The sequence below is a fragment of the Suncus etruscus genome, chromosome 11, assembly GCF_024139225.1.
Source record: "Suncus etruscus isolate mSunEtr1 chromosome 11, mSunEtr1.pri.cur, whole genome shotgun sequence".
Lineage (NCBI taxonomy): Eukaryota > Metazoa > Chordata > Mammalia > Eulipotyphla > Soricidae > Suncus > Suncus etruscus.
The window spans coordinates 53,060,760-53,204,938 of NC_064858.1; positions in this window are offsets into that span (position 1 = coordinate 53,060,760).

Below are 144,179 nucleotides of genomic sequence, written 5' to 3' on the forward strand. Positions count from 1 at the left end.
GGCCTGAGATGACTGAGAAGGTGTCTTTTCAATTTGAGAGCTGGGTGGTAACTTATTGGGGCTGGAGGTTGGTCTCAGTACCTAGTGAGTTAAGAATTGAGAGAAAAGAGGGTTAAAAAGGGAAGGATAATGGATCAGGATTGGGAGGGCAAGAGAAAAGGAGTTCTGAATAGGGAGGAAGGATAATATTTACAAGAGGCTATATGCAATATAGGCATGGATTGTTTGCAGTATAGTTTGGGCATACAAAGAGGAGTCCATTGTATACAAATTTGTGCCCACTTATAGGCAGACGTTCAAGAGCTATTCACAAGTTGTTTCTGGAGGCCTGACCCTCACATGATGGGTCTGCACACTTAGAAAATAATTACATTAAGAAAAGATAAATAGGGGCCGGGCGGTGGCGCTAAAGGTAAGGTGCCTGCCTTGCCTGCGCTAACCTTGGACGGACCGCGGTTCGATCCCCCGGTGTCCCATATGGTCCCCCAAGCCAGGAGCAACTTCTGAGCACATAGCCAGGAGTAACCCCTGAGCGTTACTGGGTGTGGCCCAAAAACCAAAAAAAAAAAAAAAAAAAAAAAAAGAAAAGATAAATAAGGGCCGGAGCGATGGCATAGTGGTAGGCCTTTAGCCTTGCACTCGGCTGACCCAGGACAAACTGTGGTTCAATCCCCCGGTGTCCCTTATGAAACCCCAAACCAGGAGTAATTTTTGAGCACATAGTCAGGACTAGCCTCTGAGCATCACCGGATATGGTCCAAAAAAAACAAAAATGAAAACGAAAGATAAATAGCTAGGATATAGATATTCCTAAAGATTGCTTTAGCTATTCATGGGTGTTTATTATTCCAAATGAATTTCAGGAGAGTTTAATCCACTTCTTAAAAGAATGTCATGGGTATCCTTAGAGGAATTGTATTAAAATTTTACAATGCTTTGGGGAGTATTGCCCAAAATTACCCTAATAACATAATTTTAATTATGGTAATCCCCCAATCCATAAAAAGGGTATGTGTCTCCATTCCTTGTGTCCCCTTTTATTTCTTTTGTTTGGGGGGTCACACTCAGCGGTGCTCAGGGCTATCTGCTCAGAAATAGCTCCTGGCAGGCACGGGGGGAACATATGGGACACCAGGATTCTAACCAACCACCTTAGGTCATTGGTCAGCTGTTTACAAGGCAAACACTGCTGTGCTATCTCTCCACACACACACCCTTTTACTTCTTAAAGCAGTGTTTTGTAGTTTTCTTTGTATTGGTTCTTAACCTCTTTAGTTGACTCCAAGGTATTTGAGTTTTTGTTGCACTATTGTGAATGGAACTTTTTAAAAATGTCTATTTAATCTTTATTATTATTTGTATATAGGTCATTGAATTTTTACTTATTAATGTTGTAACCTGCCATTTTTCTATACAAATTTAGAAACATTTTGATAGAATCTTTAAAGTTTTCTAAATATATGACAGTATGTTATCTGTACAAAGAGAGAGCTTGACTTCTTCCTTTCCTATCTGGATGCTTTTGATATCTGTTCCTTGTCTGATTGCTATGGCAAATTCATCCAGTACTGTGTTAAACAGGAATGATGAAAGGGGGCAATCTCGTCTTGTGCTAGACTTAAGATTAAAGGCTTTTATCTCCATTGAATATGTCTCCACGGAGCATAATATTTGCCATGATTTTGTGGTAAATGGCTTTGACTATACTGAGAAAAGTACTTTTCATCCCATTGTTGTTAAAAGTTTTTATCATGGAAAACCGGCAAGGCTTTGCAAAAGCCGGCTCCCTGTGTGTGACACCAGGCGGGGAAAATCCGCGAAAGTACACCGGCCCAGTGGGGCCCAACTGTGAAAAACTGTGAGTGTGACCTGTCTATGTCTGTCTACTGTCCTCTTGCGTGAAACCCTTGTGAGTGGGCCAAAAAGAGGCTCCAGAAACCTCGCTCGCCCAGACGCCGTTTTCAGGGAGGGACTACAGAGCATGAAAACCGGCAAGGCTTTGCAAAAGCCGGCTCCCTGTGTGTGACACCAGGCGGGGAATATCCGAGAAAGTACACCTGTCCAGTGGGGCCCAACTGTAAAAAACTGTGAGTGTAACCTGTCTATGTCTGTCTACTCTCTCCGCTTCAATACGCGGCCGTGCACTCTTTCTAAGGAAAGAACAACATTGCAACAAGAAGGAAAAATCACACTAAGAACGGCGCTATATCACAGAAGCAAACATTTCTCTCCGGACTGTCTTCTCTGTTGCATGCTCGGGCCTAAGATTTGACCCAGTGTGAGGCTTCATCCACGGAGGACTCCCCTCCCTTAGAGGCAAGTCAGCCCATCCAGAAAGGGAGGAGCCAAAGGAGTGTGCTGCATGCATCATATAGACAATGAATACCACCACAACACGTAGAAAAACCCACAATACAAGTGTGACAATGGGTAAACTACAAAGGCAAGCACCAGACATAGAGAATGAAGATGACAATTCTGAGGACCAGATAATGACCAACCAACTAATCAACCTCTTAGATAAGGACTTTAGACTAGCAATATGGAAGATGCTCAAAGATCTCCAAGAAACCATGGATCGAGTTGAACAGAACACTAATCAGAACCAAGAAAATATGAAGACAGAAATCACAAAACTCCAAACTGAAATAACATGTCAACTAACAGGACTGAAAAAGTCATAAACAAAGTGAATGACAAAATGGATAAGCTCTGGGACAGGGTATCAGAAGCTGAGAATAGACTTGGTGCTGTGGAAGATGAGATACATAACAATTCCATACAGCAGGAGAGATTGGACAAAAAACTTAAAGCAAATGAGCAGACAATGGAAAAATTAGTCAAGGAATGGGAACAGATGAAAATAGAAGTCTATGATAAGATCAACAGAAACAACTTAAGAATCATTGGAGTCCCAGAGACCCAGGAAGAAAATTTCCAGGAAGAATCAACAGTCAAGAACATCATTAAAGAGAAACTTCCAGAGCTAAAGAATATATGTGATCAAATCCTGCATGCCCAAAGAGTACCAACCAAAAGAGACCCCAGAAAAACCACCCCAAGACACATTCTAGTCACAATGACAAATCCCACAGATAGAGACAGAATTCAGAAAACAGCAAGATCAAAAGGGGAAATCACGTTCAAGCAAGCTTCCCTGAGGTTTACAGCAGACCTGTCACCAGAAACACTCAATGCCAGAAAGCAGTGGTGGGATATTGTGACAAGACTGAATGAAATGAATGCTTCACCCAGAATACTATACCCAGCAAAACTCACTTTCCGGTTTGACAGAAGAATACATGGTTTCACAGACAAAAAACAGCTCAGAAACTTCACAGACACAAAACCAGTCTTAAGAGTAAAACTGAGAGACCTAATCTAAGACAAGACTACCCAAAAGACACACCAAATTTCGAAATAAAGATGGCGTTAAATCCCAGGACAATTCTTTCTCTCAACGTCAATGGACTAAATGCACCAGTTAAGAGACAAAGAGTAGCTAAATGGATCAAAAAACTCAATCCAACCTTCTGCTGCCTACAAGAAACGCACCTGAATAGTCAGAACAAACATAGACTCAAAATAAAAGGCTGGAGAAAAATTGTCTAAGCAAACAACACGCATAAAAAAGCTGGAGTGGCCATACTAATATCAGATAATGCAAACTTTATACTCAGGAAGGTTGTAAGGGACAAAGACGGACATTTTATATTAATCAAGGGGTACGTATAGCAGGAAGAATTCACTCTCCTAAACATATATGCACCGAATGAGGGGCCAGCAAAATATTTAATACAACTGTTGACAAATCTGAAAAATAATATCAAAAACAACACAATAATTGTGGGGGACCTTAACACGGCTTTGTCAACACTGGATAGGTCAACCAGACTGAAACCCAACAAGAATATACTAGACCTGAGGAGAGAAATGGAAGAAAGAGGCCTAGTGGATATATATAGGACACTCCATCCCCAGAAACCTGGATACACATTCTTCTCCAATGTACATGGGACATTCTCCAGGATAGACTACATGCTGGCACATAAAACATACCTCCATAAGATCAAGAGGATAGGAAATTTCGCAGACTACCTTCGCTGACCACAAGGCTCTGAAATTATTTGTGAACTCCAAAGGGACTCAGAAGAAACACTTTAACACCTGAAAGTTAAACAGCCTCATGCTCAATAACCAGTGGGTCCGAGATGAAGTCAAGGAGGAAATCAAAAGGTTCCTGGAAACAAATGACAATAAAGACACAAACTATCAGAAATTATGGGACACAGCAAAAGCAGTACTGAGAGGAAAATTTATAGCTTTGCAAGCACACATCAGGAAGGAAGAAGGAGCTTACCTGAGTAGCTTAATGACACAGCTAATAGAACTAGAAAATGCTCAACAAAAGGACCCAAGAATAGGAAGACAGAAGGAAATAACAAAGCTGAGAGCAGAAATCAACGAAGTGGAAACTCAAAAAACAATCCGAAAGATCAACGAAAGCAGAAGTTGGTTCTTTGAAAAAATAAACAAGATTGATAGACCACTGGCAAACCTAACAAAGAAAGAGAGAGAGAGAAACTAGATAACTCATATCAGGAATGAAAAAGGAGAGATAACTACTGATATGACAGAGATTCAAAGGGTAAGCAGAAACTACTTTGAAAAACTCTACGCCACTAAAAATGAGAACCTGGAAGAAATGGATAAATTCTTGGACTCTTATAATCTTCAGCGGTTGAAGGAAGAGGATGTAGCATATCTAAACACCCCCATCACCATTGATGAAATTAAAGCAGTAATCAAATATCTGCCAAAAAACAAAAGCCCAGGTCCAGATGGATTCACTAATGAATTCTATCAAACTTTCCAAGAGGAACTACTGCCAATCTTGGCAAGACTCTTTCATGAAATTGAACAAACAGAAACACCTCCAAATAGCTTTTATGAAGCCAACATCACCTTGATACCTAAACCAGACAGAGACGCTCCAAAAAAGAAAATTACAGACCAATATCACTGATGAATGCAGATGCAAAGATCCTCAACAAAATCCTGGCAAATAGGATTCAATGCCTCATTAAGATCATCCACTATGATCAAGTAGGTTTCATCCCAGGAATGCAAGGCTGGTTTAACATCCGTAAATCTATCAACATAATACACAACATCAATAACAAGAAAAATAAAAACCACATGATCATATCAATAGATGCAGAGAAAGCATTTGATAAGGTCCAACACCCATTCTTGATCAAAACTCTCAGCAAGATGGGAATGGAGGGAACCTTTCTCAATATATTGAAGGCCATACCACAAGCCAGTGGCAAATATTATCCTCAATGGAGAAAAACTAAAAGCCTTCCCTCTAAATTCTGGCACAAGACAAGGCTGTCCTCTCTCACCACTCCTATTCAACATAGCACTGGAAGTACTTGCTATAGCAATTAGGCAAAAAAAGGATATCAAGGGAATCCAGATAGGAAAGGAAGAAGTCAAGCTCTCACTGTTTGCAGATGACATGATACTCTACTTAGAAAACCCTAAAGACTATCAAAAAGCTTCTAGAAACAATAGACTCATATAGCAAGGTGGCAGGCTACAAAATTAACACACAAAAATCAATGGCCTTTCTATACACCAATAGTAATAAGGATGAAATGGACATTAAGAAAACAACCCCATTCACAATAGTGCCACACAAACTCAAATATCTTGGAATCAACTTGACTAAATATGTGAAGGACCTATACAAGGAAATCTATAAAACTCTGCTCCAAAAAATAAGAGAGGACACACAGAAATGGAAATGCATACCCTGCTCATGGATTGGCAGGATTAACATCATCAAAATGGCAATACTCCCCAAGGCATTATACAGATTTAATGCCTTCCCTTTAAAGATACCCATGACATTCTTCAAAGAAGTGGATCATACACTTTTGAAATTCATTTGGAACAATAAACACCCTCGAATAGTTAAAGCAATCATTGGGAAAAAGAATATGGGAGGAATTACTTTCCCCAACTTTAAACTGTACTACAAAGCAATAGTTATCAAAACCGCATGGTATTGGAATACAAACAGGCCCTCAGATCAGTGGAATAGGCTTGAATACTCAGAAAATGTTCCACAGACATACAACGACCTAATTTTTGATAAAGGAGCAGGAAATCCTAAATGGAGCAGGGAAAGCCTCTTCAACAAGTGGTGTTGGCACAATTGGATAGCCACTTGCAAAAAATTGATCTTAGACCCCCAGCTAACATCATGTACGAAGGTAAAATCCAAATGGATTAAAGACCTCGATATCAGCCCCCAAACCATAAGATATATAGAACAGCACATAGGCAAAACACTCCAGGACATTACAGGCATCTTCAAGGAGGTAACTGCACTCTCCAAGCAAGTGAAAGCAGAGATTAACAGATGGGAATATATTAAGCTGAGAAGCTTCTGCACCTCAAAGGAAATAGTGCCCAGGATACAAGAGCCACCCACTGAGTGGGAGAAACTATTCACCCAATACCCATCAGATAAGGGGCTAATCTCCAAAATATACAAGGCACTGACAGAACTTTACAAGAAAAAAAACATCTAATCCCATCAAAAAATGGGGAGAAGAAATGAACAGACACTTTGACAAAGAAGAAATACACATGGCTAAAAGACACATGAAAAAATGTTCCACATCACTAATCATCAGGGAGATGCAAATCAAAACAACGATGAGATACCACCTCACACCCCAGAGAATGGCACACATCACAAAGAATGAGAATAAACAGTGTTGGCGGGGATGTGGAGAGAAAGGAACTCTTATCCACTGCTGGTGGGAATGCCGTCTAGTTCAACCTTTATGGAAAGCGATATGGAGATTCCTCCAAAAACTGGAAATCGAGGTCCCATATGATCCAGCTATACCACTCCTAGGAATATACCCTAGGAACACAAAAATACAATACAAAAACCCCTTCCTTACACCTATATTCATTTCAGCACTATTTACCATAGCAAGACTCTGGAAACAACCAAGATGCCCTTCAACAGACGAATGGCTAAAGAAACTGTGGTACATATACACAATGGAATATTATGCAGCTGTCAGGAGAGATGAAGTCATGAAATTTTCCTATACATGGATGTACACGGAATCTATTATGCTGAGTGAAATAAGTCAGAGAGAGAGAGAAAAACGCAGAATGGTCTCACTCATCTATGGGTTTTAAGAAAAATGAAAGACACCCTTGTAATAATAATTTTTAGACACAAAAGAGAAAAGAGCTGGAAGTTCCAGCTCACCTCAGGAAGCTCACCACAAAGAGTGATGTGTTTAGTTAGGGAAATAACTACATTTTGAACTGTCCTAATAATGAGAATGTATGAGGAAAATGGAGAGCCTGTCTAGAGTACAGGCGGGGGTCGGGTGGGGCGAAGGGAGACTTGGGACATTGGTGATGGGAATGTTGCACTGGTGATGGGTGGTGTTCTTTACATGACTGAAACCCAAACACAATCATGTATGTAATTAAGGTGTTTAAATAAATTTAAAAAAATGTAAAAAAAAAGTTTTTATCATGAATCATTGCTTTAACTTATCAAATATTTTCTCTGCATCTATTGATATAATAATATGGTATATATCTTTATTTTGTTGATATGGTGTATTACCCTTATTGACTTGCATATGTTATATAATTCTTGAATTCTCTAGAATGAAACATACTTGGTCATGGTGTATGACCTACTTGATGAGGCATTGGAGCCTATTTGCTAGAATTTTTTTGAGGATCTTTGCATCTGAAATATTGTTTTGCAGTTCTCTTTCTGTGGCATCTTTGTCTGCTTTTTATGGCATCAGGGTGATATTTTTCTTCATAAAACTATTTGAGAGGATTTCTATAATCTTCAATTTCCTGGAAGAGCCTGCAAAAGGTTGGCAGTAGGTCTTCTTGTAAGGTTTGAAAGAGTTCATTGGTAAACCAACCTGGGCCTAGGCCTGGGCTTTTGTTTGGGGGAAAGACTTTTTAATCATCATTTTAATTTCCTCAACAGGTATTGGTCTATTCAGTTATACTAGATCATCTTGGTTCACATTGGGAAGATATGAGTACAAGAATTTCTTCATTTCTTCCAGGTTCTCTTACTTTTTGGCATAAAGTTTCTCAAAGTAGTCTCTGATTACTCTTTGATTTTCTGTGTATCTGTAGTTATTCTCCTTTTTTATTTCTACTTTGTTTATTAAGTTTTCTAACTTGCTTTCTTTGTGAGTTTTGCTAGTAGTTTATCGATCTTTTTTTTTTTTTTTTTCAATGAACCAGTTCTTGCTTTCATTGATCTTTCAGGTTGTTTGCTTTATGTTTGTTTCTTTGTTTTGGATCTACACTTTATTCATTTCTGCTCTAAATTTTTACTATTTCTTTTGTCTTCCTGTTTTTGGTTAATTTTGTGGATCACTTTAAAATTTTATAAGCTGTGTCATTAAGTAATTTATATAAACCCCTCTTCCTTCCTGATGACTGTTTTCTATAAATTTTTCTCTTAATACTGCTTTTGCTATCCCAGGAATTCCAAGATTTGTTACCTCATTATTATTTTTTTCTAAAAATCTTTTGGTTTTCTCTTTGATTTTATCTCTGACCCACAGTAGTGAGGTGTTTAATTTCTATGTGCTGAAGTTTTTCCTCTGTGTATGTTTGTAATGCATTTCTAATTTTAGTGTTTTATGGTCTGAGAAGGTATTTCATACAATTTCTATCCTGTTGACTTCATAGAAGTATGTTTAATGAACCAACATGTGGTCTATCCTAGAGAATATTCGACCCATGTACATTGGAGAAGAATGTGTATCCAGTTTTCTGGGGGTGTAGGCCTATCAAGAACACTTTCTTCCATTTCTCCTTTCAGATCTACTATATTTCAAAGCTATAAATACTATACTTCAGAGCTACTATATTCTTGTCAGATTTAATTCTGGTTGACATATCAAGGGAATACAGGATGAGGTCACCCACTACAATGAGGTCATTCCCACTATTATATTGCTATTGATGTCTTTCTTCAACTTTGTCAAAAAATTTTAAAATATTTTCTGGTCCCTCATTGGGCATAAATATGTTTAGGAGTGTGATTTCTTCCTATTGGAGATATCTCTGGATTATTAAAAATGGCCATGTCTGTTCCTTATAACTTTTTTAAGTTTAAAATCTGTGTCATCTGATATTAATATTGACACTCCAGCCTTATTAAGAGAGTTATTAAGGGAGTTGTTTGCTTAGATGATTGTCCTCTAACCTTATGTGTTTATAGTAGGCAGCAAAATATTAAATTCAGCTTTTTTATCCATTTTTCCACTCAGTATCTCTTAACTCATGTATTTAGTCAATTATTATTTAGAGAGTTAATTGTCATAGGATTTAGTTTCATTTTTCTCTTGGTGTTTGGTGCACTGTTGGCCTATCTTGTCTTAAAGTAGACCTTTCAGTTTGTCTTTAAATTCTGGTTTATTCCTCTAAAGTTTCTGAGCTATTCATAAGGCTATATATCCTTCAAACCAGAATGTGAGTATGACTGAGTGAAGTGTTCATTTTATTGAGGTTTTTTTGTTTTTTTGTTTTTTTGTTTTTTTTACTATATAACACCACTGCCTTTGGGCTTTGAGGGTTTCTTGTGAAATATCTCCTGTAAATCTTAAGTTTGTTCCTTTGAATATAATTTACCTTTTTTTATCTTGCTACTTTCAATATTCTATCCCTAACTGTGGGATTTATTATGTGACTAGGATGTGTCTTGGGCTACATTTCGTTGGACTTCTTTTGACCTAAGGTCTGCAAGATTTGGTTGCTTGCAATCTTTAGTTCTGGGAGTTTCTCTGTAATATGTTCTTGACTGTAGATTCTTCATGTAGCTTTTCTTCCTGTGTCTCTAAAACTCCAATAATTATTGTGTTGTTTCCATTGGGTTTATCAAAGACTTCTCTGTTTTTATTTGTTCACAATCTTTGAGGATTTTTTTCACTGTATCATAGTTTGTTATAAGGCTCTTTTCCAATCTCTTCTGTTGTATGGAATTGTTATGTATCTCATCTTCAAGCTCACTGATTCTGTTCTCAGCTACTGTTACTCCGTTGGCAAGGCGTTCCAGTGAGGTTTTCATTTCATGTACCAAGTGTTTTACTCCTGTTATTTCAGTTTGAAGTTTCTCATTTCTACTTTCATATCTCTTGACTCTGATTTGTGGTTCATTTAGTTTATTTATGCTTTCTTTGAGTTCTCCATATTTATTCTCTAAAGTCCTTATCTGAGAGGCTAAATAAGTGTTTGACACATTTCAAGTCATCAGAGCTGCAGCTTCACTCTCTGCTTGTTTGAGGTCTGCATTGTTTCCTTATTTTCACACTTGTTTTGTGCTATTTTCTACATGTTGTGCCCCTGGGGTTCATTGAGTAGCAGAGCTGTATGGCCACGGAACTCAACTCCACAGTGGTGGCACTCCTCTAGCTCCTCCCTTCAGGGTGGGGTTATCTCGCTTCTGTTGATGTGCATTCTGCAGGCTCTGCTCTTCAGGTGATTTGGTTTTTCAGTTGCGAGGGGGTTGGAATGGCACCAGCATGATATGCAAGACACTGGTAGGGAGCAGGCTCCACCCTTCAGGGTAGTATCAGCTCACCTCCATTAATATGCATTCTATGGTATCAGCTTTTCCCGGTGATGTGGGTTCAGCAACTGCCAGTGGGTTGAATTCTTGGCATTACAAACTACCTCTCAGCAGCCTCCCCAGGACTTCTTCTTCCAACCAGGAGATCAGTGTGTGCTTCACCCCACAATGTCCTGGGGATAGAACATCATACAGGACATCCCCATCTTCTCCAGCTTGGATTATTTAAGAAAATTGGCAACAAGTTCCTTTTTTTTAAAGTACCAAAATTTGGGGTCACCTTGTCACAGAGTGATGGAGATTGGAGGGGTCCTTCATCTGCTCTACACCTGGCCTGAAAAAAAAAACTGTCTCTTTGTTTTTACTCTCTGGTATGCATTAATTTCTTTTTTTCTCCTTCATGCATATTAACCCCCTCAATTGAATCTTTCCCTCCCCTTCAATCTCCTATAAACTTGCAAGCCTTGCTATTTATCTCTTGCTTATACTTTTTCTGTGGCTATACCAGTAATCTACCATTAAGTTATCCATTCAAAACATGCAGGTTGTGGCTAAAAAGAGAAAACAGCAGGTAGAGCTCATAGCTTGTATGTATGCAGCCAACCCAAACTCAATCCCCAACATGCCATATTAATTCCAAAGCACCACCAGGAATAATTTGTGAGTGCAGAGCCATGAGTAATTCCTGAGCATTGCCAGGTGTAAACCCCAAAATAAAACAAAACATACACACAAGTTGCCTCATAAACATCATCTATAATTCCCAAGTAACATTGTTAGGCTTTATATGAGAAAGTGTCCTTTGGGAAATAATGTGTAGCAAACTTGGCTTTAACATTAAAGCAGGTTTCTTTGTTGCAGGAATTTCCAAAGATTTTAATACACTAGTAAATTTCTAAGAGGAAACAAGCTTTTCTCAATGTATTTGATTTAAAACTTTTTTCAAAAAGAACTTAATCTGATCTTATCAGTCATCATGTGTTTTCTTTTATTCTCTATATTCCACTATTATAGAAATTGGGGGAAATACTTCTTTTCTAGTCTTCCTATCTTCCACTATTATAGAAATTGGAGGGGAATACTTCTTTTCTAGTCTTCCTAGTTGTCAGATGTACCTTTGTGACAGTTTGGAGCAATATGATGAAGACAGAAGTCTTGAAAACACCTTTGACTCTGCTGCCCTTCTCTGCCTGCTTAGAAAAAAAAAAGACCTAAAGAAGTGGCAGGCTTCATACACTCTTGCTAGGAAGAAGTTTATCAAGATGGAAAGAAATGGTTTTCCTTAATCCACTCACTGTTCTATGATCCAATTCTGAACCCACCACATCATTTAATCAGTATTTTGGGATTTCTTGTTCTCTCTAGCTGAAAGTACACCTAATTAATGCAAACACATTGAGTACTATTTAAGAAATTTAAAAAAAAATAAAAGTAAATTTCATATATCTAAGCCTAGCAAATAACTCATATTAACCATTCATCTCCCTTCACTTCCAATACTTCTCAAAAATACCAAAATTTATCATATTACCCAATGGCTGTATGACTTCCTATAACTCATTTAATGTGTAGTATGTTTTATTTGTATGTGGTTTATAGGTCTAACAGCACCACAGTTTTGATGCCAGTACTTGGTTTTATTTTTCTGCTTCATGAACTTCTCTTCTATAAGACTTCCCAGTACTGTTTACTAAACTAACTATAGCCAAGTCTATTATTCATCTCTTTTCAGCTGAATGCACCATTTGGAACTTTGGGGAAAACATCCTTCATGTATTACTTTGAGAACTGTCCCCTGCAAGTAAAAGAATGAACTCCCTATCATTGTTGATAGTTTTACTACCCACCATAGTGAAAAAGACCCTTCTGGGCTGAGAACTGCCACAGTGTGTTGCTGTGCCATTACTTACAGACAAACTCTGAGCTGTAACAGGAAGCCTCTCACTGTCTATAGGGGTTTCATTTTTTATCTAGTTATTTTATATCCCTTAGCATTCTCCCTCCATCTAATCTACCCATTTCTTCATCTGTCTGGAAAACAATAAAAAAAAAAAAAAACTAAGCTAAAAGCCTGCCTTCCCGTGAAGTCACTCTCACAAAATTAGTTTCTCAAATCTCTTTAATTCCTAAAAATGTAAAAGACACACCTGTATTGAGGAGCTGATTACATGTAATATGATTTTCTACTTATGTGATGTTTTTATTGCCTGTAAATTTGTTGTTCGAAAAGGTATCACATTATTGTATTTAAACTTTGTGCTTCCTAGCTAGCTCTTAATATTTACCAGCTGCTCTGTAAGTATTTACTCAATGAATGAATAAATATTTCAACCTATTATTGACATCGTGCTTACAATCCCCAACTTCATTATGTTTGAATTTTCCAATACAAGGTTAATTAATACAAAGTTAATTGACAATAATACTATAAAAGGATAAACCATAAATCTGAACTGACTATAAAACTATAGAAATGATATTATATAGTAAACAAAATATATTATTTCTTAAAATGTCTATAATACATATGAATTATGGTGTAAGATATTGTGTTTTATCCCCTTAAAGGAACATGTAAATTATTACTTAAAACATAATCTTTAAATATTAAATGTAATTGGTATAAAATGCTCCAAAACATAATATCAAAAGTAAAATTGGATCATTTTCACAGTTGCAAATAATAACTTAATTTTCAAATTGTCGCATAGGCAAGTAGTACAGTATTTTTCTTTTAAGGTGTACATTCCAATCATCCACAAACTCCCAAAAGTTTCTAAAGGTAATTTCCTTCTTTTTTTTCCAGATGCACAGAGAATTCTGAAGAGCATCACTCCTCTATACCTTACCATAACATGGGGTTGACACTACCATTCATCCTTATGCAACCTCAGAATCTATGCATGGGTTTGCATATACATTGATTATGTACATTGATTATGTCAAACCTATTTCTTCAGTTCAGTTTCTTCAGTGTTCCAATAAAGTAACTCTCATACAAATATATTATAATTTACTTAATTTTCACTTATTAAGCATATGTCAATGAAAGGCACTTAAATCCATTCCTTTCTCCCAAGTATATGAGGCCTAAATTTATACCTATATTTATTATTCTATCTCCAAAATGATGAGGGCTTCTCTTTGCAGTTTTAAATACAAATAAATATTTTAGCACATTTCCTTTCTAATTATTCATGTTTCTCTTTCTACATAATTCTACCAAAGAAAGTATCCATGTTTGAATAAATTTGTCATGTATTGATGTTTGTGCACCCCCTACCAAAATGCATTTGCTGTGACCTAATTCCCAATGTGATAGTATTTGGTGGTAGAGTCTTTGGAAGATGACTAGGTCATGATAATTGAATACTCATGACAGGGTGTCCTTATAAAGAGGCCTCAAATAGCTCCTTCATTCCTTCCTCCATAAATATATCCCTGTAAGATACAATATATGCCAATATTTTGATCTTGGACAGCAAATCCTCCAGAAATGGTAAAGACAAATCTTAGTTGTTTATAAGCTACTCAACTTTCTGTGTTGTGTCATTGTAACCCAAACAAAAACAGTGCCCCAAAAAAATCCATTATTGAGAAAAGATCAACTTAGTGGGTATAATATGATGCTGGTTCTTGCATAATCTAAGCACTAACAATATGTTTCTATAAATGAGAAGTGAGAAGTAGGACCAGAGAAACAAGAGCTTAGATATAATGTTTCCAAGTTAAAATATCCAATGACATAAAAAAGGAATACCAGACATTTAAAGCAACTGTCTTTTATTCTCACACACACATACAAGCAACAATATTTGAGTAAGAAGAAAATCTATTCTAATGAATACTGTCTGCAAAGATGCAGATGCATCTATTTGGACACAATACATTTCAGCTTAGCTGTATTTTCATGGCTGTGTATCTTTGGAGTGAAGAGGTCAAAAATGTGTTTGAAAAACTAATATTCTCATCATCAACTGGTACTCTCTGTTCATATGTAACTTAAATTATCTAGAATTAGAAAATATGCAGTGATATCCTAATATGTCATTATTTTTGGCTTTCCTGTCATATTTTTGCTTGAAAATTTGAAATTTTGAAATAGTAAGATACAAAATAGACTTTCCAATATTCACTCCCCAATAAACATTGATGATTTTACACTCTATAAATTGTAATCAAAAGTACTTAGATTTATTGGAGTTTCACTGTCTAAAATGTTACTTATGGGATGAAAAGGTTTGAAACTGATTCTAAAATCTCTCTCACAGGTGAGCCATCACTCATGAGTCTCCAAATGGGGGAAGAGGACAAAGGGTACATTCTGTCTTCTAATAATGTACTTCACCACTGGCATCAATAAGAAGATAAATTGTGCCAAAGGGATGCATTTTCTTACACATTTTCATAAAATTGTTTTAGATTCAAACCAAAAATTCAGATATATTACTATCTCCATTTCTCTCCACTTCCCTATACCTCTCTTTTTCTTTCCTCCTTTCTTTCTTTCTTTCTTTCTTTCTTTCTTTCTTTCTTTCTTTCTTTCTTTCTTTCTTTCTTTCTTTCTTTCTTTCTTTCTTTCTTTCTTTCTTTCTTTCTTTCTTTCTTTCTTTCTTTCTTTCTTTCTTTCTTTCTTCCTTCCTTCCTTCCTTCCTTCCTTCCTTCTTTCTTCCTTCCTTCCTTCCTTCTTTCTTTCTTTCTTTCTTTCTTTCTTTCTTTCTTTCTTTCTTTCTTTCTTTCTTTCTTTCTTTCTTTCTTTCTTTCTTCTTTCTTTCTTTCTTTCTTTCTTTCTTTCTTTCTTTCTTTCTTTCTTTCTTTCTTTCTTTCTTTCTTTCTTTCTTTCTTTCTTTCTTTCTTTCTTTCTTTCTTTCTTTCTTTCTTTCTTTCTTTCTTTCTTTCTTCCTTCCTTCCTTTCTTCCTTTCTTTCTTCATTCTTTCTTTCTTTCTTCATTCTTTCTTTCTTTCTATTTTTTAAATCATCCTTTTAAAAATTTTTTCCTTCAAATTCATAAAACTCTGAAATTCTACAGAAATTTGTGTGAAAGTGAGGTAGCAAGGAGCAGTTTTTCTTTTTTTATTATTGTTAAAGAGCAGTCTCTCTCTCTCTTTTATTTTTTTTAATTTTTTAATTTTTTTGATTTTTCTGGGCTACACCCAGTGAAGCTCAGGGGTTACTCCTGGCTGTGCGTTCAGAAATTGCTCCTGGCATGGGGAACCATATGGAATGCCGGGGAATCGAACCGCCATCAGTCCTCGGCTAGCACGTGCAAGACAGATGCCTTACCACTTGTGTCACCACTCCGGTCCCAAAGAGCAGTCTTTTTAGATAGGTGATTGTGGAGCTAATTCTAACTAAATAAAAGCTCTCACAGCAGCAGGAATGATATAGGGCTCTATCATTTCCTGGAGGCCTGAGACAATATTAATGCCATTTTCACACTCCTATTTTCTACCTATAATAAATTTCCCCACTTCTGATATTAATATTTTTATATGATAAGACTCTAATATAACAAGACAGAATTTTGCTAATTTGAGTTCTATCCACAAAAACTTTATTTAAAATATATGGAGATATTTCCCAATAAATAGCCTGACTTGGAGAGATCAAAAAGCTGAATTTTACTTAGAGAGTAGACTTCACACCCTAATAAGTATCTCTTTGGGACATGAGCACTGAGGATAGGTCAGAAGTTCAGTGATTTTTGAGTCTTCTTCCAGACTAAAATTCCAAAGAGACAATATCTACTTTATAACTCACTGTTGCTCTTCTTTGACTCTGTGGGTAAATAAGGCTACTCATAATAAAAGCAGGTGCTACTACTAAGCAGATAAGTTATAAAAGTTCTAAGGGTTTGATATTTCTTAAGAAGTTTTACTATTTCTCCCCTTTCCTATTCCATCAAACGGAACCACAAATTCCAGAGTAGTCAGGGTCACCTCAGTGCCTGCCTGCTCAGTAACAGGACTTAAGTTTAAATCCTCACACTTACCCTCACACTTCCTAATTTACTTATTTATCTTTGAGGTTCTTTCTCATTGAGGATCCCTGAGGGAAGACCTCTCAGTATCATCTCAGAAATTAAACTGCGATTTGGAGTTAGGGTCTTGGGCTTGCCCAGTCATCAGTGTAACTCACTGCCCATCTTCTAGACCTTAATTGGTTGCATTTTTCTAGGGCTCCCTCAAATGCATGAGAACAAAGTAAAGAACACAGAGCAAGAATATCATATATAAAAAAAGAGTGTAATATATATTCAATTGATATAAAATTTAAAAAATGATTTGTGAGTTCACCCCACATGAAGTGTTTCTAACTCCTTATGCAGAGAAGTCTGAAGAAGCAGAATAGTGCCAAAGAAATAATAAGCCAAGCTAGTCAGGGGAGAACCATAAAGTCAGTCTGCATTTGGTGGTATCTTTAAGTGACCAATCAAAACTGACTTTTCTTTATCATACCAATACCCATCCACCAGGAGGAGGAAGGTCAGGAGTGAGATAAAAGTACCAATTCAGTGGGCTTTTACATAGCAAAAAAAAAAAGGCTCAAGGAAGGAGAAAGACTTTATTTTGGGCTGATAGCTGAATGTCATCCTACAATTTGGTTGGTTCCACTCACCACTTTTTACTTTTATGAGAATTGTAAACATTTTCTATATATTATTTGTTTGCATTAACAATGTCTAACTGAATATAGAATTGAAGAACTATGTAAATATATTTGTAATAACTACATGAGGTTTTAAACTACTCCAACTATATTAGTTCAATTTCCTTCCACTTTATAACTTTTTCACCTTCCTTGTGCATTTTTCTCACTTATTTATCATTTTTCTCTTAATTTAGTCTTAATTTAATTTAGTTTCCATAACAAACTTTTTTTTTTTAATGTTTCAGAATCCCAAGTTTTATTGAACTACAGTCAAGTCACTCTCATTCCATTTCATGACTTTGGCTGCTTTTGTGCTATCTGGTGGAGGTAAGCTGTTACTATAGATCATTTGGCCTATGAGCCTAAAATATTTCCATTTTGGACCTTTAAAATTGCTTAGTCTTCATCTCAGTGTTGGAATAGGCAGGGAGGCAAGAGACAACAAATGGTCCAATGGAAGGGATGAGTGTTTCCAGAAGGTTCATTCATAGGGCTAAATATGGCTGCAAAGACTAAACACGTGAAATTCAACAAAGATGATCCTTTCCAACAACTCTGAAAACAGTAGACAATCTGATTAGAAACTTCACATTTTATTTGATAGAATAATAATCATTTATTGACTTGAAGGCATGATGTATTGTTACCTTGATAGAAAACATTACAGAAAAAGACCCTTCATTCCTTAAGATCTCACTCATCATTTTATTGGGCTACACCTGATGGTGCTCAGGGATAACTTCTGGCTCTATGCTCAGGGATCATTCCTGGCAGTGCTTGGGTGACCATATGGGAGACAGGGATTAAACCCAGGTCAGCTGTATGCAAGGAAGGCCAGCACCCTACCCATTATACTATCACTTCAGCCTGTTGCTCATTGTAAAAAGGCATTCCATTCATTAGAACTGAAGGTGGTAACAGTGTTGATATATATTTATTTTGTTTTTTTTTGGCTACAGGGGTTACTCCTGGCTATGCACTCAGAAATCGCTCCTGTCTTGGGGGACCATATGGGATGCCTAGGGATTGAACCACAGTCCATCCTAGGCTAGTGCGGGCAAGGCAGACACCTTACTGCTTGCACCACCGCTCTGGCCCCTATATTTTTTACTTTTGAGCCACACCACTCAGGAATCATTCCTGACTATGCTACGGGGACCATATGGGATACCGGGGATCAAACCAGTCAGCTGTGTGCAAGACAGATGCCCTCCCCGTTGTGCTATCAGTGTTCGTATATTTAATAATTTTTTTTTGGGTGGAGGGTGACAGAGGAAAACTACAGGAAAACAAAGGTTTATTTAGACAAAGTATAATTTCTTTTTTTTACTAAAGTTAGGTGTAGTGTACTCTTTGTGTGTGTGTGTGTGTGTGTGTGTGTGTGTGTGTGTGTGTGTGTGTGTGTGTTTGGGTCACACCCAGCAGTGCTCAGGGGTTACTCCTGGCTCCATGCTCAGAAATTGCTCCTGGCAGGCATGGGGACCATATGGGACGCCGGGATTCGAACTGATGACCTTCTGCATGAAAGGCAAACGCCTTACCTCCATACTATCTCTCCGGCCCCTGGTGAGGTGTACTCTTAAAATTACATATTCATAAGGGAACTAAAACGCATGTATTTATTTTTGTATTTGCCACTTGAGTTCGTCTGCTTTCCTACAGCATGCAAGGATACCCCATTTGTTAAAATAAAAATCACTAGATGTTAAGTAGTTGACCTCTGAAAGAGAATGTGCTTATTTTTTTATTTTTTTTTTTATTTTTTATTTTTTTTTTGGTTTTTGGGGCCACACCCGTTTGATGCTCAGGGGTTACTCCTGGCTAAGTGCTCAGAAATTGCCCCTGGCTTGGGGGGACCATATGGGACGCCAGGGAATCGGTCCTTCCTTGGCTAGTGCTTTCAAGGCAGACACCTTACCTCTAGCGCCACCTCACCAGCCCCGAATGTGCTTATTTTTAAGTTAGAAGCACACTTTTTTTTTGTTAGTAGCATACTTAACATATATTCAACCTAAAATTAGAAAAGCCACGTTTTTGGAAGGCACGGTTTGTTTTCAGCTTATACACAAATATGTCTTAAGGACTCCATGTAGCAAGGCAAAGATAAGGTCATTTGTCTTTTCTGTGACTCATAACATAGCCAATTCCATTCACTCCTAGCACCTGTGAGCATTTTTATGACATGGATTTTCCTCAAAAAAATTTGTTTTTGACTTTCAGGCCACACATGGTGGTGTGTTTATTCCTGGCTCTGCACTCAGGGATCATTCCTGGAGGGGCTCAGGTTATATGGGGTACAGGAACCCAGTTTTTTTTGTTTTGCTTTTGGGCCACACCTGGAGATGCTAAGGAATTAATCCTGGCTCTCAGGATTCAGTCCTGGTGGGCTCAAGGGATCATATGGGACGCCAGGAATTAAAACCAGGTCAGCCAGATAAAAAGCAAGTACCTTACCCGCTCTAGTATCTCTCAAGACTCTGGAACTGGGCCCGGAGAGATAGCACAGCGGCGTTTGCCTTGCAAGCAGCCGATCCAGGACCAAAGGTGGTTGGTTCGAATCCCGGCGTCCCATATGGTCCCCGGTGCCCGCCAGGAGCCATTTCTGAGCAGACAGCCAGGAGTAACCCCTGAGCATTGCCGGGTGTGGCCCAAAAACCAAAAAAAAAAAAAAAAAAAGAAAAAGACTCTGGAACTACGGTTGGCAACTTGTAACACAAGTACCCTACCCAATGGACTATATATATATATATATATATAATTTTTTTGATATCAAGTGTAAAGATTCTGGAAGCTCCTCAGGTCTTCCTGTATTCCCTAAAATTGTTTTTTTTTTTTTTTTTTTGGTTTTTGGGCCACACCCATTTGACGCTCAGGGGTTACTCCTGGCTATGCACTCAGAAGTCGCTTCTGGCTTGGGGGACCATATGGGACACCGGGGGATCGAACCGTGGTCCGTCCTAGGCCAGTGCTGGCAAGGCAGACACCTTACCTTTAGCGCCACCGCCCGGCCCCTCCTAAAATTGTTTTATGTATATGTGTAAGTATAATTTATTCCTCTCCCTTAATCTTTTTGTTTAAAATTATGCAATTGCACACTTGGTAGTGTGGTTGTGGTGTTTACACTTGTGCTTGCTGGGGGTTGCACTTCCAGCAATCTAGTCACAATCCTCAGACACACTTGGTTTGTGTGCTGGAATCACAAACTTGGCACAAGTGTGAGGCAACAGAGGCTCAAATTCACAGCCTCATGTTTGCAAGACTTTCCCAGAGCCTAGGCACTTTTTTTTTTATGGTTTCCATGAATAATCAGTTCTTAATGGGCATGGGCACAGGGATGAAGAGCTAAAAGAGAGCTGGAGCTCATGTAGGAGTCCTGGATTCAATTCCCAGAACCCCAGGGTCACCCAAGTATAACCCTCAGGCATCGAAGAATAACCTCTGAGCACCACTGGGTGTGGCAGGCATGTGCACTTATGCATATGCATGTGCTTACATGCACATATACACAGAAAAACTACTACTACTTATGTAGTTCAGAAAGTTCCTTGGCCAAGAATTTTCAAGAAGATGAGTAGGAACAGAACATAATGTAAGATGCCCTCTAATATGGAAACTAAATTTTTTAGGAAAATGGGGACAACTCTCCTTCCATATTCTTGTGATAGAGGAAAATAAGGGGGGGAAGGATTGGATTAACCCCACAACAGACAGGACAGATACATGAAGCGCTGCTACCCTGCTTCAGTGGGTTAAGTCACTCATCCTATTAAGTGGGATGGCCTTGGAAAAGAATATGAGTGGCAGCTTTACTTTATCTTTCAGAGGACAACTTGCAAAAACAAGTCTGACAACCATAACAAACTTTTATGTGGCCAAAATTTAAGAAAATTTATGAGACCAGAAACGTTTTAAGAATATAGTGATGACTGCTTTATTCAATCAAATTCTTGTACTCTAAGCAAGACCATCTAGAATAATACATTTTTTAAAAATCACTTTGTAAGCAAATTGGAGACTCAGCAAAATTTGCTCTCAGCAATACACCACAGGAAGATCACATTCTCCATATGCTTATAACAATCTCAGATTCCAAAAACTGCATATTATATGAGACAGTAACTTGGAAAACTTCTCTGATTATAAAAATTCCCAGGTTAAAAATATCTTATAGATCTAATAGCTAAATTTCACCCTCAATTTAGCTAATCTTTACTTTAGAAATAAATAAGAAATAGAGCAATAATATTATTTGTTTTCTTGACAGTTCATTTAATACTTAAAAATTTAATTATATCTTCCTATTTTGGAAAGATACACATTCCCAAGGAACATTTTTTCTGCATAATTGTTAGCCTACCTTCTGGCCCAAATGAACCTAACTACCATTTATACATTTATCAGAGTTCACTAGATACCATGACTGCCAATTGGAATGTGTTTTTGTGTTTAGATAATGTAATTTCTATTTCTAAGTAGACTTTTGACATGAAAAGTAAAATCTTCAGGTAAAGTTATGGGAAAGATTTATTAGATAGCCTAAGCTTTTGTATTCCTTATTTTAATCAATAAAGGTTGTTAGATAAAATAGCACTTTTCTTCACAATTTTTTCTGTGGTGCATGTAGTAAGTAGATAGTAGAAAAAAACAATAAGAAAATTAATAAGTAGTTGATGTAGAGGTATGGTATAATACCTGTCCAAACTACAAAGCAAACAACACACTAAACATGATAACCAAACTTAACCAAACATGTGTTCAGGAGGCTGGGATGGGCTATAGGAGAGAGTCTTTGGATGACTGATGGAGAGACATTGACACTGGGGATGCAATTTAGTAGTGGAACATTGTTATGACTACAACTATCTGAATAACATAATTATAGTCTTTGTAAAAAAATTAATTATAAATTGTGGGTGTTTGAGGACTGCAGAAAGGAGTACAACCCTGCACCTTCTCAAAAGTATACGGAGGAAACTTGAGGGCAGGCTTACAGATGCTTAAGGGCTGTCGTAGAGAGGGGACCTGCACTTTCACACAGGTATCAGGAGGGAGGAGACCTGAGGGTGGGGCCAAACCTCAAGCTGTCCTCATCACCGCTTAGGGTCGAACTCCAGAGAAAGGACCCAGCCCTATAAAACTGGTGAAAAAGGAGGGTTGAGACCCAAGGGCAGAACACTCTAAGCCACCAAGTGCAAATAAATATGGGTAAACTAAGAAAGACACTAGCAGCGGGGATATATAGAAAAATCCAAGTAAGTTTCCAAGTCCACCAAAACGCACGATCCTAATTATTGAGGACCTAAAAGTGGCAATGACTGTAATGGCCATAGAAATCAAAGAATCACTAGCAAGATCAAGAAATCCTAGATGAACAAATCAACCAACTCAAAGAACTTTTACAGAAGATGAGAGAATCCATACAAATGGAATTAAAGAAAAGAAAAAAAGAAAAAAATCTTAGCAAGACATAAGAGCAGAATTACACAGTTGGAGAATCACTTAGAACTTGAAGAAAAACTATAAACCAAAAATGAAAAAGAAGCCAATAATTAAATAGGAGGTAAAGCTTTGGGAAAAAATGTTAAGTATTTAATGAACTAAGACAAAAGAAATAATCTATGGATTGTAGAAATACCAGAAGGGGAGGAAATAGTGAAAGGGGGAGAACAAGTGGTGAGGGAGAAAATAACAGAAAAATTTTGTACCCTCTGAAAAGATGCTCTGGTGCAAATACAAGAGGTGAAAAAGAGTTCATAATAAGATAGACCCTAATAAACCAATACCAAGACACATAGTAATCCAAATGGCAGAGAGACAGAGAGAGAGAGAGAGAGATGAATTCCTTAAATCAATAAGGGAGAAAAACTCAAGTACAAAGGAAAGAACGTAAGAATCAAACCAGATCTCCCATTTGAAACAACTCAAGCAAGAAGACAATGGAATGACATATTTAAACTACTGAATAAACGAAACTTCTAACCTAGAGTCCACTACTCAGCAAAACTCTCATTCATATGGGAGGGAGGACTAAAATCATTCTCAGACAAAAAAGAACTTGCACTATTTGCACTAACCAAGCCAAATCTAAATGAAATACTCAGAGATAAATTACACAATCTAAATACACAATTGTAACAAAACCACTCTACACAAAACAATTGCAAAACAGTCCTCTCTGTCAATAATCTCCTTAAATGTCAATGGACTAAACTCTCCAATTAAAAGACACATAGAAGAGGGTTGGATCAGAAAACAAAAACCAGATTTCTGTTGCCTGCAAGAAACACACCTAAAAGTACAGGATAGACACAGGCTTAGAATAAAAAGATGGAAATCAATTACTCCAGCCAATGGAAAATAAAAAAAGCTGGGAGCCATTCTATATCATACCAAATTGCGTTCAACCTCAAAAAAGTAATCAGAGACAAAGAGGGTCACTACTTACTGATCAGGGGAACAATAGAGCAAGAAGTACTAACTCTGGTCAACATTTATGCACCAAATGCTGAGTCAGCAAAATATGTAAGGCATTTGCTTGCAAACTTGGAGAAACATATGGAAGGTAATGTGATAATAGTGGGAGACATAAACATACCACTATTACCACTAGACAGATCTACTAGGTTGAAAACTAGCAAAGACACAGAGCCCTAAATTAGAAACTAGAAGAACTAGGACAAATAAACTTCTACAGAGTTCTACACCCCCAGAAAGCAGAATATCCATCCATACTTTTCAAGCACACATGGAACCTTCTTTAGAATAGACCATGCCTTAAAATATAAATCGAACTTGCACAAAGTCATAAATATAAGGATTATTAGAAGTACCCTATCAAATTATTATGCACTAGAGACCAAGATTGACTGGAAAAAGAAGCTGTAGAGAAAATCCACCAACTAGAAATTAAACAACATGCTGCTCAACAACAGCTGTATCAAAGAGGAAATCAAGAAAGAAATAAAAAATTCCTTGAAATGAATGATAATGAAGAGACAAATTGTCAAAATCTGTGGGACTCAGCAAAAGCAATAATTAGGGGAAAACTCAGAGCATACAGAAGGGACACCTTAAGGATCTGGGAAAACAACAGCAATAAAACCCAAGCACAGCCAGAAGACAAGAAATAATAAAAACCAGATCAGAAATAAACAACATAGAAGCTAAGGAAACCTTACAAAAAAAATCAATGAGACCAGGAGTTGGTTTTTCAAAAGAATAATTAAGATAGATAAATCGCTGGCAAGACTCACCAAAACAAAAAGGAAAATATATCCAAATAAGTAGAATCACAAATGAAAGGGGAGAGATTATAACAGAGCCCCAAGAGATCCAAGACATCATGAGAAATTATTATGAACAAATGTACTCAGTTAGGTTACAGAACCCAGAGGAAACGGACAGATTTCTGGGAAAAATATCATCTTCTGAGACTTGATCAGGAGAATGTAGAAAGTCTAAACAGGCCAATAACATCTAAGAAAATTGAAACAGTAATTAAGAATCTCCCCAAGAACAAAAGTCCAGGTTCATATGGTTTTACAGGTGAATACTACCAAGCATTCTGAGAAGAATTACTACCGTTGGTCCTCAGACTCTTCCAAAACATTCAAAAGACAGATATAGTTCCTAAATCCTTTTATGAGGCTAATAACACTTATTTTCAAAGATGGCAAAGACACCACCAAGAAAGAAAACTTTAGACCAATCTCACTAATGAACATAGATGCAAAAATCCTTAACAAAGTCTTAGTAAACCGAATCCAACAATACACCAAAAACATTTACACTATGACCAAGCTGTCTTCATCCCAGGGATGCAAAGATGGTTCAACATATGAAAATCAGTGAATATCATATACCACATCAACAACAAGACAAAAATCACATAATTATATCAATCGATGCAGAGAAAGTGTTTGATTAACGCCAACACCCTTTCATGATGAAAACACTCAGCAAGATAGGACTGGAAGGAAAGTTCCTCAAGACAGTTTCAGCTATTATAAAAAGCCCACAGCCAACTTTATTCCTAATCGCAAAAAGAAAAAAGAAAAAAAAAGAAAAGCATTTTCACTAAGGTCAGGAACTAGGCAAGGCTGTCTTCTCTCTCCACTCTTATTCAACATAGTTTTAGAAGTCCTAGAAATAGCAATCAAACAAGAGAAGGGAATCAAAGGAATACAGATAAGGAAATAGGAAGTTAAGCTATCTCTTTTATACATCAAAAACCCTAAAGAGTCTATGAAAATCTCCTAGAAACAATTAACCAATACTGCAAAATCAGTACATAAAACACAGTAGCATTCCTTTATACAAATAATGAAGTAGAGAAAGAAATTAAGGAGTCAATACCATTTAAAATAGTATCCAAATATATCAAGTATCTAGGAATCAATCTGACAAGAGAAGTGAAGGACCTATTCCATGAAAACTTCAAAACACTTCAGAAAATAATTGAAGAGGACCTAAGGAAATAGAAGAACATCCCATGCATGGGTAGGTAGGATCAATATCATCAAAATGACTATCTTACCCAAACTTCTATATAGAGTCAATGCAATCCTTACCCAATTCAGACATCTCTTTTTAAGGACTTAGAACAGAACAATCAATTATAAAATCCATGTGGATCCACAAAAGACCCAGGTTAGCCAAATTTATATTAAAAATCAAGAAGCTGTGTGGCATCTGTTTACCTAACCTGAAGCTTTAATATAAACCCATAGTAATCAAAACAGCATGGTACTGGAACAAAGACAGATTCTCAGATCAGTGAGTTAGAGTAAATTATCCAGAGATATACCCAATCTCTTTCTGCTGCAAATTATTTCTAAAACTCAACAAGACCAGGGTGTATGATGAAAATGTGTCCCTGATTTCACACACACACTCACACACACACACAGCACATACACACAGACACACAAATATCTCAAAAGACTTACTGGGGAAGCATATATTTCCTTTATATGTTTAATACCTCTATAGAAATTACTCCTAGGTAGGGGGACTATATGAGATGCTGGGAAGTGAACCTATGTCCATCCTGGGTAAACCACTTGCAAGGCAAACATCCTACCACTGTGCTCCTGCTCTGGCCCCTTAATCCCTCTATAATACTACCTCTTAGTCTATTTATTTCCAAATGTAAGCTAATCTTTTACATCACTTTTTTTCTTTACTTTTTTAATTCATTTTTATTTATTTATTCTATTTTATATGTGTGTGTGTTTTCTCTCTTTAACATCACCTGTTTTGGTTCAGCTTGGTACTAAAACCTACAAGAAAAAGTATTGCCTGAGATAAAAGCTCAAAACCAGTGCACAGAGATGGTATAGCCTGACATTCTCACCCCAAATGCACCAGTAATATAATATGGCACCATTCCTTTTTGAAAAGCATACTAACAAAAGGGGAAATTTTATGTATAGAAACAAGTTTTTATCTACTAGGGATAAGAACCTGTACATTTTATAATACAGGGGCGCCTCCCACCCTGAACATGTCTTATATGGACCCAACTTAGACTCCATGTAATCAGACAGCAACCATCTAATCCCAAGCCCTAGATCATGACATAGAACCTACCCAGTTCCTGCAATAGCTCTAGGAACAATTACCCCTGGGAAATTCCTAGTACTGCTCTACCACCATCTTGCACCAGTTTTGATATGACATCCTGACAACAAGGAAATGACAATAACTTGAGCTAACAGCAGATTTTGTATCTCATCACCTAATGGTAAGATGAAATCAGAAGGCATGTCATCCTTTGATCTTTGCAAAAACCAAGATCACTAACTATAGAGACTGACTTTGATAACCATAACTGGGCAAAACTTATTCTGAGACCAATAAGAAAGACCCTAGCCTAGGCTTTGGCCTATGATCTGTACAATAACCAAGATCTCTAATTCCAGAGGTCTGACCACACCAACTGCAACTGAGCAGAACTTCTGGAAACATAATGAAAGACTATCCTAGGCTTCGTCCTAGGATCAGTGCAAACACCAAGACCACCAACTACAGAAGACTGATTAAAACAATAGTTATGAAACAGAACTTCTAGAACTGTAAAGAAAGACTCTATCCATCTTCATCCTATGACCTGTGCAAATACGGAAAGATTACAGAGGCCTGATTTTATCATCCACAACTGAGCAGAAAGTTTCCTGACATCATTAAAAGACCTGGGGGTGTGAAAATGAGCATGTATGAAACCTGTAGTTGTTCCCATGACATGTATGCTTCAAGGGCAGAGAAACCCTATATCTCTTAGGCCAAGTGAATTCCCTTTCTAATCTCCCCAATATTTACTTTGCCTAAGCAAAAATTAAATTAAATTAAATTAAAAAGAAGCAAAATTTTATTTCATCCTTTTTTTAATTTCGTGCTCATGGTTTTTGTTTACTTATTTTTATTGCTGTGGTGCTTTTTTTTAGTCACTGATTTTGTTTATTTTGTTTGATGTTTGTTTTCTGTTGTTTTGTTTTCTGTTTTTTTGTATTTTTTGTATTTTTTGTCTTTTTGTTATGTTTTTCTTCTTTTTTCCCTTTTTTCTTTTAAATTGATATTTATAATCTCAAGACAAACTCCTGGTATTTTGTTGAAATTTTTTGTTTCTTTTCTTTTATCCTTTTTTTATTTTTTTTTTCAAACAGAACCACATAACTTGAATCATCTTATTCAGTCTCATTAATTGAGGGAAAAAAATGGATGGTACCAAGACCAAACAGTTGTGTGAACATTGAGTAGAAATAATACAGTGATCAGACTTAAACACCAAATCTAGAATCAACGACAACTGAATTGATACTCACTCCACATCAAGCTATACACAGAGGGGAACGGGTATACTAGCTGTCTGGGGGGGGGGGGGGACAAAGAAAGGGGATATGGGACGCATGCTGGGAACAGGGGTGGAGGAAGGACAACACTGGAGGTGGGAATGCTCCTGATTTAATGTCACTATATACCTTAAATATTACTGTGAAAGATTTGTAATGCACTTTGGTCACAATTAAAATATTTGAAAAAATTAATTCTAATTCAGATCGATAGGTCTGAATTTTTAAAAAGCATATGGAGGTGCTCCAGAAAAAAAAAACACCTAAATGATGGGCTCTGGTCTACCAAGAATATTATAAGTCCATATTTTTAGGACATCATTCTTTTTGGTAAAATTTTTTAAGTTCTTTATTTTTTCAAAAAGCCCAATTTTCTCTCAGACTTCAAACTGTGAACATTTGAAGATATAGTGAATTTCCTTTTCAATCCATTATCCTTAGATTTTTTTTGTAATTGAGTTTCACATGCCACCCTCATTCTGCATGAACTATGAATCCCTAACACCTTATTATTCTAATTTATTCACACCTCAAATTTAACATGAATTTGAAATTGTTCACGAAAGTGTAGCAAAACTTTGTTCATTTTATGATTTCTTTCTTTAAAAATGTGGGCTTACAATGAGGATAAAGAACTCTCTGGGGGTACATATTACTTAAATTATTTCCTCATTTACCAAAAAAAAAAGTGAGAATTATCAACCTGCCACCTATGACAAACCATATTTTGTGTATATTTAGGTGTTAGCCCATGGTTAATGGGAATAATAGGAACCTTGCTTACCTATGAGTTCTCCCATCTTTTACAATGCACTGTTTTTCAACAATACTTTTCCATCTCTGCTCTAAAACAGAGATGGCATTTTATCTATGGTGAACTCTTTTCTACAATGCAAAGAAAGTTATTACAAATAAAGAAAGAAAAGAAGGGAAAATTGATTTAAAAAAATTCCAGAGCTGCAACCACATAAGCTCTCAGCATGTGCTTGGAATTTTTTTTTTCTCAAGTCCTTCTGGGTCTAAAAGAGTTAAGTTCTGGAGGACTCCTCCCCTTTCTATTGAATGGATTGATAGCCCATTGTTTTTATTTTGTTGTTTTTTTTTTTCCTTCTTCTCCATAGATGACGTTTGTCACCAGACAGGGGGATTAGAATGTAATCCTTCTTAGATTCTGTTGAATTGGAGTTTGCTGCTCTGACCTTTGCAGTGATATGTATTATTTTTGAAGGATGGCATGTTTCATTTCTTCAGGGTATTGGAAATGATGAGGGCCAAGGAACTAAAGTAAGAAGGAGGGATGCTGGAGGAGGGATCTAGAGTGATGGTGATGTGATTTTTGACCTTCTGGAGTAAAGATTTGTACTCTTCTGACTGAAGACATCCTACGGCTATACAAATTAACATTTCAGAGGTTAAATGGCAAGTCTGAATTGCATGAAACAGGAAATGAGAGAATTTTTCAAGTCTATCCAATTGCTATATTGAGGCCAATCATATCATCTATAATGATTGGCTGACATGTCACTTCAGTCCAGACGATTTTTCTACATTTATACCCTTTGTCTATAAAGTCATGCAAGATATATCTATGTGACAGAAGGAGACATAGTTTCATCGTATAAGAAACCAGGGAATACAAGCTGAGGTTGGGCAAGATATAGAAACACTTCTCATAGAGATTTCCATCACTATTATTGGGTAATTATAAACCAAACTGTTAAACATTAAATTATAACATAGCACCTGTAGTGGAAGCTCTTCTTTTCCTTCATGATTTTTATTCAGATACCATATTGCAGATAAAAAGACCAACATCTGCATATGTATGTATGTATGTATATATCTATAGTTGTGTAGATGTATAGATGTATATAAGTACCATTCTATGACTCTGGAGTCTGATCCTAAGCTTTAGAAAAGATTTGACCTTAGGAGTTCAGGATCTGCCTTAGTACATGATTTCAGATAATTCAGACTTAATTTCCCTTATCTGTTTGAGAAAAAATTTTATTACTACCTAACAGTTATTAGAATTAAACAATTAGATCATATATTTCAATATAGAAAGATATAGATATATCCTGAATAGTAAGATGATCTATTGTGATGATTACAGTATTTAATTCATACAATATTAAATGGAGACTTTGTGGTGCACCTTTCTATTTGGGCTGGTGTTAGAAGGTACCACGCTGGAGAGATACCATGGAGGTAGGGCATTTGCCTTGCATGCAAAAGGACAGTGGTTCAAATCCCAGCATCCCATATGGTTGACCGAGCCTGCCAGGAGTGTTTTCTGAGCACAGAGCCAGTAGTAACCCCTGAGCACTGCTGGGTGTGACCCAAAAATAAAAATAAATAAATAACAATTAAAAAAAAGAAGGTACCACAAAGACTATATGACTATAAACCTAGAAATGTTTGCTCACAGATCTAGTGGCTAGAAAGCCCACGATGGAGGCATATTTGGTGTCTGTGTTTTCTCTGAGACTCATATGGCAGAAGACATTAAGAAGCTTCCTGATTTTAGTCCATAAATGCACTAATATCATTCACCAGGGCTTTTTAAATGATAACCTCACCATCTCCCAACAATTTCTCCTCTGATACCATTCCACTGGGCATTACGATTTCAACATATGAAACCTTGAAAGAAGAACACTAAAAACAAACTAAGGAGAAATAGAAGTTTCTAAAAATTTCAAGTTGTTAGTTTAGATCCTTGCTCTATAAAATTTTCCTTTCTTTGTAATATGCTCTTCTGCTATTCAATAGGATTTATTTAATTTGAGAAATAAGGAAATCACTGTCACCAACTCATCTGTTTTATTTTTGGGGGGTGGGCACAGACCACGGCCAGCAGTACTTAGAACCAGGTTACTCCTGGCTCTGCACTCAGAAATCACTTGTGAAGGTGCTTAGAAAACCATAGAAATGATGGAGATTGAACCCTCAACAGCTATTTGAAAGGTAAATGCCCTACCTGCTGTGCTATCTCTCCTGTCCCTATATTTTTTACTTAGATTAATTTATTTCATAGACGAACTTGCAAAATTATATAGTTTAAGGTAACCAACATAACATGTGTAAATTTGCATATATATAAAGCTAATTAACACCACCATCCTCTCATATAAATGCCTTTGACTATCATCACCTTTTTATCATGCTAATTTTTTTTATTGGAGGCCATATAAGATGGTGTTTATGGCTTACTTCTTGCTTTGTACTCAAGAGATCTCTCCTGATCGTAACTGGAAAGTGATGCTACATGAAGAGCTATGGATAGTATCAGACTTAACCACATGCATAAAAGCACTGTAATTCTTCTGGTATCTCTCCTTTTCCCTCCTTATATTATATTATATTATGATCATGAACAATCAAAATGCCAGATGATCCATGCATAGTACATTAATATACCCATCATAGGCAGACTTTTGAATAATAGCAACAATAAAATCTATTATTAGTTATTTCAAAAGGCACCAAGTCAACCTTAAGGAAATTGGTATTTGTATAAAAGGTACAAGCTGTACTCACTTCTGTAGTTCTATATATACTTCATTGAAAAAGCCTACAAATTACAGCTTCAGGTTGGTTACAAGCTCAGAACTCAGTGTGTAAGTGATTCAATTTAAATTTTATTCCTTTTACTTAAATATTGAAAACATACTGTGGATCACTTCTCTACCTCAGTTTCCTCAGTTATAAGAGATCAATAATAAACTCTGACTCAATGGCATGGTATGAGAATAATGTGACATTATCATTGTTAAAAGGTCTTATCGACTAGAACCTTGCAGTGTTAATCTAATAAAATCAAAATTTGACAGACTCCTATAGAAGGGAAATGAACTAGTTTTCATTTCTTGGATATGTAAAGCTCTAACATGAAGATATACATCAAATCCTCTTTAGAGTCAAAGGTAGAGTGCAGGGTTGGGAATATGTGTTATCATTGCTTTTTCTACGTTAGACTAACCATCTGTGAATTAACATAACAAGGCATGATGGTTTTTCCAAAGGCCAATAACACCTTAGTGTTAGCTGGCAGAATTTTAAGAAGCACCTAACAAAAGCATTTCAGACTCAAGTGTAAGAAAATTCTAGTTAGGTTTAATAAAAAAAAGATTCAAGTTGCTTCTGGTGACAATCAGAAAAGAGAGTCCTATGTGTAACCTATCTCTTCCCCTCCCCAAGTCAATAGAGTTCACAGGAGCCTTTACACTGAGATTCTACTCATTGCTTTGCAGAAATATATTGAAGTCTATTTTAGCCCCAATACAGAGCTCCATAATTTTATACAAAAGTAAAATAATTTATACATTTTTATATTGAATAGGCTGACCAAGCTCTGGCCTGGTTGTAGTTCAGGAAAGACATAAGCCAAACAAAAATAAGCAAATCATAATCATTCAACTTCTGTTTAAGTAACATAAGATCAAGTGTTTAATCATGAGAAGAGACCCTAGCTGGTTCCTGTCACTAGAGTAAGAACATTGGTGTTTCACAATGACCCTTTCTGAATCACACAGCCAGTTCTCAGATTCTAATATCTGTCTTTGCCATCCATTCTGGTATTTGGGAATGGTTCTGCTTTTATTGTGATTTAAAATGATACCATGACTCAATTCTATTGTTGCACAGTGTACAGTGAGTAATGAAACATTTTTAACAGCATCTTTTGGGCGCCTTATCCTTTGATTTTTCCAGCTTAATGACATTATTGGGAGGGCTTTGGGGATTGTTATGCAGATGTACTTCCTGGCAAAGTTGCTGCTTCAGGAGAAGCCATTACTTTTTGTGGGGCCCACAGGCACTGGAGAGGCTGCTTCTACAAACAGCTTCCTGCGACAGTTACCTCATGAAAAATATGTTATGTGTCAAATTAACTTCACAGTGCAGACCTCAGCTAAGCAGGCCCAGGACATCTCCCTAACGAAACTTGAAAGGTACCCAGAGTTTTAATTAAAATCAAGAATATAATTGTGCTTAGTTTACTCCTCAGAGATTATCCACAAAATAATATGAAGCGCTTGCCTTTGGTTTCTGACAGAATAAATAAAACTTGATTTGTTCCTCCCTGTAATATTTGTTACCAGGAAAAGTACATTTTAATAGTTGTTGACAAATATTCTGATTTATGGAGTGTATAAAATGGAGTACAGTCTAGATAGCATGTATCAACTTCACTTTTCCTTTTGCTTCAGGAGGCTGTGCTAGCTGACTGTCATGGGTATTCTTTAGGCCAAAGCATATTAAAGTAAATCACCAGATTGGATCTTGACTAGTAAAAGTAACCATCTGTTTGAGAAAGATGGAAGCAGTGGGCAGCAGAGTCAGTTCTTGGCAACATCGGGAGGGCAAAAAGATCAACTGGAAGAATGGTAGTGTCCAGGGGATTCTATTCAGAAGCTGGTTTTCCAGCCTCCGGATTATGCATTTTTAATTAATCACATGGCAAAAAGACAAGTCAGACATTAATTGGCACCATAAAAGAAAGTGAGCATCATACAAGGAACTGTTCAGTAATCTCAACATATCCCATTTCACATGGGCCATTTTGTATTCTGTTTAAAGTTTTGAATTGAAACCTGAGGGTACAGACTGAAAAAAATTTATCTAAGTCACAGACTCCATTCATTACTAGTAGGCCATCACTAGTATTTGGAAGTAAATATGCCCATGATCTTTATCCAAACAAATTCAAAAGTATGACTATAATAACTGACATAAAATGAATGTCCCAACTGACATTTCATATCAAAGGACTTGTGATACCAGAGATATAAAGAAGAAAAGTGATCTTTCAGGTCTTATTGACAGAAAGTATTTACTGTCTCGTCAACTATATATTGGTCCCAAGAAAGCTAATTTTTATATATTGAAAAAGTATATCAGGACTTTTGATATATTTCAAAGGGGTATAGCATTTGCCTAGCATGTTCAAAGTCCCATGGTTGATCTCCAGCATGACATAGACCCTGAACACAGCAGGAGTGAATACACTGGCTCCCTGTAACACCAGACCCCAAGCAACATAGCACAAGCTTAATCATTAAACTACCAAGTCAACAATGTTTCCTATACCACTTCTCTGTACAGTCTCTTCTACAGTCCCATAACACAAGAAGTGCCCCTGAGTGTAGACCCTATAAATATGTGCAAATAAAATGTAAATGTTAACATATTTTTGTATTTATTTACATTTAGATAAATACATCTACATTTATATTCAAAATAATTTCAAGTCACATATAGCATCTTTAAGGAAACCATAGTAAGTATAGTATTAATTTTAAATGCTATATTAAAATATAAATTAATACATTTGAATTAAATTAAATATAAATTAATATAAATAAATAATATAAAGACATACTAATTCTTTACAATAGATATTATCAAGACTTAATACTGCCCCAAATTCTATTTCTTCAGGTGCATGTTCTAGAAAAAAAATTAACCTTAATAGGTTTTTTGCCCTCAGTATGACTATGCATGATTATAGATTGTCTACTTCTATTTCAAGATTTTTCTTTTGGCTTTTTCTTCAAATGTATTTCCTGACACACTTCATTTTTGCCACATTTTTAGCCCAAAAAGCTTTTTCAGGTATAATTAAATCATTTAATGTTCCTGAGTGTGATTTTCCTTCCCTAAGAAATGCTATTTTATGTCATTTCTCTAATTTGGACTCCTGTTAGTGTTTCTGTCTTAGATTATACCCATCTTTATGGAGTCCCTGCAGGTACATTTCCAACACCTGGAATTTTGAATATTAACCCAGTCGTCCCCACATTCATGGCCTGAGACAGACTACTGCTCTCACTGGTGCTCTTTCTTTGGTAGATTTTTGACACTTCAACATAACTGTGAGGACCCAGGATGACATCTCAGTCAAGTTCTCCATCTTTGTCCCCTGGTGAGAGAACAATTTAACAATCAAGCTTCTTGTTATGGCTTACATTTACAGGGGTCAAATAGAAATTTTGATTTTTTTTTCTTCTTCTTTGGCCTTGAAATGTTTCCAATTTTATAGCTAACATGGTTCATCACTGAGTGAAGGAAAACTGATTGGTATTCAGAAAGACTTTATGCAGAAGCTGAAGAATAGGGCAATAACCATTCAATACAACAAGATGACCAAAAATGAAGCCACATCCAAAAAAATCCTATTGTTGCTCAAACTGTCATAGCAAATTATTACAGCCTGGGTGATTTAGATAACAGAAGTTCATCTCTTGACAGTTTTGGAGGATGGATAAAAAGTCAAGGTGTCAGTTGTTTGGTTTTGTCTGAAGTCTCCCTCTTTGTCTTACAAAAGGCTCTCTCCTCACTGTTCTCTCACATTTCCTCTTCTCTGAGTGTACAACTTCCCAGGGTTTCTGCATCTGCTTAGAAGAATCAGTTCTATTGCAATAGAATTCATTATTATGATCTCATTTATTCTTAACTTTTTGAAATGTCTTTAAATCTTTTTTTTGGTATTTTTTTCAGGCCATTTGTGTTAAGACTTCAACACCAAAAATATTAGGGGAGATGTGAATAGGAACACCTATGCCAGTGCTCAGGGCCTGTTTTCATCTCTGTGCTCAGAAATGACTCTTAGTAGTGCCAAGTATATATCTTGGCATATATGATGCCAAGATAGAACCTGAGTCAGAAACATGCAAAACAAGTGCCTTATCTCTTGTATTGTCCTTCCAATAACAGTATGAAATTTTAAAGAAACACAACTTACTCTATACCAGCTTCATAGGTTTTTAAATATGAAGAGAGCAGCTAGTGGAGGGAAATGTGAAATGAATGAAGTTCAAGATGCAGAGCATGCCACAAGCAACACGAAAAAAAAAAATCCTTTGAACTTAAAGTCTTTTATTTCTGTACCTGAAAGTTACAGAAAATTCTAAAGGATTGGGATTCTTACCTTCAAAAGAGAAAAATGTTTGAGAAGGTGTTAATCAAAAGTAAGCAGCTATGCACAGAGTGTTCCTGGTTAATTGGGCTTCAAATTCATTCTAAGCCCAATATTAGGGCATTGGAAAAATTTCACAGATTTTGAGCCTATAAGAGACTGGACTATGGGTTAAACATTTCTGGTGTTCTTCAAGCCCAGCAAAAACAAACAAACAAAAAAAAAAACATATTCTGGGGAGATGTGAGTGTTTCTTGAATGGAAGCAAAGCCTTTGTTAACAGAGTAAATGAGGAGTCTGTGTAGTCTCAAGTCCTACTGGTTTCATTATATTAGGTGGAACTATTTGGTGTTTTTCTCAAATTAGAGCTCTTTCTGCCAGAGTAGTATTTTAAATAGAATGTGTGACAACTGTGCATAAAATGAAGAGTTTGCCTTAAAATTCAATTTATTCATTCCTAATGTTTACTCAAAAAGTATTTGCAGGACATATTAAAGCATTAAAAGTTTCATAGGGATTCACTGTCCCATGGACTGTCACATGAAAATGATCAAACTATTTCCCCAAACATACACCAATTTTAGTACATGACTCATTTTAAATTGACATCCTTTCTTTGAGAAATATATGACATGTTCTTTTTTCTCCTGGCTTTTTTTTTTTACAATTGTGCAGGACAAAAATTTCCACTAATCTCATTTATTGGTTTTATTAAATATCTCCTTGCTGGTTTTGTTAAATACCACATCTTCAGCAAAATTATACCAGAAAAATAACTTTTAAGTGAGCTCAGGTTTTCATATATTAGTATAGCAATTAGGGAAATCTATTTTAAGTCACCCATTTTAATTTTATAGATGAAGTTATTTATTATGTATGATTCCAAAAATCATAAAAGAATCAGATCCATTATTCAGTCTTCAAAATTTTGGGTTTTTTTGTTTGTTTGTTTGTTTGTTTGTTTGTTTGTTTGCAGCCATACCCAACATTACTCAGGGGTTATTCCTGTCTCCGTACTCAGAAGTCATTCTTGGCAGTGCTCAGGAAACATATGAGATGCCAGTGATGGAACCCGGTTAGGCTGTGTGCCCTACCCCCTATGCTATCACTCCAGCCCCTAACTTCAGTTATTTTCTTTTTTTATTATTTCTTGCCTTCTGGTTGTGGTTGGATTTCTCTGCTGCTGTTGTTCCAATTCTTTGAGGTGATCTTTTAAACTGTTGGTTTTGTCATTTTCCTGTTTCTTGACATAGGCCTGTATTGCTATGAGTTTCCCCCTAATTACTGCTTTTGCTGTGTCCCACAAATCTTAACATGCTGTCTCTTCATTATCATTTGTCTCAAGGAATCTTTTTATTTCTTCCTTGAGTTGTTCTTTGATCCAGTTGTTGAGCAGCATGTTGTTTAATCTCCAGGTATTAAGTTTTCTCCATTGATTCTTCTTCAAGTCAACTTTGACCTCTGTTGCATAGTGATCTGAAAGGGTACTTCTAATGATCCTTACATTTGTGGTCTTATATAGGTTGGCTTTGTATCCTAAGACATGGTCTATTCTGGAGAAGGTTCCATGTGGACTTGAGAAGAATGTGTATTCTGCTTTCTGGGGATGGAGGGCTCTATATACGTCTATTAGCCCTAGATCTTCTAATTTTTCATTTAGAGCTCTTATTTCTTTGCTATTTTTCTGTTTGGTGGATCTGTCCAGTGGTGATAGTGGAGTATTGAGATCCCCTACTATTATCACATTTCCCTTCATGTGTTTCTCCAGGTTTGCAAGCAGTTGCCTCACATATTTTTCTGACTCTACATTAGGTGCATAGATATTGACCAGGGTTAGTGTTTCTTGATCTAATGTTCCCCTGATCAATAAGTAGTGACCCTCTTTGTCTCTGATCACTTTCTTGAGGTTGAATGCAATTTGGTCTGATATAAGAATGGCTGTCCCTGCTCTTTTTTGTTTTTCATTGGCCTGAATAATTACTTTCCATCCTTTTATTCTAAGCCTGTGCTTATCCTGTACTTGTAGGTGTGTTTCTTGCAGACAGCAGATGTCCGGTTTATTTTTCCTAATCCAGTTCTCTACTATGTGTCTTTTAATTAGAGATTTGAGTCCGTTAATATTTAGGGAGATTATTGAGAGAGAGGACTGTTGTGCAGTTGTGTTGTGTAGGGTGGTTTTTGTTACAATCAGGGGTTTGGATTGTGTAATTTGTCTCTGAGTAGGTCATTTAGGATCGGCTTTATTTGCACAAATAGTTCAAGTTTGTTCTTGTTTGAGAATGTTTTTAGTCTGTCCTCCCATATTAATGATAGTTTTGCTGGGTATTGGACCCTAGTTTGGAAATTTGTTTCATTCAGTCGTCTAAATATGTCATTCCACTGTCTTCTTGCATGAATTATTTCGAATGGGAGATCTGGTTTGATTCTTATGTCCCTTCCTTTGTAGTTGGGTTTTTTTTCTCTCTTATTGCTTTAAGGAGTTCCTCTTTCTCTTTATTTTTTGCCATTTGGATTACTATATGTCTTGGTGTTGGTTTATTAGGGTCTATTTTATTAGGGACTCTTTTCACTTTCTGGATTAGCATTGAAGTTTCTTTCCAGAGGGTGGGGTAGTTCTCTGCTATTATATCCCTGACTACTTGTTCTTCCTCTTCCCCTACTTCCTCCCCTTCTGGTATACCCACAATTCTTAGATTGTTTCTTTTGTCCTTGTTCATTAGATACTGGAATTTTCCTTCCAGTGCTTTGCCTTTTATTTCTTTGTTGGTTTCTTGATCATTTTTGTTTGCAGTTTTCCTTTGAGTTCTTCAATGTGCTTTTCCAACTCTGTTTCTGCTCATAAGGCTTGTTACTTTGTCTTTTAATTCCTTCAATTCTTTTTGTATGGAATCTCTCATGTTCTTTAATATTTCTTCTTTAATTTGGCTGATTCATTCATCCATAGATTTCTTATACTCGGTAGCTAGTGTTTATTTCATTGTTTTTAATCAATTCTTGCATTTCCTTCCTCATTGCTGCTTTTAGGTCACCTTCCATGGATCTGTGCATTTTGACGGACTTGGAACCTTGCTAGGGTTTGTCTCCGTATCTCCAGATGTTAGGGTTCTCCTCAATTTACCCATATTTCTTAGCATTTATTGGTGTGCTTTGGAGAGCCGTGCCTTCTAAATTTAGCCTGTTTTGATCCCCTGTGGCGTGGGGATATGTCTCCTCCCTGAGGGTGGTTCTAGAGGAGCTGTTGGGTGAGCTCACTGAGGTTTGGCTCCTCCTGTGCTCTTTATATGGCCTGATTCATTGCTTTGCCCTTTTGTTGTCAGCTAGTGCTGGTCCTCTTCTGGCCACAAAGTGGAGGATGCTGTTGAGTCTAGCTCTTTCTCCCCCACTCTGCTACCTGGAAGTCAGCCTTCCTTCAGTGGGTCTGGTCACTTTCCTTCTCTTTATTCCTGTCAGCCGGTGCAGTTCTGCTCCTGGCCAAAATGGTTGTGGGCGCTGTTGAGCCTAGCTCTCTGTTCCCTCCCCTATCTGGGAGTCAGTGAAGCTCTGCCCCCTCCGAGTTTCCGCAGAGGAATTTCCCCCAGCCAAACCCACCCGGTAGCTGCCCTCAGCCCTTGGAGAGTCTCAGGTCCACTCTGGGACTCAGGGGACTAGGCAGCTCTAGGTTACCCAAAGGTCCAGATGGCAGGCCCAAGCTCACCCAGTCTATTGGTCCTGGCCTGTCCCAGTGGCGCAGAGTGGGTCTGGCGCAGGTGACTCTGGCCGGTTACGTGCCTGGGAACTACCGGCCTGTCCCAGTGGCGCAGAGTGGGTCTGGCGCAGGTGACTCTGGCCGGCTACGTGCCAGGGAACTACACTACCCTGCCTAAGCTCGGGTCGGGTGGGGTGATCTCTGGGGACAGGAGAGTGAGGTGGTGTGTAGTGGGGTCTCTGTGCATCTGTGCACAGAGGCTGGCGAGCACAGAGGTCTCCGTGCCCCCACGTGGAGCAGCCCCAAGGGAATGCACTCACCCTGGGCACCAGGGGACATGTGGGTCCCTGTGCCCAGGTGGAGCGGCTTCAGGGCATTTCACTCACTCTGGGGACAGGCATGCAGGCTGGCTGGCATGGAGGTCTCCATGCGCCCATGTGGAGCGGCCCCAGGGGAATGCACTCAACCCAGGCACCTGCGGGGAGGGGGGGGGGTCACGGACACAGAGGTCCCTGTGCCCAGATGGAGCAGCTTCAGGGCACTGCACCCACTATGGGGACAGGCACGCAGGCTGGCATGCGCAGAGGTCTCTGTGCGCCCATGTGGAGCGGCCCCAGGAGAATGCACTCACTCCAGGCACCATCGCGGGGGACCATGGACGCGGGGGTCCCTGTGTCCAGGTGGAGCAGCTTCAGGGCACTGCACTCACTCTGGGGACAGGCACGTAGGCTGGCCCAGTTATTTTCTTAAAAGAATAACTGGCATAGCAATTTCACTCCTTGGCTTATATTTCTAGAACATAAAAGAAATATAACTGAAAAGATATATGGACACACCTATCTATGTTCATTACAAACCCAGAATCTGGAAACAATCCAAATAACCAATGTCAGATAAATTAATAAAGAATTTGTAATATATACATAATAAATGAAGAGGGGATAGAAAGGAAAATGTTCTATGTGGTAGAAAAATATTTCAACTCCATTGGGACTTGGCCACAAAATTTTTGACTAAGTAAGCAATTAAAAATATGAAATAATTGCATTTTTGTTACAACGTGGATGAAGTAAAAAAAGATGATGTTAATTGAAATAGTTCTGTGGAGAAGGAAGAAACAGACACAAAGTGGCATAGCTACAAAAGTGGAAAGTTTGGGGCACGTTGGCAGTGGTAGAAGTACAACAAATATTGTACAACAAATGCATAAGCAACAACACTAATGTATACCACACTACTTTGATAATATATTTTTTTATTTCAGAAGAGTAGGTATAAACTTTTCCTCTAGTACCCAATATCCTTGCTTTTTTTTTTTTTTTTTTTGGTTTTTGTCTCACACCTGGCAGCGCTCAGGGGTTACTCCTGGCTCTGGGCTCAGAAATTGCCCCTGGCAGGCACAGGGAACCATATGGGATGCCGGGATTCAAACCACCATCCTTCTGGATATAAGGCAATTGCTCTACCTCCATGCTATCACTACAGCCCCGATATTTTTTAAAACAAAAATCAATTTCACAGATATTCTCTTTTCATTTTACAATATAATTTTTTTCTTGTAAGAATATCAATCTCGTGCCTGTTTATGAATGGAAGCTCTTATACCGGGAGATGGGAAGTTTTGCCTCCCACTTCTGAGAAACACTAAGCCAAACCTAAGTGTCTGGCTTTATAGTTTATAATAGAACTTTTCCAAAGTTGCCTGTAATCTATAGAGTTCTGGCACTTTGTCTAAAATCAGTAGAACACGACCACTTATAAATTAGCTCCCTTCTGTGATTATTGTTTTTATGTTAGAAAATGATGGAGAGAGGACAACACTGGTGGTGAGCATGGCCCTGATTCATTGTCACTATGTACTTTAAATATTACTGTGAAAGATTTGTTATTCACCTTTGGTTGTAATAAAAATTATTTAAAAAAAAAAGAAAATGATCAGTAGATCAGTAGACTGCATTTAACAGCATAGCGATGGCAGCAAAGTGATAATCCTCCCTGATCAGTGAAATGATTAGTTTTTAAATGATAGGGCCTTTTTCCCTCTTATGATAGTCATGTCTTGACTTATCACAGATCTCTATGCTCAATGCTATTGTTGAAGTGAAGTTTAAGTTAAAACTATGTAAATACGAAATCTTTCAACATTTTGTTTTCAGCATTCCATCCAATGCTTGAATTTCTCCCATGATATTCTTAAACTGAAGGTCATTTGCTTTGCTTAAACTGTTCCAATACTGTAGGGGAATAGTCTCCTTTGGCTGTCTCTGATAAGGGGCTTTCATTTGCCCCATTGTTGAACAACATACAGAAATGTCTTACTTTGAATTTAACCTGGGAATTAGTGAGGTCCCAGAGATTCTGTTCTAATACTTTTTCAACGAAAGAGAGCATTTAATAGTAGGTGATATCTGTACCACTTTATCCAGAATAAACAATTCTGACTCCTTCCACCCTCTCTTAGTAGGAGGTGGGTTCAAGTTATCACCTCTCCCTGATAAAATGCCATTGAATATGCACACTCCATGTATATTTGTCTGACATAAACTTAGTGATCACCTATTGAATACTAATAATTTTTAATTTGCCCATATCTTCTCATAAAAAGACAAAAACTAAAAATCATGCAATAGGTGTTATCTATAGCTTTACCAAAAGACTAGAAATTATTGCCCAAGTTACTTATTTCTGGATGAGTTTGGTCCAGACTTTTATTCTCCAGTAATCTATAAGTCATTATTCTAGTAATGTAACTATAACCTACAAGAGTTTTATTTCATTTCTAATTTTAGTAATAATTGAAGAAGTTAATGGTGATCTTTGTCATTGTAATACCCAAATATTCATAGCCTACCATTTCATGCTTACACTTCTCAAATGGCATTAGGCCACATGTCTGGGAAAAGGTCCATTCCACACAGTCTTTAATAGACCCTGACTCTTCCCATGGCCTGATAGTACTGCAATGAATCCTGTGCTAGCCAGAAAAAGTAAAAGTATGGAGAAAACGTTAATGCTTTTAACTATCGTGGCACAAAGGAAATAAACAACTTCTAAAATCCACTGGAAAATTAGTTACAGGGAAAGTTGTAACATGTATCTAGATAGGTCCCCCAGAAAGAATGAAGTGAATTATGCTTATAGAGCAGCATCTGCACAATTCTTTTTAAACAGTTATCTCTCAAGGTGAACTTATATATTAAATTTACTGAGAGATAACATGATGATTAAAGAACTTATCTTGGACATGCTTTCAGTCCTGGTTCCATCCCTACATGAAGCACTATATGATTCCCATCTCATTACCAGATGTAGCACCAGAGGACACCAAGCACTAGGTAATCCTGGGCACTGCAGAACCTTACATTGAACAAATGACCATTAGGTCATCTATAAGGGAACACAAGGTCACCAGAGAAACACCTAGGAAACCCTTCTTAACAACACAACAACAACAAAAACAAGTTAAATAAAAAGTAATAAAATCATTCTTTTAAGATCTAAAATTTTTCAAAACATCTGCATTAACTAGCATTACGGGGGTAAAGGAGGGAGATGTGGGATGCATGCTGGAAATGGGTGGAGGGAGGACAACATTGGTGGTGGGAATGCCTCTCATTCATTGTCACTATGTGCCTCAAATATTACTGTGAAAGAATTGTAATTCACTTTGACCTAAAATTTTTTTAAAAAAACTGCATTAATTATACTATTTTGAGAGAGATTATGCTACTGGCATATCTGACTTAAGTGCATGTTATATTTATCACCTTTTTGTTTATTTTGTTATTGCTGGGTTGTTGTTTGGGTTTGGCTTGGTTTGGTTTGGTTTGGTTTGGGTATAACTCAGCAGTGCTCCTGGCTTTAATCTTTTCTCTGTGCTTAGGGCTCATTCTTGGTGGACTTGGAGGACCATATGGGGTACTTGGGATCCATTACCAGTCAAGGCATAAAAGCCAAGTGACTACTTACTGTACTATCATTCTAGCCCCACTTTTTTTGTATTTTGATCAAAGTGGATTACAAATCTTTCACAGTAATATTTTAGGTACATAGTGACATTAAATCAGGGAAATTCACACCACCAATGTTGTCCTCCCTTCACATCTGTTCCCAGCATGCATCCCATATCCCCCTCTTTTGCCCCCTGAGCTGCTAGTATAAGGGATCCCCTCTGTGTCTAGCTTGTTGTAGATGGGTATCGATTCTATTTTCACTGGCTTTGGATTTTTGATGTTTAAGTCTGATAATTTTTTATTTCTACTCAATGTTCATACGACTGTTTGGTCTTGGTACCTTTCATTATTTTCCCCTCAATTTATGATGCAGGACAAGATGGTTCAAGTTATGTAGTTTTGTTTGAAGGAAAGAAGAAAAGAGAAAATTGGGGGGAGGGTTAAAAATCAAACAAGCAAAAAATGGGAGGAATCCTTCTAGAGCACTATAAATATCAACTTAAAAGAAGAAAGGGAAAAAGGAAGAAAAACATAACAATATAAAAAAAACCTACAATGACGAAAAAATCCAACAATAAAGCCTGAAATGCACCACAGCAATAAAGACAACAACCAAACACTAACCACAGTCCTGAGATAAACACAAAACGAAACAAAAAAAAACAACGATAACAAAAAATATTAATTTATGCTGTTTTTTTTTTTTTTTGCATAGCACAGTAAACATCGGAGAGATTAAGGGAATTCCTTTGGCTTAAGAAATACAGGGTTTCTCCCCCTTGAAGTATACTGTCATGGAAATAACTTCAGGCTATCATAATGCTCTTTTACTCTCCCTTAAATCCTTTTGTGGTGTCTGCAAACATTCTGCTCAGTCGTGGATGATAAAAATCAGGCCTCTGTAACTAGAGATCTTGGTATTTGCACAGGTCATAAGATGGAACCTAGGATGGAGTCTTTCTTTGCGATTTTAGAAGGTGTGTTCCATCACTGTTGTTTTAATCAGTCTTCTGTAGTTGGTGGTCTTGGTTTTTGCAATGATTCAAGGACAAAGCCTAGGATAGAGTTTCCAGAAGTTCTGCTCAGTTGCAGTTGTCTTACTCAGACCTCTAGCATTAGAGATCTTGGTTGTTGTACAGATCATAGGCCAAAGCCTAGACTAGGGTCTTTTTTATTGGTCCCAGGATAAGTTCTGCCCAGTCATGGTTATCACAGTCAGTCTTCTGTAGTTAGTGATCTTGGCTTTTGCACAGATCAAAGAATGACATGTCTTCTTATTTCATCTTATCATTAGGTGGTGAGATAAGACAACCTGCTCTTAGATCAAGTTGTTGCCATTTCCTCATTGTCAAGATGCCATATCAAAACTGGCACTTGTTTGTGTCAGAGCAGTATTAAGAATGTCTCAGAGGGAGTTTGGTTCCTGGAGCTATTGTGGAGAACTGTATTGGTTCTATGTCTGGAATCTTGGGTTTGGGGTTGGGCAGTCACTGTCTAATCACCCGGAGTCTAAGTTGGCTCCACATGACATATGTTCAAGGTGGGAGGTGCCCCTGTATTGTAAAATTATGAGTTCTTATCCCTAGTAATAAGAACTTGTTTCTAGCTATAAAATTTCCCCCTTTATTTTAGTATGCCTTTGCAAAAAAAAAAAAATGGTGCTATATTATATTGCTGGTGCATTTGAGGGAAAGCCTCACTTTTTGTCTGGTTTGATTCAGATCATTTGCTCTCTTTATTTTTGTTTTCACCTTTATTATGTCACACTTTATGCTTTTTCTCATAATTCACCATTCATTTATCCAAATAATAATTACTTTTTAGTCTTTGCCATGGACTGTTTATTGTCAGGCTTTCAATTAAGTTCTTTTTAATCTTCATAAGTACCTATAAGGCTATTTTGCTCATCCTTATAGGATAAAGAATCATCCCTATAGGGTAATAAAGAAACTAAAATTTAGGTGATAAAGAACTCTACTGAAGTAGCACAACTTAGAATTCAATTTAAGCCCTGATTTAAACTTAAAGCCTGATTTTGTATGTACTCCAGTAGTCCTCAGACCAGATAGAGTCCTCTCCTTTATTCTCTTCTTTTTTCAAGAATTTAAAGAATATATCGCTAGGAGATACCAACTCATCCAGCTCATTGCTACCTCTATTATTCTCTAAGATCACTTCTGTGTTTATTACCACTCATTATTTTATAATTCAATGTCAATAAAGCAAGACTTTTTATTTTTTCCATAACCAGTTGAGATTTCTGCTGTTGGTCTCATCCTGTGGGCTTAGTGGTAAAAGCTTTCACTCTACTGGTCACTCCTGTTCTCTTGAAATTCTGAATTGGGCTTCCATGACATTTCACACTAACTTTAGTCTCATTAATCATTCCTTCTATGTCTTTTATTTAACTTAGCATTAAATACTAGTCTTTCCTAAAGTGGAATTTATTCCTGTCTCAACAAAAATATGCAGTTAAATGCCAATGTACATTTACCATTTTAGAATATCTTGTGAGGTACAGAATCAAAGACCCAGCTTATTTTTTTTTGTTTTTATTTGTCTGTTTAGTTGGTTGGTTGTTGGTTGTTTATGTTTATTTGTTTCAGTTTCTGAGCCACACCCAGTAATGCTCAAGTGTTACCCCTGGCCTCTGTACCCAGGAATTACTACTAGCACTGCTCAGAGGACCATATGAGATACCAGGGACTGGCCCATCCTATGTAAGACAAGTGCCCAAGATGCTGTTCTATCACTCTGACCCATCAACTTTTTCATTAATCACCCCACTCAAAAGTAAACATGAGCTTCCCTAAAATCTTAGCTTTCTTTTAGTATTCTATTAGTTCAATCCATAGTGTCACTTTATATCACCAAAATCTGAAAATCATCTCTTTACCCTCAACTTAACCTATCATATAGATTTTACTTCCTCTTTACATTCATTTGTTTTATCTCTGCCACCCAAATTTAGTCCTTCTTAATCTCTCTTCTCAAACAGTTTGCTGGCTAATCTGCTCACTTCCATCCTGGTCCTCTAACAACTCATACTTCCCCCTATAATCACAATTTTCTCATCTCATCCAACATTTAGTGATTTTTTTTTTTTTTTTGGTTTTTGGGTCACACCCAGCAGCGCTCAGGGGTTAGTACTAGCTCTATGCTCAGAAATCCAGAAATCACCCCTGGCAGGCACAGGGGACCATATGGGATGCGGGGACTCGATCCACTGTCCTTCTGCATGAAAGGCAAACGCCCTACCTCCATGCTATCTCTCTGGCCTATTTATTGATATTTTCTTCTACACTACACTCCTGATTGCCTCTCCCCTATTTCCTGATTCCTAAATATGCAAATCTTTTCTTAGCCCTACCCCCTTACATGTCATACTCCCTTCTACCACAGAACATTTGCGTGTGTTCCTTATTGCCTTTAACTCTTACTTGTGGTAATTTACTCTTTCCTCACAAGGCATGAACCTCTTCAAGTAAAGACTAGGAAGCTAGGTCAAATTCCTAATCAGATGCTCACACTTACATACCTTTTCCCTTTGCTTTCTAATAGTTGTTATTTTGCAGTTGTTCTGCTGATTATAAGTTCCCAAGAAACAATGCCTTGTCTGCTTTTTATGAGACCCATCATATGACACATGAACACAAACAGGCACATACATATAGTAGTATTTCTAGAATCTAACATTTCTGTACAGCAAATCTTGGCCCAACTAGTGTCCTAATTCTAATCAATTGCTTTCCAGAAAATAGCCCTGATCTTTTTAAAAACTAAAATATCCACTTTATTATTAAAATTTTCCTTCATGGGAATTCATATTAGTAAACTGATGTTAACATTTTGTAGAAAAATTTCCATTCATGAGCATGAAATTTACCAGATTATTGCACACTGCATGGTGGAGCAAAAATGCCAATACTAAAATGTTTTCCAATCATGAGCTATTAATAATTTAGCAAAATTAATTCAAAACACTTCACTCAACAGTGAAACAGAGATGAGGAGGAAATGATGTGTGTGCTTGTCTTCCAGGGTTTAATTAAATATGGCAAACAAGTATAAGGAAGAAGCCACCGACCTTTGTTTGGAGTCAAAGTTTCCATTTAGAATGTAATACAAAATTTGTTTTTCTCAAATTATCAAAGAACAAACATCAGAAGCATAAATAAGAATCTTTGCTTTCTACAGGTGAATGATTAAACTTGGTAATAATCATTTGTCAAGTCTCAGAAAAGAAAAAAATGAAAGGGTCTTTTTTTTCTTCATGAAGCAGTAATCAAGTCAGATAAAGTGTTCAGTAATTATTATTATTAGAAGTAATCATTAGGAGTAAAAAGTGAGACAGACAGCCTACAGAGTATATGTACCCAGAGGATCCTACAGTTATCAGTAGAATTACTTTGGGAATCAGGAGTCTCTTACCTGAAACAACGTACAGAAAAGCACAGATGCACCTTGGAAAGGGTGGCCAGCTCAATTACCTACCCAAACACAGAGATCAAAGAGAAGAGGATGCTAAGCAAGTTGCCATAATCATTATCCTGAAGGAGGTGAGATGAAAATCTAAGTGAAATAAAGAGATAATTCTCACAATAAAAAGCACACAATGTCAGCAGGTGGGCCCCAAAGTTGCAGCTTTGCAATTAGGTGAGTGCTTGTTAAAAGGTGATAACTGTTGTCTCTGCCAGACCTTTGGTACTGGGGATCATGGTTGTTGTGCAGGTCGTAGTTCAAACCCTAGACTAGGGCTTTTTTATTGGTCCCAAGATATAACAGTCTGGTCATGGTTCTAGTAGCCAGTCATCTGTAAATCGCGATCTTGGTTTTTGGACCTACCAACGGGTGACAAGTCTTCTGATTTTGACTTAGCGATGGCTGGTAAGATAGGATAACCTGTTCTTAGGTCATGTTGTTCCCATTTTCCTCGTTGTCAGGATATCGTATTAGAGCTGGCACTCGTTGGTGTTCCAGTAGTATTAAGGTTGTCCCGGATGGGGTTTGTTTCCTGCAGCTGTTGTGAAGAACTGTGCCGTTTCTGTGACTGGGATCCAGGGTTCAAGATTGGATGGATGGGATCAAATCTCCTGAAGTCTAAGTTGATTCCACATGACATATTTTCAAGATAGGAGTTATCCCTGTATTGTAAACAACTATGAGTTCCTATCTCTAGTAGATAAGAGCTCTTTTTTTATGTGTAAGATTTCCCCTTTTTTAGCGTGCCTTTGCAGAGAGAAATGGTGCTACATTATATTGTTGGTGCATTTGGGGGTGGACAGAGAGGAAAACAGAAACAGGTCACATACCCCCCAAAAAATAGGATTAAAAATGTATGTGCTCACATATGTATATGTAGAACAGACAATTAAAAAAGAATTAACGAAGTATTTAAAGGACCAAAGTGATGCAGAAGACTACCTTACATTTGGGGAAAGGCAGGTAAAGAGGAGGTGTAATACAGGTCTTATGTTTATGTTGGGAGTACATGTTTTCCCATTGTCTTTTGGGTTTTTCTTGTAGTGTGTGGGTTCCCAGGCACCTTTCCATCCCACCCCCTGACCTTCTTCAGATTGGCAAAAGATTTGCGGTAGGGAGGTCTTGGAAGAGTTCTTGTATTGGGACTACTTTTGGAACTAAGTCTGGTTTCAAGTAACAGTCCACATTAGGGGAAGATGGTAGGGAGGGCTGCGCAGCATGGGTCCGCAGGGGAGTTAGCTGTCTTTTCTTGCAGGAGACGAAGTGTGGTTTTGACTGGGTGTCTCTTCATTTGGGTACTGGGTACTGGTTCATTGGGGTAGGAGGTCAATCTTGATGCCTAATAGATTAAGGACTGAGGGTGAAAAGTTTTAATACAGTGGGAAGTCTGGATGGGAATGAGGGGTGAGGGGGTATTTGGATTTCCAAGAGGGGTAAAGGGGGAGGTATATGGTAGGGTTAGGAAGAGAGGAGAGAGAAAATACATTAGAAAGAAAGGGAAAAGAGAAAAGGAAAAAAGTAGAGAGAAGAGTAGAAAAGAAATGATAAAAAAGAAAGTAGTGAGAAGAGAGGAGAGAATAGTAAGGGAATGTTAGTTTGCTTGAATGTGTTCGATGAGTAGAGTCTGTAGTTTAAGACTGTATGTCACGGTTACTGCTTCGGTGGTCTGACTGGCGACGTACTTTGATTCCTAAAAGAAGGTATAACCTTGAAATAAAGTGTATGTTAAATGGAATGGGGCTTCTGGAAACACAAGGAAAGGCGTTATCCTAGGTGCCATCCCAGGTTTAGTGCCAAGACCAAGACCACCAACCACAGAGGATGGATTAAAATGACACTGAGGGAACGAAACTTCTAGAACCACAAAGACTGACCTCATCATAAGCCCCATCCCTGGAACTGTGCAGATACTGAGATCGATAGATACAGAGGTCTGATTGTATCACCTAGGACGGAACAGAAGTCTTCCAAACAACACAAAAACACCACCGGGAGAGTAAAGGATCCTGAACAGAGGCTATAGTTGATCCCTTGACAATATACTCCAAGGGTGGAGAAACCCCATATCTCTTAGGCCAAGTGAATTCCTTTTGGAATGACCCCAATATTTATTGTGCCAGGGCAGGAGGGAAAGAAACAAAACACAAAATATTATTTATCTTTTTATATATATTATTTTTAATCTTCATTTATTATCATTATTATTATATTTACCTATCTATTTTTGGTTGATTTCTTTGTTTTGGTGTGGTTATTGAAGCTGTTTCCCCCATTTACACTTTTTTTCTTTTCTTTTCTTTTCTTTTCTTTTCTTTTCTTTTCTTTCATTATATGCTCTGCCATGTTTCTTATCTCAAGACCTTGGTGGGTTTTTTTGTTTGTTTGTTTTGTTTTTGTTGTTGTTGTGGTGGTGCTTAGCGTTATTGTTGGAGTCCTCACTGGATATTTGACACTTCTTTTTGTACTGGTGGAGTGTTTCACCTTTTTCTCCTTCTTCTCTCTAACTGAGGATGAGACCCTCTAGAAGAATTCCGCTTATTTTCTGCGTATTAGACCTTTACCCCAGTTTACTACTATTCCCTTCTGCAAACAAAATCACGTAAATTGAACTAGCCCCCCGGTTAGAGGGGGAAATAAGGGAGGCACCAGGACCAAACAGGTGCAAGACTACTAAGTATTAGGCTAGATACAGAGGGAACAACATATTCTGGCAGCCCTAGGGGTGTGACTCAAAAACAAAAAACAAAAAAAAAACAAACAAACAAAAATTATTGGGAACCTACGGTGGTTTGAATCTCAGTATCCTATGTGGTCTCCCGAGCCTGCCAGGAGTGATAGGGCCCTAGGGGTGAGGGAAGAGCATATGGGAGGTAGGACAAAAATGGAGGTGTAGGGAGGACAAATTGGTGATCCCCCCTGATTTTATGTAAATATGTACCTAAAATATTATTCTCAACAATATGTAAGCCACTATGATCAAAATAAAAATTAAAAAAAATGATAAAAGTGGAAAAAAAAAGTGTTTATGGCTCCCTCAGTCAGTATTGTGCCCACCTATAGGATCATGACTCACAGTTTAAATAAAACTAAGCTGTGGTTAAATCTGTTTTAAAAAAAAAGACTAATGGTCATTTTTTTTTTTTTTTTTTTGGTTTTTGGGCCACACCCGGTAACGCTCAGGGGTTACTCCTGGCTATGCGCTCAGAAGTCGCTCCTGGCTTGGGGGACCATATGGGACACCGGGGGAATCGAACCGCGGTCCGTCCGAGGCTAGCGCAGGCAAGGCAGGCACCTTACCTTTAGCGCCACCGCCCGGCCCCAAGAAGGTCATTTTTGCTTAGTACTTTGATGTGATGAAAATTTCTTCTGGTACCCACTGTCACTGACCTCACAGTATTATTGCTATCAATAGCAATCATCGCTGTCATTGTTAAGAACTATTGCCAATATTATTGCTATTACAGCAAATAGTGCTAATAAAATGTTATCAGTGTTAAAAAAAAGTGATAATTATGACACACCTCCCAGAATTGCTAATGTGGAAGTCTGGAGATGGCCCACTCATGTGCAACTTAATGAGTTTGTTGGTGATGCTGCTGCTCTGAATCTGAAGCTTAATCTCTAAAAACTACACCTTAAACTTCAAATACTGGGTGCAGAATGCTAAGACAAAATGAGGAGCAAGCTATCTTGTTTTATGTTTTCAAAAATTCTGTTCAAGAGGAAGAATGATTCCCATCTTACAAGGAAGCAACAAATGCATTGAGTAGCTGGCCAATTTGATGAGTGGAAATTTCTATCTAATTTTAAAGCCCAATGATCACAATTGCTATCACATATAGTCTCCTAAGCCGTGAACTAGTTTTGAGAACTTCTTTTCAAATTAAAGCACTATCAAAGTCATCGTTGACCTACTCCTCCAAAAAAATCCAAAATGATTTAATGGATTTCGAAGTCTGTAGGGTAGTAACCATTGTAAGAGTTAAACATCATTGAACCTGCAATGCGTATTATGAAAGGGATCATTAAACACAGCAGACAACAAGATGGATGTGCAAGACATATTGATAAGGAAAAGAAAAATTAGGAAAAAAAAGGAAAGCTCAACAGAAATTGTTAGGGCATGTGCAGAGATGAGTGGACACCACCATTGATAAGGCACAGGGCAGACAAAGAGGAAACACAAAGAACCCTGGAGAGAGGGGATAGAGATAATCAAAACAGAAAAGTTAAAAAATAAGAGGTCAGGGGCCGGAGAAATAGAATGGAGGTAGGGCATTTGCCTTGCATGTAGAATGACCGTGGTTTCGAATTCTGTCATCCCATATGGCCCCCTGTGCCTTCCAGGAGCGATTTCTGAGTGTAGAGCCAGGATTAACCCCTGAGTGATGCCGGGTGTGACTCAAAAACAAAACAAATACAAACAAACAAACAAAAATTATTGGGAACCTACGGTGGTTTGAATCTCAGTATCCTATATGGTCTCCCGAGCCTGCCAGCAGTGATAGGGCCAGGAGTAACCCCTGAGCGCTGCCGGGTGTGACCCAAAAACCAAAAAAAAAAAAAAAAAAAAAAAAAGAGCTCAGCAGCACCTGTGAATCTCTGCCAAGATCAAAGAATGACCCGCTCAGGAGCTAGAGATAAAAAATTAGCGGCAGGGGTGTATTATGTGTGTGAGGGAGTGTGCGTCCATTAGTTACAAAGTCATCCATAACTCCATAACCTCAGTTCCTTATCTGTTTAATGAAAATAGTCATTTCAAAAGGTTAGAATTAAATGAGATAATGTATGTTAATCACTGTGTACCTGGCATGTACTAGCTCAGAATACGCTAGCAGTTTTATTACCACTGTTATTGTTGCTTTATTATTGTCATTGTTAATATTATCATCCTCAAGTGAAAAACACTTATTTCAAAGGAAGAAATAGAATGGCCTAGTGATTGTTGGTGGAAAGTTCATGGGTATTCCTTCTGTTAAGCAAAGCTTGGTAATTTGGGCCTTGAATTATCCAATGACACAGGTGTTCCTAATATAATTAGAAAAGAAAAGTGTAAAATGAAATAAATAAAGCAGCATTTGGTGCCCTACTTTTCTCCAGTATGGTTTACATGTTCTCCTAATTAAATTTTTGAGTAAACTCCATTCCATAATCATGCTGGGTTTATTCAGATGCACTATAGAATGATTCACAGCCTCGATATAAATTCCTCCATTCCAAGTGCCAAATTCCTTGCTGTACGTGCAAGATCAGAATTCATCTATTATTTCACTCTAGCTTAATTAATTCCACTGCCAGCTACCTGTTGATGATGGAGTTCTGTTGACAATGTTGAACAAAGTTTTAAGCCAAATAGTTTTAATAACTTGTCCACTACTAAGTGGCCTGATATTTTTTGATTAAACTTTATGAGAACTTATAACCATCCTTACACACACACACACACACACACACACACACACACACACACACACACAGAGGCACACACATATATCTGTAACCTTTAAGGTATGCCTGAGGAAAGCAAAGATCATAGACTTCCAAGCCCTGCTTCTGATGAATGTGATAGCAAGGCTGCTCCCAAATATGCAGCTATTTCTCAACTTTTATGCTTCCCCCACCCCATGCTTGGTGTGTGGTTTTGTTGTTTTCCTACAGTGATTCCCAGCAAGGGTAAAAAATTAACACAAATAGAAATAGTGGTTCAATTTTGCATGAGAAAAAAAACAGAGCTTACAATGTCTCACTGGGGAGAGGGGTTTCTCTCTTTGCTGATGACCCAAACATGTCTGCCAAGGAGAAATATGGTGTCCAGTCTCCCGTTGAACTGCCACAAGAATGGATTGGCCATGGCTCCTGGCTTGACAGGTGCAATAAATATTAATTAGTGTGCTTGGCTACAGAGGGAGTAATGATATACACTGCTCCTCTGAAGCGTTAAATTGTAGTTTTAGTCTTGATAATGCCTCATCTTCTCCATCCTGACAGGAAAACATTTTGAGTTATACATGAGTCTGTATAGGCAAGGGGGGGGGGGGGATTGTCTGTTGTCAGAAATTACAGGTGCAAAAGGTGGGGGCAAAGACTGATTGGGAGTCAGTCACCAGGCAGTCCCTCTGTGCTTGTTGTGTTTTTGTTTTGTTGTTTTAAATCGGCATTTCAGGTGACATCAAGCAATTTCTAAAACGTTTGTTCTTGTTAAGGGATAGAGCTTAACCATTTTCCTATTGCCAGAGATATTTGATTATATTGGAAATGTATTCAAAAGCTCCTTATGTAAAACAAGTGCCATAAATATGCATAAAATATTAGAGGAACTGTGCTTATTAGATTGTGGGGGACTTGGGAGATTTATAAAGTTGGACTGAAATATTAGCATGTTCCCCAGTGTTTGCAAATAAGTACCTATAACAACGTGGGGACTGGAAATGGCTGTGTTTGGGAATTAAAGATAAAATTGCTCTTAAAATTCAGCTCTGATCAGAAACAAACAAAATGCAGGCAAGGAAGCCGTGATAAGCAAATTAACATTCTCTATTTGAGCTGATTCTAGGCTTACACCAAAACACGTTTTTTGAGATGGTATGTTTAGTTGTTTACACCTGAAGTTACAGCAAAACAATAGTATTTCAGCAAGAAAAGAGGCTCTAATTAAATACTGATATTTTCCAAATCCTTAATTATAATGGCTTACAGTTTTGCCTAAGGGCTTCTCTAGGAGCTAATTTGCTGCAATATTATTGTCTACACTTTTTCATTTGTTGAAGATCTTGCTCCCTTGTGAATTGCCTTTTTTAGTTTGTTGTAACTTCATTTGGCTTTCTTTTTTCTGGGAATGCTTCCTACCCCTGTATAGGAAATACTGAGAGAGAGGCAAAAAAGAACCTTGGCAAACAAAGTTTTATTCTGAGTGGAATTCTTCTCCCTCCTGCGTGGCTTAAATGTGTTGATAACTGTTTCTGTTCTGCAGCTGCAAAGAAATGGTTTTTGGCAATGAGCATGTATGCATGCTTCTCATTTTCTCCTGGAGTCCTGGCTTCCAGCAGCATATCCCCAAGCAAACGTTTCTGGAGCCTCAGCAAGCACAGGGAAGCAGTGCCCAGTGGGCACTGAAATATTAACTAATGATGAGTTGCACTGAATCAGCTGGTGCCTGGGAATTGAAGTTGGACCATTTCAACAAACTACACCCTGCAGGCAATATCCCTGGACACAGGCAACTCTGGTTAGGGGAACATGCCATCCCTGATCCCCTTTCCACATGCAACAATTCAACCCACTTTTCTAGGAAAGAGTTTATCTCCCTACCCTTCACCTCTCTCTCTCTCTCTCTCTCTCTCTCTCTCTCTCTCTCTCTCTCTCTCTCTCTCTCTCTCACTGACTCTACCAAGACATTAAAAAGCTTTTACTACTGTCTAAAGTGAGTTCCATAATTGTAGCCCTCTAATTTGTCTTCAAGATCCTTCACCTTATGGACCTCTGTGAGTAGGCTACTGATGGGAATAGGAACTAAAGAAAATTTTTTCTTGTCTCCAGCTTGCAGTCAGATCTGTAGAGCTCTAACCTTAGCAGAGTGGACCAATAGGTGAAAAGGGGACCTAGTATACTCTAGCTTCAAGTAGTAATATGCTCCTCTACACTCCTCTGACTAGAAAGTTCTGTTATAAAACAACTCAGAGAAATGAATTCAGGTAAATTCATTGCAAGCATAGACCCTTGATAGATACCTGGCACCTCATGGTCCCCCAGCATGATTAAATACAGCTCTGGTAGAGCACCAAGCACTATTCTAAAGGTCTCTAGCACTGAGCGGTTGCCCAGGTAATTCCTGGTACTGCAGGGCATACACAACACCAAGTCTCATCAGGACTCTACACCGGGACCTCATATTGAAACCCTAACTGGGTGGGTGAACCAGTAAAGGCCCATGGGCTTACTGAGCACCACTTTGGGAGTCCCTAACCCAATTCCAAATACAAAACAATTCATTAAAATGGCCAAGATTCTTTGTTTTTGTCGTCATTGTTGTTGTTGTATGAGAGCCACAAACAGCAATGCTCAGGGCTTACATTAGGCTTTGTACTCAGAAATTACTCCTGGAAGTGCTCAGTGGACCTTATGGGGATGTTGGAATGGAATCAGGATCAGCAAGTGCCCTACCAGCTGTACTATATCAGTCCAGGACCCAAAAAGGCCAAACATTTTTTTATGAAAATACCAATAATAAAGTAATATCTCTGAAAACTATTCTAATGTGGAATAAATGACCCCTTATTATATACTGCCTTACCAGTGTGTACTTCTTTACAACTTTAAAATTTACTGATGTTTGATGCCATGAACAAAAAAATCAAGATACATCTGAAGGCAATGCAGGCAATAGTATTTGAGAACATATTGGTCTCATGTAAATTAAAAGTTCACCCACCAAATATTGATAAAACATATTAAAATTGAGCAGACTCTGATTCTTTCCTTTGATTTCAAGACATCCTTTAAATCTTATTTTCACATACTCTATAAAAATTTTTCTGGGCTATAACCTAATGACTGGAATTACTATGCTTCCCACAGGCACAGTTAAGAGACTCAAATAGGAAAATACCTACTTATACACAATTATACTTTTGCCCATAAAAACAAAAAATTCTCTATTGAAAAGCCTAATGTGCATATGCATATGCATTGAAACCATGCCTAAGTAGGGAGATTTAAAATTAGAATGCTAATATAAGTTAAAACCAGACAGATTTTGGCATAAATATGAAACTATGAATTCACCAAGAGATATGTAGTTTTGGATAAGTCACTTGAGGGTCAATGTTCTCATCTATAAATTCTTTCAAATTTTAAATTTGGGAAAGGGTCAAGTGAAATTATATATAATTTTGGCAGAGTGCTCAATGCTAATAAATCAATGCTATATATAGTAGTAATCATAATTGCTATAATCATGGCACTGAATCAAATTTTAAAATCTTCACCATGACCCAGAAGGTCCTGCCTCATTCAGATTTCTATGCACAGAGATCTGATCATCCTACAGGAAAAATTATGGCCATCAAGAAGATTTCATGTAGCAATCTTTGAGTTTGTATATGTATTGCATTTCACATCAATGGATATATCAGTAAAAAGTTTAAGATTATCAATTTATTTTTAAAATAAAGTATCTAGTCGGAGAGATAGCACAGCAACGTTTGCCTTGCGAGCAGCCTATCCAGGACCTAAGGTGGTTGATTCTAATCCCGGCATTTCATATGGTCCCCTGTGCCTGCCAGGAGCTATTTCTGAGCAGATAGCCAGGAGTAAACCCTGAGCGCTGCCTTCGTAGTTTAAAGAAAGAAAGATGCAGCCAATCTAGGACAGACTTTGGTTCAATCCCCCGGAGTCCCAAATGGTCCCCCAAACCAGGAGTGATTTCTGAGCGCAAAGCCAGGATTAATCCTTGAACATCACAGTGTGACCCGAAAGGAGAGAGAGAGTGTGAGAGAGAGAGAAAGAGAGTGAGAGAGAGAGTGTGTGTGTGTGAGAGAGAGAGAGAAAGAGAGAGAGATGGAGACCCATGGATCATGTAACAAAGATATGAATTTTACTAACTACCAATGAAGATCCCAACACCAGAAGAATCCCATAGTCTGATGAGCACCGTGTTCCAACTTTGCAAGAGAAGTAGCAGAAAATTTTCTTCTTCTAATTTGGTGGCCTGATTTTAGTGCTACAGATATTTGGAGTAATCTTAACTTAGCAATCACAACTCAGATTCCTGCCATAGTAGTTGAGGCAGAGACAAAACATGAGAAGCTAAAACACAGAAATGTGTTGTATCTGAGTTCTGGAAATCAGGCATCAGGGATCAAGTTGTACCTTTGGAAAACTCCTGGGGAAAATTCTTGCCAGATTTGTTTAGGTTCTAGGATGGAGCTGCCATCCTTAGGGTTACTTTGCTTGTCCTCATTACTGCAATCTAGGTCCACAACATCACATGATGTGCTCCTCTTGTATGTCTTACAAAGTCCCAGTCAGAGTGAATTAAGGGCCCACTGATTCTAGTGGAATCTACCTCATTTCATTTCATCTTCAATAAACCTTTCTCCAAGTAAGATCACATTCTCAAAGAGGAAGCTTCAGTTTCCCCTACCAGGTGCCAAGAGTAGATTTATTTATGCTGGTACCATCTTATATTCTAAACATTCCATTTAAGTAATTTCTTGTAAGTGTACATGTTCACAAATTTTATCAAGGCTATAAGAGGTATCCCCCAGACTTTGGGTCAGAGAAAAACAGGCGATTTGCCAATCATCAAATATGTAACCTAAAATTTCTTAAACAAATAGATAGTCTCTACCAGTCTAAGTGGAAATGGAAGATGTTAATCTTATCTTAACAACACAAGTGGGACCTATATTAACCAGACATCTTGTATAACAAATATAATCTTCTGATATATTGAAAGCACCACAAAGACCCAATTTATATATTAAAGACCCACATATAGGGGCAGGAGAGATAGCATGGAGGTAAGGCAATTTGCTTTGCATGCAGAAGGTCAGGGTTCAAATCTTGGCATCCCATATGGTCCCCTGAGCCTGCCAGGAGCGATTTCTGAGCACAAAGCCATGAGCACTGACAGGTGTGACCCAAAAATAAAAAAAATTAAAAAAACCACATATACACACAAACTGAGGTAGATTCAATTTAGTCTTATAGCAAGTTCCTCTTTGGGTACAGAGTTTCTTTCTCTTCTTTTTGAATAACTCTGAATCTAGTATAATTATTACTCAATATTTTCAGTTTTGAAAAAACTAAAAAACCTGGGAACCATGGACCAACACAGGAACCCCTACCACTGTTCCAGTATTACTGGGAGGGGGTTGAAAAGCCGAGGTTCAACCTATAAATTGTGAGGAGCACCCATAATCAACCCCTAACAATCTCCAAACTCCTCGTGTGCTTCTGATGTTTGTCAGGAATGAGTTATCAGAACTATAGTAGCTCTAGTTCCATTCCTCTCCCTGAAGACATGAGACATCTGCTTCCTGAGCAGAATCTAGTGGCTTGGGTCAAAGGCTATGGCTGACAACTGGTGCGATGACTGCAGGAGAAAGAAGCAATTAGAGGAAAAGCCTGTTTTTGAAAACTGAGCTTTGTCTCATTACTTTCACTTTCTTCCTGCTTCCTTCTTGCTCTCAGCCCAGGCTCTTGGGGGATCATTTATGAGCCAGCACATGATGAGCTTGTGTAATGATGGAAGTGTATCCAAGGTCTTCGATGTGTGATTTTGCAAATGACATTGTAACAAAAGCCCGTGCAGAAGTCGAGTTGACTTTTGATGGTTCTAACAGGAAATAAAAATAGAAACATGTTACAGCAACTACTGGAATTAAAGGAACCAGAATATTAAATATTGCAGTCAGACACATCTCGTGTATGGTTTATTGTACTAGAGAGAAACCATGGCACAGCTTGAAGAGTGACTTTCAGGTTAGTGAACCCAGAAAATTCTCCAACTGCTTTTGCAGCTACCAACAGTTCATGTATGCAGAGTCTGCAAATTTTCAGGGAGGGGGAAATGTTTTAAAGTTAATTGATCCAAATTTTCCAATAATAGAAAAACATAAGATGAAACCAAAGAAAAACATCTTACCACCTTTACTCTTATTTTGACATAAAAACAAAATATGTGTGTTGAATTCTGTAACTGTTCACATCTTGCTTTCCTCCAAGCCAGTGACTACAGAAGGAAAGCAGTCCAAATAAAATATTCTAATATCTAAACCATTTTGCTGCTGACAGAGACCCAGCATTCTGGTTTAAGTGTTGTAAACTAATAATTAGATACTTAAAGCTGGTTGACGTGGAGCACTGGGGGGAAATAACAGATCTTGCAAAATTGGCTCAGGCATTTACTCTTCAGTGTCTTTAGGGAAATCTTTAGGGAAATCTGAGAGGTCCAGGAAAATGATCAAGTTGGCCAAAGGGGCAAGTGGAAATTCTGGGGCCATAGCATCACAGTTATTTACCAACTCTTCAGCTGTATCAGTGTAGATTAGGTAAAGACCTTACACTAAAGCTCATCTTTAATATATAATCTTCACAATTTACTACATAGGATATGGCTAGATTCTTTTTTGAGGGTAAGGTGTCAGTTCTCTCAGCTGTCCTTGGTCCTTTAAGTTCTGAGGCGCTGCAAAGCTACTGATTTGTGGTATCACAATCATTCACGTGAAGAATGTCTCCCTGAATTAGAGAAGTTACTTTGTCACTAGTTACTTGTGTATCCCTCCAAATTCATATTCACAAAAAGAAATGTTTTCTCAGCTACTCACAAAACAAGTTTCAGCATTTTTGCAGGAATTACTACTGTTGTGAGGAAATAAATATGTTCAAAAATATTTACATGAAGGAAGATATTTTTCTGTTAGAGAGCTAACACTTGAAACTTAGCTGCAGATATTCCAGGGTAGTTTTGCTATGATGTAGCTGTCATAGGTCAACACTAAAAAATTGTTAATTTCTATAGTAAAAAAAGAATAATCAAAAAACCTATAAACTATTTCTGTTTAGCTGAGAGAAAACAAATAGCCATAAGAACAATTCATGTTCTTTGAGTTAGCTGTCAACAATTAAAATTCAAATTTCATACTTAAATAAAGTTTGAACTCCCAGATTGGCTTTCAAGATTACCATGGTTCTTCCTTTCCACACTGCAAGATAGAAAGAAGGATCTAGTTTAGAAAACAAACTTGATTCACCACATCCTCACTTTTATAACCCATTTCTGACTTCTGTGGGCATTTAATTTTTAGACCCTTGACTTTTTCTGTTTATTTCCAAGGCTAATTTCTATACGGAAAGGCCTTTGCATTGTTTAAAAGTTCTTATAACATTAACATGAATTTTCTTAGTCTTGGTCACTGCATGTAAAATTCAATCAAACTATCCCAAACATCTTCAATTGCTATTCAACTCAGATACATTTACTTAAACAAGCAATTAGCCTTGGCAATAGAAGGCTGAAAAGAAATGAAGCTCATGAATATGCTACTTGTTCTTTCCTGGATGATGCCATTAGTCAGTGTTCAAATGTGTAACAAATATTATACCAAAATTGGTACCTAGGAAACTGGCAATATAAATGTTTAATGTTTTAGAAACCACTATGGGAAAAAAAGTTGGGTTGGCTGAGAAAAGGTAAATGAATTTACTAAATATATACTGTGTGTTCAATACTATGCTAGCAAGTCCACTGTGAACCCCAGGCCAAGGAACCAAACACACAACTTAAGAAAGATATCTGTACCCTATGTTGAAGCACTCTTCATAATAGTCAAAAATCTGGAAGTAACTCAAGTACACAAGATCAAATGACTGGAAAAAGAAACTGTGGTACATATACACAACGGAACATTACTTAACAGTAAGAAAATTTGAAATAACTGTATTTGCTGCTATGTGAATAAACCTGGAGAGTATAGGCAGGAGAGGGATAAACACAGAATGATTTGGCTCATATGTGATATATGAAGGAATGGAATTGGGGACTAATAAATGTCCAAAGGGAACAGACAGTGAGAACTTATCTTCAAATAGTGATGAGGTGGTAACAGTTTCTGTGTTCGTTCATTCCCAGTTTGCTCAATATTTTCAACAATAAAAATATTAAGTAATAAAGATGCTCAAACTCAGTGTTAGAGTGCTGACAAGTTATTGGAATATAGAGGAGAAAGGAAAAGGTACTCTTGTGGGGGGGAATTTAGCATTTAACTTATTAAGTTAAATAAGTGGTTTTCTAAAATTCCTTTTAAAGGCTTTTGGCATTCCTATCAATTGACAAAAATTTTACAAAGAATTCAAGGATGTTACAAAGGGGTCTGGTTGGTTTGAGTCTATTTGGCCATTATCTAGCCATTAGGTTTTCCCCTTATTTTATATTGGATTACTGGGTCCTACCCTACTCAGTATTTTTCTCCACCCTAGGGTATGATCTGGTGATTGGATTACTAGGTCTCTCCCCACTTATTATTCCTTCTCCAACCTAGGGTGTGGTCTGGTTCTTGCTAATAAAAGCCCAGTTTCAGGAAGTCAGTAGCTCATTCTTCAGTCTTCCTTCACTAAATTGCCTTTTTAGGAGTGAAGGCTTGTGTGATGGGAACCCTAGCTTGGGTGTTGGAATTCCTGAACCTGTTCTTGAACCCTTTTGTTGTGTTGATTATTTCCTGTATCAACTTTTGCTTCCAGCATCTCTCCAGCTCCTATATTTGGAACTGGAGGTTTTCATCACAATCTTAGTGTCCCATTGAAGCTATACTCTAGGGCAGAAGTCTTGAGGAACTAAGGGAATGTTTAAAAATGTAGCATGGAGAGAGTCAAAAGAGGGACTGCTCACAGTAGCTGGCAAGGGGAAACTGGGGCTTCCTCTTTCAGTAGGAAGCTTCAAAGAGAGGGCAGGTGAGAGGAATCCTGGGACTATAGTGAACGGAAGTGGACTTATGGGTACAGGGCATAGTGCCATCTAGTCCAACCTTTATGGAAAGTGATATGGAAATTCCACCAAAACCTGGAAATTGAGCTCCCATATGATCCAGCTATACCACTCCTGGGCATATACCCTAAGACCACAAAAATACAATACAAAAATCCCTTCCTCACACTTATATTCATTGCAGCACTTTTTACAATAGCCAGACTCTGGAAACAACCAAGATGCCCTTCAACAGACGAATGGCTAAAGAAACTGTGGTACATATACACAATGGAATATTATGCAGCCATCAGGAGATATGAAGTCATGAAATTTTCCTATACATGGATGGAAATGGAATCTATTATGCTGAGTGAAATAAGTCAGAGGGAGAAAGATAGACACAGAATAGTCTCACTCATCTATGGGTTTTAAGAAAAATGAAAGACATTCTTGCAATAATTTTCAGAGACAAAAGAGAAGAGGGCTGGAAGGTCCAGCTCACTACATGAAGCTCACCACAAAGAGTGATGTGTGCAGTTAGAGAAATAACTAAACTGAGAACTATCATAACAATGTGAATGAATGAAGGAAGTAGAAAGCCGGTCTAGAGTACAGGCTGGGATGGGGTGGGGAGAAGGGAGATTTGGGATACTGGTGATGGGAATATTACACTGGTGAAGGGGAGTGTTCTTTACATAACCGAAACCCAAACACAATCATGTTTGTAATTAAGGTGTTTAAATAAATATATTAATTTAAAAAAAGAAAAAATTGAAATATTTAAAAGTAATATAAGATTTTTAACTTCTATAATTATTAATTTAAGTGGATTAAACTAGTAAAACTATTACTTGTCTAATTGTCTAATTGGGATTATACTAAACAATAGCATTGAATCTATAACAATCTATATATATTTTCATTGACTGATAACTTTAGAATCTATGGATAAAAAGATAGAAATTAGGGTTAAAAAATCCTAAAACAGTTTGTAAACCACAGTACCCCTTCTAAAAATAAATTTGTTTCAAAGAGAGCATAAATAAAATGAAACAAGCATCTGCCAAAAAATATAAGAAAAAGAAAGAAAAGAAAATGCTCATAAGGGATCTGAATAGAGAAGTTTAAGGGAGAAGGGAGCAAACTAGTTCCTCTTTTATCATATTGATTTAGAAACCCCTGCAATAGCATTGCATTGATCTGGATAGTCATTGATCTGGCAGATGTAGTAATCCACTGTATAAAGCAAAGAATTTCAAGATTAATGAGCACAGTTAAAGGAGTTTGTGGTATATTAGAAAGGGCCACAAACATGGAGCTAGAACTGATGAATTCCAGCTCTTCATTTTATTAACTATGTGAAAATATAAAGAATAAATCAGGGAACAAAATATGTCACCACAAGTGATTTTCAGTTGTTCACTTTCTAATCTGTTCTGAGTTCTTTTCTTGCATTATTTCCAGGGTATTCCACTTACACTGAGTCAACAGTTTATTTTTATACCAGCCATGTCTAAAAAGAATAAAAGAAATACACAGCCTCCAAAGAACTATACATTTTACTTTCAGATATTGTGAATCCATTTTTATAATATAAATTATCTTTTTTCAGATAAGCTAATTCTGTAATTTTTCTTAAACGTTTAAGTTACTCTAACTTTTTTAACTCACCTATTCTATACTTATATTAAGACTTCCTTTTGAATTATTATCTCATGAGAAAAAGGTTAATTCAAATAATTTTTAGATATGATTTCAAAAATGTTACTGAGTTTTAAAGGAAAATTTTTTAGAAACATACATATAATTTTATGTTGAAAAATGTGTGAAAAAGAAAACATAAAAAAAAAACCGACCAACCACCTTTGAGAATGTAACTACTACTAAAATTTAGTTTAACTCTGGAGTCAGAAAAGCACAGAATTACTAAGAATTCATTGGAATTCTCTATTAGGATAATAATAGTATTATAATAATTATGAATGGAACTAAATTTAAATTGGGTTCAAGGGAGTAGAAAACATCCATTAAATGAGAGAAAGAAGACAATACAGAAGTGATCAGGGAGAAGGTACTTTGTAGAGAGGGTGACTAGTAAACATTTAAACTAGAATTAAGAATTGACTTGATGAAAAATGATCAAAAGCCTTTTATGAAACCTATATATGAAGATCAGACTCATTATTTTGACCTTTGTCCCCTTCCTCGTTCTTTCTTTTTCCACTCCAAATTTTCTTCCCTGAAATTAGCAAGGATAATTTACCTCAGTTTTCAACCAGGCCCCCTTGCTTCAGAAGTAAAGTTGACATCAGCCTGGAATAGAAAATCCAGTTCTCAAAGCTTTCTGTGTGTTAGTATTACCTGTGAAGTTTCATCAGTCTCACTACTTGCTTTTTTAATATATCTGTCCTACCTCTCTAAAAGAGAAAAAGAAAGATGACAGTTATATTAAACTCCCTGACATCAAATCTAAGTGTAATGCAAGTTGTGGAAACAATGGTGAAGAAAATCAACGTTTATTTTGAGAGTGATTTTAATGAGTCTGATAATGATTGACATCTCCCTCCAAAAACATGATAAGCATTTCTCCTCTGGTGGAAGATAACTTAAAATAGCTCTTAAAAGTTCTCTTTTTTAAGAATCCAATGGCATTATAACAATAAGTCAGATAAGAACAAAAGACAACAATTTTCTTTCAATTTTACAGCAACTTGCAAAAAAGTATGCTAGATCAAATACATATTCCATGGAGCTCTACTCTGATAAATCTTCTGTTGTTCTCTGTACTACTTACTGGTTATGAATGTGGTGTTGGAATTACATTCATAATAAATCATCAATAATAGTTCTTTAAACCAAATAACAATCATTTTTAATAAAAAATACAAAACAACATCTGATAAAAATAGCATAAAATATTAAAGGAATATTTTTCTAATAATTTTTATTGTGACCAAAGTGAATTACACAGTACTTGTGACATTGAATCAGGGGAATTCCCACCACCAGTATTGTCCTCCCTCCACCCCTGTTGCCAGCATGCATCCCATATCTCCCTCCTATGCTCCCTGGTTGCTAATATAAGTGGCCCCCACTGTGTCTAGCTTGTTGTAGATTGGGTTGAGTCTGTTGTCTTTGGCTTTAGATTTGGTGTTTAAGTCTGATCATTTTTTAATTTCTACTCAATATTAAAAAAATATAAAAAGCAGACTGGCCCAAGTTGGTTGCCAACTGCCCTGTAGATGCCAGTTACTTATAGGTGCTGTTGGAACACAAGCTTCAAAAACTAGTATAAGGACTCTCCCACTAACAAAAGAAAGGTGCCATTAAGCACCAAGAGATTGTAACTTGGGGTGCACCCTCAGGTCCTTATCCAGAATATGCTTGCATTTTCCATGAACAGAATAAAAGCTCAGTTCTGGAGACCCTCCCGCATTCCTAATTCTTACAGTGAAGACCCAAACTTAAATCCAATCATACCAATGTTTGTGTTCTCAATTTGATGTCTATAAACTTTATGAAGCATTACACTTTGCAGTCCTACACATTATTAAAAACAAATGTTTATTCTAGAAAAACAAGAACGAGAACCTAAAAATTTCCCTCCAAAATCTTCTCTTTTTATTATCTAATCTATTTTTTCTGCTAAACATTTTGAAAAGTCAAAAGTCTTTTACCTTGAAGTAGTCTTTGGATTTTAGGATATTTTACTCTTTTCATTTATTTCACTATCGTTTTTTTTTAAATGTACAGTTTATGAAAATATTCCATGTTGAACTTTTGCTAGGCATAAAATGAGAATCAAAACATTTTAATATGATTCTAACTGTAACTTGTATGGATTTTTTTCAGTGCCTTTGGAGATGAACATAGCCATCCTCATGCTTAATGAAGCTCCATTGTAATGATGCCAATTGTAAAAATCAATCCCCAACGAGGAGAAGAGGAGGATTCTTCAGATGGTTTTATCTAAGAGGGGAGAGAAACAAACAACCTAGAGAAGAAAATCTACTGCTTTCTTTTACCCATCTTGGTTATCCCCAGGGAAATGCCTGGGAATTTCCTTTGCCTTCTCTGGCCACAGAAACACCAAGCAAATATCTTATTAGACCTTGGTAACTGTGTCTACAAGAGGGGTCGTGGCATTAATTCTCTTAGCAGCTTGAGGCTAGTAAAAGAATAACACCTTCAAATTCCATTTCTTGGTTTTATTATATCACACAAAATTTGATCAAATCTCAATAATTCATTGTCGTGATGGAGGTAGGCCCTTCCCTAGCTTCCTGCTTGCCTAGTCCAAATTCTTTACACATAGCTAATCGAGCTTCTCATGGGGGAGAAAAAACAATGAACTTTAGTCCATTCTTTTTTTTATTATTATTTTATTTTGACCAAAGTGGATTACAAATCTTTCACAGTAATATTTTAGATACATAGTGACATTGACTCAGGGGCATTCCCACCATCAATATTGTCCTCCCTCCACCCATATTCCCAGCATGCATCCCATATCCCTCTCCTTTACCCCCTGGGTTGCTAGTATAAGTGGTCTCCTCTGTGTCTAGTATGTTGCAGGTTGGGTATCAATTCTGTTGTCCTTGGCTTTGGATTTGGTGTTTAAGTCTGATCATTTTTTTATTTCTACTTAATGTTCATATGACTGTCTAGTCTTGGTACCCTCCATTATTTCCCCCTCAATTTTTTAGTTGGAACAAGATGGTTCAAATTATGTGATTCTGTTTGAAGGAAAGAAAAAATTATAAAATAAAATGAGGCAAAAATCAAACAAGCAAAAAAAAAGGAGGAGTCCTTCGAGAGGCTATAAATATCAATTTTAGAGAAGAAAGGGAAAAGGAAGAAAAACATAACAATATTAAAACATTTTTTTAAAAATCAAACAAAAAACTCAAAAAGCACCACAGCAATAAAGACAACAACCACACAATAACCACAGTCCTGAAATAAAAACAAAACAAAGCACAAAAAAGAAAACCCACAGAAAATAAACAAACAACAACAATAACAAAACCAAGAAAAATTAATTTGTGCTTCTCTTTTTTTTTCTTGCATAGGGACAGTAAATATTGGGGAAATTAGAAAGAAAATTCCCTTGGCCTAAGAGATTTCTCCACCTTTGAAGTATACTGTCATGTTATTTTACCCTCCCCTAGGTCCTTTTGTGGTGTATGGAAACTTTTCGCTCCATCATGGATGATAAAATCATTCTTCTGTAGCTAGAGATCTTGGTATTTGCACAGGTCAAAGGATGGAGTCTTTCTTTATGATTCTTGGAGTTCTGTTTCATCTATTGTTTTAATCAGTCTTCTTTAGTTGGTGGTCTTGGTTTTTGCCCTCACCCTAGGATGAAGCATAAGATAGAGTCTTTCCTTATGTTTCCAGAAGATCTGCTCAGTTGCAGTTGTCTCAGTCAGACCTCTGGAGTTAGAGATCTTGGTTGTTGTACAGATCAGAGGCCAAGGTCTACACTAGGAACCTTTTTTTTATTGGCCCCAGGATAAGTTCTACCCAGTCATGATTATCGCAGTCTTCTGTAGATATCGAACTTGGCTTTCGTACCAATCAAAGGATTACATGTCTTCTGAATACATCTTATCATTAGAAGGTAAGGTAAGACAAACTGCTCTTTAAACCAAATTGTTGCCATTTCCTCATTGTGAGGATGTCATATCAAAACCAGCACATGTTGGTGTCAGAGCAGTATGAAGAAAGTCCCAGAGGGAGTTTGGTTCCTGGAGCTGTTGAGGAGAACTGTGTCGATTCTATATCTGAGATCTAGGGTTCGGGGTTGGACAGTCACTGTATAATCACATGGAGTCTAAGTTGGGTCCACATGACATATGTTCAAGGTGGGAGGTGCCCCTGCATTGTAAAGTATATGAGTTCTTATCTCTAGTAGATAAGAGCTTGTTCCATTCTTGAGCTTTGTTTTTATATTTCTGTTGCTTCTCTTTTCAGTGATCTACCTGTGCTTGGGCCTAAAATTTTGCATCTCAAATGTTTTCTGGTTCCTGAAATTTTTGTTGTTATTGTTGTTTTGGTCAAAGGCCTTCATGTCTTCAGGCTACTTTAGGTGTTAGGTTCTGTTTTTTCCCATCTTTCTGCCTATTACCTATTAGGAACAAATAAGAATGTAGGTGCTTTTGGAGTGCTTGAGGGTATTGTGTCCAGGACTGACATTGGCCAAGCCGCATGTGCATCCACTCCAAGAAGCAGAAAAGAAGGAAGTGTTTGAGGCTTTATTCTGAATCAAGTTCAAGTTCCCTGGATACTGGACAATCCACATCAAGAAGTGGAACTGACCAAATTTAATGCAGATGAGATAAGACATGGTAACTTAAAAACTACCTATACCAGATGGCCATGGGGTCAAATATTTCCCAAACTGTGAACCCTTGGATAAAGGGAAGGCCCTAAACTCCAAAGAACCTCAGATCTGCCCTATCATGAGTTACACTAACCAATCAAACCTACTTCCTATTCAAACTGTGAATAAATAGCTCAAAGTGCTTTATTCCTTTGTTGCTAACTTTAAAGTACTTGAAAAGTAGATTCACATTCTTTGATCCAAGATGATCTCATCTGTATTTCATACTTTCATCAAAGATGCAGGCTAGTTTCTAGATTTATAAAGAACCCTATCTCTTTATGGGTTGACAGGGGGAAAAATCCACATTCAGATAATTCAATGATTGGAGTTTTGCTTTGAACCTGAGATTCTGCCACACTATCTGTACCTGAGACCATGCCAAATTTATACAGGTGTACACGGCATGAACAGATGAACAAATGTGATTATAAGAGCTCTTATGATGTGCCAGAGCCCATAATGTATTTCTCCCCAAGTGGACTTGTACATCTGTTAGAACCTTGAAGTATTTGTTCACTTGCCAGAAAAAAAAAGAACTACTTAAACTGCAAGGCTTGTACCCTATTTATTACATATTATGATTTTATAAAGACAAAAAATATGGTAATATCATCAATGAGATGACATAAGAGGCAGTCATGCACAGCATGGTAAATGTGAAGCAAGTACAGTGTCCAACCGAAGATATATGAGAATGGAGCTATCCTGACACTAAGAATACCATAGTGATCATAGGGTGCTAATAATTTTGTGCTGGCAATGCACTGATCCTTGGGAGGAAAATCAAATAGTAAAAATCATTTAATGTGGCTTTTTGAAATAAGGTTTGTTGAGAAAAAAAAGGAGAGGGAGATTTGTTTTGCTGTTTTTTGTTTTGTTGTGTTTAATTTTGTTTCATATTTGTTTTCGGGGGGGGTTGTACACACCAGTGTACAGTGGTAACAGCCTTGTGTTCAGGGATCATTCCAGTAATGCTAAAAGGACCATGTCATGTGAGATTTGGAATTGAACCCTGATCTCCTCTTTGCAAAGTATGCAGTCAGCAATTAAACTACTTCTCTAGGCCAAGAAAAACAAATTTTTTATTTGAAAAATAAATATGGTGTCCCACATTTTATAACCTTGAAAAGATTTTACTCTTGTAAAATATTAATATCTTTTTCTTACATACAGAACTGAGCTTACCACAGTGAGAGGTAAGGAATGAATTGAGGACATTGTGGGAAGACAAGACCCTGAGACAATGGTGGAAAGAAGCCAGCTCAGGTGAAGGGATGTGGTATTGGTGCTTTGTAAGAAGGAAACCTTTTCATTGGCAGTAAATCACAGTGTCTAGATTTTTTAATTAAATTTTAAAAGAAAATATCTTTTTTACATAATTTTATCTTCTTATACAGTCATAAAAATGCTCTTGATTTTTCTTCTCTTTCTACTTTGCAACTCCTAAAACTGATTGTTTTATACATTCCTCCAAACTTTTATTAGCCTGACAAATAGCTTTTAGTGGTTTCTCAAGTAATTTCTGCTTCCAAGAATATAAAATTCAAGTAAAGCAAAACATACTATTAACATAATAAATACGCAAAAATGTTAGAAGGTATTGAATTCTTGGATAAAAAAATTAAAACAAGGTAAGGCCAAAGAGAGTGTCAAAAGAATTAAAAGAAAAACTTTTTCTCTGTTTCCTGTTTTTCTCTGTTCAACCAATTAGCACATCTGTCTGTTGTGATGTACCAATTCAGCTTGTTTTATTATTAGGAGAGTGAAAACCCTTTTCATTCTCCTTTGCCTTCTTGTTAGTGTATAGAATGCATCAATAACATATCATATTTGAATGATATCTTCATGAACATTAATTTTTTAATTCTCAAAACTACCTATTTGGAAAAAATAAAGCCTCAGAAAAGGGGATGATTTGATTAAGGTCAAGCACCTACTGAAATCTTGAATTCAGAATCTCTGAAATGAATTTTATATAGATGCTTGTATATGTACATTGATGCTCCCCTTGTTTAACATCCAAAAGAAAAATTCAATGTATGAGGCCAGGTTTTGGAGAAAAATTCTCCGGTAATATGTCAAGAGTCATTCATGAGACAGGAGTAAACATTTGCTGTATACTGTAGACATCAAAGACTCATTCAATATATGCTTTAAGAGTGTCTATGATAGGTACTAAGAGCCATCCTCTATTTTGTCTGAAAATAAGATGCCACTTTCAAATCAATATACAGTGACAGACAAATATGCTAACTAAGAAAATTGTGTCATCTTAATGAATTTTCTTTGTTTATTATCTTTAATAGGGGTCTACAAAAATGCTTATATGTGGAGAACAAGAAGAAATAAATGACATAGGCCGTTTAAGTAAAGCATTAGAACCAAGGTAAAATTTAGAACCGAGGTAAAAATTAAATGGTAAGTTAGAGTACTCACCATTACCTTAAAAGTGAGCTTTGTGGGGTGAAGAAAGGTAATAGCATCAATCACTATAAAGTCATCTTAAGAATTTCTTTAAGAGAGATGTCACAGAAGAAAATGTGGTATATAATGGACCAGGCATATGACTTAATAGTTTCCAATTCCGACTTTGTCATTTAAGCTTTGTGATCTTTATCTATAAAGTAAAGTTAATCATCCTTACCAGAAGGTTTTGAATTGCATAAGGTCACAGATGTGAATATGGCACCAAATGAATATTTCTGTCAGGTTTTTGCAATTGCAGGGGACAGAAATGCAACTCCAAAGGTCATTTATTGGGTTGCATGAATAAGTAAAAAAAAAAAATGAAGTTCTGGAGAAAAAAAAAAGACATTCTGGTGCTTTAGTTACTAAAGACAAAAATTCAGCTGATCTCACCAGTTCTTGTATATTCTTTTGTTTGTGTTAATTTTATCCCAAAACTAGATCTTCCCTAGAAAAACAAAATGGTGGCTGGCAGAAACAGTCTCAGATACTCATCATTAAAGAACTTTTACACCATAGTTCCACCCAAAATCTTTTTATTTTTATTTAAACACCATGGTTTTGCTGAACAATATGCAAGCTCGATTTGCAGGTGTTTTTTTTTTTTTAAGAATATCCATATTGTTTTCCAGAAAGGCTTGACTAAATGGCATTCCAACCAGCAATGAATTAGAGTCCCTTTCTTCCTGCATCCATGTCAGCACTGATTGTTCTTGTTCTTTGTGATGTGTGCTAGTCTCACTGTTGTTTTGATATGTGTGTCCCTGATGATTATTGATGTGGAGCATTTTTTCATGTGCCTTTTGACCATCTGTATTTATCCTTTGAAGAAATGTCTGTTCACTTCTCCCCATTTTTGGATGAAGTTAGATTTTTTTTCTTGTTAAATTCTGGCAGTACCTTGTATATTTTAGATTAACATATTGTTATTGGGTGAATAATTTCTCCCATTTTGTGGGTAGCCTTTGTATTCTAGTCACTGTCTGTTTGTTTGCTTGTTTGTTTTGAAGAGCAAAAAATTTTTGTTTTAATGTAGTCCCATTTGTTTATCTTTACTTTCACTTAATTGGACAGTGTTGTTTCTTCCTTGAAAGTGCCTATAGTCTCAAAACCATGGAATGTTTTGACTATGTTTTCCTCTATGTACCTTATAGTTTCAAGTCTGATATCAAGGTTATTAATCTATTTTGATTTGTCCTTTGTGCATCCACCCAAAGTCTTAATAAGTTTCTACATGACCTGGATGCATTACAGAGCTAAATACCAATAAACTAATCATTATGGACAAGACACTTTAGTATTGTGATTTGTCTGGGTTGAATCATTTTGCATTAGAACATAAAATAAGTCAAGCTCAGCTAATCCAGTCACTAAGGAAGAGAAGGGTAAATATACTAAGGAAATCCAGAATTCTATTCTAAGAAGCAGGAAATGCACAATGACAAAAGCAAATTAAATCTACCAATATAGGGCCAGAGAAATAGCATAATATGTAAGCCACTTGCTTGCTTTGCAAGTGGCTGACTTTCAATTTCTGGCACCTTTATGGGACTCCCACCCTTTTCAACACCACTCTGTGATCCTGAGTACAGTGTCTAGCATAAGCCTTGAGCACTACTTGGTTTGGACCAAAACAAAAAGGAACATTAACAAAAAATAATTCATCAAAATAGAAGTTACTTTTTTGTTACATCTGGATGTATTACATTTGGGTATAATGTTTCTAATTGAACAAGAAATAGAATATTGAGCTCAGCCCAATGGTAATAATGCTTTCTAAATAATGTTTCTTCTGTGAGAAAAAGTCACAATAATAATATCGCCTCTGTGAGCACAGAAAATCCAGTCAAATATATTGGTGCTTCAGAAAAAAAAAGTATCACTATGAAAAATGCCTGTCTTTCCAAGTTTAATAGATCTTTTTCAGTTTTTATCATATGTTTGAAGTTCTCCACTCTGAAAATTTCCCTTTCATAATTATTGTTTCATTAGCTCTCTTGATTTTCATTTATATCTTTGGAATTTTCAGTTCCCTTCACACATCTCTCCTCGCACTTACCATTTAAATTTATTTTCCCTGCATTGGTTTTTACTTTCCAATGTCTTCTCTACTCCTACTCCATTATCACTTAAACTCTTGCTTCCCATAGATTAAGTCAAGCTCACAGTCATTGAGGAAAAGAAGGGTAATGCTGTAGCCATCCAAATATTTATCTCAGACCCAGATGCAAATAAAAAATTAGAACTGTACATCTTCACTGGATTGTCCCATACTTTCATGGACTATTTTTTAAAAAAAATGAATAGAGTCCTGGGAAATATATACATCTCTCTACATAATACACAGAGAAAGAATAATGCTGACAAAACTCAGAGACTTTCTAATAAAAAGAGAGAAGTTTTACCAGACAAATCAAGAGTTTTTTTGAAAGAAAAGAAAGCTCAAAACAGTACATGGGATATTAAATGACACAAGAACTGAAAACTATTGCTTTAAATGAATAGCTTGAAGTTCCTAAATAATCTTGACCAGAGACGTTTCAGTGGTTAAGATAGAAACTATGGTGTCTGAAGGAATAAATAAGAAGATGGGAACAGATATAGAGAATGTCATCCAATTTTCAGAACTTCACTGAAGGTAGAATATATAGAAATTAAGATGAGAATAGTAGTACTTATTTATTTGGTTGGTTCTCTGCATAGTAGTTTTAAGTTGAAAGTAAACTGACAATGTTTAAGAAAAAGGAAAACAGGAGATCCAGGGATAGGACAAGAACTAGATGAATGAATATTATATGAATAAATCACTACCACCACCATGTGTCTTATATAAAATGTAGCAATATGCATATTTCAACTCCCCATTGTAATGTCTTTAGTCACTGGCACCAGTAAAACTTCAGTCATTAGCTTTGTGTTTAAATAAGTCATTAGCTTTGTGTTTAAATAATCTCCTAAACATCTGCATTTAACTTTCCCATATTTTATCCTATAAGCTCTACTAAAAATGATGCTGGGATCTTCCCTAACCTCTTTCCCCTCTTTGTTTCTAAACTTCATTTCTTAGGACCTAATTGAAATATTAGTGTTTCTTTTTTTTATAATTATCTTTATTTAAACACCGTGATTACAAATATGATTATAGTTGTATGATTACAGTCATGTAAAGAACACCCCCCTTCACCAGTGCAACATTCCCACCACCAATTTCCCAGATCTCCCTCCTCCCCACCCACCCCCCCACATCTGTATTCGAGACAGGCTTTCTACTTCCCTCATTCATTCACATTGTTATGATAGTTTTCAGTGTAGTCATCTCTCCAACTGCACTCATCACTTTATGTGATGAGCTTCATGTCATGAGCTGCACCTACCAGCCCTCATCTCTCTTGTCTCTGAGATACTGTTAAAATGTCTTTCGTTTTTCTTAAAGCCCATAGATGAGTGAAACCATTTTGCGTCTTTTAGTTTTCCCCAGCTCCCTCTGTTCTTGTCAATAACTTTCTGTATGAAACTTCAATATCATTTATACGGGTCTTCTATAAGTTTCTATCACTCAGATAATTATTTATCTATTCATGTTCTTGTTCATATTCCCTAAATCAGTGATAAGCAGGCAGGACTTTGCACTTCCAATATCTAGGAAAATCTCTTTCTTGTATCATGTATTAGAAACAACTACAATAGAGAAATCTTGTAGCATTGGAAAAGATTGAAATTGACTCTGTATGTCACTGGTGACTTTGTGAAAGTCATTGATAGATAAAGTAGAGGGCACATGAAATCAAAAAGAGATAAAAATAGCTAAGTGAAAAACACACTAGTAGACGGATACAAGTCATTCAATAAACATTTAGTGAGAAATTACTCATATCACTTTTGACATGAAAAATGCGACAATGAATGAAAAAGAAAAAGTCTATTCACAGAGTTACAGTTTATAATAGTAGATAGAATCAAAGCATATGAAGTTCAAATGTAATGAGTAACAACTATTATAAAATAATATTGTATCTTGAATATTTCTGAAACATAGTAAACACTGTCTGAAGAGAGGAAGGGGAATAAAAAGGAAAAAGGGAGAAAGACAAAGGGAAGGGCAAAGAACAGACGAAATACTTTGCATGTTATCGATGGCATGGTTAAAAACTAAGCTAAGTACTTACTATATGTAAAGTGATAAGATGAAGTTATTTTCCATTTACTGAAAATAAGATATATAGCATTTCTCAACTTGGGGTCATGTTGCATCCTATTGAGTCCTCACAATATTCCAAAAGAATCATAAGTGAAAATCACATACCATGGGGTGGGGCACAGAATAAGAGTAGAGGTAGATCAGAGTAAGATACAATAAAGAATAGAATGTCAGAGGATTGCCATGGTCTGAAACAGATTGAAAGAATACAAATAATCAGAATTTAGACACTGGTGAAATAAAAAGAAGTGGATGATTTTTAGACTCTCTTGCTCTCTTCTCTAAAATGTAAGACCTGAATTTCCATCTCAATTAAATAGAATTCTCTGAAGATTAAATGTGCCACAAACAGTTGTTGAGTTAAAATGCCCAGATTACAGTCAGTTTTTTGGTTTGTTTGTTTGCTTTTTGACTTTATGGTTTGTTGGTTTGTTGGTTTGTTTGTTTGGATAGGCACATCAATTGTTTGGAAAATTGGAAAGAAAATTTCATTGGTCTAAGAGATACAAGGTGTCTCCACCCATGAAGCATGCTGTCAAAAGACCAACTCAGGCTCTGGGCATGTTAATGTCCAGTCTTAATGTCTTTCTTTATGATCCTAGAAAAAAATTCTGCTCGGTCATAGATGACAATGTCAGTCTTCTGTAGTTGGAGATTTTGGATTTGTACAAGTCCTAGGATGAAGCCTAGGATAAAGTCTTTGTAGTCCCAGGAAAAGTTCTGCTTAGTCACAGTTGTTGTAAACAATTAAAGCAAGTTTTGTTTTTGTTTCTTAGTTTTTTTACAAAGAACCATAACTATCAAATGAACTAGAGTCACTAACTGAAAATTTTTTGGTTTGGGGAAAAGGGGCTATATTTCACTACTTAGTAAATAAGACCCGAATTTGGGATAATTCATGGATATCCAAATCCTGAGAAAGGAGACACTGATGAGCGACACCTCCAATAGAGCAGCTGTTGGTAAACAGTCAGACACTATATCAACATATGAAATAGCATCATGTATTACATTATTTCTCATTTTGATGCAGTGATATAACCACAAGATTACAAAGTTAAATTTATGTAAACTGTTTTGAAAATTATTGGAGCAGATTGTGTGGGCTGTCTGTACTCAATCTGCTAATTAAAGGAACCATACTTCCTTTAGTCTATTTTGAAGATATAAAGAATTCCATGTACAATTTTCTCCCCAAAGGCTTTATTTGAAAGATATGGGTAGGAGAGAGAAGTTTGTGTTCATCCATTTTTAAGGAGGCCACCATGAGAACAGGGGACTGTTTCTTATAGTTCGTTGTCTATTCCGTTAGGCTGTTGGTATTTTTGTTCCCAGCTGATTAAACTATCAAGTCTTCAGTGTTTTCAAGGAGCCATAGCCTACTCAGACAACCCTTATGAGAATGATGTCCCTGCATTAAGAATCAAACATTCATTTTATAGATGGCAGGATGACTAATGATGATGCTTCGCATTTCTATAACAATTTACAGTTTCCAGACCACTTTCACATTCATCATCTCATTTGATTCTCACGACAACCCTCTGAGGTCTGGAAGGCAGGAATCATTGTTCTTACATTTCAAATAAGGAAGAGAAACTCAAGGTTCAGAGGGAATGTCATCTCTTCAATCTAGTAAATGTTGAAGTTGTTTGTGAGTCTAACGTAAACCTGGTATTTTAGTTCAATGTTCCTTCCATAGACAACCTTCCACATTTTTCTGAAGAACCATGGTCTTGAGATTTATGCTATGAAAATAAAAGTACTTGCGATAAAAATCATATGTAGACAGATATAAAACTTTATAGTTTCTTTGTATTATCTAAGTTTCACAAACCACATTACATGTTTCATAGCTCAAAGAAAATTAATACAAGAAATACCATAATTACAAAATTTTGGAAAGGGTCAATAGAATATAAGTCAGGGCCCAATCCGGTTTATTCAATTCAAGATGCCATCACTACTGTCACAATACAGAAGTCTATAACCTACTACTAACATGCCAAAAATAATCACATTTCACTTACTAGCATTAACAATAGCAGGAAATCCATCTGCATTTCACCTCTATTTTCCCTGAAAATGCATGTGACAGAAAAACCTGAATTCTCTCCAGAACTTCATTGAAGAGGTTCTGGGTAATGTGTTTTTTAGAATGAAAGAGGTCTCTATCATAGACCTTTAAAAATGCATGATGGTCATTAACATTTTAAGACGATAGAAAAATCGTGCAGCCAACAAACCTATTAAACTTTAACCTTGCTAAACTCAGCTTTTTCAAAAATTATTTGACCATAAATCTCATTATCCAGCACCTTCATTAAGCAGAAATCACCCAGAGAAAATCTACACTGCAGTAAACTGGGGGCAACCTTATATAACAGACTGATGTGGATCAATGTGTCAATCAGGCAACTAATAAATATAAAATCAATAATTATCTGACATAGGCACAATGGTAGGCACTAGAACAGCTCTGAAAGGTAATTCCAGTCAAGCAACAAACATCATTATGTGATTTAATATTTCTTTCCTTGAAGTGATAATAGCATAGAAGAGAATTACCTAGAGGACTACAAGTTAGAAATGTGAGCCATCTGAATTTATACTTAGTAGGAAATTAATTAAAATTTATATAGGGGAGCACAAATCTGCCACCAGAAGGACAATGTCTATGGCTAAAGGTTAATTTCCAGGGATAGGCCCACAAAAGTTGTAAGCATATCCCTAAAAGCCAAATCTGATCAAAACTTAACTCTTCAGACACTTGTTTCATAGTGAAATCTTTAGTAACCTCCCTGAGTAATTTTCTTCATTTTGCTCTACTCTAAGTTTGCTTAAAGGAGACATCTTGAGCCAGGTGGGAAAGTCACTCAACTGTCTCAGGCCATTTCTAGTCAACAGGAGCTATCAATTTATTAGCAAACTTTACTCAGAGTTTCTTCTTTCAATCTGACTGGGGCCAGTTCCATTACTTGTCCAGCCTCTGAAGTATCCTGAGGTGCACAGGAGGATTTTTTTTATATCTGACATTAATGTTTCTGCTGTAGATAGGAAATTAACAGTCATCACTGAAAGCCAAGTGAAGAAAACAATTCAAATATTCGAAAACAATTATTATCCAGTGAGTCAAGTATTTTTTTGGTTGACAAGCTCCACCACTCCTCTAAATCATAAAACTATGTTTCACTCTGACACCTGAAGGCAGAGTTTACAAGTGTGTGGAATTGGACGTAGCCCGGTGGGCAGGTGAGGAGACTTAGTGAAAAAGATAGACTGAAATTAATTTGAAAGCTAAGTAAGCCAGCATCTTCAGCAGACTTTATCATGAATTATCAGATAATATTTGTGTTACAGCTTAACACAGATGCACATGATTAAATTAAAGAGCAAGCTGTGGATCAACCAACCACCAAGATCTTGCTGAATAGTAAAAAAAAAAAGCATCCTAATATTTGAGAAATTTCTTATAAGAATAAGAATGCATGAGGCTATTCAGCGAGCTCTATTTATGATGAAAAGCACATCTTTCCCTTACATTAAAGAAAGAAAGAAGAGAAACCCAACTCCAAAGAAACTACATTCGGGAAGAGATAACAATGCTATCTGGGCAAAAGCCTGCTCCCTGTGTGTGACACCAGGCGGGGAAAATCCGCGAAAGTACACCGGCCCAGTGGGGCTCAACTGTGAAAGACTGTGAGTGTGACCTGTCTATGTCTGTCTACTGTCCTCTTGCGTGAAACTCTTGCGAGTGGGGCAAAAAGAGGCACCAGGCTCCGCTTCGCTACGCGGCCGTGCACTCTTTCTAAGGAAAGAACTCCATTGCAACAAGAAGGAAAAATCACACTAAGAACGGCGCTATATCACAGAAGCAAACATTTCTCTCTGGACTGTCTTCTCTGTTGCATGCTCGGGCCTAAGATTTGACCCAGTGTGAGGCTTCATCCACGGAGGACTCCCCTCCCTTAGAGGCAAGTCAGCCCATCCAGAAAGGGAGGAGCCAGAGGAGTGTGCTGCCTACATCATATAGACAATGAATACCACCACAACACGTAGAAAAACCCACAATACAAGTGTGACAATGGGGAAACAATGCAGGCCAGAATCAGACATAGAGAATGAAGATGACAATTCTGAGGACCAGATAATGACTGAACAACTAATCAACCTCTCAGATAAGGACTTTAGACTAGCAATATGGAAGGTGCTCAACAGACTCCAAGAAACCATGGATCGAGTTGAACAGAACACTAATAAGAACCAAGAAAATATGAAGGCAGAAATGACAAAACTCCAAACTGAAATAACATGTCAACTAACAGGACTGAAAAAGTCAGTAAACGAAGTGAATGACAAAATGGATAAGCTCTGGGACAGGGTATCAGAAGCTGAGAATAGACTTGGTGCTGTGGAAGATGAGATACATAACAATTCCATACAGCAGGAGAGATTGGACAAAAAACTTAAAGCAAATGAGCAGACAATGGAAAAATTAGTCAAAGAATGGGAACAGACGAAAATAGAAGTCTATGATAAGATCAACAGAAACAACTTAAGAATCATTGGAGTCCCAGAGACCCAGGAAGAAAATTTCCAGGAAGAATCAATGGTCAAGAACATCATTAAAGAGAAACTTCCAGAGCTAAAGAATATATGTGATCAAATCCTGCATGCCCGAAGAGTACCAACCAAAAGAGACCCCAGAAAAACCACCCCAAGACACATCCTAGTCACAATGACAAATCCCACAGATAGAGACAGAATTCTGAAAACAGCAAGATCAAAAGGGGAAATCATGTTCAAGCAAGCTTCCCTGAGATTTACAGCAGACCTGTCACCAGAAACACTCAATGCCAGAAAGCAGTGGTGGGATATTGTGACAAGACTGAATGAAATGAATGCTTCACCCAGAATACTATACCCAGCAAAACTCACTTTCCGGTTTGATGGAAGAATACATGGTTTCACAGACAAAAAACAGCTCAGAAACTTCACAGACACAAAACCAGTCTTAAGAGAAAAACTGAAAGACCTAATCTAAGACAAGACTACCCAAAAGACACACCAAATTTTGAAATAAAGATGGCGTTAAATCCCAGGACAATTCTTTCTCTCAACGTCAATGGACTAAATGCACCAGTTAAGAGACACAGAGTGGCTAAATGGATCAAAAAACTCAATCCAACCTTCTGCTGCCTACAAGAAACGCACCTGAATAGTCAGAACAAACATAGACTCAAAACAAAAGGCTGGAGAAAAATTATCCAAGCAAACAACACCCATAAAAAAGCTGGAGTGGCCATACTAATATCAGATAATGCAAACTTTATACTCAGGAAGGTTGTAAGGGACAAAGATGGACATTTTATATTAATCAAGGGGTACGTAGAGCAGGAAGAATTCACTCTCCTAAACATATATGCACCGAATGAGGGGCCAGCAAAATATTTAATACAACTGTTGACAAATCTGAAAAATAATATCAACAACAACACAATAATTGTGGGGGACCTTAACACGGCTTTGTCAACACTGGACAGGTCAACCAGACTGAAACCCAACAAGAATATACTAGACCTGAGGAGAGAAATGGAAGAAAGAGGCCTAGTGGATATATATAGGACACTCCATCCCCAGAAACCTGGATACACATTCTTCTCCAATGTACATGGGACATTCTCCAGGATAGACTACATGCTGGCACATAAAACATACCTCCATAAGATCAAGAGGATAGAAATTTTGCAGACTACCTTCGCTGACCACAAGGCTCTGAAATTATTTGTGAATTCCAAAGGGACTCAGAAGAAACACTTTAACACCTGGAAGTTAAACAGCCTCATGCTCAATAACCAGTGGGTCCGAGATGAAATCAAGGAGGAAATCAAAAGGTTCCTGGAAACAAATGACAATAAAGACACAAACTCTCAGAACTTATGGGACACAGCAAAAGCAGTACTGAGAGGAAAATTTATAGCTTTGCAAGCACACATCAGGAAGGAAGAAGGAGCTTACCTGAGTAGCTTAATGGCACAGCTAATAGAACTAGAAAATGCTCAACAAAAGGACCCAAGAATAGGAAGACAGAAGGAAATAACAAAGCTGAGAGCAGAAATCAACGAAGTGGAAACTCAAAAAACAATCCGAAAGATCAACGAAAGCAAAAGTTGGTTCTTTGAAAAAATAAACAAGATTGATAGACCACTGGCAAACCTAACAAAGAAAGAGAGAGAGAGAAACTTGATAACTCGTATCAGGAATGAAAAAGGAGAGATCACTACTGATATGACAGAGATTCAAAGGGTAATCAGAAACTACTTTGAAAAACTCTACGCCACTAAAAATGAGAACCTGGAAGAAATGGATAAATTCTTGGACTCTTATAATCTTCCACGGTTGAAGGAAGAGGATGTAGCATATCTAAACACCCCCATCACCATTGATGAAATTAAAACAGTAATCAAATGTCTGCCGAAAAACAAAAGCCCAGGTCCAGATGGATTCACTAATGAATTCTATCAAACTTTCCAAGAGGAACTACTGCCAATCTTGGCAAGACTCTTTCATGAAATTGAACAAACAGAAACACTCCCAAATAGCTTTTATGAAGCCAACATCACCTTGATACCTAAACCAGACAGAGACGCTACCAAAAAAGAAAATTACAGACCAATATCACTGATGAATGCAGATGCAAAGATCCTCAACAAAATCCTGGCAAATAGGATTCAATGCCTCGTTAAGATCATCCACTACGATCAAGTAGGTTTCATCCCAGGAATGCAAGGCTGGTTTAACATCCGTAAATCTATCAACATAATACACAACATCAATAACAAGAAAAATAAAAACCACATGATCATATCAATAGATGCAGAGAAAGCATTTGATAAGGTCCAACACCCATTCTTGATCAAAACTCTCAGCAAGATGGGAATGGAGGGAACCTTTCTCAATATAGTGAAGGCCATCTACCACAAGCCAGTGGCAAATATTATCCTCAATGGAGAAAAACTGAAAGCCTTCCCTCTAAATTCTGGCACAAGACAAGGCTGTCCTCTCTCACCACTCCTATTCAACATAGCACTGGAAGTACTTGCTATAGTGATTAGGCAAGAAAAGGATATCAAGGGAATCCAGATATGAAAGGAAGAAGTCAAGCTCTCACTGTTTGCAGATGACATGATACTCTACTTAGAAAACCCTAAAGACTCTATCAAAAAGCTTCTAGAAATAATAGACTCATATAGCAAGGTGGCAGGCTACAAAATTAACACACAAAAATCAATGGCCTTTCTATATACCAATAGTAATAAGGATGAAATGGACATTAAGAAAACAACCCCATTCACAATAGTGCCACACAAACTCAAATATCTTGGAATCAACTTGACTAAATATGTGAAGGACCTATACAAAGAAAACTATAAAACTCTGCTCCAAGAAATAAGAGAGGACACACGGAAATGGAAACGCATACCCTGCTCATGGATTGGCAGGATTAACATCATCAAAATGTCAATACTCCCCAAGGCATTATACAGATTTAATGCCATCCCTCTAAAGATACCCATGACATTCTTCAAAGAAGTGGATCAGACACTTTTGAAATTCATTTGGAACAATAAACACCCTCGAATAGCTAAAGCAATCATTGGGAAAAAGAATATGGGAGGAATTACTTTTCCCAACTTTAAACTGTACTACAAAGCAACAGTTATCAAAACAGCATGGTATTGGAATAAGGATAGGTCCTCAGATCAGTGGAATAGGCTTGAATACTCAGAAAATGTTCCCCAGAGATACAACCATCTAATTTTTGATAAAGGAGCAGGAAATCCTAAATGGAGCAGGGAAAGCCTCTTCAACAAGTGGTGTTGGCACAATTGGATAGCCACTTGCAAAAAATTAAACTTAGACCCCCAGCTAACATCATGTACAAAGGTAAAATCCAAATGGATTAAAGACCTCGATATCAGCCCCAAAACCATAAGATATATAGAACAGCACATAGGCAAAACACTCCAGGACATTACAGGCATCTTCAAGGAGGAAACTGCACTCTCCAAGCAAGTGAAAGCAGAGATTAACAGATGGGAATATATTAAGCTGAGAAGCTTCTGCACCTCAAAGGAAATAGTGCCCAGAATACAAGAGCCACCCACTGAATGGGAGAAACTATTCACCCAATACCCATCAGATAAGGGGCTAATCTCCAAAATATACAAGGCACTGACAGAACTCTACAAGAAAAAAAACATCTAACCCCATCAAAAAATGGGGAGAAGAAATGAACAGACACTTTGACAAAGAAGAAATACACATGGCCAAAAGACACATGAAAAAATGTTCCACATCACTAATCATCAGGGAGATGCAAATCAAAACAACGATGAGATACCACCTCACACCCCAGAGAATGGCACACATCACAAAGAATGAGAATAAACAGTGTTGGCGGGGATGTGGAGAGAAAGGAACTCTTATCCACTGCTGGTGGGAATGCTGTCTAGTTCAACCTTTATGGAAAGCGATATGGAGATTCCTCCAAAAACTGAAAATCGAGCTCCCATACGATCCAGCTATACCACTCCTAGGAATATACCCTAGGAACACAAAAATACAATACAAAAACCCCTTCCTTACACCTATATTCATTGCAGCTCTATTTACCATAGCAAGACTCTGGAAACAACCAAGATGCCCTTCAACAGACGAATGGCTAAAGAAACTGTGGTACATATACACAATGGAATATTATGCAGCTGTCAGGAGGGAAGAAGTCATGAAATTTTCCTATACATGGATGTACATGGAATCTATTATGCTGAGTGAAATAAGTCAGAGAGAGAGAGAAAAACGCAGAATGGTCTCACTCATCTATGGGTTTTAAGAAAAATGAAAGATACCCTTGTAATAATAATTTTCAGACACAAAAGAGAAAAAGTTGGAAGTTCCAGCTCACCTCAGGAAGCTCACCACAAAGAGTGATGAGTTTAGTTAGAGAAATAACTACATTCTGAACTGTCCTAATATTGAGAATGTACGAGGGAAGTTTAGAGCCTGTTTAGGGTACAGGCAGGGGTTGGGTGGGGAGGAGGGAGATTTGGGACTTGGGTGATGGGAATGTTGCACTGGTGATGGGTGGTGTTCCTTTTATGACTGAAACCCAAACACAATCATGTATGTAATCAAGGTGTTTAAATAAAAAAAATATGCAAAAAAAAAAGAAAAGTTATATTGATGAGCACTCTTTAAAAAAAAAAAAAAGAAGAGAAACCCAAACAATTTCTGATCATAGAAAAAAAGAAAACACATGATATAAAATGGCTACCGCATCTCATCTTGTTTCAGAAGATCTTCCACTATGATTTTAGCAATTTTTTTCTGCACATAAAGTCAATTTCTCAAGGTACTTGGGGGGTTCCACACTCATACTGCCAGGTGTGCAGCTGATCAAGGTTTTATTCCTTGCATGCCATATGGTTTCCTCAGGCCCCACCAGGAGTGATGATCCTTGAGCAAAGAGCCAGGATTAAGCCTTAAAAACCTCTAGGTATGACCTAAAACCAAAAACAAAATCAAAAGCAAAAAAAATTTAAAGATTAAAAAAATTAAAAAAATACCTGGCTCTAGGAAAAAAATAAATTGAAATTAAAAAACCCTTAAATAAAATCTTCTAATTCCATATCACTAGAATTGTTTTCAGGGAGATCACTATAGAATAGACTGCTTAGTAAGAGTAAACATTGCCATACATGGTCTCCAGAATGAATGTTAAATATATATTCTGAAAAGTCCACAGATTTTATTCCTCACCAAATTCCAGGAAGATGGGTGATATTGGAGCAAGCACATGTTCATATCCATGGCAAAAGTCACTTCCCAGCAAGCAACAGAGTAACTTGGTGTCAATGGCTTTTTGATTGCTTTCATTGTAGTAAACACTTTTAAAGTCCAAAATTACAGAAATTATGGAATAAAAACTCTAATTTTTGAAGGGACAGTGGTCACTACTGGCTCTGAGCTCAGGATTTTCCACTGGTGGTACCCATGGGACCAAAGGTGTGTTGGAGATAGAACTGGGGTCAGCAGCAAGGAAGCAAGTGTTGTGACTCATGTACTATCTTTCTAAGGCAAAATTAATATTTTTAAAAGACAGTAAAAGGAGCTGAGAACAGGTAAAGTGATATGAGTTATACCCAATGAGTGACAGTATTGCAACCCACATGCCTAAAATAAAAAAGGAAAACATCTGCCATAAAGACAGGCATGGGGCTGGGAGGGAAACTGAGACATTAGTGAAGAAAAGTGGACATTGGTGAAGGGCTGGTTGCTCAAACATAAGACTGAAAATCAATCATGAACAACTTTGTCACTTTGTATTTCACAACTCAATAAATATTTTTAAAGGATAGTAGCAAGTCTACCGGCACCCTGGCTTCCAGGGTTTATGCTAATTATTCTCAATGTCTTTATACATATTTATTGAGCACCTACACTGAAACAATTTGGGTGGGGGGTGGATTTCATGTACCCAATTGTCAAGAATGACAGAGAAGGCGGAATATTTTAGAATCTATTAGACCTGGCTGGTGATCAGAACCCTTTTCTGTTTTGTTTTTGGGCTGTACCCAGTGCTACTCAGGGCTTACTCATGTCTCAGGGATCATTCCTTGCTAGATCTTTGGCATGTTTAGGTTGTCAGGAATCAAACTCAGGCCGGCACATGCAAGGCAAGCACTCTTTACTATCACTCCAGCTTATTATAATTTTTACTTGCTTACTGAGTAAGATTGAAAATTTAACTTAAGGGCACTTTCATTGTATTTGCAATTTTTCCTAGGCTAATTAAGAAGGCTTTGAAACTCCTGAAACTTTAAAGAACTTTGTCCAGTCCAATGCATGTAAAGCACACATAATCTTCAATTCAGTCTGGAATTAATTCATTCAAGAAGCAGCGGAACAGGGAACAGTCTATTCAGCGAGCTAAAGTAGGACAACTTCATAGAGCTTAAATGCTTCCATTTTCCAGAATGTTAAGTCCTAGAATGTCCTGATTTCACTCAGGGGCAATGGAAATAATAGTGTGACCTTGCTTCTTCAACCTGGGCTGCTATAACAAAATACCCTCGACTCCATGACTTACACAACAGAAACGTCTTTATGAAAGACTGTAAAGTCTTGGGTTGAGGCAGCAGCTAATTAGGTTCCTGACATAAACCCTTCCTCTGCTGTATATCCAGCCAGCATCTTACAGGGGTCCAGTATGGCTGTCCTGTAGCTTGTGCATGTGGAAATTGAACAAACTTGTGTTTATTTGCATGAAGGTACTAATTGTATCTGGTCAGGGTTCCCATTTTGATGACCTCATGTAAACTTAATCATTTCCATCAAGACCCTCTCTCCAAATGCAAACAGCTTGGAACTTAAAGAGGCTTGTTGAAGCCTTTTTATGAGTTCAAACATTTAGTCTCTTGCAGGTTTCAAATAATTAATTGATATATAGTTCTCTAATTTTATTTTCCAATGGTAACTTTGACTACTGTATGGTTCATCAGGAAAATGAGAACTAGCAGAGAAACTAGGATTCCCAAAGAGAAAGAACAACTCAATATAAAAACAAATAAAATAAAACTATGCTTAATATTTGAAGACAATAAGATTGGTTATAATAAACAAGGAAAACTAGAGCAGGAGCTAATAGAGTATCTACATTAAATGACTTAAAAAAAAGTATCATTAAAGTCATTTAAAAAGAGAGATAACCTATGTGGGTTCCTACATGACAATGCTGCAGAATTGTTTGGATCATTAGCTGCTTTCCTGTATTATTGAGATTCATAGTCATGGGAAATTCCAAAAAGGTTACAAGGTTCAGACATGATAAGCAATTAAACATACAAATGTTTACTGGAATGTGTAGTAGGCTTTCATTTTTGCTGTGTTACAAATTTCTACAAAATTAGCAGCTTAAAGCAATAGCCCATTTATTTCCTCATGATATCTGTAGAAGTCTAAACATGGCTTCACTGAGCCCTTTGATCAGAGTTGATAAAGCTGAATTCAAGCTGCAAACAGGGCTGGTTTATTTTTCTGAAGTGTGGGATTATCGTTTAGATGCCTAAATCCCTTAGTTTCTTGCCAGCTCCTGTTTTTTTCTGGTGACCTTGTAGGAATCACTTGTATCTCTGAAGCTACCAAAAGTTCTTTTTATGGACTCACTATATTAGGTCAGACCTACCAAATAATCATCCTCTTGAGAAACTCAATTGTTTGGGGATGCTGATTCACCTGCAAAAGCCTTTATGCACTATACTATACTATACTATACTATACTATACTATACTATACTATACTATACTATACTATACTATACTATACTATACTATACTATAGTTAGTAAAAGTATGGTCAAAGAGTGCAACTTCATCATAACCATTGGTCCTACCCACCCTCAGCAGCAGGATTTTTAGGGATCATTATTTACTCTTCCTGTCACAAAATACCACTGAATTCCTGAACCATGTGTAAAAACTTTCTATTCACAACCTCTTGCCACACAGCTCCTCACGATATATTCTGTGAGTGTTGAAAATCATAGAGGTTGAAATAAAAAATAGTTGCCATTATGTTTGCATAAAAATAAATTTGTTTAAATACTGCCATCCTATTAAATAACCTACTTTGAAGGGAATCCAGAGATCAGTAGTTTTTCAATCCATCTCAATGATTTCTGTATTTTATTTTCTTAGAAAATTTATTTGGGGGGCCAGAGCCGTGGCACGGAGAGGTAAGGCATCTGCCTTGCTGGTGCTAGCCTAGGACTGACCGCAATTCAATCTCCAAGCCAGGAATGATTTCTGCGCACATAGCCAGGAATAATCCCTAAGTGTCACCAGGTATGGCCCAACCCCGCACCAAAAGAAAAAAAGAAAACTAAAGAAAAGAAAAAAAAATTTTGGCATACTTCTTCTTTCTCTACTAGGTACTTTTCCATATAAAGCTGCTCTCAAACCTATGACTATATGTCCTTCATTAAATCAGCAAAAGACCATAATCCTATTTAAAAATAGGTAATCAAAAATTTTTCTATCTCTGTGTCATGATGTGTTGAGATGTAATAAGCAATCATTTTCTCAGCCTTTATGTCAAAACATTAACTTTCAACTATACTTGTGTTGGCTGAGAGAGACTATGAGATGCTTTCACAGTCCAGTCTCCTTTGTAGATTTCATACCATAAAGCAGAGTTTTGTGATTTTACTCATTTCTCTGTATCCTGGCAATTCCAATTCTCAGGTCCTGAGCATCCTGGCTAAATTAATCTGGCCCTTCCAGTGGACATATATTCTCTAGTGGCCCAGTGGTCCTCAAACGTTTTAAATAGGGGGCCAGTTTACTGTCCCTCAGACCATTGGAGGGCCAAACTATATTAAACCATTAGAGGGCTGGACTATAGTGAAAACAAAAACTATGAACAAATTTCTATACACATTGAACATATCTTATTTTGAAGTGAAGAAACAAAACAGGAACAAATACAACATGTGGCCTGCAGGCCATAGTTTGAGGACCATGCTAGCCAACCACAACTTCAAATCCTACTTGTTTCACTTCCCAAATCATGTATGCTGGTGTCACTCATAAAAACAAATTTTAGAATTCCTACAGTTTGCTGGGCATAACATTTCATTTTCTACAAATATTCTTTGTGAATCTATTATGTACCAGTTAGAAGTATAAAACAGAACAAGGCATGAAAATCCTGCTCATGACTAAAGCTGTACTTATGTGGTAGAGTATATGCATCCCACATCAAAGTCCAGGTTTAGGCCCTAGCATTTTTTACGGAAAAAAGTGCCTTGTTGATATAGATTTAACACTCTAGTAGTAAGAGGCAGAAAATAAAACATAAGTAAATAGCAGCAAGATCAATTAAGAAATAGAAAAAATATAAGGAAAATTTAAAAAAAAATAAGGCAGATAAAAGTATACCTCATGGAGGAAATGGCAACTAAACTAAAATCTGAAAACAGAGGAGCAGCTAATCTGAGGTGATCTGGCAGAAAAGACAAGAAAAAAGAATGAGAAAACATCCTTGCAGAAAGAAGAGGGACCTCACTGAGTGTGGACATAGAGGAAATCCGAGCATTAACAGAAGCAACATCACAGGGAAGAGAAGAGGGTGGGAATAAGTCATAGTCTGGCAGAGGTCAGGTCATGAGAGGTCCTAGACAGACTCTGAACTTCATTTCTAGATTAAATCAATGTTACCCCAGCATGATCTTCCATTAAAATCTTCAAGGTTAGCTGGCCCCCTCTGCCCTAATATATTTCACATCTGTTCTGCTGTTTCTTGTTTCAAAAGGGTCATTCACCCTCTAAAAAGTTAGGTTCATTGTGTTTTATATCTTTATCCCTCTTCAGATACCTCATTGCCACTCTCTCTTGGACCTGCCCCACTCTATATTGAGACTGCACCCTCACTGATGCTCCTCTTATTCATTTTGGTACCAGCTCCTCATATATGATCATCACCATTATTGTCTTAAAACATCAGATTCATTATGCTAATTCCCTGCTGAAAAGTCATGGAGTTAAGTAATCTTGAGTTAAGTAATCTAGACCAAAGTCCTTGTTGGAGAAATGGGGAGTAAGGCCCTAACCACATCCATAGCATCTACATCTAAAATGTGAATAAGGACCTTGTCATTAGACTCTGCCTAAACACAGTTTTTTCACTCTATTTTTCATGACTTCTCTCATTTTTTCTTAGACTGACCAGTCTTCACAAAAGACTTTGTGAGTTTTGTGCTCTGCTCAGCTGGACCATCCTGCCCAGAAGTTCCCTAAGAGCATTTCTTCAAAAGTGAGCTGCCCTGTCCACAAAAGGCAGAGCTGAAAAGCATTCCTCTCCTCTTCGCTTCACAATGGTATACGTTTTCAAGCCAATGAACCCTAGAACAACACAAAGAAACACCACACTACAAGCATAAAAATGGGGAAGCAATGCGGGCCACTACCATGCATGCATAGGAAATGAAGATGGCAACTATGATGACCCCAAAAGTCCTAACCCTTATTTAGCCTTTTAAATAAAAAGTTCAGAGAAGAAATATGGAGCATGTATATAGAACTTAAGAAAGCATGAATCATGCCTGCATGAACCACAAATAAGAACCAAGAGGATATGAATATAGAAATAATAAAACTCCAAACTGAAATAACAGGTCTGAAAAACTTAGTAGGCAAAAGAAAACCTCACTGGAAAGCCTCTCAAACAGAGTAATAGCAGCTGAGGATCAAATCAGTGAGATGGAAGATGAGATTTATAACTCCATACAACTGAAGAGATTGGAAAAGAGCCATAATGCAAATGACCAGACCATAGGAAAAATTCTCAAAGAATGTCAACGAACAAAATAGAAGTCTTCGATACTCAAGAGAAACAACATAAGGATCTTTGGAGTCCCAGAATCCCTGGAAGAAAATCCCCAGAAAAAAATCAACAGTAAAGGACCTCATTGCAGAGAAACTCCCAGAGCTAAAAGAGGCCAAAGAATAGCACCCCAAAACACATCCTAATACAATGAAGTATTCCACAGATACGGATCAAATAATGAAAGATGCAAGATCCAAGAGAAATTACATTCAAAGGAGCATCCTTAAGATTTATAGCATATCTGTCACAAGAAACCCTCAAGGCCAAAGGCAAAAGTGGGGTATAATGACAAAATTCAATTAAATAAATGCTTCACCTAGAATAATGCACCCAGCCAGACTCACGATCTGGTGGAAGGAAGTATACATAGTTTCATGAATAAAGAGCAGCTTAAAATTTTTACAGACTCAAAACCAGCCTTAAAAGAAAAACTGAAAGGTCTATTAAAAGAAAAACTGAAAGGTCTATTTTAAGACAGGACAGACCAAGAGACACATCGAAGTCCGATATAAAGATGACACTAAATCCCATGACAATCATCTTTCTCAATATCAATTGACTAAATGTGCCAATTAAGAGACACAGAGTGGCAAAATGGATCAAAAGCTGAATCCAACAATCTGCTTGCCTACAGAAAACAATTGAATAGTCAGAAAAAATATAGACTCAAAAATCAAAGGTTGAAGCAAAATCATCCAAGTAAACAATGCCTGTAAAAAGCTTGAGTGTCCATATTAATATCAGATGACACAAACTTTAGACTTAAAAATTATAAGGGAAAAATATGGACATTTTGTAATAATCAAAGAATATATACAACAGGAAGAAATAACATAACTAAACATATATGCACCCAATGAGGGACCAGCAAAATATTTAATACAATTATTAAAAAAATATAAAAGAAGACATCAATAGTAGAGGCCAAAGCAGTGGCATAAGTCATAAGGTGTCTGCCTTGCTTGCACTAGCCTAGGATGGACCATAGTTTGATCCCCAGTGTCCCATCTGGTCCCCCAAGCCAGGAGAGATTTCTGAGTGCATAGCCAGGAATAACCCCTGAGCATCACATGGTGTGGCCCCAAAACCAAAATAAATAAATAAGAAGACATTAATAGCAACAGGATAATAGTTGGAGACCTCAACACTGTCCTGTCACCCCTAGATAAGTCAACCAAGCAAAAACCCTATAAGAATATACTAGCTCTGAAAAAAGAAATGGAAGAAATTGGCCTAGTAGATTATATATACATATAGATAGATAGATAGATAGATAGATAGATAGATAGATAGATAGATAGATAGATAGATAGATAGATAGATAGATAGATAGAGGGCACTCTACCTGCAGAATACTGGATACACATTCTTCTCCAATTCACATAGGTCATTCTCCAGGATAGAATACATGCTAGTCCATAAAACATACCTCTATAATCAAGAAGATAAAAATTGTATGGGCTACCTTCTCAGATAACAATGCACTAAAATTAGAAGTCAAAACCAAAGGAACACAAAAGAAAAACGTTAACACCTGAAAGGTAAACATCTCATTACTGAACAATCATTGGATCCGGGATGAAATCAAAAGAATTCTGAAAACAAATGCGAATGAAGACACAAATTATCAAAATTTGTGGGACATCTCAAAAGTAGTACTAAGAGGAAATTTTATAGTTTTGCAAGCACACATCAGGAAGGAAGAAGCGTCCTACATAAATAGTTGAATGACACAGCTCATAAAATTAGAAAAGGACCAACAAAATGAACCAAAAATAGGTAGACAGAAGGAAATAAAAAAGCTTAGAGCAGAAATCAATGAAATGAAAACCAAAAAAATACTCTGAAAGAACAATGAAAGCAAACATTTGTTCTTTGAAAGAATAAACTAGATTAATATACCACTAGTAAAACTCATAAGTAATTGGAGAGAAACTTAATAAACCACATTAGAAATGAAAAAAGGGAGATCACTACAAATACTACAGAGTTTCAAAGGGTAATCAGAGACTATTTTGAGAAACTTTATGCCACAGAACATGAGAACTTGGAAGAAATGAATAAATTCTTGAATTCTTATAATTTTTCAAGATTAAATCAGGATGATCTATCATATCTAAACAGATCCATCACTATTGAGGAAATTAAAATGATAATCAAATATCTTCCCCAAAATTAAAAGCCCAGGCCCAGATGGATTCACTAACGAATTCTTTCAAACCTTTCAAGAAGAACTACTACCAATCTTTTTCAGGCTCTTTCAGGAAATTGAAGAAACAGAAACTCCCAAATAGTTTTTATGAAGCTAACATCACCTAATATCAAAAGCTGACAAAGATGCTGCAAAGAATAAAAACTATAGACCAATATCCCTGATGAACACAGATGTAAAGATCTTCAAGAAAATCCTTGCAAATAGGTTCTAACCTTATCAAAAATATCATACACCATAACGAAGTAGGTTTCATTTCAGGAATGCAAGAATTGTTTAATAGACATAAAGCAATCACATATACTATATCAACAAAAGAAAAATAAAAAACATATGATCACATCAATAGATGCAGAGAAAGCATTCGATATGCTCCGACACCCATTCATGATAATAAAAAAAAAACTCAACAAAATGGGAATGGAAGGACTTTTCTCAATATAGTCAAGTCCATCTACCACAAATCAATGTAAAATAATATTTTCAATGGAGATGGAGGGAGGGAGGGTGAGAGGGAGGGAGGGAGGGAGAAAGAAGGATGGAAGTAAGGAAGTAAGGAAGGAAGGAAGGAAGGAAGGAAGGAAGGAAGGAAGGAAGGAAGGAAGGAAGGAAGGAAGGAAGGAAGGAAGGAAGGAAGGAAGGAAGGGAGGGAGGGAGGGAGGGAGGGAGGGAGGGAGGGAGGGAGGGAGGGAGGGAGGAAGGAAGGAAGGAAGGAAGGAAGGAAGGAAGGAAGGAAGGAAGGAAGGAAGGAAGGAAGGAAGGAAGGAAGGGAGGGAGGGAGGGAGGGAGGAAGGAAGGAAGGAAGGAAGGAAGGAAGGAAGGAAGGAAGGAAGGAAGGAAGGAAGGAAGGAAGGAAGGAAGGAAGGAAGAAAGGGAGGGAGGGAGGGAGGGAGGGAGGGAGGAAGGAAGGAAGGAAGGAAGGAAGGGAGGGAGGGAGGGAGGGAGGGAGGGAGGGAGGAAGGAAGGAAGGAAGGAAGGAAGGAAGGAAGGAAGGGAGGGAGGGAGCAAAGGAGGGAAGAAAAGAAGGAAGAAAGGAAAGACGGAAGGAAGGGAGAGGAGGGAGGGGGAGAGAGGAGAGAAGGAGGTATTAGGAAATAATTGAGAAAGTTAGGAAGAAAGAATGAAAAGAACAATGGAAGGAAGGAAGAAAAAGGAGGAGGGAGGGAAGGAGGGAGGAAGAAAGGAAGAAAGGGGGAGAGAGGATGTAAAGGAGGGAAGATGGGATGGAAGAAAGGAGGGATGGAGGGAAGGATGGATGGAGGGAAAAATGGCTAGGAGCAATAGGGAGTAAGGAAGGGAAGGACAAAGAGAGGGAAAAAGAAAGGGAGAGAAGGATGCAGAAAGGAAGGGAGAGAGAAAGGAAGGAATGAATGGAGGGAGAAAGGAAGGGAGTGAGGAATGGAGAGGAAAAGGGAGGGAAGGAGGGAGGGAGGGACGTCGAGAGGGAGGGAAGAATGGTAAAATGAACAGGAAGGAAGAACTGGAAATTAAAGTTTCTGATAATACAATGGTACGGAATGGTAGAAAGGCAGAAAAATCATAGTCACATTTCGCATACTACTCCACAGACATTCATATACCATTTCACACACATTGATTTGCTTGTGAATAGTTTATTCTGCAGCTTAAAGTACCCAAAGGAAGTTCCACCAAAGCTTTGTGGCTGGACCCCTCCTGATACACACAGCCCAGTGGAAACCACAATCGGAGGTTACTGATTCTTTTCTTGCAGCCCTTCTACTCTCTGTCCTCACAGTCCTGTGGACCATGGTAGTTCAATTAGACACAGGGGAAAGGGAGACTAGGGAGTGTGTCAACACGGACAAGACCTCCAAACAGGGGATGCTGACAAAGAGACAAGAGGGTGCCAGGGTGAGAACAAAAGGAACTGTTAGAATAGCCTGATTTAACAAAGCAGCAGAAACAAGAAAGTCTATTGATCTGTTTTTAAAAAGGGAAAGAAAGGCTAGAAAATAACTGGGGGAAATCATATCCTGAAAAACTATCCCTTTCTTATTTTAAAGAGCATTGAGTTGCATGGCCTTGAAATCAGACTCTGTTCTCAGTCACAGAAAAATTATCCAGACTTAGCTCTAAAAAACAGAACACAAAGGAGCAAGTCTGTGGGTGGAGTGATATTAGTGGGGCTCGAATTGGTGACTAGTCCATGATTACTAATGAGGGTTTCAGGACACATTTGCGGTGTGTAGAAGGTGGTTCAATCGTCATTTGTTTTCTTCAGTGAGGTCTATACTAGTGACATTTAGTCAGAGATTGATTAATTCTATTCGGGGTGCTGGAACTCTACATAAGCCTGTAGATCCATCACATTTTTCTCCTGTCTTTATTCAATGTACACAAAACTTCAAAATCTATTCTAAGTTGCTTATTGCATTAATTGGACTCCACTCAGTAAAATAAAATCCAAGCTCTGATGATAAGGAATTTAATATCAGAAACTATATATGAGGGGACAAAGTGGTGGCACAGCAGTAGGGAGTTTTGTTTGCCTTGCTACATGCTAATATAGGATGGACTGTGGTTCAATTCCCCTATACTCCCCCAAAGCAGGAGTGATTCCTGAGCATAAAGCCAGGAGCAACCCCTGAGAGTCACAGGGTGTGGCCCAAAAACAAATTTAAAAAAATAGAAACTATATATGAAGGTGTCAAGGGGGCTGAACAAGCCAACGCGGCCACCATAATGCTACCCTGAGATCAGCCAGAGCATCTCCAGGATTGGAGAAACCCAGGTCAAAGATAGGATCACAAAGTTTCATATCTGGGAGAGTTAAGTAGACATAGAAATTAGGGGAAAGAGTGTTTTACTGGTTCCAAAATCACAGCAGTGTGGCTGTACTGGGAGTCTGGAAGCAGTTGACAATAAAAATTAAATGACCATCACAGTCAGAGGTCAAAGAAAATACCTTGGTTTCTCTTTCTCCTTCTAGCTCTAGTCTGTCTACATTCTCACTCACTAGTTCAGCTCACATGAAAGCCAGTTGGACAGAGCTGAAGGAATATATTTTGTTTTTGAGGCAGACAGAAAACCTTATAAAGTAAGTAGACAAATGACCAGTACCCCCAACAATGCCCTGGAAATTTCCTCAAAACTGTCCTCATGGCTTTTATTTTTTATTTCTCCTTACCTTTTCTCTTCAGTGAGATGTCTAGTCACTAATTTTCATCACCTTTACCCTTCATCAGCCTCTTGTTTCCAGGGGAACATCAAAACTGCATTTCACTGTCTGGAGGGTCCTGACTGGTCCTCCTCAGCTCATTTCCCCAATCTTATATCCAGAAAATTCTGCCTGCAGTCACCAAGGAGCAACTCCAAGTACTATTTTTCAGTTCCTCTAGTGCATCAAACATCAGAGGATTTGCATCTGTCCCTCTATCTGACTAGAACTCTATCTGACTAATAATTCCTGTTTCTGCCTGTTTGAGCTAGATCCATCTCCTTCAGTAGATCTCAGCTTAAATGTAAGTTCTTCCAAGAAGTTTGTTTGAACTGTCCCTATTTTTATGAGATGTAGGTCTTGTGGTCTTAATCAATTGCTCTGTGTTCCCTTCCTGGCATTTTACATAATTATAGCTAGATATTTACTTAGACTGTTTTAATATCTTCTGCCCACCTGTCTGGAAACCCCAACAGTAGGTGCATATGTGTGTGTGTGTGTGTGTGTGTGTGTGTGTGTGTGTGTGTGTGTGTGTGTGTGTAAGTTTATTGCCAGGGATTAAAATCAAGAACTGAGGCATGCAAGCCATGTGCTCTACCACAGTGCCACAGCCATAGCCCACGCAGGGTTGTCACGAGCAGTATCTTTGGAATAGCTTCTGCATGTGGCTAGCACATACAAATACCAACTGACGAAACACAGAGGGAGTGCAACCAGCTGCTGGGAAGGGAATACAATGCTTAATTTTTCTGTTTTCTAAGACCCTTCCTCTGACTACTCATTCAGAAAGCTAGGAACTCATCCTTTCTGGTGAAAGTCCCTTCCATAGTGAATATATTTGCAAGCATGCAGTTGCTAAATTAAGTTTTAATAATACCTTTCTTTATTTTAACTACTGTATTTAGGACAAAAAAAGTTCACTGTGTCCTTTGAAGACTAACATTTTCTGGAAAAACAGGAGAAATCGGAGGCAACAAGTTACTTTTCTGTAACAACATATGAAAGAGCTTCTTTATTTTTTTCTTTTGTTTCCCATCAAAAATGTGCCTTGTCTTTATTTACTGTATGTGTGGCTGTGATTCTGTCATATTTTATAATATTCATTTAGTAACATACAGATATCACAGTATGTTTATATTGCTCACAAAAGAACATACCATTCTTGCTGGATGTGTAGCACATTTTTTCAAAAAGCTCTTTTAAGTCAGTTTTGTTTCTTAGGGAGAAAAGACTACTGGCATATTACAAATCAAGGACGTGTCAGGGTTGTAACTATGTCCCCTCCTTGTGGCAAAATGCATGCAATGACTTCAGATGCCTTCTCGCTTTCTTCTTCACCTAACTGGCCATAAAACAGAAGCACAATGCTCAAGCAATCTTAATTAGGTAATTTTTGCAATGGTTTTACCACATTCTCAAAAGTTGCTTTATCCTCCTACCCAAAACATGTTCTTAATGTAGTGGCCCTCCTGTCTTTTTAAATTCTGGCTTATTATTTCTCATCTCACCAGGCTAAATATGTTATTAAAAACAGTAGCAGAGGGGCCAGTGAGGTGGCGCTAGAGGTAAGATGTCTGCCTTGCAAGCACTAGCCAAGGAAGAACCACGGTTTGATCCCCGGTGTCCCATAGGGTTCCCTCAAGCCAGGGGCAATTTCTGAGCTCTTAGCCAGGAGTAACCCCTGAACATCAAATGGGTATGCCCCCACAAATAAAGTAGCAGAACTGAGTGTGGTGTACACACTATTCTACAATTTTGAGTTGGCAATTAGTTGGAGCAAAATGCAATTATATGTTTTCCTTCAAGTCCTAATTTACATGCTGAAAAATATGGGCAACTTTCAAAAGTAATTGCAAAACTAAGCCCTGCTTTCTCTGTTTGTGTGCAAATATGAAGCTTCTCAGCACACCTGCCTTTGCCTAAATAGAAAGGATTCCCAGGGGTCTTCTTGCTTTATGATCACTGAGATATACAACAGAAGAGAACCAATCAGCCTGTAGGTGAAAATGCGTTTTTCTCTCCACTGCAGATGCTGCTCATTAATTGACATCGACTTTACCCAGGGAGAGCAGACTGAATAGACAAAGTCTGACGGTATCGCTGTATAACCCCATGAGGTGAGTTAAGAGTCTTTAGAGTTCTCACACTCTTTTTTTGCATATAGAGTATTAGTTCATGCAATTCAACTCCATTAAACATTTCATGAACATCTATCCTAAGCAAGATTAGTTCTTGAGGGCACAAATGAGTGTGACATTGATGACATCTTCAAGAGGTCACTCTAAAGTAGAAAAATTAAAACACACAATCAGGAGATATGCTCCATTGGGGTTAGCCATGGTGTGGCTAGGCAATATACTTATTGATTCTTATTCTTATTCATTATTATTAATAATGAATATTCTTATTATTCAATGTATACCTCAATGTCTCCTGAGGAGAAGGAGTAGAAGTAGGGGTGTCTCGGTTACTATTTCAATGGTAGAGAGAACTAGTTTCAATTCAGCTCCTAATCAAGAAATTACTCTGGAACACATGAACCTGAATGGAGGAAACTGGGGGACTTCCAAAATCTTCAGAAAAAGAGAAAAGTAAGGTGATTTTTCAAACCATGAAAGAGCATGGTTCTGGGTTTTTGAAAATAGCACCAACGACTATGATAGTAAATTCAAACAGTAGTTCTGGTAGTAGAATCAAAGCAACAAATCTAAGTACACAGGATCCAAGTAGTCAGTAGTACTGAGACCTTTCTGTCAGCCATACTATCAATGCCTCAGTAAGGAAATAATTGACCAATATCATCCCCCAAGTATAATGTAAATTCCTTTCTTAGAAATAATTTTGTATGCTAACACCACAAAGTTCTCAGCGCATAGTGTGGTTCAGTTATTATTTATTTATACCCTGATTTTTTCAAGGCAGCTGATATTTTTATTATTCTCATAAAGTTCCCAAGATAATGAGCTCTTTTGTAGATATATTCACATATAAATTTAAGCTGAGAGTACTCCACCTGATTGCAATAATCAAAATTTTAATACTCAGAGCTTGGAGTATCACACAAGTAGCCCACTACCCTGAGTATCTCAAGATGTCATGATTTTATTGCTCCTAAGTATGCTGGTAATTCTACAAATGCAAAGTTCTACTAACTGTTGTAGTCAAACAAAAACAATACAAACAAAAAAAAAGAAATTCTAGCTAAAGAGACCTGGGAAAGATAAAGCTCTAGAAAAAAAATAGTTGATGGCAAAAATGCATCTGACTTAATACTCATATGGCAAACTATTCTAGATATAGTGCAGGGGTGGCGAACACGCGACTCTGGAGCCATATGCGGCTCCCGGCCAAAATGAATGCGGCTCTTTGCCTCTTATCATTATTTTGTATACTGTGGCTCTTTGCCAAGTTTGGATTTTGTTCTGCTGCTTCTGAGGAGGGACCTATGAGGAGAGATCTCCGAGTGCAGAGTCCTGCCCCCAGGCTGCGTCCTCCCGTCTCCCATCCCTCAGAAACAACTGCACAGGCCAGCAAGTGGGGGACCCGTGTGTCACATGTTGGGTCACATCTTGCCGTTAGTTCTGAGTGTGAAGGATGCAGCACACCCTCACCATCACTGCAGGATTTTTACCCTCACTCAAAATGGCAAAATGCAATATGTGTTTAATAGATGATTGTTAAAATTATATGCTTTAGTGTGAGTGTTTGTCTGTTTTGGCAGGTCACTGTGTGGTGGGGCTCTCTGACTCTCACAGTTTAAAATTTTGGTTCTTTGTGTCGAACTTGTTCACCACCCCTAATATAATATATAGAAACAACTTTCCTTGAATGTTAGATTAATCAGGAAAGGACAAATTTATTGAATTGTTACTTAGCTCTCCAATAATAATGTTTACTTAAGAAATAAAACAAATAAAAATCTTTTAAGCTTGTAAACTTTTTGTAAATCATTAATTTACAAAAAGTAAGTTTGAAAAGAACAGCATATTCAGAGAACCTATTTCCTTCTACTAGTCCAGATTGTATAAGAAATTTTATTCTAGAAGGAAGACCAAAGGTGTTAGACATTCTTTAAAGACAACTACCTTTTTTTTTAAAGATGGTCTTATTTTACTTTTAACATCATATGCTGAGGTTTAGAATTAGAAAAATGGCTCCCAAAATGAAAGAAATCAATGACCACTGCTTAATGTCAGCCCAAGAAGAACTTCTAAACCAGAGTGGCTTGGTTAAAGAGGGGCTCCCTTTCTGTGGCAGAGAGTATCAGTTGATAAAACTGAGAACTGCTTTTGTAAATGGACCATCTCTTTACCCACAAGGGAGTGTGGGAACTGTCAACTCCAGTCCCACACTCTGCAGGAGCTGTAAGGCGGGATCACAGGTGATTAGAAGTGTTTTGAGCTAACTGACTCTCTCAGGTAAGGTTAAGCTTAGCAAGAAGAACCCTGCCAGACTATCTCTCCAGCTTTGATCTGCTCTCAGTAAGCAGCTGGCATTGTGACCCTCGATCAAAAGCATGTATGAGTGGATGAAAAAAATGAAGTGGAAGATGGTAGGTAGGAAGTATGCAGGTGTCCGTAACTAATTGCATTAAGCCTCACTTCTCCCTCTGTGTGTTGTGTGGTGTCCTCTCCTTTCTTTGTATATATATATATATATATATATATATATATATATAGGGCAGCATTAGCCCAGAGCAAAAGGCCCCAGAGGACCCCACTCCCTTTATCAGTGACCTGAAAATTTACTTATTTTAAGATAGTAACTATTTTGTTACATCATCGTCTCTTGTGTTCTTCCTTTTAATGACCGGGAATTTTAGTATGATGGTTACTGGTTTGTTTTAAATTCATTCAAGTCAACAAGCAGATAAGAAAAATTAACCCCTAGATGAAAATAATATTTTTCTTTTTAAAAGAAGTAGGTGGACAAACTGCTAAGAAATTCTAATAGGTGAAATCCTCAGGAATTGGTCAGTAGTTGAATATGGTTGAAAACTAAGGGCTTTTGAATTGGGTGAGTGAACAAAGGATGATGACACCAATTGCAGTGGAAACTGACTTACCTGTTTGCTGTAGTCACCAGAACAGCCACATAACTGTTCAAGTTATGTGGAATCAGTGCATAATATTTCCATGCACATCAACCCAGAGGCTAGCTTTCATTCATTTAATCCCAAATTAAATCTAGGACAGATTATAAAATGTAATCCTTCTGTGTGCATGGAACAAAACTGTCTAACACAGACATTTATAAGATAATATTGTAAGTATGGAAGTATTACAGGAGGGCTCAGGAGTCAGAGATGGAAATATAGACTTGTTCTTGATCAACACCTTTAACCTCCAAAAGTGCAGGCGATCAAGCAAAGACAGCATAAGAAGAAAATCTTGAGGTCATCAAGTTTTAAAGAGCCAAAGAAAAAATAAGTTGAGAGCTGGAAAAATAAGGTACATGCAGCTGTCCAGGTTCGATAGCTGGCATCCATTGACTCCTAAGCACTGCTAGGAGTGATCCCTGAGTGCAGAACCACTACAGAAATACTCCTGGTATTTCCCAAAAATCTGAAAAAAGAGAGAGAGGGGGAACACTGAGAAAGATGATAAAAATTAACTAGGAACAAGGGAGTATGAAGACTTTTATTCCAGGTATTGAGAAATGTATAAGCATTCATAATAGTGAATAGATAATACTAACAGAGTGAAAAATATTAGTGAATTCTGATCAAGAATTTATATTAGCTGAGTAATAGAACAGTGTTAGGATTTGTGTTTTGGATGCTAGAATATGGAATGTATGTGACCTCTCAACTGGCTTGATAAGACAGTTTTAGGGTTGTGCGAAAAAATTCCTAGAATTGTATAAGTGGAAAGTGAGCTGAGCCACAAACTATAGAGGTGAGTCTGAGTTTTGGATCTACGTGGCTATGAGGAAGTCATCTCTTCTGGATGTCAATTTTTAGATGTTTGAATATAGAGGAATATTCCAGTGGTAGCAACAATGAAATGTATTCATTGAATACTCACAGTGTGTCAGACCCTATGCTAAATCCTTTTTCAGATTATTTCATTAATTCAATCCTATGAGATAAATAATACAGGAATGTCAACTTACAGATGGATAAACTAAATATGAATAAAAGCTACCTCCAACTGCACATCGAAACTGTGCATGAAAATTCAGGAATTAGCAGATCAAACAGGTCAGGTTCCTCATACCAGATCTGCTGCCAAACTTTCCCCCATGTGTTCACCAAATTCAGAGATTCAGAGAATATCTCTCTGTTCTCATTAATCATGTTTTCATAAACTCTTTTATCTCAACATCAGGCTAGAAAGCTAATCAGTAGTTCTGTTCTCCTCACTTAAGACCTAAGAGAGATAATTTTGTCTAACATTTGATGGCTCTCAGTATAGCTGAAAAGGTGCTATATCATTTTTGAGAAGGTGATCCCCTCATGTTGTTAGTTGAGTAGTTTGGTAATTAGGTTCTTTATCACTTTGTCAAAATGGTGAAAAAGAGAGAAGCAAAGCTAGACTTCAGTGACCTCTGTTCCACCAATATGAAGAATATGGATAAGGTGACCCAATTTTTAAATCCCTTTCAAGGTAAAGAGCTCAATCTTTTCACATGAAGAAAAACACTTCTATTTTGTATTCAAAAATAGTTTACCTTCTAAATTTATCAGTTTATATAGTGCAATTTCTATTATAACAAACTATAGAACTTAATACATTCTCTGAGACTATAAATATAATCATATAATGCAAATTATCAGAGAAATCTACACTATCACAACAAGCTAAGCTACTTTACTTTTTACTTTTTAATTTCAATTTGAGTGCATTCTTTATCCCCTATAATTGTCAGTAAAATTAAATTATCTTTTCCAATTAGACTAAAATCAAAATGTTTAGCTATTGAGCCTCTCTGAACTCTCTATAAATCTCCTTTAACAGGTAAAATAAAAGCCATATCTGGTACCTTATCAAGCTCCTACAGTGTTATTACACTTTGTACACAATAAAAAGATGGTACTATTTTTTTTTAATTTTCAAAACCTAACTCCAGAAAAAGGCCTTGCTAATGATTTTTCCCCTTTTACTACCAATAAAACTATAAAGTCAAAGCTTTTCACTGTGGCCTTTTTTCTATGGCCTAGCTTAATACCTTGGTCATTATATTCAGTATTTATTTATTGACTGACTTGAACAGATAAAAACATCTAATGTACAAAGGATAAAGCAATAAATAAGACACATGAGAGGGTATCCAAAAATTACATTTGAGGGCCGGAGAGATAGCACAGCAGTAGGGAGTTTGCCTTGCAAGGACCCAGGACCAATGGTGGTTTAAATTTCGGCATTCCATATAGTCCCCCGTACCTGCCAGGAGCGATTTCTGAGCAGCGAGCCAGGAGTAACCTCTGACTACTGCCGGGTGTGGCCCAAAAATAATAATTAAAAAATTACATTTGAGGAATGGCAAAGGTTAGCCATAAATAAAATTACTAGTTATTCTGGGAAGAAAACAGTTAGCAGAAAGTTCAACTCAAAGAAAATATCATGGAGGTAAGGTGTTTGCTTTTCATGCAGAAGGATGGTGGTTCAAATCCCGGCATCCCATATGGTCCCCTGTGACTGCCAGGTGCAATTTTTGAGCATAGAGCCAGGAGGAACCCCTGAAAGCTGCCGGGTGTGACCCAAGGAAAAAAAAAACGAAAAAAAGAAAGAAAGAAAGAAAGAAAGAAAGAAAGAAAGAAAGAAAGAAAGAAAGAAAGAAAGAAAGAAAGAAAGAAAGAAAGAAAGAAAGAAAGAAAGAAAGAAAGAAAGAAAGAAAGAAAGAAAGAAAGAAAGAAAGAAAGAGAGAGAGAGAGAGAGAGAGAGAGAGGGAGGGAGGGAGGGAGGGAGGGAGGGAGGGAGGGAGGGAGGGAGGGAAGGAAGGAAGGAAGGAAGGAAGGAAGGAAGGAAGGAAGGAAGGAAGGAAGGAAGGAAGGAAGGAAGGAAGGAAGGAAGGAAGGAAGGAAGGAAGGAAGGAAGGAAGAGAGAGAGAGAGAAAGAAAGAAAGAGAGAGAGAAAGAGAGAGAGAAAGAAAGAAAGAAAGAAAGAAAGAAAGAAAGAAAGAAAGAAAGAAAGAAAGAAAGAAAGAAAGAAAGAAAGAAAGAAAGAAAGAAAGAAAGAAAGAAAGAAAGAAAGAAAGAAAGAAAGAAAGAAAGAAAGAAAGAAGAAAGAAGAAAGAAAGAAAGAAAGAAAGAAAGAAAGAAAGAAAGAAAGAAAGAAAGAAAGAAAGAAAGAAAGAAAGAAAGAAGAAAGAAAGAAAGAAAGAAAGAAAGAAAGAAAGAAAGAAAGAAAGAAAGAAAGAAAGAAAGAAAGAAAGAAAGAAAGAAAGAAAGAAAGAAAGAAAGAAAGAAATCAGCCTTTATTTTTATTTTTACCTTTCAATTTTCTCTAAATAAACAATTTATGACAAAATATGCATTGCATGTAGAAGAGTGCTACTCCCTACTCCAGACATTTCTATCTTTTCAAGCTTAGTAATTCAACTGGACAAAATAGGCATTTATTTCTTTAATAAGAACGTCCCTAAGAGCCAGAGCATTGACCAAGAGGTAGGACTGCAGTTAGATCCCCGATGTCCCATATGTTCCCCCAAGCCAGGAGCGATTTCTGAGCACATAGCCAGGAGTAACCTCTGAGTATCATTAGGTATGGCCCAAAAAGCAAAAAAAAAAAAAAAAAAAAAAAAAGAACATGGGGCCAGCGGTGGCGCTTGAGGTGCCTGCCTTACCTGCGCTAGCCTAGGAGACGGACCGCGGTTCGATCCCCCGGCGTCCCATATGGTCCCCCAAGCCAGGAGCGACTTCTGAGCGCATAGCCAGGAGTAACCCCTGAGCGTCACTGGGTGTGGCCCAAAAACCAAAAAAAAAAAAAAAAAAAAAAAAGAACATACATACCACATCATCCCAGCTGCACCAAAGCATCTACTAAAATAGCCTAGAAAAGTTTAGGTATTAGTCCCTCACACAAGCCCAGAAAATTATTCAGGACAATACTTAATTTCAATTATCTGCAAAAAAAAAAAAAAAAAATAGATCTAAAGGCTAATGTTATCTGGTGGGAAATATAATAAAATTGCGGTGGTTTCCTTATGACTAATGCTTCAGTTAGTTGTATGCATGCCCATCTCATGTGCTTTGTACACATAGTTATAACTTATTTTCATCTGTTTTAAGATATACACAATTCTCTAGAAGTAAAAAATAAAGACAAACTTACCTTAAATGTTTTCCCTCCTCTCTGCATCCTCTACTGTACATATTATGAACATATACTCACTCTATCAGTCAAGACTTACACATGAAAATAAAAGTACTCTGGGGATTGAGAGTAAAATATATTTTACTTGCAAGAATTAGGTTTTTTCCAACATCTTTGCAACAGGTTAAGGAATACTAAGCAATAAGCTCAACTAGAAAAAAAAGAAAATGATTTTGCAGGTGATAAAAGGTCATGTTTTGAAATTTAACTTTCAAATTCAACCTGAACAAATAAACTTTGTTTTTTCAAAGAATAAAACTTGCCCATCAAAAGCCTATTAAAAAGATCTTTATCTTTCCTTGGGTTTGTTTGCTTTTATATATATCTTCACCTATCTAGGAAATATTGCTTCAAAAAAATTTTAAGAAGTAAACATTAATATACAAGAAAAGTCTTTTGTCAGGCTGGGAAAATCTACAAAGCTACACCTGCCCAGTGGGGCCCGACTGTGAAAAATTGTGAGTGCTGCCTGTGTGTTTCTGTCTCCTGTCCTGTCATGTGAAACTCTTGGGAGTGGGCCGAAAAGAGGCTCCAGAAGAGCACGCCACTCCGCTTTGCTACGCGGCCGTGCGTTCTTTCTAAGGAAAGAACACCATTGCAACAAGAATAAAAAATCACATTAAGAACTGTGCTGGATCACTGAAGCCCAGCATTTCTCTCCGGACTATATTCTCTGCTACGTCCTCAGGCCTAAGATTTAATCCTGTGAGAGGCTTCATCCACGGAGGACTCCCCTACCTTGGAGGCAAGTCGACCCATCCAGAAAGGGTGGAGCCAGAGGAGTGTGGCTGCGTACATCATTTAGCCAATGAATACCACCACAGCACATAGAAAACCCCACAATACAAGTGTGACAATGGGGAAACAAAGCAGGCCAGCATCAGACATAGAGAATGAAGATGACAATTCTGATGATCAGATAACGACCAACCAACTAATCAACCTCTCAGATAAGGACCTTAGACAAGCAATATGGAAGATGCTCAACTAACTCAAAAAAAAACCATGGATCGAGTTGAACAGAACACTAATAAGAACCAAGAAAATATGAAGACAGAAATCACAAAACTCCAAACTGAAATAACATGTCAACTAACAGCCCTGAAAAACTCAGTAAACGAAGTGAATGACAAAAATGATAAGCTCTGGGACAGGGTATCAGAAGCTGAGAATAGACTTGGTGCAGTGGAAGATGAGATAAATAACAATTCCATACAGTGGGAGAGATTGGGAAAAAAAACTTAAAGCAAATGAACAGACACTGGAAAAATTAGTCAAAAAATGGAAACAAATGAAAATAGAAGTCTATGATAAGCTCACCAGAAACAACTTAAGAATCATTTGAGTCCCAGACACCCAGGAAGAAAATTTCCAGGAAGAATCAACAGTCAAGAACATCATTAAAGAGAAACTTCCAGAGCTAAAGAATATATGTGATCAAATCCTGCATGCTCAAAGAGTACCAACCAAAAGAGACCCCAGAAAAAATATCCTAAGACATATCCTAGATATATCCCATAGATAGAGACAGAATTCTGAAAACAGCAAGATCAAAAAGTGAAATTACATTCAAGGGAGCATCCTTGAGATTTACAGCAGACCTTTCACCAGAAACACTCAATGCCAGAAAGCAGGGGTGGGATATTGTGACAAGACTGAATGAAATGAATGCTTCACCTAGAATACTGTACTAGCGGGGCCGGAGAGATAGCATGGAGGTAAGGCGTTTGCCTCTCATGCAGGAGGTCATCGGTTCGAATCCCGGCGTCCCATATATGGTCCTCCCGTGCCTGCCAGGAGCAATTTCTGAGCCTGGAGCCAGGAATAACCCCTGAGCACTGCCGGGTGTGACCCAAAAACCACAAAAAAAAAAAAAAAAAAAAAAAAAAAAAAGAATACTGTACTAGCAAAACTTACTTTATGGTTTGACAGAAGAATACATGGTTTCACAGACAAAAAACAGCTCAGAAACTTTACAGACACAAAACCAGTCTTAAGAGAAAAAATGAAAGATCTAATTTAAGACAAGACTAACCAAAAGACACACCAAATTTTGATATAAAGATGGCATTAAATCCCAGGACAATTCTGTCTCTCAAAGTCAATGGACTAAATGCACCAGTTAAGAGACACAGAGTGGCTAAATGGATCAAAAAACTCAATCCAACCTTCTACTGCCTACAAGAAACGCACCTGAATAGTCAGAACAAACATAGACTCAAAACAAAAGGCTGGAGAAAAATTATCCAAGCAAACAACACCCATAAAAATGCTGAGTGGCCATACTAATATCCGATAATGCAAACTTTATACTAAGGAAGGTTGTAAGGGACAAAGATGGACATTTTATATTAATCAAGGGGTATGTAGAGCAGGAAGAAATCACTCTCCTAAACATATATGCACCGAATGAGGGGCCAGCAAAATATATAATACAATTGTTGACAAATCTGAAAAATAATATCAATAACAACACAATAATTGTGGGGGACCTCAACACGGCTTTGTCAACACTGGATAGGTCAACTAAACTAAAACCCAAATATACTAGACGTGAGGAGAGAAATGGAAGAAAGAGGCCTAGTGGATATATATAGGACACTCCATCCCCAGAAACCTGGATACACATCCTTTTTCAATGAACATGGGACATTCTCAAGGATAGACTACATGCTGGCACATAAAACATACCTCCATAATATTAAGAGGATAGAAATTTTGCAGGCTACATTCGCTGACCACAAGGCTCTGAAATTATTTGTGAATTCCAAAGGGACACAGAAGAAAAACTTTAACACCTGGAAGTTAAACAGCCTCATACTGAATAACCAGTGGGTCCAAGATGAAATCAAGGAGGAAATCAAAATGTTCCTGGAAACAAATAATAATAAAGACAGAAACTATCAGAACTTATGGGACACAGCAAAAGCAGTACTGAGAGAAATATTTATAGCTTTGCAAGCACACATCAGGAAGGAAGTAGGGGCTTACCTGAGTAGCTTAAGTACGTAGCTCATAGAACTAGAAAGTGCTCAACAAAAGGACCCAAAAATAGGGAGACAGAAGGAAATAACAAAGCTGAGAGCAGAAATCAATGAAGTGGAAACCCAAAAAACAATCCGAAAGATCAAGGAAAGCAGAAGTTGGTTCTTTGAAAAAATAAACAAGATTGATAGACCATTGGCAAAACTAACAAAGAAAGAGAGAGAGAAACATGATAACTCATATTAGGAATGAAAAAGGAGAGATCACTACTGATATGACAGAGATTCAAAGGGTAATCAGAAACTACTTTGAAAAACTCTATGCCACTAAAAATGAGAAGCTGGAAGAAATGGATAAATTCTTGGACTCTTATAATCTTCCACGGTTGAAGGAAGAGGATGTAGCATATCTAAACACCCCCATCACTATTGATGAAATAAAAACTGTAATAAGATGTCTGCCAAAAACAAAAGCCCAGGCCCAGATGAATTCACTAATGAATTCTTTCAAACATTCCAAGAGGAACTACTACCAATCCTGGCAAGACTCTTTCATGAAATTGAACAAATGGAAACACTTCCAAATAGCTTTTATGAAGCCAACATCACCTTGATACCTAAACCAGACAGAAAAGCTACCAAAAGGTAAATTACAGACCAATATTGCTGATGAATGCAGATGCAAAGATCCTCAATAAAATCCTGGCAAATAGGATTCAGTGCCTCATTAAGTAGATTATCCACTACGATCAAGTAGGTTTCATCCCAGGATTGCAAAGATGGTTTAACATCCGTAAATCTATCAACATAATACACAACATCAACAACAAGAAAAATAGAAATCACATGATCATATCAATAGACGCAGAGAAAGCATTTCATAAGGTTCAATACCCATTTTGATCAAAACTCTCAGCAAGATGGGAATGGAAGGAACCTATCTCAATATAGTTAAGGCCATCTACCACAAACCAGAGGCAAATATTGTCCTCAATGGAGAAAAACTGAAAGCCTTTCCTCTAAATTCTGGCACAAGACAAGGCTGTCCTCTTTCACAACTCCTATTCAACATAACACTGGAAGTACTTGCTATAGGAATTAGGCAAGTAAAAGATATCAAGGGAATCCAGATAGGAAAGGAAGAAGTCAAGCTCTCACTGTTTGCATGATAATCTACCAAGAAAACCCTAAAGTCTCTACCAAAAAAGCTTCTAGAAACAATAGACTCATATAGCAAGGTGGCAGGCTACAAAATTAACACACAAAAATGAATGGCCTTTTTATACACCAATAGTAATAAGAAAGAAATAGACGTTAAGAAAACAACCCCATTCACAATAGTGCCACACAAACTCAAGTATCTTGGAATCAACTTGACTAAAAATATGAAGGACCTATACAAAGAAAACTATAAAACTCTGCTCCAAGATATAAGAGAGGACATGCAGAAATGGAAGCATATACCCAGCTCATGGATTGGCAGGATTAACATCATCAAAATGGCAATACTCCCCAAAGCATTGTACAGATTTAATGCGATCCCTCTACAGATACCCATGACATTCTTCAAAGAAATGGATCAGGCACTTTTGAAATTCATTTGGAACAATAAACACCCTAGAATAGCTAAAGCAATCATTGGAAAAAAAGAATATGGGAGGAATTACTTTCCCCAACTTTAAACTGTACTACAAAGCAATAGTTATCAAAACCGCATGGTATTGGAATAAGGACAGGCCCTCAGATCAGTGGAATAGGCTTGAATATTCAGAGAATGTTTCCCAGACATACAATCACCTAATTTTTGATAAAGGAGCAAGAAATCCTAAGTGGAGCAGGGAAAGCCTCTTCAACAAGTGGTGTTGGCACAACTGGCTAGCCACTTGCAAAAAAATGAACTTAGACCCCCAGCTAACATCATGTACGAAGGTTAAATCCAAATGGATGAAAGACCTCAATATCAGACCCAAAATCATAAGATACAAGAACAACATGTAAGTAAAACACTCCAGGACATTGAGACTAAAGGCATCATCAAAGAGGAAACTGCACTCTCCAAGCAAGTGAAAGCAGAGATTAACAGATGGGAATATATTAAACTGAGAAGCTTCTGCACATCAAAAGAAATAGCGCCCAGGATACAAGAGCCCCCCACTGAGTGGGAGAAACTATTCACCCAATACCCATCAGACAAGGGGCTAATCTCCAAAATGTACAAGGCACTGACAGAAATTTACAAGAAAAAACATCTAATTCCATCAAAAAATGGGGAGAAGAAATGGACAGACACTTTGGCAAAGAAGAAATACAAATGGCCAAAAGACACATGAAAAAATGCTCCACATCACTAATCATCAGGGAGATGCAAATGAAAACAACTATGAGGTACCACCTCACACCCCAGAGATTGGCACACATCACAAAGAATGTGAACAAGCAGTGTTGGTGGGGATGTGGAGAGAAAGGAACTCTTATCCACTGCTGGTGGGAATGCCGTCTAGTTCAACCTTTATGGAAAAGTGATATGGAGATTCCTCCAAAAACTGGAAATTGAGCTCCCATATGACCCAGCTATACCACTCCTAGGAATATATCCAAGGAACACAAAAATACAATACAAAAATTCCTTCCTTACACCTATATTCATTGCAGCACTATTTACCATAGCAAAACTCTGGAAACAGCCAAGATACCCTTCAACAGAGGAATGGCTAAAGAAACAGTAGTACATATACACAATGGAATATTATGCAGCTGTCAGAAGAGATGAAGTCATGAAATTTACCTATACATGGATGTACATGATATCTATTATGCTGAGTGAAATAAGTTAGAAAGAAAAAGACGCAGAATGGTCTCACTCATCTATGGGTTTTAAGAAAAATGAAAGACATTCTTGCAATAATAACTTTTAGACACAAAAGAGAAAAGAGCTGGAAGTTCCAGCTCACCTCAGGAAGCTCACCACAAACAGGCATGAGTTTAGTTAGAGAAATAACTACGTTTTGAACGATCCTAATAAAGAGAATGTACGAGGGAATTAGAAAACCTGTCTACAGTACAGGTGGAAGTCGGGTGGGGCGGAGGGAGATTTGGGACATTGGTGATGGGCATGTTGCACTGGTGATGGGTGGTGTTCTTTATATGACGGAAACCCAAACCCAATCAAGTATGTAATAAAGTTGTTTAAATAAAAAAAACTCTTTTTAATTTTATCAAAATTAATTATTTTTTTCAAAAATATCATTTGGGATTTGAAAATAAAAGTAATAGAGCTAACATCTAGTGTAGAGATGATTAAGTATAAAAGCTTTTCAAACAAAAGAAAACAATAAATAAGCCCACTTTTTGTCCACTGCTACCACGGTAAGTGCAGGTTAGGTGGTTTTGTACCATACTTACTTTTGTTATCCTTTCTAAGATCCAGGTAGATATAAGTGCTTAGAGAAATAGGTATAAATAGTACAGATTCTTGAAAATATAGCCCTTTCTTCACATTTGATGAAATTATCTCATGAATAATATACTGACGTACCAGAAAGAATAGAGGAATGGATTTTGCTTTGAATATGGTCAACCCAGGTTTGATCCCTGAGCTGTAAGCCCTGATCACCACAAAACATATACAAAATCCATCAGTTACTTTAAGAGTAAAATTAAAATTTGAAGGGGACAGGTTTTTAAATATAAGAAACAAAGTATATAGTTCAGATCATAAATGTTTCCAGCATCAAAAGCTGTGATGATTTTTCTCTGATTTTTTGTTCTTAATAAATATTGGTGGTTTTTCAAGTCTCTTTGAAGTTCTGCCCATGCCCACTTTCCCTGCTATTACAATACCTTTGTCAATCCTTTGCTTCTAAGGTTGCGCAAAAATCTGTTCTCTCTTTACAAAGACTTGGGCCCAAACTGGCTTATAACATGTGTATCTGTATCTTCAAAGCTATAGAGATTAGTCTGCCAGGTGGTGATCAAAAGCATTCATTTATATAACAGCAGCAAACAGTTTTTGACTTAATCCAAGGTAACATGGGTAAAACTCTGTTTACAAGACATATATCTTACTTATAATTTTATAGAATCCATCTAACTTCCTGTAAATGTCTAAGACTAGAATTTTATGGCAATGATAGATAGACATCATGTAACTACTACAGTAGTTAATGTCATAATGATGATGTTGCTAACCAATAGAAAGAGGTGTTCAATAACTTCCTAACAAAGACTATGCAGAAGGGAATGGAATTTATTCAAAGTAAAATTGGTTTGGGAAAGAACAGGAAACAGCATTATCAGTGATGAGCAGCAGAAGAGATTGGATGGTCTGTTTAGTATGTTGCCCTCAAAAGGAATCTGATAGTGCTATGCACTAAAATTTCATAATTAAAATGAAAATTTAGTATTTCATTTTAAATACTTGGTGGGGAGAAGGTTGTAAGGCAGAGAGAATACCTAGAATAGCAAAATACTGTTATTTACTGGAGTCAGATAACAGCTCAATGGATATTCATAGGCTTATTACTCTACATTGGTATGCATTTAAAATTTTTCATAATATTATCTCCATGTTTACAAAAAGAATAAAATACAGCTTTTCTTTTCATTTGACATACTAAAGAGTGAAATATCTGGATAACTGCAAAACCAACTAACTCAAGTCACATGCTTGCCCTCAATCAGTGAACTATGCCATCAAGAAGGAAATTGATGGGGATGGAGAGACAGTACAGAAATACAGTATAACACAGTACAGTACAATAATATTATGGTGCATATCAGAAGGCCCACAAGAAAAATAGGGCCCCAAAAGTTATATATAAAAATTAGTTCGATTCAATATATAATATGATTATTATAATTATAATTTGTTATAATTATGCAGTCGTAGATGAATACAAGCTTCTTAGAAAAATTTAAATTAGGCTGTGCAGGAATCTCAAGTAGCATGGTCCACTTTCAACAGCTCAGTTCATAGATTATCTGTAATTCTTATGACTTTTTGTTATGGGTAGAATTCTATTCCCGTAAACTTTGTTGAAATTCTACACACTATGTGTCTTGTATATGGAGATAAAACTTTTAAAGCAGCAATTAGAAGTAAAACAGGTTCAATCAGGTGATGTCCTTAATCCAGTATAAATGGTGCCCTTCTAAGAAAAGGAAGAAAAATCAGGACTATGTGTCTATACAGAGAATAGATCAAAAGAGGACACAGAGTAAAGACAGCTTTCCAACAGCAAGGAGAGCAGTTCCAGGGAAAACCCAGTTGTTCTTGGACTTCTGGTCACCAGAAAAGCAGAAATACGTTTCTGTTATCTAGTCACAAGTCTGTGGCATTTTGTCGTGGTAGCCCTCGCAGATTAATATATTCATGGAATATTTTTTAATTAAGTCTAGGGATTTGTGTGTCATTTTTAATAAAAATTGAAAAGAAGGCAAACCTCTTTGGATCATATTGTGACCCCACAGCTGTCCAGATGGTTTCAGACTATAATGAAGCCAAAAGTGCATATCCAGATAAGCTGACTCTTGACTGCTCCAACTTTGCTTTCATTGAAAGCCACACAGCACTGCTCATACACTTAAAAAAAAAACATAGTTGTTGACCTATATTACTAACCAGTTTTCTCAAAAATGCTCACAGAAGGAATGAACTTTTCACATCCCAAGTGTGTAAAATAAGCACAATTTAATTTTTACTTGTAATGCACTAAACCAATTCCTGGTAACAAGGAAAAAAATGAAATCCAGTCCCTTGTTTCAAGGAGGTCAGAAAGTAATGTACATGATAAGAAAAATATGAAAATCAATGTGATAATATTCATGTAAGGTGTGATGGCTCATGTTTTCAAACTAGAGTATTATTCTAAACAGTGTAAGAATTGATTCCAAAGAATACCTAAATTTAGAGCTAATGTTTTCTTTTCCTACAATATAAATCATTTTAGAAAACTGGGGTGACCAAAATTAGATGATCTAATTAGTGATATTTCTTCATTATTTAGCCTAAAATACTAAATTTAAGTTGGATTAGTAAATCCTAGGATTGACTGTCATTCAATCTTGTTATGGAAGCATCATGATTGGAAATATTTGAAAAACACTGAAAAGACCCAAAACTTTAAATCCTTTCTCAATCTACTTTTTCTATAGACTAATAATTTGCTGTTTTATGATTTTTAATCTTATTGGAGTTAATGAGTATAACACTATATTGACTTTCTGTGCTGTTACCTTCAATTGATTTTTTTTCTGTAATACAATGCAACTTGAGAGGAAAAATATAATCCCCTTGCTTTACTTTAACTAGGCCGACAATAGAATATTAAACATACATTCAAATACCATTAAAAATGTATAGAAATTCTTTTATAACTTAGCTTTTAATGGAGGAAAGTATCTTAGTATCTTATTATTAAAAATATGTACATATGTATAGTTTAATATCTACCCAGTATTTTACCTACCAAGATAAATTGAATTTGTCTAGAGTATAAATGTGCTCAGAAATCTTCACATAACAGGGATATGTAAACAGTATATAAAAAGAAATGAGAATTTGAATCTGAAGATGTATTTTACCATTTTACCATAAAACATACCTTCAAGGTACATATTAAACTAGAGAAAAAGTTAAAATAGTTTCTGATGCAATAATAAAAATATTAAAAAGACAAAAACCCAACTGAACAAGAAAAAACATTTTAGCTATTTCTCCCATTGTATATTTCCTATTATTCTCATAATATTCCATATTTCCACATCTGAAAGTCATCAATAGATAGATATTTATTAAGAGCCAACTGGGTACAGAGGTTATTCTAAGAATTGTGGGGAAATTAAAAAAAGCAACAGAAAGCATGGTTCAACAATATATGAAGTTCAATTGAAAGGGAAAAAAACCTACCTGCTTCTTAGAGTCTCTAATGGCCAAATCCTTTTTAACTTATTTCAAAATCAGATCATATCTTTGACTCTCAAAGGAAAACAGGTTAATGGAGTTGCAGAGAACCAATCAGGATGTAAGTGAATGAGCCCAGTGTAAACACAATCTGAACCTCCTCCAACTTCCTTCTGAACAAAAGGGGTTCTATTAACCAACAAGAGAAAAATATATATCACAAAGTTTATACTTCACATTTTTATAAACTAAAGATTATTAAATACTTGCCAACTTTTTGAAACTCTTTCTGTATTAATAAAAAAGCAACTTCCATTTCACATTGTTTTATTTGTGAGTCTTATTTGCATTTTTACAGCTTGCTTCTTTCTGGACAAATGTAACATTGTTTATTTCTGTCATTGAATTTTAGAAATATCAAGGAAAGTGAACAATGGTAAAACAGGAAAATCATAAACTGGAATATGGGATCTCCCTAAAGTGAAATTCGACACTCTTGAATGGTACTGTGACATCTGATGTGAGTAATAATAAATGTTTTATTGTGGTACAGTCATTAATTGACTCTTTTTTTATAAAAACACTAATTGTTATTTAACTACCTAAATAAATTAGTGTTCCATCTTAGTTAACTTATTTGACATTTTCATATTTGTCTTTTTGGTATATAAATGTTACATTGAACAGATAGTTCTCTATGGATGAGCATTATTTTTTTTCTATTAGCTAATTTTGGGGCCACACCCGGTAGTACTCAAGGGTATATTTCTAGCAGTGATAGTAGATCAATCTCAATGTATAAAGACAGTCAGAAGTAATTTGTGTGTGATTTAAAGCAAAAAAAGAAGAAATATTGTTTCAGTCACTACAAAATAATCAGCACCAAATTTCCTCCTGCTAAAGATAACTCTAAATCTGAACAAAGTATATTTGAGACAGGAAACAGTAGGAAGTATAAGACTATTTTCTTTCAAACAAAGTAAAAGTATGATGTGATACCAACTGAAAACTGACAATATCATTGAGTTATGATTAATGAATTTGAGGTGATTACTCATTTATTGTGGTAGATGTAATCATTCTACTTCACCAAATCATAATTAGAGGCTCCATTTGCTAAAATGATTAAGACTGGTGGTCTGATAGACCAATTACTGAAAAGAGGAAGGAATACATATAAAGTAAATCTCAAAAGAGATGAAGGAAGATCTTGGCCAAACCTATGCTGTGCAAATCAAAACAACGATGAGATACCACCTCACACCACAGAGAATGGCGCACATCACAAAGAATTAGAACAATCAGTGGTGGCAGGGATGTGGAGAGAAAGGAACTCTTATCCACTGCTAATGGGAATGCCGTCTAGTCCAACCTCTATGAAAAGTGATATGGAGATTCCTCCAAAATCTGGAAATTGAGCTCCCATTCGACCCAGCTATTCTACTCTTAGGGATATACCCTAAGAACACAATACAAAAATACCTTCCTCACACCTTTATTTATTGCAGCACTATTCACAATAGCCAGGCTCTGGAAACAACCAAGATGCCCTTCAACAGATGAATGACTAAATAAACTATGGTACATATACAAATGGGATATTATGCAGCCATTAGGAGAGATGATGAAATTTTCCTATACATGGATGTACATGGAATCTATCATGCTGAGTGAAATAAGTCAGAGGGAAAGAGAGAGACGCAGAATAGTCTCACTCATCTATGGAGTTTAAGAAAACTAAAAGTCATTTTTGCAACAATCCTCAGAGAGGAGGGCTGGAACTTATAGCTCACTTCATGAAGCTCACCACAAAGAGTGGTCAGTGCAGTTATAGAAATAACTACACAGAGAACTACCATAATCATGTGAATGAATGAGAGAACTGGAAAGTCTGTCTGGAGTACATGTGGGGGTGGGGTGGGATGGAGGGAGATTTGGGACATTGGTGGTGGGAATGTTGCACTTCTGAAGGGGGTGTTCTTTATATGACTAAAACCTAATCACAATCATTTATGTAATCAAGATGTTTAAATAAAGAAAAAAAAAGAAGAAGAAACCTATGCTGTGTAGGGTAATATTCATAAGATCTGCAAGAGACATACTCACAGATAAGCCATGATCTTTAAAATGTTTTTTTTATTTTATTTGAAAAACTTTGATTTACAATAATTATAGTATCTAACGAATCCAAATTCATACCTTCCATTAATGTCTATTACCCATGGCTATTTTTAAGACATTTTTAAGGAGGTAGATGAATCAAGACTTTAAAAAAAATGTCATGCAGAGTTAGTTAGCATGGTCTCTTATTTCTAGCATGGTCTCATATTTCTAGCAATGGCTAGAAATATGTCTATAGCCATAGTGGACATATTTGAGGAGCACCTTGAGCATGGAATTTAAACCTTAGAAAGATCATGCATCAAAAGTGAGAGCAGATCCTAGAGTCAGAGGCATATCCTATATATGACTAACTACAAAACTTAAATCTACTCAGTCTTAAGTGAGTTAAAAATAAAACAAAATATATTGCAACACAAAGAACTGATCAGTAATTAAACTACCTATGAAAAAAATCTCAAGGACTAATCAACATGAAAGTTATAATCCTTGCTTTTCTGAGTTGACCAGCATACGTTTTAGTAGTGCTTTGAAGTCGACTCCAGCTGGTCAGACTTGGAGAGAAGAGGAGCAGAACCTTTGCTTTCTAACACTTCGGGTTTGGGTTTTGTTTCTTTTTTTTCTTACTGTGAACCAGAGCGCTGCCATTTCACAGTTCAGGCCTGAAACTAGGATGATAAAGTGGAAACAGGCCCACCCAGTGCCTGGAATGAGGTTGGGAAGTTATTAGATAAGTAAGGGTTGTTGGGGGAGGCAACCTGGCAAATGCATTGGCAAATGCCCTGGGGACTATTTTGAGCCTGTATCAACATTTCTGGGGCTTCAGGGGGATTCACATCTGGTTGGTGTTGTAGGGTTTGTTACTGGGTTTTGCACTAAGATCAATGGGAGGACAGGCAGATGGGATGATTAAACCTGGGTCACTCACTCTAGCTCCGTTTGGGTTTTGTCTTTCTGGATTGAATATGTAAGCCCCTAAAAAATAAATGTGGTGTACTTATCAATTTCAAAAAAGATATAATTTTTATTAAAAATAATTTATAATCCATATTCCCTAAAACATATCCTCAGCATCAGACATAAAAAGCCCATTATCTTTTACTGGATGACCTTAAGATAATTCATGACTTAAGAGAAATCAATGAAATTATCTAATCTGAAAATAGATATTGAGAGAAATAAGAGGCTCAATTATGCTGAACCTATTGGCAGGCAAGGTTCTATTTCTGATCACCTAGTGCCTACAGGGTCTGGCTGAAAATGTTTCCCCAGTTGATGACCAGGAAGGAATAAAGCTGATGATTCAAAAGAGCTTTATTCCTTCTAACTGTGCTTATAAGTTATATAGCACCAAAAAAAGGGAAGGACTGAGATGACTGAACAATGGGGCTTAGGAGTGCTCTAGAGTTGATAAATTTCATCACCTGTAACCAGAGAACTCTCTGAGGGAGAATGGACAAACTCAGTAATCATGGGGACATGGCACCTATTTTTATCCTTATTTAAACACCGTGATTACAAACATGATTATAGTTGTATGATTGCAGTCATGTAAAGAACACCCCCCTTCACCAGTGCAACATTCCCACCACCAATTTCCCAGATCTTTTTCCTCCCCACCCCCCTACACCTGTACTCGAGACAGGCTTTCTACTTCCCTCATTTATTCACATTGTTATGATAGTTTTCAGTGTAGTCATCTCTCCAACTGCACTCATCACTCTATGTGATGAGCTTCATGTCCTGAGCTGCACCTACCAGCCCTCATCTCTCTTGTCTCTGAGATACTGTTAAAAATGTCTTTCATTTTTCTTAAAGCCCATAGATGAGTGAAACCATTCTGCGTCTTTCTCTCTCCCTCTGACTCACTTCACTCAGCATAATAGATTCCATGTACATCCATGTATAGGAAAATTTCATGACTTCATCTCTCCTGATGGCTGCATAGTATTCCATTGTGTATATGTACCACAGTTTCTTCAGCCACTCATCTGTTGAAGGGCATCTTGGTTGTTTCCAGAGTCTGGCTATTGTAAATAGCGCTGCAATTAATATAGGAGTAAGGGAGGTATTTTTGTATTGTATTTTTGTGTCCCTCAGGTATATTCCTAGGAGTGGTATAGCTGGATCGTATGGGAGCTCGATTTCCAGTTTTTGGAGGAATCTCCATATCGCTTTCCAAAAAGGTTGAACTAGACGGCATTCCCACCAGCAGTGGATAAGAGTTCCTTTCTCTCCACATCCCCGCCAACACTGTTTGTTCTCATTCTTTGTGATGTGTGCCATTCTCTGTGGTGTGAGGTGGTACCTCATAATAGTTTTGATTTGCATCTCCCTGACGATTAGTGATGTTGAGCATCTTTTCATGTGCCTTTTGGCCATTTGCCTTTCTTCTTTTTCAAAGTGTCTGTTTATTTCTTCTCCCCATTTTTTGATAAGGTTAGTTGTTTTTTTTCTTGTATAGTTCTGTCAGTACCTTGTAAATTTTGGATATTAGCCCTTTATCTGATGAGTATTGGGTGAATAATTTCTCCCACTCAGTGGGTGGCCTTTGTATTCTGGGCGCTATTTCCTTTGAGATGCAGAAGCTTTTCAGCTTAATATAGTCCCATCTGTTTATCTCTGCTTCCACTTGTTTGGAAAGTGCTGTCTCCTCCTTAAAGATGCCTTTAGTCTCAATGTCCTGGAGTGTTTCACCTACATGTTGTTCTATATACCTTATAGTTTCAGTTCTGATATCAAGGTCTTTAATCCATTTGGATTTTACCTTTGTACATGGTATTAGCTGGGGGACTGAGTTCGCTTTTTTGCAAGTGGCTAACCAGTTGATGGCACCTTTTTTTGTTCTGTCCATTCCCATCTCTGGTCATGATGGTTTAGGAACAGCATCACCAAGGGCATCCAATACTCAAAGATCTGTTGAACAATATCACGCATGCACATCTCTAGAATTTCAGGAAGAGAAGAGAGTTTATATATTGTGAGTTTGTTTTTCTTGCCGAATTGCTATGGCAAGTACTTCCAGTACTATGTTGAATACGAGTGGTGAGAGGGGGGAACCTTGTCTTCTACCAAATTTTAGAGGAAAGGCTTTTAGTTTATCTCCATTGATAATAATGTTTTCAATTGGCTTGTGGTAAATGCCCTTGACTATTTCTATTTCCATCTTGTTAAGATTGTTTTTATCATGAATGGGGATTGGACCTTATTAAATGCTTTTCTGCATCTATTACTATGATCATATGGCTTTTATTTTTCCTTTCTTTAAATGTGCATTATGTTGATTGATTTACATATATTAAACCATCTTTGTATCCTTGTAATGAAACCTACTTGGTCATGATGTATGATCTTCATGATAAGTCACTGAATCCTATTTGCTGGATTTTGTTGAGGATCTTTGCATCTGTATTTATCAGGGATATTGGCCTGTAGTTTCCTTTCTTTGCAGCATCTCTGTCAGGTTTTGTTACTAGGCTGATATTAGCTTCATAAAAAGTATTTGGAGTGATTCTATTTCTTCAAATTCCTGAATGAGCTTGAAAAGGATTGGTAATAGTTCCTCTTGAAAGGTTTGAAAGGCTTTGATAGTGAATCCATCTGGGCCTGGAATTTTGTTTTTGGGAAGACTTTTGATTAAGGCACCCAGATAAGATAGGAAGAAGTCAAGCTCTCTCACTGTTTGCAGATGACACAATACTAAATTTAGAAAACCCTAAAGATTCTATCAAAAAAAGCTTCTAGAAACAATAAATTCATATAGAGAAGTGGCAGGCTACAAAATTAACCCACAAAAAATTAATGTCCTTCTTCTATACAATGAAAGAGAAAATAGAAAGTAAAAAATTTCCATTCACATTAGTGCCACACAAACTCAAATACCTTGGAGTCAAATTAACTAAAGAGGTGAAGGACCTATACAAAGAAAACTGCAAAACACTACTTCAGGAAATAAAAGAGAACACAAGGAAAAGGAGACACATAACTTGTTCATGGATTGGGAGAATTAAAATCATTAAAATGGCAATTGACTCTCCCAAGCATTGTACAGAAATAATACCATTCCTCTAAGAATATCCATGACATTCTTCAAAGAAGTGGATCAAACACTCCTGAAATTCATTTGGAATAGTAAACACTCAGGAATATCTAAAGCAACTCTTAGGAAAAAGAAGATAGGAGTCATCACTTTCCCCAACTTTAAATTCTATCACAAAGCAATAGTCATTAAAACAGCATGGTTTTGAAATAGAGACAGACTCTAAGATCAGTGGAACAGACTTGAGTATTCAGAGAATGTTCCCCAGGAATACAATCAATTATCTATGATAAAGGGCTAAGAAATGCAAAATAGAGCAAGGAAATCTGTTTCAATAAGTGGTGTTGGCACAACTGGTCATCCATATGCATAAAGGTGAACTTGGACCTCCATCTAACACCATGTACAAAGGTCAAATCCAAATAGATTAAAGATCTTGATATCATACCTGGAATATAAGGTATAGAGAGGAAAGGTAGGTAAAACACACCATGACATTGAGACTAAAGCACTTTCCAAACAATTGTAAGTGGAGATTAATTTATGGGACTATATTAAGCTGTGAAGCTTCTACACTTCAAAGAAAATAGTTACAAAGGTCACCCACAGAATAGGAGAAACGATTCACCCAATACCTATCAGATAAGGGGCTAATATCTAAGATATATAAAGTACTGACAGAACTTACAAGGAAAAGACATCTAACCCCATCAAAAAATAAATAAATAGAAGACATGAACAGAGAATTCTTCTAAGAAGAAATACAAATAGCCAAAAGACACATGAAAAATGCTCTACATCACTAATCATCAGGGAGATGCAAATCAAAACAGCAATAAAGTACCATCTCAGGCCACAAAGAATGGAACATATCACAAAGAACAAGAACAATTAGTGCTGGTGGGGATGTGGGAAGAAAGGAACTCTCTTTCACTGCTGGTGGGAATGTCATCTAGGTCAGTCTTTATGTAAAACAATATGGAGATTCCTCAAAAAACTAGAAATTGAGCTCCCATATGATCCATCTATACCTTTCCTAAGTATATTCCCTAGGAACACAAAAGCACAACATAACTATGCTCTTTGCACACCTATATTCATTGCAAGCTATTTACAGTAGCGGAATCTGGAAACAACCCAGTTGCCCAGCAACAGATGAGTGGCTAAAGAAACTGGTACATTTACACAATGGAATGCTATGCAGCCATCAGGAAAAATGAAGTCATGAATTTTTTCTATACATGGATGGTAATGGACACTATTATGCTAAAAGAAATGAGTCAGAGGGAGAGAATCACAGAATAGTCTTACTTATCTATGGGATTTAAGAAAAATATAAGACATTATTTTAATAATACCCAGAGACAATAGAGATGAGGGCTGGAAGGACTAGCCCACAGTATGAAGCTTACCAAGAGTGGTGAGTGCAGTTAGAGAAATAACTACACGGACAACTATCATGACAATGGTAGTGAGTGTAGAAATAGACTGCCTGTCTGAGATACAAGCAAGGGGTGGTAGAGGAGGGAGCTGTGAGCATTGGTGTTAGAAATGTTCCACTGGTAAATGGTAGGTATTCTTTTTTATAACTGAAACCCAACTACAAACATATTTGTAATCATGGTGCTTAAATAAAGATATTTTTAAATAATAAATATTGTGAGTTTGAATTTAGGTACTATTTTAAGAAATAATAAATCAGAAATTTCCAAATGGACTTTAAACTTCTATTTATAAACATGGGAGTACAGTTTAAATAAAATTTGCCTCCCTTTCTGTTTTCATTCCAAGATGCAATGGTTTTACTCAAGTTTCTCTTTATTGGCATGGGGAGCATGGAATTTAAAGTGGAGCACTTTTCTTGCATGAGTGAGTTTCTAGGTTTAATCCTCATAACCAAAAATCAAACAAACCAGGGGCGGAGCTGTGGCATGGAGTGGTAAGGCGTCTGCCTTGCCAGCACTATTCTAGGACGGACGGTGGATTGATCCCCTAGCGTCCCATATGGTCCCCCAAGCCAGGAGCGATTTCTGAGCACATAGCCAGGAGTAAGCCCTGAGCATCACCAGTTGTGGCCCCCCCCTCAAAAATAATCAAGCAAATCAACAAACTTCTATGTATTGTCCTTGTATCCAAAGTTTTCTTTTTAAAACAATGAATAATTATAATTGGATAACCTTTCAGGATATTTTTAAACTTTCCTTTAATACTATTTTCAGTACTTTAAGATCTAGAAGTAAAAAAAAAGCACTTTTTTAAGTATAAAGTATAAATTACTATAAAATATATTTGTGTCCCTAGGACATTCCTCCCAACATCAGTATGCATACAAAAAATTCACGCTCAATTACTGTGAAGTAAAAAGTTATTTGAAGTTTAGATGTTACTTGGGAGAACAAAAGCTTAGTAACTGAAGAACAGCAACTATGCTAACATTAAACCTTTTCAACAGGTAAAAAGAAAGGAACAAATATCCTCATCTTTCTCTTCAAAATTTAATTCTAGTTACCTGCAATCACCCTAAAGACAAAACACATCCACAAATTTTCTCTTAATCTCTATCCAAAAAAATAAATCTTTCAGAAGCATCTTTAAACCTGAAGTATAATTTGGAAGTATATGAAATTTACTGCACCTAGAATTGTGAAAATAAATAATTAACTTAAGGGTTAGAGAGACAATACAGCAGGTAGGGTTTGATATCCTATGCCCCAATAATCCTCCAAATACCACCAGGAGTGTCCTTGTAAAGCAGAGCTAGAGTAAGACCTGAGTACTGTCAAATGTGGCCAAAACAAAATAAAAAAGAAAATAGAATAAATTAAATATTTTACAATCCCAGAGGCAAATATAAAACTCATTATATATATATATATATATATATATATATATATATATATATATATATATATATATAAAAGATGTGATTTAACCTGAAGCCCAAGCTCTGGTCACTACACTACTATACTGCCTGCCTTTATTTAAAAAAAAATACTAATAGCACAACTCTTCATTTCAATATATCAATTGTTTTTCTCTTAATTCATATATATTAAGTTAAATGTGATGATGTTAAACCAAGGTCAGAAGATATTAGGCAAAATAAAAGTGTACAAAATCAATGAAATCTAAAACTTCTACTTTGCATAAAATATGTTGAGTCATATTTATGTTTTCCACTTTCAAAACATTAAAGGACCTCTTACACATTCAATAATAAACTTGACCCTCAGCAAGAACATGTTTTAGAGTGGAGTACATTCTAGTAAATAGCATCACAAACTTCCCATTATATGTCTTCATAGCACAATATATCTCCCTTTGCTGCATTTATTATGGTTTTTATTTTATCTTAATTTATGTTATAAGGTGAAATCTTTCTCACCGATGAGACTGAAGATTCTGGGGTGATTTTTCTCTTTATGGTAAGCCAATGTGCAGTTCAGTAATTGTAACATGATAAACAGTCAGTAAATCTTATAGAATGAAGGAGTGTTGTCTTCCCAATATGTTCAACCAAGTTCTTTATTCATTGAATCCCTGTATAAGATCTATGGGTTTGATATTAGTAAAGACCCTTCAGAGAAATAGAATCAATATTTGATACAGATTATAGAGTATTTACTTAGTAAAAATTGGTTTCTGGGATTGTGGAGGCCAATAAATCCAACAATCTGCCATTTTTCAAGTTGGAGTAAGGTCAGTGGTATACTTCAGACCAAATCTAAAACCCTGACTACCAAGAAACTACTCGTGTGAATACAAGGGCCAAGAACAAGGAACTTTATTGTCTGAGGACAGTGAAAGAAAGGTGTCCAGTTCAAGGGAAAAAAAAGTAATTCACCTTTAAAAGAAAATGTCTTCAATGGATTGGTAATGCCTGCCCACATTTTTGAGGTTAAATCTCTTTACTCAAAATGTTTGTTTCATCTAAAAGTACCTTTATATACATGAACACAATAACATTTTACCAAGTATCTGGGTAGCATTGAGCAGAGTCAAATTGACCCATGAAATTAAGTCATAAATATCCACTGTAATGATTCTACCCAAAGGTGATGATTCAGGGTCAGTAATCTATCCCAGCACTATAGCAGGTAAACAATTTAAGCCTTTTTATCTTATGTAATCAGCATAGTTATAACCTCCATTGTAGGGATGAAATATTGAGTCTGACAATGATTCTAGAAGTTTTTAACAGTCATAACTAGAATTTTAATCTCTTGGAAATTAAATGTATTTCATGAAACATCTCATGAGCTCTGCTGCTCTGAGTTGAAGAAAACAGAAGGAGTGGCTTGTACAGTAGAAGAATGAGTCTTGGTATAGGTAAAGAAAATATATCTATGAGAAATTACTGGGATTTCCTACATGAATTGAGAAGGGGATGAGAACAAACTTGATATGTCAGACATATAACAGAACGCCATGTATAAATCCAACCTGTCACATTTTTTGATGAATTATTTAAAATATACAATTCAGATTTTATTTTTAATAAAATCTTTATTTAAGCACCATGATTACAAGCATGTTGTAGTTGGGTGTCAGTCATAAACAGAATACCCCCTTCACCAGAGCAGCATTCCTGAATTCAGCATTTTTAAATTTTTATTAAATTATAGGGGATATTAATATTCGTTTCTTAAATTCTAAGATAAACCAAAATTGGAATAAAGTCTGTAAAACTGATCTGGCTGAATTTTAAAGATTCCAAGAATATTGTCTCAGGAATTTACTTGTCTATGCAGTACCACGCATCTCTAATAAGTTTGTGTAATTATTATATGACTTATTGATTTTTCAGGATTCATATTGTCTGCCATTTTTTCATTGATTAGTCTACTGTTAATTTTATTGAAGCTAAACAAGGACCTCCAGAAATTGAAGAAGCACAAAAATGAATTTGATTCTGGATTTCATTGCTCAACTGAGCCACACGTGGTAATTTTGCTTGCATTCATGGATTTGACTTTCTAAGAAACAGCACAGAACTGGCAGGCTTCTGACAATTTTTAGGAAGGTTTTTAAGCTCAAGAATAAATATTTATTGAAAGCATTTATTTTATTTTATTTTGGGGGAGGGACACACCCAGTGATGCTCAGGAGTAACCACTCCTGGCTATGCGCTCAGAAATTGCTCCTGGCTTGGGGAACCATATGGGATGCTGGGGGATTAAACTGTGGTCCGTCCTAGGTTAGCACACGTAAGGTAGATACCCTACCACTTGCGCTGCCACCGTTCAGGCCCCTTATTTTCCTTTCTTGATCCTTCTGAGAGGCTTGGTGGTTTTACTAAATTAGATTTGAGGTCACTCGCTTTGGTATAGCATCACACATTAATGAGGTCTAGATGTCAGGCACCATCCTTGTGGTAACACTATAATACTAATTTCACAGAACTTCCATGTTAGATGAATATAGGGAACATATTTTCACAATAAAAAGAAAACAATTTTAGGGATAGAGAATGAAGTTTGACATTACATATATGTATATTAAATAGCTAATTATCTTCACCTAAAAAAGACTTGTTTTAAAGAAGCAAGTTTGCAAAGTTTTTGTTTTAATAAGAAAGTTCAGAAAGGTATAACAGAGAACTTTACCCAGGGTTTAAACTATGAGAATTTCAGCCATTTGGCTTGAGATGCCCCAGCGATTATTCTGCATAAATGTGCTAAATAGTCCAGGTTGCACATCAAGTAATTAAAATCTGATTAATTCTTATTGAGTTAGCAAAGGGTGCTGCTTTTTAAACCCAAAACAAATTGGCAATGCACCTGAACATTAAATTTAATTTGTCATTTTGCACATTTCACTGCCTCTATTGTAATATCCCAAGAAAGCCCATTTGCCACTCTCTCCTTTCTTGACATTAGATCTTCTTATGCTGTATACATTAGGCAACTACAAGTATGTAGATATGACAAAGTACTTGTAAAATTTTCTTATTTAAGGACAGCCCAATGAATTAATAGTGATAGAGATTATTAACTTTGCTTCACAGCAGTTATTACCAGTAGAAAATAATAAAACGTGAATGAGAAAATCGCTATTTAAAAAGAAATATATTTAATAATTAGCAGATACTAGAAGAAGAAATATAAAAAATATGAATGGAAAAAAGAGGAATTTAGATTTAAGTAGGATTTCTTTTCATGGTTCCCCCATTGTGCAAGAGTCCATCTTTAATTCATATTACAGTGAGTAATTTGTAATGCTGTGTCAAAATAGATATGCAAATAAGAATATGCATTTGAATTTTAAATTCTAGCCCTAAGTTTGAATTTAATATAGTACCCTAACTGTGTCCTTGTGTGAAATAGAAATTTTGAATATGTTTTGAATGTCACAAGGATCAGTAATCATGCATAGTGTTATCATTGTTCATTATCTACTGTGACTTTTGAAACAACATGAAATGGCATTAGTCATTATTTTCTACTAATACTATTGTACTTTCAGTGCAAATCTCACCATTTTCTAGATAAATGGCAAGCAAAAGGAAATTCTTCTCTTCTCACAACCCACCTCCTCTGCTTTATTCTTGTTTTACAGCTGGAAACCTTGATGAGTGTTGTTCAGGATAAAACATGTGTCTCCAAAGAGAAATTTATAACTTGCAACATTAAAAAAAAGTTGAACTCTTGACACAATGCCAAGAATTTAGAATCATAAAATTATTCCAAAGAATCTCTGGAATTGTCATTTATTCCAGCCCCTCCTTTGTCATACTGGGAATTTTACTTACCCAAACACACCCACTGTTAAACAGCAGTTAGTAAAACATCAGTGGAGCCACTTACTTAAGGTAGAGTTCTCTTCTCAGTGACCAATATGAGCAGAAAATAACTATTGAAAGCATAAGTTCTGAGGTCAAATACCTTTGTTTGAATATTAATTTTGCCAATTATTTGCAATAACTTCTTTAGAATATTCTGTAAACTAATGATATGTCTTTGTAGTGCGGTTTTAGGATTGAATGATAGTGCTCATAAAAATAGTCTATAATATTTAGTGATAGTTATTACTATTTAGATGTGTTATTATTACTAAAATGGACACAAATATTGCCATTATAAGCAAATATGTCTTTCATTATCTACCAAAATTTTCCAATGCAAAAACATTTTAACTGTGTGTGTTGTAAAGCTAGGCACTTTGAGTGGGATAAATGAACCTTGATGATTATCAATTGAACTCTGGTCAGAATAAACAAAGCCTTAACAACCTATATCAAGAAATCCAGAAACTAGTGCTTGCAGAAATGTGGAATAAAGAACACCTCATTCACCAGCAAGAATATAAATTGGTTCAGCTTTTTGGAAAACAGTATGAAGATTTCTCAAAAAATTAAAAATAGGACTACCATATATGATGGAACAATTTACTTTTAGATACCTATTCAAAGAACATAAAAATACTTATTTAAAGATACATGCACATCTGTGTTCATTTAAGTACTATTTACAATGACCAAGATACTCACAGAGGAGAGAAAGTAAATGTGGTTTATATATACATTGAAAAACTACTCAACTGTAAAAATATTATTAAATTCCTCATTTTACTATAATATAATTGAAACTGGAAGGAATCACACTAAGTGGAATAAACAAAAGAAAAAATAAAACTACCTTGTCATCTCACTTACATATGGTATGTAAAGAAACAAAACAAGGCAAGAGACAGTACAGTGTTCAATAAAAATAAACCCTAAGACTGACAACAGACCTGAGGGTACCTAAAGGCATGAAGGTCATGGGCTAGAAGTGTCTAATAGACTCCTATGAAGAGATATTGGCACTTTGGTAATGGTATGTTATGTAATATGTATGTTTGGTAATGGTGTGTTAGCATTATACCGCTAACTATATAAGCTTATATAATTTTAATAAACTGTATGTATTTTAAAACTATCTAAGGTAAGAATAAAGTTTTCAGAGCATGATTGAGCATCCCTACATTAACATATAAGTTGATAAATCATAATGGAAAAAATTTTGTGTTTCAACATCAAGCAACTGTCGGGAAAAGAGAGAAAACATTCTTCTTTTAGGGGATACACCCATTGGTGCTCAGGGATTTTTCCTGGCTCTGTGCTCAGGAATCACTCCTGGCAGCCTGAGGGACCAAATGGGATGCTGGGGATTTAACCCAAGTTGGCCTTGTGCAAGACAAACGCCCTAACTGCTGTGCTATCTTTTCAGCCCCTGAGAGAAGACACTCTTAAAATTTATCTCGGTCTCAGAGACATTTTAAGTTTGGTAAAGATGAAGCTAGGGCTTAGGAACAGGGTATTGCCTTTGACAACATGTCCTGTATATGTGCTGCCAAATCAAGCATTGACAACACTTTCTGATGCTTTTATTAACAGATGAAATCAAAGGAGACAACATCATTTACTATGAGTCCGTATTTTTCACTGTTTTCTCTACTACCAATAACATCATTCTAAAAAAATCTTATTTGTCCATCCAATCCAACAACTTACTAACCCTTTATTAGATCTATAAGGTGAACAAACACAGAAATGGAATGAAGGAAAATTATAGAAAAGAAAGTAAATGGTCTTTACAAAGTTTAACACATTGTGTGTTGTGCACTTGTGTAAGCAGTATCAGGGAGAGGAAATGAGAAAAAAAAAAAACAGAGAGACTTGCCTAACTAAGGAAGTTATTGGTATAGCTAGAAATAGAAATGCTGAAACTGAACCCTGAAGCAAAATGTACGAATGTTTAAAAATTCTATTGGTGAGTCTGGCTTCAAAGATGCCAAGAATCAGAAATGTCTCTGCGATTTGGTCTTTCTCTCATTCTATCCAAGATTATTTTTCTCAGGCAGAGTTAGAACTATGATAGCCCGCTGGTAATTCCAGTTTTATATCTTGTACCATAGTAACATTAGTTTATCTTTCCCAAAACACTGCCAAAGTTCCAGGGCAAAGTTTCACTTGGATTGCAAGACCATCTTTGACCCAGTAGCTATGATCATGAGGAAATGAATAACTGACTGGTCATATCCATATCTTAAGTTCAATTCTGCACTTACAATAAGAGAAAGGAAACATTATCTATTCAAATTACATGGATCCAACCTCGACAAGTAATGATTTCCCAGTGGATACAAAAGACATAAATACGCAAAAAAGAGAAATTATACTAGGAAGCTGAAACCAATAATTTTAACTAACTCCAGGAATTTTGTTTGGTTAATAATAATAACTTTCTTTTGCAGGATGCCCATATTCCAAGAATCACATTGAGGGTTCACTGTAAATTATCTGTTTTATATTTCAAAACAATTCAATAAATTGCATACTCTTATCCAATGCATATTACAGATAAGTATATGTGGTATTTAACAACTAATTTTTATGAACTTAAGTTACATAAAAAATTAACTTACCAATGGATAAAAATGTCCTTATTGGAAACCAGGTCATTGGATTTTAGAATCATGATCTTGGTGCTTAACCAAGGCATTACCTATTATAGAATGTAGCCAACACACTGGATTAAATTTCTGGAACAACATAAAGATTTAGATTTAGCAGCCCTCCACTTCCAAATTTTTCATAATTCTAAATGCTGCTAAAAGTGCATTTGATATTACTAATGTGAAGCCAGGCTCTAAAATTCTCCTGCCCCAAATAGTACACCATTGTCTCTCTAGAACACTCTTGGTCCAACTCTATTAGTTTGGACAACTTAGTGTCAGTCCTCACACCATCTCCCAAAAATATTCGTTCGGTTCTATGGATTTGTTGCCCCAAACATTTGGAAACAAATGACCACTGTACCTACAGAGTTCCAAGTTAGTCAGTTTTCTTGGATTTGAGAAATCAGAAGCAGTTGTCTCTGTCAGACTTCATCTTTTCTTTCTAAAATTCCAGTGTGATATCACTCAATGCAACTGGAAAAGTATATACTCCTACTGAAGGATTTTGAATTCAAAATATTTCTATTCACGAACAACAGATATCTAGAAAAATTAGTGAATGGCAAAGGTGTGTGATGGTAATGTGGATCCTTATAGACTAAGATAATTTTTACTTGCAAAATATTTCTAATTATAGTTATGCAAATGACACTTTAAACATTCCAGAAATAATTTGGCTGCTTTTGTGCTGAGTATTACTTGGCTACTTTAAATGCCAATATATTTAAATAAATATGATCATGTTTACTTGCATATCTCAAAATTAGAGCTGAGTAACTAGCTGATGGATACATAGTACAAAATAGCTTGTTTGTAATGGGGAAATTGTTCAATAAATCTTCCTTTATAACAGAGTCTCCATAGCCTTGATTTATTGGTGAGGCTCAGGAAATTTGTCCCACACAGAATTATAGGGATTCTCTTTCATTTGTATGCTAACTGCCTTTGACTTTTTTAAAGTATCATCAGTGGCCTAGATGATTGATTTTTCAGTCTAGCTAAACCAGTTCGTATTATACATATTCCCCAGTAGGAAAAAGATTAGCTTAGCAGACAGTACACTTCACAGTACAGAGAAAGTCCTGGTGCATTCCACTGATATTTACGTTTCCAAGGAATATTCCACTTGAGTAAAGCTTCTGAGTTTGTGAGGGAAGATAGACTGTAAAAACTAGTAATTCTTTTGATTTCTTTGTGAGAGTTTCCCAGGCATTGCTCAGAAAGCACAAAGACCACTCCCAATGATACTCAGATAAGAAGGCTGGATGGTTTGATGCTAGAGCCCAGGGATGCAGTGCTTCTTAGGCCCTGCAATGAGGGCCTCACTTCGCAATGCTAGGGATAAAACCAGGACCCTGTGCATGAAAAGCATGTGCTTCTGATCTTTGGGTTATCTTCGATCAAACTTATCATCCCAAAGATGATAATTCTTCTATGAAATAGCCTACAGAATCACAGTAAAAGTGCATATAATAACTAGACAGTTGCTCAAGAATTTGGGATGTCAAAGTTCTGGAGGTTGAATCATGGTACCATATTCATCATTTCTGTTACTAGAGAAGTTACTTAAAATGTCAAAATCTCTATGTCTATGTCCTCCAAATCAGAAGCATTAAATAAAATGGCCCATATATAACACTTAGTGTAGTTCTTGGTTCATGGATGTCCTCGATAAGTAGTTATTTTAGCAATAGACCTAAAGAATATATATATACATATATACATATATATATAAAGTTATCTCTCAGACACCTAATATCTAATTACTTAAGAACTATGAGTCGGACTGTTTTTTCTTATTCTTTGTGATGTGTGCCAGTCTCTGTAGCATGAGATAGTACCTCATTGTTGTTTTGATTTGCATCTCCCAGATAATTAGCATTTTACTTCTCTTGTCACTATAAGATTATATATTATATATTATATATATTATTCTCCCTACAAAAGATCAGTTGCTTCATTAGTACAGTCTGTCAGAATCTGAGATTCATTTTTCATCCTGATCTACCAGTATCCCTAGAAAATAGAAATGCAGAGAAAGTACTCTTAGATTTATGATATATAACAGGTATACCTTTAGCTTTTTTTGGCTTCCAAATGCCCTTCCCTTCATGTTCTTTCTGTTTATAACAATATCTAGATTGCCTTCAGAGAAGTCCTTCTATCATATCTCATAAAGTTAGAGTGAAGTTGTCAATTAAGATGATACTTCTTAATGTAAAGTCGTTTCATGTGACTTTTTTCACATTCTTAAGGGCCTAGAAAGGGAACCATAACCTTGATAACGTAAAACTATAAAAACTTACTCTTTTTAGAGCCTGGAGAGATAATACATAGGATACTGCCTTGTATACAGTTGGTCCAGGTTCAATTCTTGGTATCGTATACAGTACTCCAGCACTACCAGGTATGAGCCTTGAGTGCTGAGCCAGGAATAAGTACTGAGCACAATTGGGTGAAGCCTTTTGACCCCAAAAATTATTCTTTTACCATTGAGAAGTACCTAAGTATAAAAGCATACTATCAGTAAGACTGGTTTTTTCTGGCAGTTTCTAGGGAGACATTGTCCCAAGTCTTTCTTCTGGTTGCAGGCAATCCACAAGCTGGTGTTCCTCGGCTTGGGGGGATAACCACTCCATTCTTTTTTTTTTTTTTTTTTTTTTTTTTTTTTTTTTTTTTTTTTTTTGCATGTCAGCTCTTTCTGTGCTTCTGTGTCCCTCCTTTCCTGCAGGCATGATATATAGATTATAATCCAATGCAACATGACCTTATCATCGCCTTTAGCAAAATTACATCTGCAAAGACCTGCTTCCAAATGAGTTCACATTTCATGTTTGTTTTTGGTTTTGTTTTAGGTTGTTTGAGCCACACCCAGTTCTGCTTAGTGGTTCTGTAGTCATTACATTTGGTAGGGCTCAGGGGCCTATAGCTGGTGCCAAGGATCAAATATGAGTATGCTGTATGAAAGGCAAGCACCCAACCAACTGCTCCAGCCCCCAGAGCATACATTCTGTTTTAGATGTAACTGAGTATTGAGGCAATACTATTAAATCTACTCTTTTATCCAAGATAAACCAACTCACTTTTTTGCCTAAAATAAAAGAATTGAAGCTCTTTACAGCACATTCTCTCCACCAACAGAAAATACAAGGTCACCTCTTCTCCCAGAAACTTCCTCATCTCTTCCTTTGCATGACTCTGCCTTTCAGTGTCTCCTTCATTTTGCCTTTGCATAGCCCAATAATTCTTGTTAATAAATTTTAGTTTAACTTAACTCACTGATATCAGGTAGCAAAGAAGTTGAAATCTAAGATAGAACCACCTAAGTTAAATCCTGAAATGTGGAAATAAAAACAACAAGAAGTAATTCTGGTTTTCATACTTTCCACTGACTGAAAATTTCATTGGTCACAAGTTTTCTTCCATCTAACTTAGAAGATTTTATTTCTGAAAACTTTGCCTAGTAAAGCATACCAGTTTTTCTAGAAGTCTTAAAAAGTTTATGCAAGTGTATAGGTGATCATTCCTGGCGTTCTTCCAAATAGTGAAAAATGCTGACAGACTGACAAAGAAGTTATCTTATAATCCTGGGGCAGACTAATTAAATCCTACACATTGACATTTTTGGCTTAAAAATGGTAACTACACTAATTAGCTCATTAGAAAATGTTCATATCTCATTGTGCCAAATGAGAGGGGATTCCTTATAATTGTTCCTCCAGGATTACAAGTGACTGCTGCAGATGCAGTTTAATTGCAGGAAACGTCATTACCTTCTAGTCCCTTCACCCACTTAACTACATAGAGGATCCCACCAGAGCAGTGAGGAGGATCTAAACTGAATGAGTTTCCTAGGATCAAGGCTCATTACCACCACACTCCAAAGTTTTTAGGAACATAATGAGTCTTTGAAAGTGAAATGAATGTGGCCTCTGACTTCTTAGCAGATCCCACACTCTCCAGCTGCCAGATGGCAAAAATGCAAACAAACTTGTAGAAAGAGTGATTAAAAGAGGGCAAACTTTTGAAGACTCCATGAAAGCCAGATTACACATTTGTGAGGAACATTTGGAGTTTTCAGAAAGTGGTTATTTAAATGAAAGCGCTAATATTTACTAAATGTCAGGCAGTTAAATTAAATGTCATTTGCATGGCAGAGAGGTCAAAATAGAATTAATAATATGGAAGCAAATAGTCAAACTGATATGAGTCGATTCATCTTTGTGAATACCTACTATGTGGTAAAAAAAAAATCAGCAGAGTTCAACTGAGAAAAGTTTAAGTTTAAGTTCCTGAAGTTAATAGTAATACACCAAAGAATGAAAGAAAAAAGCCACTTTCACAAATATAAAGATGAGGGAATAAGGAAAATATCATAAAAAATAAATTAAATTAAATCAGAGTCTCTCTGCTGGGGCTGAGGATTAAGATGTCTGGGAGATTTTCCATATAATTTCAATGTGCAAACTGTACTAAAAGGCAGCACTTCAAGGAGTTTACCTTGGATCAACAGGATCTGCTTCAACTGGAACACCCTGAAACAGCCATACCCAGGTACTGTGACTGTGTATATATAAGTTAAACATGTGTCCAAGGTATAGGGGGGTTGAGGGAGAGTTGGTGCTGAGACACTGAGCTTCTAATCAATAGTAGTGTGAAGCCAGTGAAGATCCATAGATCTCACTGCAAATGTAAATGTAAATGTTATGCATGCCCAGGTCACACACTGTGACTGCTCTGATTATACTTCCCAGAATCAGGCCTCTGTCTCATCCTGCATACCTGTCACCAGTTTCACACATCTCAAGAACAACCCAAGTTTGGTTGTTCCACCAAAAAAATAAAAATAATAATAATAATATATATGTAAATAAATAAATAGCTACCATAGGATCCAGCAATTGTATGTATGGGTTTACAACCAGAAGAAATTGATAATAAGGATTTAAACAGACATTTATATAGCAATCATCATTATTATTCACAATAGCCCAATTACAAAAAGAATCCAAATAACCATAGACAGATGATTAGATAAACAAAACATGGCATAGTATACACACATACACAAACAAAATGCAATATTAATCAGCCTTTGAAAACAAATAAATTCTGATACATGCTGCAATATGGATGAAATCTAAAAGTGTTCTTTAAAAAAAAAACCTGGAAAAAAAAAAAAAACCTGGTCACTAAAGGAGAAATATTAACAATATATAACAATTATATGAAATACCTAAATTAACCAGTCTTAAGGTTACAGAAAAAGGTAATGAAGGCTGAAAGGAGAAGAGAATAAAGAATTAATTGCATCATAGTTGCAGAGTTTCTGTGTGGATTAATGAAAAGTCTTCAAACATTGTTGGAAATACTGAGAAATGCCTTGTTACATGCAGTGAAAGTGGCCTATGCCACTGAAATGACTTGAAATAAATACTCTTCCAATGGCTAAAAGGGCAATTTTATGAAATTTGTATGAAAACAAACTCTATATCTAACAGTTAAATGATTGTTCCAATCTTTTTGCTCCTTGCTCCAAATATAACTCTAGGAAGTTCCCATATTCCTAGTGGAACTAACTTGGATTTAATTTAAATTCATACACACAGAGAGAAGGCAGCCTATAGTGAGTCTCAAATTTAAACATTTGGCCTGTTAACCTCCAGGACATTCAGATTCCACAATCTCTTTAGTTTATTGTAGTTCACTGGCTTCTCTGCCAGGACTGCTTCCATGTTTATCTCACCAATAGCAATCCCAAACTGATCCCAACTCCTTCCTATGGGTTATTCAAAACACTCAAATTTGTGTGTGTGTGTGTGTGTGTGTGTGTGTGTGTGTGTGTGTGGTGAATTACAAAATAATTTTAAGATTCAAAAAATACATTTCAAACATCACATTACTCCTGGCAGATTACACCTGCCAGGAGTAATCCTTGACCTTGATCACAAAGACCTTTATAACCCATCTCAAATGACAAAGAGGAAGTAATAGAAAAAGTTATATCATGAATTTGCTTCCCCCAAAATGAATATGTCCAGCTTGATATATGATACAAGGACAAATTATTCTGAGCAAAATTTTCCAGAGTAATCCAAGATCCCTGAGTCCCTCTGCACACAAATTGTCTACTATGGTGACTTAATTTCATGTTTTTCGTTTTAAGGAGAAAGGATTTGGATAAATGTTCTAATGCAGTAATTAGCAGTTACATTAATAGCATTGATTTCCCATTATGCTGTCCCATTATTCTAATTATATTTCTCTTTAAACAATTTTTTAGACTGTAATCTTCTACTTAGATGTGTCTGATACCCTGAATAACCTCTCCACTCCATTTGTGCACCCAAATGAGAAATGACTCTAACCTCCCATCAGACATTCTAAAAATTCACTACAAAGACTCCCAGGTAAAAAAGTCTTTCTTGAGCAATTATCTACTGAGCCCAGAATGAGCAGTACAATAATCAAAGCAGGTGGCCATTTGATAAGGCTACACAAATAACTCCTTGATATTCCATTAATATCCTGCAATGCTATCCTTGACAAGCTATTTGCAGGAATGTGTTGGTTTGTTTGGTTTTGTTTTGTCATCAATAGTTTTCAGAAAGGGTAAGTAAGAACAACACTTGAGAGAACACTGTCTGCTCTGGGCAAGGAATATGCACCAAACATTCTCAGAGCTCACTCCAAGTTGCAGGCACTGCTCAAAGTATTTATTAATTCATTATATTCTACTAAGAACCTGGTGAACAATAATATTTACATTTTCATTTTATAGATGAAGAAACTGAAACTCATGAAATATCATCTAGCAAGCACAAAACAGTCAACAAATCCAAGCATACTGGCTTCAGGATTCATGTTATTAACTTTTGCTCTCTTACACATTGCTCATAGAATCTGTCATGGGGTGGATATTCTATCCTATTTGAAACGATAAATAAACTAGTGATAAGAGAGGTTAAGTAATTTACACAAAATCACATAGTTACTATGCTCTGCAGTTTGCTAAAATCCAGAAATATCTATCTCCAAAGGTTTGTTCCTTTTTTTCTGGTGCTTATTCAAGAAAAAAAATATATGGCAAGATCTAACCACAATGGGCTTGAAGGATAAAAATTTAAACAACTAGTAAACGGAGGTTGGATTGTAATAGGAAAGACAGAGAGATATTCAAAGTGGTAAAGTATTCACTTTGCATGTGCCTGAACTAAGCTTCATATTTGGTACCAAATATGATTCCCAGAGACCTGACAGGAGTAATCCTTGAATTAAGAACCGGGAATAAAGCCAGAGCAAAGCCAGTGTTGCCCAAAAACAAAAATAAAAAACAAGCACATTTAATAGATTGTCAATTAAGAAAAAGAATGGTAAACAGGTGTGGCAGAGTCAAGTAGTTGATGAATGAATCTATTCTCTTTTTCTCCTAGACACACTACGCATTTCCAAGCATTTGTTGAAGTCAAGTATATCTAAATAGGTGCTAAAATGCTACTTTAACTAGACTGAAAAGTACCATACTTTTCTCTTTTCTCAAATTTTATTTTAATGGAAAAGGTCCCAGAGAAGGCAGGAACCACCAACAGAGAAAACAGAACCTGTAGTCATGAACTTTAAAAGAAAAGTTTAAAAGGGTGAACATCCTACGGTGGTACCTCGGTGCTGAGTCACACGAGGCACCATACTCAGCTTGCATCATGAAAATGTCCGAATGTAACTCTTTAACATACCCTTTATCTCTAGATTATGCCTTCTTTTAGGACATGAAGTGGATGACCAGCCAGACCACCAGAGCAACAACCGTGACCTACAGATTTTTACTACAGGGCCTAAGCATCAAACATGTTCAAGCAAACTAACATGCCCTTGCTCTTTTACCCTCTCTTCTCAATTCTTCATATTGTTGTTGTTGTTGTTTAATTGTTGGTTTGTTTTGTTTTTTCCTGTTTTGTTTTCCCTTTCTCTCTTCTTGTCTCCCTCTTCTTCCACCTTCTTCTCCTCATTACCATCAATTCAATCCAGGTCAAATAAAAACCACACAGTTACTTCCTCTATAGGAAAGGAAAGAAAGCTGGTATAAAAGGTGCTGCGGACAATACTGCAAAGGGTAAACACCTATATAGATAGACCTCACTAACACAATGATTAGTGCTCGAGACACGAAACCTATACATATCCAAAAGTTGATCTATTAGTTTCTTTTTCTTACAAGTACTATACCTACCGATCTTTCTGTACTCAGCGTATCTCTTGCCCTCCCCACCTCTCTACATTAATATATACCTAAGCTAACTTCTATATGTTTATATGGGGGCAGGAGCACACAGAGATAGGAATCCTCCTTAAGAGAAAACCTAAGCCACAAACAATCCATACCTATACCTTATATAACCCCTCCCATGTACTATCCCCTCCACCCCTCAGAAACCTGACTATCCCTTCACCCCTTAATCCAATCCCTGATATCCCCATCATGTTATAACTCTTCACCCTCAGTTCTTAACCTATTAGCAACAAGACCAACCTCCTACACCAACAAAGCAGTACCCAGTTCCCAAGTAAAGAGACACCCACTCAAACTCACACCTAGTTCCCGGCAAGAAAATACAACCAACACCCCGACTGACTCATGCAGTGTGGTCCTCCTAATCACCTCTCCCTATTGTGGACTGTGCCTTAATACCAAATTAGCTCCAAAAGGACTCCCATTGCAAGAACTCTACCCAAGACCTCCCTGCCTGGAGCCCACACCTCACAAGGAAATCTCAAAAGAAAATGGGGAAGCCTATACTATCATCATAAGTATAGACCTATATAACACTACCTCTTATACTGCTTCTCCCCAAATGTAATCTCCTGTATCACTTTCTCCCTTTTTCTTTGTTTTTTTTTTCCCTTTTTTCCCCTTTGTTTTTTTTCTTTTGTTTTGTTCTACTTTTTGTTTTTTGATTTGATGTGTTTTGTGCTTCTTTTGGGTTACAGCTGGCGGCGTTCGGAGGGTGCTCCTGGCTCTGTGTTCGGAAGTTGCCCCTGGTGGGCATGGGGGACCATGTCGAATGCCAGGATGTGAGCCACCATCCTTCTGCAGGAAGGACAGACAACTTGCCTCAATGCTATCCCTCCCGGCCCCACTTTATTCCTTTAATTATGTCTTTTATTTAATCCTTTTAGATATGTCTGAGCATATATATTTTTAGTTTTTTTCATGGGTCTGTTTTCTTCTCTCTTCACTCCCAAATCCACCAGCAATATAATGTAGCACCACTTCTTCCTGCAAAGGCATATTAAAAATAGGGGAAATTTTACCTGTAAAAACAAGCTCTTATCTACTAGGGATAAGAATTTATACTTTTTTTACAACACAGGGACATCTCCCACCCTGAATGTATGTCATGGGGAACCAACCTAGACTCCAGGGAAACAGGCACCGACCGTCAGCCTTGACTCCTGGATCCCAGACATAGAAACGACAGTTCTCCACAACAGCTCCAGGAGCCAAGTCCCCTCCAGGGAATTCATAATACTGCTCTGACACCAATGTACACCAGTTCTAAATTGATAATCTGACAACTAGGAAATGGGAACAACTAGATTTAAGAGCAAGTTATCCTTCCTCACCAGCCAATGATAAGACAAAATCAGAAGACATACCACCCTTTGATCTGTGCAAAAACCAAGATTGCTTTATACAGATGACTGGTTGTTACAACCAGGACTAGACAGTACATATCCCGGGACTAACAACAACAACAAAAGCTCTAACCTAGCTTTTGGTTTACAATCTGTTCAACAAACAAGATCTCCAATTCCAGAGGTCTGACTGAGACAACCGCAACTGAAAGGGTTTTCCAGAAACATAACTTTTATCCCAGGCTCCATCCTAGGAGCAACATAATGATCAAGAACACCAACTACAGAAGATAAATTAAAATGACACTGAAGAAGCAGAACTGCTAGAACCACAAAGAAAGCCTTCATCATAAGCTCCATTCCTTGAGCTGCACAGTCACCAAGATCTCTAGATACAGAGGACTGATTTTACCATCCATGACGAAGCAGAAGTCTTCCAAATACCACAAAAGCACCGAGGGGAGAGTAAATGATCATGCAAGGAGTCTATAGTTAATCCCATGACAGTAACTTCAGGGATGGAGAAACCCTGTATCTCCTAGGCCAAGCGAATTCCCTCTATAATATTCCCAATAATTGCTGTGCCTATGCAGGAGAAAAAGAAAAAAAAAAGCACAAAATAATCATTTTTCACATATATATTTATTGATTGATTGATTGATTTTTGACGCCTTTATTTTGGTATAGATATTGAAGTTGATGTCTCCTTTTTTATTTTATATTATTTTATCTTATCTTTCTCTTTCTTTTTGCACTTTGGCATGATTTGAATTCAGAACTGAGACAATTGTGTGGTGCTTCTCTTTATTGCTGTAGGGCTCACTGGATATTTAATTTGACATTTATTTTTGTATTGTTATGGTGTTTCAATTACCTTTTTCATGTCCTCTCTCAAACTGAGGCTGATAGCCACTAGAAGGACTCTGCCCATTTTCAGCATATTTTTTTTATCTTTTATTTTTATTTTTATTTTTGGTTTTTGAGTCATACCCGGCAGCACTCAGGGGTTACTACTGGCTCTACGCTAAGAAATTGCCCCTGGCAGGCACGGGGGACCATATGGGATGTCGGGATTAGAACTACCGTTCTTCTGAATGGAAGGCAAACGCCTTACCTCCATGCTATCTCGCCGGCCCCTCACTTATCTTTTTTTTTTTTAAATATAATTTTTATTTTGATCACAGTGGCTTACATATTGTTGACAATAATATTTTAGGTACATATTTACATAAAATCAGGGGGGATTCCCATCACCAAATTGTCTTCCCTATTTCTCCGTTTTTGTTTTCCCTCCCATTTCTTTTTCCCTCACCCCCAGGGCGACTAGAGTGTGTGGTCCCCTCTGTATCTAACCTACTACTTAGTAGTCTTGGACCTGTTTGGACTTGACGCCTCCCTTATTTCCCCCTTTAACTGGAGGCAGTATTAGCTATTTCAAGTTGCGTTCAGCATATTTTTTAATTAATTTATTTTTTTTATTTTTTTTTGCTTAATCTTTAACCCATTCTATTGCCTTTTTTTCACTCAAACAAAACCACAGAGCTCGATTTATCTAGGTTAGCCTCTCAAATAGAGGGAGAAACAAGAGAATGCACCAGGACCAAACAGATGTATGATCACTGATAGCAAGCTAGACAAAGAGGGGAACTATATATTTTTTTTCTTTATTTTTGGTTTTTGGGTCACACCTGGCAGCGTTCAGGTTTACTCCTGGCTCTACACTCAGAAATCACTTGAGGCAGGCCCAGAGGACCATATGGCATTCTGGGATTTGAACCACCATCCTTCTGCATGCAAGGCAGGCAAACAACCTACCTCCATGCTACCTCTCCGTCCCCTAAAGTATATTCTATGTTCTGCCTAAAACCACAGCAGCCCAGCACCACACCCAGCTTTAAGACTGAACTCAAATAATATGCACAACTGAACTTTCTCAGGTGGGATCAGATTACAGATCAGAACTCTGGGACTATTTTTTATATGAGGATTGGCCTAGTCCTTCCTTACCCACCCTGCCACTGGAAATTCTAACAGCAATGTTCATATCACCATATTCCCAGGAGAAAATGACCCATCTCTTCTACCAAGCTCCAAAAGAAAATGATAGCCATTGACTCTTCCCAGGTAACATGGTCTAGATTGATACTTCTGGGAAGCATTCTCACAACTGGTAGAGGCAGATTCCCCTTTCTGCCTGAAGTTATATAAGCCCAGTACCATATTCAACACACTGGCAGAAATGCCCAGCTCCTTATTGAACTGCAAGCCAATAAATTTGTTTCCTATTTATAGATCCTGGACCATGTGACCACAAGCTGTCTCATACAGTTAAAAAAATTTGTAGTACTGTAAGCCCAATACTATCATGGAAAATATGATAGAAGATACATAGAAATCTACCAACCTCAGTGAGCTTAAACAGGAACACAGAAGGCTCAACTAGTACCATTCACAGTCCACTACACCCTTAGTTTCTGACTTCAGTAACACCATGAAAAGATATAACAATTGTTTCAAATTGACCTTTGTTAATTTAAGATTTAATAATTTCATTTGCCTTTGTAATGTAATGAGCAATATGAAATAAATTTGTTGTACCTGAAAGGAGGCAGGCTCTGGTGGTGGATGGGAGATTGGAGACACTAGTGTAGGGAAGGTGTCATTGGTGGTGAGATTGGTTTTGAATATTTATTGCCTAAAATGACTGTATTACAAACAATTTGGTAAACCATGATGTTCTAAATATAATGACATAAGTTATATGTCATGATTACTACTTGAACTTCAAGTAAAAGAGAAAGCATATTTCTCTGAATCATTATCATAGATTTAATGACATTTTTTCCTGAAAAAAAAATCATAAAGTGCATCTATATGGCTAATCGTTTTTTTTAACTTTGCCAGTATTACTGAAAAACAGGGTATTCCAGTATTCTCTCTAAGCTACTCACACAGATAGGGAGAAAGAGATATTGTACTCTGTAACCACAAAAGACTTGGTAAAATTTTTCTTCAGTAACTTAGAAAACACTTCATAAGCAAACTGGCTTTCACTCCATATGAAACCAGTTCTCATTTGATATTTTAAGTAGTAATAATAAAATATGACCTTATTAGAAGAATCACTTTAGCTACTCTTTGTTTAGAAAAATAGGGGCCAAGGTTAGAAGCAGGAAAACTGTAA